This window comes from Trichoderma aggressivum (assembly GCF_033847375.1).
Source record: "Trichoderma aggressivum f. europaeum strain CBS 100526 chromosome Unknown scaffold_065, whole genome shotgun sequence".
NCBI lineage: Eukaryota > Fungi > Ascomycota > Sordariomycetes > Hypocreales > Hypocreaceae > Trichoderma > Trichoderma aggressivum.
In genome coordinates, this window is record NW_026946431.1 from 1 (window position 1) to 135758 (window position 135758).

Below are 135758 nucleotides of genomic sequence, written 5' to 3' on the forward strand. Positions count from 1 at the left end.
CCAAATACTAATTTTTTAGTAACTAATACTAAAAATACTAAATACTAATACTAATACTAAATTAGTAACTAAATACTAAATACTAATTTACAACCCTGGGTATAAAGCACCATTCGATGGGGAAGAAGAGAGCTAAACAAAGAGGCGACGACGGGTCCGCAGAAGCGAAAGAGAGAAGAAAAAAAACCGAAAAAGCACCAATTTTCATGACCCCGTGCGTGGAAAGAAATTTCATTCCCTTGCACGCCGGTGACGAGTTTCCTCTTTGAAATACTAGCAGAAATCCAGTTCATTTAAACTATGGGTTCATACTAGGTAACAAAAGAGGGAGAAGAAAGCCAAAGGGCAGTCCTCGAGGCCCACTCGAAGAACAACCGCTCCTTTTCCAGCCTTCGTGTCTATACAAGTACAGTATGGGCATACGAGTACATTGCTCGGCTCGGCTGGCCATGACGTCTACCCAACGGATCCTGATCTTCAGCTTCCCGCCCGGAGATGGCCATGTTGGGTGCAAGAAGCACTGCAATAACCAGGCTTCGTACTCGTGTCGGAATCGTAGTACCAGAACAAGTACTAGGCCTAGCAGCCAGGCACATGCAAGGTAAGTGAAGTGAGAGCCATCGCATCACATCACTCAGCCATCATCGGCGACGACCAATTGCGGCCCCAACAGCCCGTCTCGCATATCACACTTGATACGGCTGCAGTATCGGCGGGGAGGGGGACACGAAGAAAAGGGAGAAGAAATCAAAGAGGGCAAAAGGTCGGCAACGGAGAGCGCCAAAGTAGCGCATCATCAGCAGTTAGCACCGTCACTTTTCTGCACGTTACAAGTAGAAGCATGTACTGCTGCGTACATTTGCAGAAGAGGCATTTTCCCTTCCGGCATCCGAGCTGTACGAGCACAATCACTTGCTACTACCAACCTAGGGAGAGCCACCAGTGCAGTGCAGACGGCTGTCCATGTAAAACGCAGGGTCATGCTGCAAGAACCAGGAAAAGGCAGGACGACCGATGTCTACGGGACACAAAGGACTAATATCCGTCAAATCTGTCAGCTGCAGAGGAAAACTCGGGGGGTTTCAAGGTTCAAGTAAGCAGACGGATAATGCAGGTAAGTGGTGACACAAAACCACCGGCAAGGCTCCAGAGCACCGGGGGGGGGGAACGCAACAAACCCGTCGTGCTGTACGCCTCGTTACTTTCCAATACAGTCCCAATCCCAATCTCGTCAGGATCAATGTGCTCCGTCACAGCAGCCAGAGAACAAAAGTTACTAGGGTCTGTCTACTCCGTAATACTGCGCCCCGTACGAGTTATGCCCGGCATTCAGCTCACTTACTCGTACGTCAAGTACATGTACAGCAGGTAGCACGCAAAAAACTCGGCACCCTCGGGCTTTGGTCCGAACAATATGGAACAGCAATCCTTCAGGCAAGGCAACCTCAAATCTCTCACCACGACGGCCCGGCATACCACCTCACAAGCAAACCCCCACCTGCGACGGAAAACAAAGAGGCAGAAAGAATGAAGAGAGACGCAAGAGGAGAAGAAGAAAAACCCTTGCCTGGCCCGCTAATGGATGCAGCCCAGGGATGCCTGCAGAGCGCCAAATGGCACAATTACCGGCACGAAGAAAAAAAAGTCCAGACCAGACAATCCGTCTCGCCTGAGGAACCGCATAATCAAAGAGGAGGAGCAAGTAAAAGAAAAGGAAAGAAAATTCTCCTGCGCACTAGGTACCTTGCCACATAGCTTTACCGCCCAAGCCGCCCACCAAAAAAACCCACCAAGAAAGAGAGAGAGAAAAAGAAGAAGAGAGGCTGGCTAGCTCATTCTCCATGGCACTCGGCGAAACGGGCCCGCGGGGCAACAGAGAAGTTAGGTAGGCTTGTTAAGCTGGGAGTACGAGTACATGCGGACCGCAGTTTTAACAACTCGGCTGGTCTCCGTATTGCAGGTCAGTTAGCGTAGTTGTGCTCTTGTTGGTCCGCTTGTCTTTTTCTTTCCCACTAAAAAGCATCAATTCTACGAGTGCGAAGAGCAGCCCCATTCTACTAGCAGCAATGTCAATCCCCCAAGCAAGCAGCCACAGATTACGTATGAGAAGGGGGTTGAGGGGGGCACTTTTCTCAAGCACAGCCAAAGCTTCAGCTGCTCTGTGACTCAATCTCGCCCCAGTGGAATATACGATATGCCCAAAAACAAACAAGAAGAAAAAAGGGGAGCCGAATACCCACGATCCCATCCGCTGAAGCCGCAACGAAGTACTCCGTGCTCCCAACGTGGAACATGTCTCTGGGTTGTCCCCAACGGTTTCGTCCACCCGCCTCTGCATTACAGCATCTACCTGTTCCTGTAAATTCAAGCTTGGAGGGGCACAGGTGGTAAAAATCAAAGAGCCAGAGATAAGTTAAGTACCCGGGTACCAAGACCTTTCGAGCTCGTAAAATGTACCGCATATCTCCCTGTAAGCACCTACAAGCATCATCAGCAGTAGAAGACACAGGTACGTACTGTACTGCACTGCACTGTATCACCTTCAAAAAAGCTCTCCCACATCGAAAACGCACGGATCAAAACCACCCGCACTAAAAATAAGGGACAAGAAAAAAGCAAAAAGTGGGAAAACCCGCAGCGAGAAAGAGAACAAAAAAAAAAAGAGGCCAAAATAAAATTTAAAAAAAAGGGAGGGGGTGTGCAAACTGCCGAACCCGGATGAAAGGGGAGGGTAGGAGATGGGGCGTGGTTATACCAAAAGGGGGCAACGGGCAGCAGCAGCAAAAAAAAAATCGTGTGGGGTGGGGGAGGAAAGAGAAAGAAAGAGTAATGGGAGAGGGGAGAGGAGGGGGCCCACGCTCTTGGAGTTCAAGGGGAAGGAGAAAAAAAACAAAAAAAAAGCAAAGGAGAAAAATGGAAATTTTTGGCCAGTCAGCAGGCGCCCCTACAACCTTCCAGAATGCACAGGACTCCACCCTGGATTACCCCACCGACACATGTTTGACAGGGGTCTGTGAGGTTTAGCTTCGCTTGCTGATGCTCGTTGTTTTTCTATTTTTTTGTTTTCTCGTTGCTTTTTGCTGGCTTTTTTCTTATTTTGACCTTGCTGTGCTTCCCGGATCATATTTATAGAATCTCTCGGGTACATTATATCCACGCGGAGCAGAAACAGGAGAGTTATGAGTACATACCAGTACACGTCGGCTGCTCAGAACCATCCGGTTGCTCCTTGATAGTGGGGCTGAGCATTGTCTCAGAGGTACCTGCCGTAGTACGGGTACATGCTCGCAACAGTGCCTGCCGCTAGTAGCGCTACACCAACACAGGTACCTACGGGGCCAATGCTAGTACCTCGGCGGGCTTGGTCACTTACCACATGTCCCAAGTGATGAGTCTTTTCAACATGTTATACGTCACTCGCTTGTCTTCTTCTCTGGTATTAATCTTCCATAGCATTTGTTTGGCGTGAGCCACCCGAGAGCACTAACTTTGTGTGTTCTATGTACATGCGCTATCCTCAATATCCCATACCCAATCCTTGTCCTGGGGTATTTTTTCGCTGATCCCAAAATATCGCCGTCCAAGCTCGTCCAGAGCTAGGCGAACAAAAGCACCAAACTCCATATCAGAAGCCTCTGAAAACCCTCGTGGCACCCAATGCTCGCCCATGTAAAACAATACAAGTCATTATCTTTTTCTTCAAATCCGTCAAGTATCCGTGATGCATCATAATGTCGTATCCTTCTCCGGAAATTAATTATCGTCTTCGTCTTCCTCCTCCTCTTCTTCTTCTTCTTCATCCTCCTCATTATCAGACTTTGGAGGCTCCCAAGTCTCCTCCAGTTTCAGGCCCTTGCCAGTAGGCTCTCGAGGTCGGACCGAGGATCCAAGGAGAGACGATACAGTAGACCGGTAGTTGTTCAGATGTGGGTCCTCTTCATATTTACCGGGAGTATCGTAAAGCCCCATGCCAATAAGGATTTCTCCCTCCTCTTCTGGTTCGTCCAGCACTTGGATGGCTGCTTCAGGAACAGCCGTTTGTAGTGGCTGGGTGGGAATGTAGGAGGAAGGAGTAGGTGGAGAAGTCTCGATGTATCCCAGGCTGTATGCATCAACAGCACTGTTCAATGTCGACATTGCAAATCGATCATCGTTCATGTTGGGATAGCATGCCGCCAACTGCCACTCATCGACTGGCTGAGTGGTCATGGTCTCGGCACCCATATAAGTGGGTGACGGCGGAGAGAAAGTTGGTGATGGTGAAGTGTTGTTTGAGTAAGAGACCATTGGCGGAGATGGCTGAGATGTTGAATGGTAGTTTGTGTACTGGGCATGTTGCATGGTCGAAGGTAGCCAGTCAAAAGAGGGAGTCTGTAGGTATTCATCTTGGGGTGATTGCATATTCATCGATGGATGCCAGCTGACAGGCCGTCGTTGGCTCCCCGGTAGAACTGGTTGAGATAGCTGAGATCCTGAGAGGTAGTCTAGGACTTGTTGCTGCCTTCTCGCCGTCTGAGAAGTCTGAGAGTCGTTTACAATTGTGCGTCTCCTTGACTTTGCAGCGGACGATCGAGGGCTGTTGTTGGCGCTGGAAGGCTTGACGACTCGCATGGCCATACCCGCATGTTGTGTAGTCGGGCCTCGAGATGGTTTGATATAAAGGTTCTCGCAGTATCTATTCCAGCGAGTTGATAGGGAGGCTTGAGAAGCCATCGGCTCCCCAAAGTATGACTGCATCGTCTTGATAACGGATTGGATATGTTGGACGTGGACGGATAGTAAGTGCTGGTGATATAAATGTCCAGGGCCGTTGTGTTTGCTCGCGGGAGTATGATGGCGTTGAGTTTATTTGTATTGCAGAGATGTTGTTGGGTGAGAAATGTTGATGAGCATCAAAGTGAGAGGAAGGATAGCCGAGTATGATATAGGTGAACACCACGGTCCGGGGGAGAACGAAAACGAAACTATTAATACAAACTCGAAATGCTAACAGTTAATAAGAATGGGACGGTTCCCAAGGGGGGTGTACAAGTATCGTTCGAGGGATCAGAGTGGCATTAACGACAGGCCCAAGTAGGGATGGTTCAAAGGGTAAATCACGACCAGGGAATAAGTGCATGGGCTTGGTACGCAGTCGTACTACGACTAGTAGTAGTCCGAACCAGATCCAACCGACCATGGATCTGGAAGTGGGCCAACGAGACAACGGTACAGAGCGCCTAGTGTAATTAGTGTGGCACTCCTCCGGCCGTAGCAGTAGGCGACGTTTCTTTTTTGGTATGACGACGGCACAGGCAAACGGGCGGGTTGCATGGAGATTGAGCCAAGGCGTGCTAGCCAGTGCACAGGGAGTAGGTATCCAGATCCAGGATTGTCTTTCCCTTAGTACATGCATACTGGGACATGCACAGGCCCTTGACACCATCCAAGACATGGCCGGTCGGGGTTGGAACACAGACTGCGAGCCGACATACTTGTACATGCCTTCTCCGTTCCTTGGCCGGTACGTCATACGGGGCGAGGCAAGGGGTGGTGCAAGGATGTCTCATCGGACGGACCAGAGCTCCAGCCGGGAGAGTAGAACGAGAAGGAAACGAAGAAAAAAAATTGGGAATGGGGCGCACATTAGCCATGGATAGTCATCGCTCTGGAGCGGCGGCCGTGCCGGAGACAATAGTGCGAGCCCTCAGAAGGAGAAAGATGGAGCATTGCGTTTGCGTGTCTGTGAGAATCTGGCCTCTGACAAGCGTGACTGTACCAAGGTACTGGGATGCATGTACCTTGCGGATACTTGGGTGAAGCCATCCCAACTCCCACGCTTGCTTGCGAGCGACGCATAGAGTCCCCACCAAACTCAGGATACCTTCGGGTCTCTTGCGGCGGTACTCGGTGCTCGCATACCGGTAAGCCATCTTGGTCGAGGGATGGCTGCCCTGGCGAGATTGGAGGCTCCAAAAGTTCATGTCACCGTGCCGCATACCAAGATTTGCATGGTTAGGCGTGACTTCGGACTATTCAGAGATGCGAAAATACCTTTGAATGCGGGTAGCAAACATGTTCGAGTAATGGGACTCTGGGCCCTTGTACGAACAAGTCGCCGGCCCAAGGCAGCGATACTCCCGGCGCACTGTAAACGACTTGTGGCATCGTGAGTGGACACAGGCCAAAGCAGAAGCACTACAGGTTTTGATTCTGATAGTACGGAGCAGTAGTAGCGGGTTCTGCGTGTACGAGATACATGTATACATGTATGGGGGTTCTCGTCCAAGTTTTGTACATGGCGCCCAGCAGGGAACACAAACAGCCGGCAAGATCCTAAGCAGGGCTGACATATGATATTACCAACTAGGTAGCACGAGGACTTGGTTAGCAGGGCGCCAACAAGAACAGACCTGAAGCAGGGATGCTTCCGACGCTTGGGTCGAAACAACAACCACTTGGGCTCCGTGCTCGCACCGCCGTGCTGGATGCCAGGGCAAGCCGCAGGCTCACGAGGAGAGCGCCAGTGCTAAATCCCTGCAGCCCCACGCTGAAGCATAAAGGTTGCAGACAAGAAGTGGTAGAGAAGAAAGAGGTAGCCCCCCCGCAGGGCCATCTTTCGGTCGCTTCATGGAAGGGATGGCGAAGGATTTGATTCCCACCCAAGGGGGTCCAGGTAGTGGCATCCTGTCAGCTTAGCCAACCAGCATCGGCCATAGGGAGACCGGAGTGTCCGTGGTAGCTTTGCTGGAGCAAAAGATGAGAGCCGGCAGGGCGTGCAGAAGAAAGCGGCACGCCTCATCCCCAGCTCACGGGCCCTTTCGCAAAGCCGTCCCTTGGCCTTGGAATGCTCCTCTAGCCCCACTAGCGACGTGGCGTGGTGTTCCAAAATAGTGTGGTGAGTCTTGCAGAGAGGCTGTCCACAAATCTCACCCACACGGACGGAGTCGAAGATGCACATCAACGGTCCAGACAGAGTGATTGACATCCCCACATTGCCGGAACCCTTACTTGGGCTGATGCGGACACCCCCAGGCGGCGGTTCGTTTTGCGCCAGAGTCTGGGAATGGAGCACGGCCGAGAGACTGCGTGGCGTTAGTCTATCCAGAGACACGAACGAGCGGGTTGCAAAGAGGAGACAGATCTCATCGCTAGTTCATCGGTCGTTAACGACTGGCCAGCATTTGTGCCGACCTCATCATATTAGCGGTCCCTTCCGTCCAGCCGCTTACCACCGTGCTCCATATCTGCCATAAATGTAAGACAAGTGAATGACGCCAGCCCACCAGCTGTTGTGCTAGCTGTGTGGCTTGCACAGCAAGCGGATGCCCATTGGGTCTCATGGGCCTCGTTGTCGTTGTCGTGCCTGGAGCTGCCACAGTGCTGTAATTTTGCCGATGGCCATGTTGGAGCCAATGCCGATTTGCGATGCAGATGCTGCTGCTGCTGCTGCTGCTGCTGAGCGCCTACTGTACTCATACATGCTGTAGCTTCGCGCTTGCACATGCACATGCACTCGTCTGGTGTCTGAGGGAGACAGTCGCTGCTCTTCTTTGCAATTCTTCGTAAGGAAATACCGTACTTGTACTGTAATGGCGGTAATACGAAGACGCCAGGGAGATGGGCAAAGTCCCACGTCGCGCATCAAAGGGGCAGCAAAGATGCATTTCATCGTCTCGTGCTCCGCAATCAAACCGTACAGGCAAGACACCCGACAGCGCCTCCCTCACTCTCACCCTCACCCTCACCCTCACCCTCACACTCTCAGAGGGCGGCAACAATGCGGAAAGAGCAAGGCGGCATGGAGCCCCGCTAATTCGCGTTCGCGTATCAAACGGCAGCCGTCCGAGTACATGTACTTGGGCAAAATCTCGGGATGGAGGGCTCACACAGGTCAATCCATGTCCACTATTCGTACCGCAACATGTACAGTACGGTAGGTAAGCTGCGGCTGCGTGGAGTTGCAATTTAGCAGCAGAGTGCAGCACCAAATCGCCACCGGCCCTGCCAACCTGTGCAAGCAGGTACGGAATAGGACACCTCGGAAGGCACATGTACGTTCACCCTGACCCAGTTTTGGTACCGCAACACTTGTAGCGACGGGGAGCTCCGCACTGACACTGTGCAGTACAGTACAGGTACTAAGGTATACATGTAGGTTGTCGCCTAGTAAGAGGTACCTCCTTAGTAGGCCCCTTGATGCGTGCAAGGCAACATGGAAGTCATGGTAGGACAATTGACAATGATGACTGCCAACTTCAAGCAACTACCAAGTATCTGATACTACTAACATTCAAAAGTTCAAAGATTACGATACCTGTACTACCTTGCACGATATTACCCAGTCTCGACTTCGTACATGCTGTTATTCCTACCATCGTGGCCCCGACCGACGCTGTACCGCAAACAGTCACAGGGTGCTGCAAGTAGGGGAACATGAAAGGTACGAGTAATGGCACAGCACTGATTGAGGCCCGCCCTGTTGCTCAGCCCGACAAGGAAAAGAGTGTCATCAAGGCCAAGGTCAGGATTTTGGCGGAATTAGCCCCATGGCCCGAAAAGAAACCAGACTTGTCATCCGCGCATCCAGGCCAGGTACTACACAGTATTCGTACATGTTGGCCCGGTGCGCCAGGGAAGCTACCTTGGTACAGGTAGGCTCTATTATACCGTCGTACAATTGATGCTTCAAGAGGAATCTGATGCAGGCGAGAGCGGCCCAATATACGAGTATAGTAGTACTTCGAGGCCCCCTCAATGGCAATGGTGGAGAGTGAGCGGCGGACTGCTGATGCTTCATCAGGCGAGCGATTATGCCAGCGCTACTAGTACCAGAACAACTTAGAGCAGCGTGAGGCTTTGCCGAGAGACGAAGCGCCCCTGCCGGAGTCACCTGAAGACGGTTCAAATCCAAAAGGCCAAAGACCCGACACTCCGCCTACCGGTCTGGGCTATACTCGTACCCATGCTGCGACTGCGGAGTATTGCGAGTATACAGTCGTGCCGCATACTACGTGGCACTGTGGTGCGCCTCCAAGTGTTGCCTTATCCAGGACCATTTGGTGCCTTTCCTGTCGCGGGTTGGCATCGAAACGGATCAATTGGTTGGGCTCGTTTCTCTTGCCAATTTCGGCAGTCTCCAGAGCATCAGGACATTGATTATGCTGCTATCGTACCTACTTGTACATGTAATTGTGTGCAACAGCTTGGCCGATCGACATGCCAGCACTGCCAGTAGGAGGTATTGCCTACTATAGGTATTGCCTCGTACAGCATCTGGACCTAAGACATCAATTCATGTCGACCAACACTACAAAGACGGATCGAGGTCAGCGGGCAAGCATTGCACACCAGCACTCATACTAGGGGGCGTCCATGTAATACCTTTGTAAAACATGCAGTTCACACATCCCAACAAGACGAGAGCAAGGAGCACCGGAGATGTCCTGCTTCCCCCCGATGCTACAATGGTACCTCCCCAGGCACTGATTTTCAGCCGCTATACTCGTATCAACCTGATGCTTTAGCACCTAGCAAAGGGCGCTTTTTAAAATGCACTGTGCGCGAGTTTGCTAGAGATGGGGACCTTTCGTAGTACGTATGAGGAGAGAAAACCTGTGCTAAGCCCGCCAGCTGAATACCTCAACTGTGAAATGCCGGACCACAATTCCAGCCCAGCAGTACTCGTACTAGCTAGCAATCTTAGCATATACGTAGGCCGCTTTGCACAAGCCCACGGATACCATAAAGTATCAAGTGCAGCTATCTCTGCAAGCAGAGCGCTGGTGAAACTCGGTTGGGCCAAGTCAACCAAGTACGGAGCCTAGGCGGTGAAAGCATGCAAAATGACAGCTGGGTTGAGCCACAAGACGCCTGTAAGCAGTTTGGTATATACACGATGCCTCAGCTTTCTTAACCACGGGTACCCGTCCAGAGAGACTCGTCCAACATTATCGCCGCTCAGCCTTCACAGCTCGCCCACCCCAATCATTGGATACCACCTGGTCGCCGCCGGTGCCTCTTTGCGCCCCTTTGTGCCACTGCCACGCTACCGGACAGGAACTAGCACCGCTGGCTTCCAGGCTGGAAAACAAAACAGCACCAGACATCAGCATTTGCTCCACAGCGCTGGCTGTCCAGGTTCAGTAGCGTGTTGGCGGCTTTCACACTGACTGGACGCTTTCTAGAGCGCCATCCAATGCTTGTCGCTTTGGACCGCCTGCATGGCTGACTGCGGTCGGCTCGCACCTGTGCCAGCCTGTACGGAGTACTGTGGTTGTACCCGTGCTAGCAGTGCTACTGTACCTACACTTTCGCTCGTCTGCCCCATGCAATCCTTCTCCGTTGCGCCACCATCAGCTCCAGGGCCAGCGAGAGCCTTGATTAATCTCAACCGGTTGCTTGTTCAAGACCGACCAACCAACATGTGACGCCTTGCAGGTCCTGGTCAGAGCCCGGGTCCTATTAGAACCAAGAGCACAAGCAAGCCCCGTCCTGCACAGCAGCCAAGTCCGGAAGCCCCCCCCAGCACAGGTCATGTCGAGGCCCCTGGCGCATCTGCTTGTGCTAGACTTGGCTTTCTGACCATTGATCATATCCTGAAATGGGACCATGGCTGATGGAGACGGCTGCCCTTCGACAGGACAGCCTACGGAGATGGGCCTGGAGCAAATACAGGGGGTGGTAAGGGGAGGCACAGCACTCCGTCCTCGTACCGACGTGAGTGCTACTAAACTACCTACTTGGTGCTACCTGTACTAATGGCCACGCGAAAAGCTGCCGCTGGCATGGATGGTTCAGGTTGCTGGATTACTGGGGAGAATTCCGGTCGTTTGCATTTAGCATCGGTCGACTTTGTCTGCGACGCACGTCTTGAGTCATATTTGTTCTGGCGCTCGACGAGACACCCAGCGGTTTCATGCCAAAAGAGCTAGAGGGACAGCCGATCACAGGCCAGCCTATTTCCACCTTTCTCGCCTTTCGTTTCTCGCTTTCCGGCGTCTGCTATACTACTACTATTACGAGCATTTACTTGCAGCACCTAGTAACCATCGTACAAACCTGTGGGATGTACGAGTAGCTGAACGCAGCTTCGCGAGGCAGTCGCCCATCTTCTGCCCCAGTTCCCGAGGCGGACGACGCCCGTCATGTGATCGCTTGACGCCCTGGCAGGGAGCTTAGATTTGCTGCTCCGTATCTGCTCAGGTCAGGGCAATCCTCCTTCGTCAATCTTCGGGGACCCGGCTGCACTGGCCAGGATAATGGCGCCAAGGGCAAGGACGGAGCACTACAGCACTACCAGCATTGAGGCCCTCCATACCTTGAAGGCTTGAACCGAACCCCCCGCCGCGATTGTCCCACTCAAGCCTCCGGTGACTTGCAAATGCTCGGACGGCTCTTGATCCACTGGCGCCGTGACCTGGCGGGCCGTGTCCTTGTCGCACTTGTGGGGTTGCAGCGAATGGCGACGGCGCCAGAGAATGAGCCCCCTTTTTTCGCTGCTCCCTCGACAATACGATGATCGGCGTCACTCGCCCACTTTGGCCAGGTCCAGACTGAGCCTCCCGGCAAATGCGTTGGTCGCCGCATAACCTTTCAGCCGTCATCGGTGGCGCACCAGGCCAGAGAGGCTTCCTGTTTGATTGTTTGTCTCGGCACACGAATGCGCTCTGGTACGGGTTTCCTCCCTCGCCATTGGTACGGAGTACTTCAGACATGCCTGAACGCCGCACGCCCTTTTGAGCAAGCTTCGCCGGCCGTGGTGATCATGACCCTGGGACCAATGCTGGCCCCTCGGCTACCAGTGCCTCAATAACCTAGCACTGCTAGCAAGTTGCTTGGCATGGCTTTTAACTCTTGCTGCAGGCCTCTTCCACACGTTACAGCCCAATGCGGGCGTCAATGTCCCACGCAGCCATGTTTCAACCAGGACAACTTTATTGCTCAAAGTTCCACATCCTTGCCTACCCTAGTTGGACTATCCGAACCAAGACAGACCTGTCTGACAACGAGCACTTGGACGTTAATTCTCCCCAAACGACGCAGTTGTCGCCCAACCCAACCCCCGGCAGCCGACGCTACATGTACCACTACCGCCACCAGAAGTGGTCAGGACGGAGCTGAGTTGCAAAAGCCCAGGGCATCATTCGGTGTTCCACGCGGCGCAATTTGGCTAACACGATGCGAAGTGATGGATATCATACCAGCAACTTACTGCCTCGTGAGATATCGATTGCGGATGGCTTCTCATACTGCCCGTACGCCATCCACTAGTTATGTATAGGCTATCGCCGAGAACTTTATCCACCACCACAAAAATCTCACCTGCACTGGCAGCGCACGACATTCGTCTTTTACGGCAGATTGCTGTTTTTTCACATGGTTGCACGCGTTGGCACGACCAATGTGACGACTGCAGTGGCGCATATCACTCTGCAGACGGACCCAAAGTTCCGCGTCCCCCCCCTTTTGCTGGCATATTGCATCTCTGGCTTTCGCCATGCAACCAAATTCACCGACTCCGGCCAAGGTGACGCCTCATTACTACCCTACAGCCTCCACAGACTGGACTACTACTAATAGCGTTTCTCCTGCACGTGAGCTGAGAGAATAATTCGGCAGAATGAAAGAGGAGCGGTAGAGCCATGTGAAGGGGTGCGACGAAATGCGAGGGTAGGGCTACTTGATGACCCGACCATTCACGCCCGGTAGCCTGCTGATAGTAAGGCTGGATCCGTACAAGCAATTCGTGCTTGGCTCTCAGATACATGTCCACGGAGAAACACGCCGCGAAATTTACGACCGCCCCAGGGTCATTACTCAAAGTAGTGTCTGGTCTTGTACTGTTGGCGTTGGCAGCTTTCCACATACTCGTACATGGCTACCATGACGCGGCAAGCGGTTGGTTCATAGCAACCAAAGGCAAGACGCCACCTACTTTTGTCTGTGTCAATATGTGGGAGGTATTACAAGTAGGGGCTTGTCGAGCCGAGTCTGTCGCAGGCGGCTGGCCCCCCACACCAACAGCAACGCCTTACCAAAACCAATACCGCAGGGCCAGCACAGGACTTGGCTCGTGTTAGGTATGAAGAGATGCTGGAGACCAAAGCCTGCTGGCAAATCCATACAACCTACCAGCAGGCCAAGGCGTCTAACCTGGGGACGCCGACTAGTGGTCCATTGCTCAACTGCCCCCGTCGTCCTTTGAGGTACTCGTACGAAGTATGTACTAGACTGCCTACCCATACGGCACTACAGTATGTCCATCTAGCCTGTGCATGTGCACTTTGGCCTGTCTTACTCGTACTTCGTACAGGCATACAACCTGGATCCTGGCACCCTGGCCAAAAATTCCCAACGCCACACGGTTGTCATGGTGCTGTTCTACCTACTGTACTTCGTACCATACTATGGAGTACAGTAGCTCCGACTGAAAAGTCGGGGATGAATTAGTGGAGTTGCATGTTGAGCCTCGTTCGACACCTAATGTTCCGGACTTGAGGGCCGCGAATTTTATCATGGCGTAGGCTGTCGCATATGATAGAGTGCCCGCTATCTATTGGCCCCAACGTGGAAACAAGTCAATGGGCCAATGGAACGTCAGGTGCTGATCCTGCCATTTAGAGTGGCATTTGACATTAGGCCCATTACACGCATATTACGCCCCGAGGCAACCCCTATGCTTTCCCATTTGACGGAGCGCGTAATATCACAAGGAATGCTGGGAATAAGGTGAACAGGGCCCTGGGAGAAATTCACTGGCAATCTGTATCATCCTTTGTCGGTTTCGACGAACGGGCACATTGATAATTCACCTAGTGGCCAGCAGCTTACCAAGGAGGAGCAACAGCAGTCCTTTGATTATTTGGTACCAGCATGGAGCGCTAGGAAACATCAGATTGGATCCGTCCACTGGCATTTGTTGTAGTACGAGTACAAGCAGGCCTCGACGGAGCCTCTGTGTCACTCAGCTACCGCCTTGGCGCCGGATGCCTTCCGACATCCCACCTTCCCTCGGCGTCGAACGGCTTGCGGCGATCGACCTCTCTAAGATGCATGATACTATTACATTTTATTGCATCACTTGACTCTGGAATTCGGATTTTCGTTTTTAAGCCCCCCCCCCCCTGATGATGGACCTGTGCAAGGGGAACAGCAGAGCGTCAGCATGCTCTTGGTGCTTCCTTTGTAGCTGTGTTTTTGCTGACATGTTGTTGTTGGCCATTTCCCCATCTTGGGCACAGGCTCTCTTCAGGGCCAGGTCCAACAGGAAGAAAAGGAGGGGAGGAAAAGTTAGGCGTCGAATCAAGCCAGCAACCAGTATTTGCTACAGGTATCATTTCTCTGCATCGAGGCTCCATCAACGGCAGCGGCGGCGAATCTGCTATCGTACGAGGACTCCCTGCCAGCTGCATTACAGTACGAGTACAAGTTGCTTGGTTGGAATGTTGGATCAAGATTCGGCCGCAGCCTAGCAATTAAACAAGAGGCGCCCCCATCATTGAATTCTAAAACGACGCCCCCCTCAGCCAAGTATTCGCCACCCTCCCGACCTGGCCTTTGATCCTGATTTGTTCGTTTCACTTGACGCCCGCAATAGGCTACAGATCACTGCAGCTCCCTCCTTGGGACATGGCGGCGATAGCAGCCTGCGCGGCAGCCCGTATACAACTTTGCCGTGTGTATGGAGTAGGCAGCGCAGAAACGGCCGAAACAGCGCGTTTTGACGTGGGTAGATGTTGGGCTTTTGCTGGTCCTTTGATCCTTCACCCATTCGCTAGGCATTAACAGGGAATGATCTGGCTTTGGTTCATTTTAGCCTTGGCTGAACGTCCCTTTCCCCAACGGGTGTGCCTTTAACACTTGAGCTACGGGCTGGTGTTCCCGATATAGCTTCCCGATCCTTTGTGTCTCATCCACCACCCTTTTCATATCTCCCCTCCAACAGGTGTACGGAGTACTCGTACAGTCACGACATTTACCTTAAGCGCCAGCCTGGTGACAGACATTTTCAGTAATTTCATCAGCTAAAGCTTCCCAGCCGGGTTGACCTTTTGACCCCTTTCGCGGACCTAAGAGTCGGAAATCCTTGGCTTACGAGCACCACCAACTCGCGCGATAATAGCTACCCGTACTCGTACTCTATATTGGGAGTCCGGAACGGCAGCTCGTGTAAGGAGCACTGATATTGCAAGTGGTGGCATCATGATTCCTCTTTTTATCAGTCCCGTCTGAATTCGAGGGCAACAGGACCGCCCGCCCGCGTCCATTGTACATACAAGTGCGAGTATGCACGTCGAGCACTGGCCATTGACGGTAACCGTCTTTTCTGTTCTCTCTCTCTCTCTCTCTCTCTCTTTTCCCTCAAGACGCACGGCGGTGGAGAGGAGGGGAAGGGGACGAAAATCACCCTTAGGTTGGTGACCAGCCGCTTGTTTGCGTATGCAACCTGGTATGATATGCACGGACTAGCGATTTAAGAGATGGGGGTTTACTTGCCTTGCCTCACAGGCGATTTGCAAGCTGCTCGACGCCAGTCTCCACCGAGGCCAGAGAGTCGAGACACAGCAGCCATGATCGTCTGCCCACAATTAATCACCGGCCCTTTCTAGGACCCCTCGCTGTCACTGTCGCCTTTGCCCTTTTTTTGCGTCCTCTTTTGCTGGGCGTCGGATATTGCATTGAGATGCTGCAAAGCCTCACGGGCCAATGGCGTATCATACATGGTCTTTTCCCTCAGTTGACTCCGTTTTCACTCTCCACCTGACGGGCTCATCCTCTGCTCTTACACACCAAACGGTTTCACCGCTCCTTACCCCCTTCCTTGGAGCATCAAAACAGACAACCCTCCGGCCTTGAGAGGATTGCTAGAACAGCACACGGGCTTGCTGGTTGTCTGACAGGCCACCATGTCGATTGTTGCCAAGTACGGCGTGCTCTGTGTGCTCACACAAGTACAACTTTTTGTTGGTGATATTGCACGAGTACCTACTCGTACAGACTTGCCCGTGCGAGTACATACTCGTAATCCTTGTGCGTTGCGCGTTAAATATCACCTAGTCCTGAACTGGGTGCAGTAGCCAAACTCCCCTCTCTCTCGTCTTTGTTTTCGCCTCCGCCCACCCAGGAAAGACTGCTAGCATTGGCGCGAACGCTACTTGTACCTCAGGGCCGCGCATTTCTAGGTACAGAACATCTTTGGCCGCTTCCCTGGCCTGGTCAGTCAACAGGCGGCTCCGACCCGCATGCTGGTTTGTTTTCATCACGGTGCGAGGGCTGAGCCGAATGCTGAATTGAACGAAGCGATCAGGACGCATTGCCTACTAGCCAGTCGTGGACATGTGCGCCGAGCCCCTGAAACCCTTCCCTTTGGACCTTTGTCGTGGCCAGGTGCACGGCGAATCTCAGCCCGTGGCTTACATCCCAGCTTCTGTCGCGACAGACCAGGCTGTAGAGCATTCCCGCGACGAAGCTGTCACCCGCTCCCACCGAGCTAATGGCAAGGACGTGTCAGCTGCTGCAGTGCCTCGAAAGCTCCGTGCTACGAGCACTCGCAAAAAACTAGTCCAAGGCTTGAGGGTGCGATGCCGTCGAGCCAAATGGGGAGGGCGGCATGGGGCACCCGAACAAAGAGAGACCTCGCGCTGGGGTAACCTACTCAACGACCGAAATGGACTTGTCACGGCTTTCGACGGGACAGTGGACGATCTGCTCAGGCGACTGGCACATGGCGGCTCCCTCCGCACCCCAAGTGCATACGAGTAGAGCAAGGGACCTACTGCTGCTATATGAGTTGACCATGTCCGAATCAGCGGCAAAACAACATTAGGCAAAATAGATTCGCAGCAGGGCGTTTGGAAGAAGGGCACGCTTACGCTTCCCGTCGTCGTTGCTCGTCCACGAGACACGATTCGGCAGACCCATGACCGCAGCTCTATGCACATTAATCTCTCAGCCTTTTGCATGCCTTTTCTGGCTTTGTCCGCTTTATTCTTTTCATCATTTTCTTCCTCTTCCTCCTCCTCTTCTTCTTCCTAGCCTTTGGCGGTTGGGCTTGCGACCCCCCCCTCGCATACGAAGTTGGTTGGGGCTGCCGAAGCCACTTGTTCCGCTTCCATCCCATGGCGCAATGTTACGTACCTCTGCCCAGGATCTGGAATAGAAGACCACGTTGGCCTCGGCTGCGAGTTCTCGAAGCCCGTCTCTGCCCGGCTTCTCGACTTCGACGCTGATTTGTGCGTTTGGCAGCTTATCACGCAGCCTGCGGACGCACTCTAACGTAGTATTGGGTATGCGGCCCTGAGCTAGAATTGTCAGACAAGGATTGTTGAAAAGGGTGTCGAAGGATCAGATGCTGTGGCGTGCCTCGCTCGACACGGCCATTCGCGGGCGCAGCTTTCACAAGGCAGCAGGGAGTGTGTTGTGGTTTTTCGCCTTTGAGCTGGACTGGGACTCACTTCAAAGTGCCACCAGGTCTCATCGCTAGGATTGAATCTCCGCACAACGGCCTCGAACTCGTCAACTGTCATTTCTGGTAGGTCATTGTAGTTTATGATGGTACGGCTTCCCGTCTGCTTGCTACGAAAGATGTAACTGCTGGCTGCTTGGGTGTGCGTCTCTCGGTAAAGGCAGTGCCGGAAGCCCACGGGCGACGACTCACCAAAGGACTCCTTGATATGCTGCGTAGCGAGCGATGATTTGCTCGGAAGTGGTGACACCAAGTACATGCGAAGGGCATCTTGCGGCCCGACAAGCTGCTGGAGCACCTCGAGCGAGTTGGGGCAATTGCCTCCTCGCCGGATTTCAAGGCTCGAGGCTCGTTGCTTTGCGTCTTCTTGTGGATAATGGGGCACGCTGTTTTGGTGAGTGTTAGAATGTGATGGTATATGCTCATGCTGTAGATGAGGGCAGTTTTCGTGACTTGCCTTAGAATGGTGTCCAAGTAACAGGCTCCGACCAGGATGAGGTGCTTCATTGCGGTGGGCTGTGATTTCTTACTACCTGTGACCGTATATGAACGGCCTTGATGGATATATGGCTATTGACCGATGCTCAATTGGCGTATGTGATGTTTTGGGTTTTTGAGATCGTGGGAGAGTTTGGATGCGGTTGAGGCTCCCCGCCCGACCCCACTTGTTCTGTTCTATCAGCGAGTTGATAACCATTTCTCGTGCGTGTAAGTTGACTTTGACTAGGTATCACTTAGTATTCAGCCTTTTTATCTGCGCAGGAGAGTTGAACTATAAAGTGTGCATGGTCCCGATAGCTGCATCGGATATACTGCCATGTACTCTGGGATTACAGCTTGTGATGACATTCATAGGTACCTAGGTACTAAGGTATCTACATGGGTACTCGAGAGTGCGCCACTCCCACCTACCCTGGAGACTGCTTGAATGAGTGCACATTCATGGATTGGCTGTGGGTTATGATATAAAAGCTACCTATTTCAACCTTGTCAATCTCAATGCAACCGAGATCTTGGGAGGGAAGGTCTGGTCTCTGATATAGGAACGTAAATCGGACGATACTCGCGATGAAGACTCGGGTTTAGCTGACACTACTACTAATCACTTTCGGCACTTCAAGTTTTGACGTCATCTGGATTAGATCACCAACTCTGCGTCTGAGGTAGGTACTTGATGCTCTAGATACCTAGGACGTTGGGTAATTGATATTCAACAGAGAGTAAACCTCTCATCACATGATTGTGCTACTTATTGAGATGAACAGCAGCAGTTGCACCCACATCGTGAAGCCATTCTCATGAGAAGGATCACCAAACCAAGGCCGAGCTTGACGGGAACTCTATTCCCCACCATCTCGATTTAGCACCAGGCCATGTGGCAATGCGTGAAAGCATGCTTTGCTCCCGTCGATCGTCCGAGATGGTTCAGCTTAATTCTGACAAATTCAAACCCTCGATTGCCATCCATTCCATTCAATTGGCAGACGATACACAGCTCCAACCACCACTGCTATCTACATCCAAGGTACATCTACATCTACTCCGACGCAGTGCAGGTTGGGCCGAGATCCAGCAGCTCTTTTGTACTGTAACACGGCGCCTGATGCACATGGGCCGCGGCACGACCCCGCGATAACCCACTCAGCTATTACATCATGGGCTGGGACTGCGAGGACGACAAGCAAGACGGGCAAGACGGGCGACCGAAGCCGCAAAGGCACATTACGTTTGAAGAGGGGAGTCTTAATGGGAGTGACGAGGACGATGGAGCTGTCGAGGTCAGTTGTGTTTTCGTTTCTTTCTCTAGCCAAACGATGATTGCTATTCTGCGTAAGCAAGCCCGTGTGCTGATGACGATCAGGTCACCTTTGATTCGGGAAGTCCATACAGGAGGAAGAGCTCACTTGTCACGTCCGAGGCTCCTGTCCCTCAGACAAAGCGCATCCCGCCGGGCCGACGTGCTGAATGCGTTGTCCATCAGTTGATCGAGGACCAGCGGCGGTCCAGAGGGAGCTCGGCTGCGAGCTCACCCAGCCGCAACCTCCACCATGCGCATCCGATATACACGAGCCACCACGATGGAGCGGAGGACATTAGCGGCGAGAAGAGGATGGACAAAGTCGTTGATCGGAAGAGCCCCGCCCCCGAGCAGAAACCCCGGCAGAAATCCCGAGTGGTCGTGGACACGGATTGCTTCGAGGACGATGACGATGCTGGCCTTGGGCAGGTTGACCAGAAGGTCTGGACCAAGGAGATGACCAAGACCGATTCCGAGACGGATCTCACTCAGCAGCAAGACGAAAACCTCCATAGCCGCATGTTGACCAAGAAGCAGCTGAGCGACATGGCGTGGGGTGTTCGCGAGCTGAGCAGACGGCTGAGCAGCATGCGCATCCGCTTCCGGGTCAAGTGCATCTTTCTCCTGACAAAGATCCACGACTCGGACTTGATCATCAACACGAGAGCTCTGGCGCAGTGGCTGCTCAGCAAGGAGAGAGACGTCAAGTATGTCGTGTACGTGGAGAAGATTCTCAAGACTAATAAGAAGTTTGATGTGGGCAAGTTGGTCGATGACTTGGCCCACGACTATGCTAAAGAGGGCGGCGTGGACGAGGACACCGCCCGAGACGATATCCAGAAACGTCTGAGGTACTGGGACGAAGGCATGTGCAGGACACGGCCTCACCAGTTTGACTTTGTCATCACTCTCGGGGGCGACGGCACGGTTCTGTACGCGAGCTGGCTCTTCCAAAGGATCGTGCCGCCCGTGTTGAGCTTTGCGCTGGGGAGCCTGGGGTTCCTGACCAAGTTTGACTTTGAAGACTTCAAGCCAATCCTCAACTCGGCGTTTTCAAAGGGCGTGACGGTGAGCTTGAGGCTTCGCTTTGAGTGCACCGTCATGAGGAGCGTGAAGAGGAAGACGCCCGACTCGGAGTCTGAGGAGGACGGCAACGAGTTGCATCATAAGCGGGATCTGGTGGAGGAGCTGATTGGAGAGGAGAATGAAGATGAGCGGACTCATCGGCCGGAGGGGACATTTGAGATTCTGAATGAACTCGTGGTTGATCGAGGACCAAACCCAAGTAAGTAGTTCTTGTCTGCCAACCGCCGCAGAGAGACATTTCTAACCACACAATCCCCCCCTTTTTTTTTGTAGCAATGTCATATACGGAAATTTTTGGAGATGACGAGCACTTTACTTCGGTGCTCGCGGATGGCATTTGTGTGTCTACACCAACTGGCTCGACGGCTTATAATCTCGCTGCCGGCGGCTCCTTGTGTCACCCTGAAAATCCCGTCATGCTTGTTACATCCATCTGCGCCCACACGCTGTCATTCCGGCCCATCATCCTGCCCGACACCATCGTTTTGAGAGTCGGCGTCCCCTACAACGCCAGGACGGCCTCGTGGGCCAGCTTTGACGGGCGAGAGCGCGTGGAGCTGGGCCCGGGAGACTACGTGACTGTCAGCGCGAGCAGATACCCGTTTGCGTCGGTCCAGACAGAAGGACGCAGGAGCGAGGATTGGATCAACAGCATCAGTGGGAAGCTGGGATGGAACACGAGACAGAAGCAGAAGGGATTCAAGGAGTGGGACGCCTGAGGCGAGAAAACTTGCACGGGGGTGTATTGGTGTTTTTTTGACTATAGAGGTCAAGGGTCTGACGGAGTTTAACCAAGTTTAACAATGTTGGGGATTTATTATGTACCTAGGCAAACATACGAAATTAAAAATTAAAAATGAAAAAGCAATATACGAAGCAACAAGACGGTATAAGCACTTGATGCAAGTCTGAGATGAAGCCTCGTTGCAATAAGACCGACCCCACCCCCACAATGGCTGTCTAAAATCTTGCGACCCCACGCTAATAAAGAACGGGCTCCTTGTCCAAGGCTCAGCAAAGCTCGGAAGGAGATTACTCTGTCAACATCTCACTTCCATTGGGTGTGTGTGTCACTTGCTGTGTTTTCTTCTTCCTTCAGCACGAGGAATTGACTCTGCCATTGAAATTACAAGCATCAACATCAACAACACCGACATCTTCAAAACTTCCATTGACTACTCTACCCAGAAATCCTACTTGTATCTTCGACAAACGACACAACCAACCAAAGAAAACAACAAAACAAACAAACACCCCAAAAATGGCCGTCCAATCCTCCCTCCCGCCCGACCTCTTCGACCAAACCACAATCATCTCCCTCCTCTCCACCCTCGCCATCGTCTTCGTCGCCTACTCCGTCTCCCACATCGCCCTCCCCCGCGCCTCCACCACCGGCACCGTCCGCTTCCTCTTCATCTGGCACCTCGCCGACGCGCTCTGCCACTTCATCCTCGAGGGCAGCTTCCTCTACCACTGCTTCTTCTCGTACCTCCCCGCGACCGAGCTGGGCGACAAGCTGGCCGACCTGGTGCCCACGCCGTACAACTTCCTGGGCTACGAGAACGAGCGCGTCTACGGGCCGCAGAGTGGCGGGGATAATCCCTTTGCGCAGCTGTGGATGGTGTATGCGAGGGCGGATAAGAGATGGGCGGGAGCCGACTTGGTGCGTTTCTTCTTCTTGAACGAGTTTCTTCGCTGTTGTGGACTGTTGTTCTTGGCTAACCGTGGGGGTTGGAATCGTTCTACAGGGCGTGATTAGTCTTGAGCTTTTGACCGTCTTCTTTGATGGCCCCCTGGCTGTGTACATCTGCTATCTGCTTGCCAAGAAGAACCCCAAGGCCAGCATCTGGATGATTGTCTTGGCGACTTGCGAGCTCTACGGAGGTGTGTAAATATGGGATAGTACGAACAAATTGCAAAGGCGCGGCGGCTAATGGATGTACCAGGTTTCATGACTTTCTGCCCTGAGTGGCTCACCGGCAACATCAACCTCGACGGCAGCAACTTCATGTACTTGTGGGTGTACTTGGTCTTCTTCAACATGCTGTGGGTCTTTATCCCGCTGTTTGCGGTTGTGTATTCGATTCGTGACATTTCCAATGCTTTTGCTGTTCGACGGGCGGCGACGCAGACTAGGAAGAAGCTCTGAGCGACGGTATGTTTCTGAGATGTTGAGGATCAGTATCTAAATGGGAGAGCGCTGTACCTTCTCCAGCGTGTTGGAATACTGCAAAATTGGATCTGGCATGATGCAAGTAGCATGAATTTAACAAAAGTAGCAGAGAAAATGATACAATCACAAGCAGTCACGATGAATCAGCAAAGGAAAGGCAGAATAGGCCGAATAAGGTTGTATTATTGAGTTCTCATAGGGGGTATCGACTATTTGTCTCTCAAGACGGGGTAAAGCAAAAGTGTTGTCGTCATCGTTCCCTCTCACTCAGTCCATCTAGATGGCCTCCTTGTGGGCCTCGCCCTTGGCGTCATGCTTGGACTCGTCAACCTTGTCACCGAGAGCATCCTTGGCAGCGGAAGCACTGTAGAGCACACATTGTTAGCTGTTGTTCCGTTGATTGAGGCAGAGAAGAGAGAGAGAATCTTACCGAGTGCCAACGGGGGCGTTGCTGTCCTTGGCGACCTGCTTGTTGGTCTCCTTGGAGGCACCAGAGGTGGCCTGCTGGACCTTCTCACCGACGTAGTTGGCGCCCTGCTTGATGGAATCCATTGTGATTGGTTGGTGGTTGTTGGTTGTTGTTTGAGTGTGAAGATTTAAAGTTGAGATGAAGATCTGAGATTGTTTTGCGAGATTGTGATGAAGAAGAGAAGTTTGGGAGATGAAGGGGGGATGGATCAAGTTTATATAGACCGATGATGGAGGGGAGGGAAGCGGCATCCCACAACCTTGATTACCTCCTAGAAGAGCTTAAGCCATGGCATTTTCCTTCTCCATCATGTGAAGCAGGAACATGGCGTCATCGAAACAACATCATTCACCGGCCGAAGCTTGTGAATGTACAGGCAGGCAGGATGCAAGTGTAAGAATAGGCGGGGAGGTACAAGTCACGGTGCTGCATTCAAGCTTCGATTGACATCAGACCTTGGTGATTTCTTGCCTACGATGCACGTACCCTTTACGCAATGAATCGTTAAGCGCAGATACCCGCTTTGAAACACCCAATTGTTCCGGCCTTGTACGCAACTTTGGCTGGAGACAAAAGGCAGCTGCACGGGAGGAGTAAAGCATGCTCGAGTGGATGACATCATGGCCGTGAGCTCGCAACGTCACTGCATACTACAGGATGACAGAATGTAAGTTGGAAAGTGGATTGGCTGCGCACGGCCACTTGTGAGAGATGCCGCCGACAACGACCGGTTCCGTGTCAATCGATCGGCCGTTCGCAAGCTTATTCTGCCCACGGCTCTTGCGAGTGCCAAAGTGGCATTCTGGCCCAAATGTGGCTGGTAAACCGCCTTTGTCTCTACCTATGATTTGGCGCGGTGTCGGTGGCGACGCCACGTGTGGCGGCTAGGCTACGGGCCCGTCTTGGTGTGGGGCCGCCCCGAGTGAATGACGCATCCATGGCATAATGGGCTGCGATGAGCTTCCCTTTTGCAAGATGCAGCGTCTGCCGTGCTGCAGGCATCGACCTGCTGATGCGGGCATCGAGATCTCCACGGACCCAAGCCGGACGCTTTCCTCCGCCTCTTGGCAAGAACACGGCTATCGACTGCAATCTGGGAAGCTTATTCTGCCTTGCTGCCAATGTGGGTTATGAACGGTAACACGAAACATGCTGCGATGCCTTAGTTGCATTACCTACGATGGGATATTGGCGTTTGCACGTGCTTCAAGGCGTGACTGACAAGTTGCCAACCTTGGTTCATCGCCGGATGGGGCTTACCGAATCATGACGCTATGGAGCTTGTCCTAAAGGCAACCATGTGCGTTGTAGGTGTGCAGTGTTGGGCACTTTTGACAAAAAGAACAAGTGTCTACTCTACTTTGCTTTCTAGGTGTCGACTGTTGCCTGCGTTTAGACCCTGTATTTTCCCTCTACCCATGAGAAATCAATAAACGATTCCCTTGATGCTGCCTCTATGCTTGACGTCCCATCCGTCAGCTTGACGTGGAGAATGTGGGAAAGCCTCGCGTCTTGCGGGGGTGCAAAGGACACACGCATGCATGCCTGCGGACGTGACCAAACACGTGTTGCGCCGTCGCTGGCGCATTGAGGCATGTAGGTGTAGCTTTTGGCGTTTGAGCAAGATGGCAGAATTTGGCTGACTTGCTGACTTGTTGCCTCAGAAAGGGGACAGTTTCATCACAGATTCATCGTCACGGCAAACTTGCCCACGACAAAACACGTCTTCCGGCTAGGCCTACCACGCGGATCAAATATTGTATACCCTGCGAGGCGGCTTGGCTGAGAAGGTTCTTGACATGGTTTGGGAGAAGGATGAAGAGCCGTTGACAGCTTGGTCCGCCGAACCAACAGACAAGACGCCATTGCTTCTTTACGGGGTTATTCCTTTGTCCGAGATGGCTACCTGTTGAGAGAGCTAAGCTCTAGGGACTCATCACAAACATCAACTCTTGAAACAACCGTGTGGTTGTCCTAGGGCACCGTCGCACCCAGGGTTCGTGAGCAGAGATGTACTCTTGCTATGAGCAGCATCATGTGAGAAGCCTCAGAGGGGGATTCGATCGGGTTATCTGGGATCAAGCACTGTGAAATCGATATTGGAGACAGGGCCGCCGTTGGCTCTGAAGCCCGGCTTGCACATACAGAGGGAGCTTCTCCAGATGATGTTTTAGTCCGTCAACTCATCAGTGCTTATCGCATCAGCATGGCCACCGAGATCCACTCGAGCTCGCACCCCGGATGACATGCCGCGCTGTCTCTTCGAAACAGCCACGAGCCAGGCTGCTCTCCTCCGCACGACAAGTCATATTTCACACACGCGTGTTGCAGTGACACTGATAACCGAAGATTGCTTCGTACTCGTACATACAAGACGTGATGATGCCTCTGCAAATGGGACCCGCAGACCAGATTCGCACCAGGGGTTCTCCGCGGATAGCCTAAGCCTGGTCCGGGTATAGCGCCTCTTTACCTATTACCGCATCTGTCTGTAGATGCATTGGTACTACGCTTCAACTCTTACCTCTAGCAAGGCTCCTGAGTTTCGAAACTCGAATCTGTTGCAAGTCTGCTTCAAACCCCGCCGCCACCGCCCTGGTGAGATTCGGGCAGCCTGTTGCCGGGACTTGGGCGAAATGAACCATCATCGCCATCATCACCATCACACGGCTAATGTGATCATGGCCGTTGAAGAAAACCCACGCACAGCCCCGGTGGGAGATGCTGGACGGCTTTGATGCAGCTGTTCTCTACCCCAGCCGTTCCCCTTGGATTGTTCGACTTGTAGTAACCAAAGGACGCAATAAAAACTCATCATTGAATGGACAGGCACCAGCAATTGATGAATTCTCTACGTCTCATCGTTCTCGTAGCCTAAACAGGCCCCCCCTCTCACTTCTATTCTTAGTCTTCTTCATGTATAGGAAGAGGAAGAGGGAACCCAGTGAATGAATCAAGACATTGGCCATCTCTACAGTTAGCTTCATCGTCACTAACCCCTGGCCAAGACGACGGTGTCTACCCTAACCGTTGGTACCGATTGAAACACAAACCCATGTCCTGCTAGAGATGGAGCTTGGAATCCTCTCCAGCGTTCTCTGCCCGGATCTCCATGTCCCGGAGTGCCCTGTCGACGCTTGCGTTTCCTGCCCCACGCTATCCAGCCTTCTTCTCCCCGTTCGTCTCGTCTGTTTCTCGTGTATCCCTTTGCCTTCTCTACTCGCTCTGGAAGCAGTATTTGGTATTGGTCTGGAGTAAACAGTGTTTCTCCCCATTGCCTTCTTTTCCTTTCCCTTTGTCTTCTTTTGACTTTGTTACATTTCTGTTCGTAGTCGTCTGGACGACTGACACGGCTGCTGTTTTGCATTCGGTTCACTTGGATAGTTAGGCTTTTGCAGGCATGCTCCGGTTATTGCCCTAAGCTTCTCAAACTTTTTGCTTCTCTCATTCGTTTCTTTGCTTCCGCAGGACGAGAGCAATTTTCACTTTCACTTTCGCTTCTATTTCCTCTATTTTCTCCTCTTCTCCTTACGACTGCTCATCTCCTGCTGTACGACGACTTATACGCAACACGGCGACTGCATATACTTGCGTGATATTCAAGGCGCCAATGGCCATCTGAGGCGTGGCTCGTCGAGGCTTCGACGCCGGCGCCAGATTGGCGAAAGCTTTCGTCACGAAAGAGCAAATAAATGGGAAGCCATAAAGCAATCAAGTCAAAATGGACGACTGGAATATGCTATCGGAGCAACAAGGGGGGATGGTTTGGGCCAGGCAGATAGACAACGATGTGGGTGGATTTCAGTTCATGGACAATTCAACGTCCTCAATCATCAACAACCTCAAGTTCGCCGTTGCCAAGCAGGTCCGATCCATGATTATTATTCTTGCTGGGTTTAATATTGCCATGGCGGTGGTTCTGGCATTCGTCATTTTTCGGAATTGCTACAAGGGAGCGAAGAGGAGCGATCCAGCTTTTGGATTCCGGTATTTTCCCCCCTTCAACTCTCGTGGGTTTACGCAGCAGGTGGCTAACCCTGACTTAGTTCGTCCGTCTTCAAATTTATAGAAACATCAGAAATATTCCCCTTCGTCTTATCTATCGGCATATCAATACAGGGTATTGTATATGTGGTTAGCCAGACCAAGGGGCTGGAGGGGCTCCTGATCCTCGGATGCACGTCAATATCTCAGGCCATGTTGCCGGGTAAGTTTCCATCGCTATTATACCCTTTAGAGCTGCTACTGATCATTGGTAGCCTTATTTACTGTCCCGTATATACAGCTCATCTTTGGTTTGGAAACAGCCGTGCAAGCACTGAGGCGGCGACCATTTGAACGGCGATCCAGATGGGTCATTGTTGCCTGTCTCGTCGTTGTCATCATTGGTGCCGTGGCGATGTACGTGGTAACGCGTTTTATCAGGCCGCCAGACTTGTGCTATGCTTCTCTTTTCTGGTTTGTCCAGACTTGGAGGCTTGAGTCGTTCGTCCTGTTGACGGCAATCTCTTGCATCCTCATAATCGGGGCCATAATCATATTTGTTCGGCTACATCGAGACCCATCAGTCGGCATTATCGAAAGGACGGCCGCCTCCAGAATGGTTTACTACATGATTCTGGGTGCTGTAATAAACGTATGTTGTCTCAGAATCCCCTTACTTTCCTATCACAAGCAGCTAACAAAGAAATAACCCAGGGCTTAATGGCTCCCTTCTTCTTTAGCATCTCCTCTCAAAACCCACTCGCACTGACACAAATACAACTGAACCTAAACATGGTGGCTTCCGTGGCAAGTAACGTATCGGGAATCACATTTGGCGTCCTCTATCTCTTCCTCCGCTCTCGAAAGATGCAGAAGATTGGCCCGCTGGGGCATCTTGAACTCGGCGGCCCACGAAAAGAAAAATCCGTCGAATCATGGCCCGGGACAGATATTTTCAATACGCAGATCGAGCAGCCGGTATCACCGGCGAGGATATTTGAGTCTCGCGCAAGTACAAGAATGTCAGAGGCTATTGGAGAGACTGTGGGAAACACAAACAGAAAGGGTCACAGCCTTGAGGCGATCCAAACAACATCTCCGTTCAATAGAGCCGCTGCTGACGGCTCCGAGCTGATGAATGGGGCTCCGTCGCCAGTTGTGACTCGGGCTCGGAAAGACTCGTACAGTTTGTTTCCAAGTCAACGAGAAGTGGTTGAAGCGAGACCCAAAGGCAGCAGCGGCATTCTTCTCCCTTCCACGACTTATTCACCAACGAGAGGCAACGAGAATACAACACTCGACAACGGGATATTCATAGATTTGCTGCCGCCACCTTCGATCCGCATTTCGGGCGCTCCTAGACACAACCGAGACTCTTCGCTGGTGTCTTCCGCCACAGTCCAGATTGGTCTGAGAGTTTCCAACCTCAGCGATGTGACGCGTTTGGAAGCTCCATTCTACTTCTCCCCTGAGCGGCCTTTTTCACCTTCTCGTCCCGATTCCTCGTTAGCTGCCAGGCCCTCATATATACCCACTTCTCGTGACATTGGCGTAGCTGTCAGTGATGACTACAGGAATTCGACTCGCTCGCCTATTGGGACAACCGCTGAGATGGAGCAGAGTGAAAAGCCCATCACTCTCAGTCCTACAGTATACAGCCCAAACAATGCTCTATCTCCACGTGCAAAGGCAAGGCGCAGGAGCATCGATTCCATTTCTTCGACGATAGGTGCTTCCAACGCCGATGCTAGCTACTCTGTTGGAACAACGGAATGGATTTAGGTGACTGCTATTTTTTAAATCAACTGCCTTGGTTCTGACATTGCGGTTCTTGGGGGTTGACCCCTGAGTTTCCGGCTATGGCTGTAGCGACTTAGACAGGACGCAATTCGCGAAGAAACCATGTGCGCTGAAGTCCTTGATGCCCTCTAGGGGAACTCCTTTCTTCTCTTCCTTTTCTACTTTTTAGTCCTTCTGTGAGGGACACTTCTTGGCTGTTTGGGGGGGAATGTGATGGAATGCAAGCGGGCGATGTTTTTTTTTTATTTCCTTGTCTATCCCCCCCACCTCCCTTTTCTCTTTTCTCTTCTTCTTCTTCTTCTTCTTCTTCTTCTCTTCTTCTCCTTCTTTTCCTTACTCACGTAGGGAAAACTCTTTTTTTTCAGGTTCAAGGTGAAGGCGGCTTTATGGTAGATACTGCTGGAGCAGTCGGGTAAATGAGAATTGCAATGTATGGATAGGCTATGTATGAGAACATGATAGAAGACGTCAAAATTAGACACTACGAGACATGTTTTTGGACAGCCACTTTTGCTCGTATGAAATTACGGGTTTGAGCAAAGGTAACCATGAGGAATCAATTGCTGACATTACTACCATGATTTTGAACATGCGCTTATATGTCTCGTCTAATTTGTCTTCGTCTTCGTCTTCTTCTTCTCTTCCCACTTTTCCCATCCCGCCTGACACATGTCTTCTTCCACCACCAAATCGCGTATCCTCAGCAGCCTCGCAGGCGGCAATTCAATGCCCCAAGCCAGCCATCCCGTCCTCCTAAGAATCTCCGTCGCCACAAACCAAACCAGCGCAAAGATGAGTCCTGCAGCCGCACCCGCAGCCACCTGTGTCGTTGTATGGTAATTCAAGTAGATCCTGCTCCACGCCGTTGCCGCCGCCACGAGCGCTCCAGCAAGACTAACAGCCAGCCTCTCGACCAAAGTCCAGGGGCGGCCGCCGTCGAATATCGTGGCCCTCGCCGATGATGATGATGATGATGATGACGGCTTTCCCTGCGCGAGCGGCTTATGTCGCACCAGGAGGAACAGGGCGAGAGAGAGGCTCCAGAAAGCAACGAATTGGGCGTGCGAGCTGGGCATGCCGTAGCCCTTGCCGTGGATGCGGCGCGGGCGTTCCTCCTTGATGACGCGCTTGAGGATGAAGTTGAGGGCCTCGCAGGCGAGTTGGCCGGCAAAGGCTAGACAGATTTCGGCTTCGCGGGTGGAAAATATGAGGGTGGCGTAGACGACGCAGAGGGCCTGGGGGAGGAGGGCGAGGTAGGCGCATACGAGGGAGAGGTAGTCGTCCGGGTCCTGAGGGAGAGGAAGACGATTGGTTAACTTGGTCTATTGGGCTGAGGAGAATAGGATGACCGATTGGGGACTTACATAGTAGACATGCGTGACGGACAAAGAGGCAAGTGTGGAAGTATAATCTTCACTCATGTTTGCGGGTGGTGAGTGCATGATACTACCTCGATGCAAGTGGAAAGACAAGGAGGGAAAAAAAGAAGAAGATGAGAGAAGAGAATCAGGATTCAGGCTGGGACTGCCGGTTTCAACGACATTCCCATCATGTACCGTGCAAAGAGCAAATCGCCCCCAAGTCAGAAAAGCGACGGAAAGCAGCGAAGAAAGAAGGGAAGAAAAGAAGAAAAGAAAGGGAAAAAAGTGATGATGCAAGGACACATCCAGATGCAGATTGCATGTGACGGCATTTCGGGGCTGAAACCAAGGAGAGAAACCGTGGCAAGCGTGGCTTGATTCTGGCCAACAGGTGTGGCGCAGCTCTTGAGAGCCCGGAGGCGAAAATTGCATGGACCTACGGACGGAAAATTAGCAGAATTAGGTAGCCACGGCCCGCGACGCACAGGATTAACAGCAGCAACAGCTCTAGTACCTCTAGAGCAGAAGAATAGCGGCAGGTTCCTTCTAAGCGTTTCTATTCCACTGCAAAAGCACAGATTCCAACACTCGGTGATGACTCAACGGCGGCAAACCGAGATGGACCTGTAGCCATATCTCTTCCTTTTATTTATTTATTTGTTTATATTGTGTTTTGTCTTCTTTTTTTGGATACATTCTTCTTCTTCTCTCTGTCGGCCTGCTTGTCTTGTTCTCTCTGGGCCAGAGCCATAGTGTGCGTTAGTATGGCGAGCGCCCTTGATATGATTGGATTAAGAATTATCGCCGATCAAGTCTCAAGTCTCTCTTTGCTCACGCTTTGCCACAGGTTCCTTGAACTTTTGAACTGCACTGCTGCAACTCACGAGGCTCGATAATCGCCGTCTTCTCTCTGTTGCCAGCGGACATGCTTCAGCCGTGCAGCCGACATGGATCATTCAGCAGCCGATGACGATGATGCCCGCGCCACCGAGCTGGAGACCCTCGAGGCCATCTATCCCGAGCTTCGCCGTCCAGATGGCGATGGCGCTGGATTCGTTTTTGAGCTGGAGCTGCCCGTGGAACCGGCTGCCCCCGTCACCGTGACCTTTCCGGCCGCTGCTGCGCCTGACCAGGCTCTCAACGGCTCGGCGTCTGATGCACCGGCGTTGGTGGACTCTCTGCAGGTCTCTCATCTACCTCCTCTGACGATGCACATCACGCTTCCGGATGGCTATCCCGCACAATGTGCTCCCCTGGTCAAGATCTCAACCACTCCGCAATGGCTCTCGGCTGAGATGCTTGCACGTCTTGCGGGAGAAGCCTCTCAACTGTGGGAAGAAACGGGACGGGACCTGGTGGCCTACACCTATATCGACCACATACAGCGGGCTGCTGACGATGTGTTTGGGGCCATTACTTCTGAAGGAACTCTCCAGGTCGATCCGGAGCATAAACTCGCCGTGCTGGACTACGATATCAAAGCCAAAAAGGCCGCCTTTGACAAGGAGACGTTCAACTGTGGCATTTGCTTGGGTATGTATAAACTTGCAGCCGATATATCAACTCATGGTCTCATACTAATCCACCATGATGCTCCCGTAGATCCCAAGAAAGGATCAAAGTGTCACAAGATGCTTGACTGCACTCACATTTTCTGCTTGCAGTGTCTCCAGGATTTCTACAATGATGCCATCAAAGAAGGCAACTTGTCGACTGTTCGCTGTCTGGCCCCCAACTGTGCTAAAGAGCGTTCTGCTGCCGCAAAGGGGGAAGGAGAAAAGAGACGCAAGCCCAAGACTTTCATCAGCCCCAGCGAGTTGCTGCAGATTGGCCTCTCTGAAGAAATGGTGAAACGCTATGTCGACCTCAAGTATAAGACGGAACTTGAATCTGACAAAAACACAATCTACTGCCCTCGACAGTGGTGCAACGGAGCCGCGCGCTCCAAAAAGCACAAGAAGCCTGAAGGTCTCGACTTTGGCGAAACTTCAGACGCCGAGTCTGATCCGGACGAGAAGAGTGAAGCCAACGGAAAGAGCAAGAAAGCAGACAAGTTCAATCGCGGTGACCTCTTGTCCGTCTGTGAGGATTGCGGATTTGCCTTTTGCAGTAGATGTTATCAGTCATGGCATGGAGAATTCTTCCAATGCGCCCCCAGACGCAAAGATGGCGAGCTTACCGAGGACGACAAGGCTTCTCTCGAGTATCTCAAACTGCATACAAGTCCCTGCCCAACTTGCAACGCCCCAGCACAAAAGACTCACGGCTGTAACCATATGATTTGCTCGCGATGCGACACACACTTCTGCTACCTTTGCTCCTGTTGGCTGGATCCAGCAAATCCATATCGGCACTACAACCAACAGGAAAATGGCAAGGTGACATCATGCTATATGCGCTTGTGGGAGCTGGAAGGTGGAGACGGCGATGATGTTGGTATAGGATTCGGTGGTGGACGCGATGCTGCGGTAAACAATGGTGCGAACGAAGTCGTGCGGGAAGACGAAGAGGCTCTGAACGAGATTTTCTTGGAGATTGAAGAGGTGGATGACGAGGTCGAGGGCCGTGTGGATGCCAATGCGAATGCGAATGCCAACGCGCCGGCGCAGCTTGATGAGAACGGCCAGAGAGTTGCCGTAGCTCGTGAGGCTCCCCTTGTTCTACGACTCATGGACAATCCAGTCAACAACGGCAACAATAATAACAACAACAACAACAACAACAACAATCAGGGGCGTGGCGGGCATCGAGGTGCGGACAACCAGCCCGCCAGAGCCCGCGCCGGAGGAGCAGGAAGAGGACGTGCTGCGGCTCATGGTCCGAATCATCGCGGAGGCCAAGCTGCCAACAATGCTAGAGGTCATCCTGTCAACCGTGCGAGGGGCGCTAGGGGCGATGCCCGTCGAGGTCATGACGGCGGGCGTGGAGGAGCGCGCGGCAGAGCCGGAGCCGCTGGAGGTGCTGGTCGAGGAGGTGCTGCGCGGGCAGAAGCGAGGCAGAACCCGGACCCGAATGGCAATCATCATCAGAATCAGGACGGGTTGGACGCCAACCAGGAGGCGTGGGTTAGACACTTTGTCCAGATGGCGCTCCTCGATGCGGAAGATGAGATTGAGGATGGCGATTCAGACGAAGATGACGAGAACTGGCGTTTTCGGTGACACTCGAGGTAGAAAAATTGCTTCGAAAAGCTTACGGATCGGCATCATATCATTCGAGACCAAGAATCTTGCAATGACTACTCTTCATACACCTGATGTGTCGCTTCGATGTTTCAACGTGTTACTATCTTTACTTTTCTTCTTCTTTACTTTTTCTCTCCTTGTACGCAACAATTCAGCCAGCACGGGGATGTGGAAAGCAACACCCCTTCGGCCCATTACACGCGGTCCTGTTCGTTTTGGGGCATATCGAGACGACGGACAATTTGGCAGAGGGATGCAACGGAGCATTTGGTTGTTTAGCGATGGAAAATCTACGCGTTTACGAAATTACGGCTGTGTCAGTTAATAGTTGAATAGAACGTTACATAGATCGATCTGGTCGTGTTTGTCCGTGTTCCGGCGTCATAAAACAAAACGGCCAGGCTAGTGCCGCCAAGCGAGGCCGAGGAAATGCCATTGCTCTTCATTTCACGACAAGCAGAAAAAGACTGTCTCGGCGTTTCTGTCCCCATTTCAACAGAGAAAAAAACGGCCAGAGGAAAAAGGCCCGCGCCAAAGACGCAGATGCCACTACCGGGCCCGAGCGCTTGATGGTAGCAGTGCTAATATCGCCTTGACGAGCTTTGCTGATCCCCGCCCATCGTATCGAAAAGAGAAGGTTGATGATCATGTCATTCGGCACTCAAGCCGCGATGCTAGCTGGGAAAGCGTTGTCTCGGCCGTAGAGACAGCTTGTACTTGTACTACCACTCCCTCCGTGGGCATTGGAGCGTGCGTGCCTCGTATGCTATGGGGAAGTGGTAAGACAAAAAGGGAGAGAGTTGATACTGCCGCATTGGGCCATCGGCCATGGCGGAGAATCCCTTTCGGGCCGTCCGCCTCACCTGGCCACTCAAGGCTCTTGTTCATCACCATCTCCTCACAAGACATTACCAAAGCGTCGTTGTCTCCGAGACCACGCGGCGGACGGAGCAACAATGTGCAGATTTTTCGCGGGGCCAGGGGGAGAAACGCACGCATTGGCCAGTCAACACGGAGGGAAAACGGGTTAAAAAAAAAAAAAAAGAGGGAAAAAGAAAGCAAAGTGAGACACCCCTAACCAAAGAGGTGCGGAAACTCGACGCCGGCTTTGCATCCTCCTCGGCCACCACCGAATTCATAAGCACTTGGCCGGCTTACAAAACGGTGCTCTGTATGATGGAGTCGTGCATGTACAAGTAGGTATATCAAGTAGTAGTATATGCGGCATCCAAAACGGGCGAAACACGCGAGGACAGAGGTCTCTGCTGCTCCTGGTACCTTGAGTGGTATGTAGCATTGGTGGACACAGGGTGTGAGCCGTTGAAGATAGAGGAGCAAGGCAATATAAAGCAAACGCTTCGTAGCACGTTGCAAGATTCATTAAGCATAAAGCGCCGACAGGTTGCAAGTGCCGTGATCCGCGAGCCAGCCCTTCTCCTTCTCGAAACAAACACTCGGTGATGAACAACGGACAGCTTCACCCCGAAAGAAGATGGCGATTTTGTTTTACCACTGCATTTGGATAAGAGCAAACGTGTCCTCTGCGAAGCGTGTTTCCCTTGACGCCATGCGGAGAATTGCAGTCTTGAGCAAAAGGTCATTGAAGTTTGTCGTCCGAGCTTCTCAGCCGACCAGATCATCCTCGTGAGGTCCTCCACTCGCACAATCATGGGCCCACAGAGTTGCAGCGCTACGGCTAGTGCCTAGACTAACATAGTATCGACGTCGTATTCTTCGTAGCAGTGCCGGTGCTACCTCATGCGGAGTAGTATGTAGCCGCAGGCTATGTCGCACCGCTGCTGTAGGATGGTTTTGACGCCGCCCGATCGGCTGCGTCGCCTGTAGAGCCAGCAGGGAATGTTTGCGTTAGATCGCCTTCTGACGGGACGGCGCCGGACTACACTTCCACTGACAGCGCTTGGTACGAGCGACCCCTTCCGTCGCCTTCAAGAATGAGCCGGAACAGACAGTCTCCTGATGATATAGGTACCATGTCGTAATGAGTCGTCGAGATTTGTGTATCGTGTACCACAGCCATGTGCAGAAACCGTCTTGATATACCATAGCCTGGCGGTGCCAAGCCAACGCTTGATGAGGTCTTGATATCTTGGCGAGGGAGTGTGCATGTACCCTGACCGCGCGTATGTACCATATTCCATTGGGAATAGATGGGGTTTGATAGGGCCTCTTTCATACGAATAACGAAGCGTATGCAAGAGAGATGTGACGACAAAATGCCACTAACATCTCAGATCAGCTTGTTGAGCTTCCAACACTTGATATCCGAGCATCCTCTTTCCATGGGCAAGCCTCCCTCATCGATCGACTCAGAAAGGCTGTTGGGTCATCCTACGTGGTAAGAGTGCCGCTCGTCGACGTTGTTCCGTAGTATGTAGTACTTCATATGTACTTGGTAAGCACTCGAGATCGGCACGAGTGGCCGTGAGGTAAGAAGCTATTGCCCTTTGGGAGTAGAATACGGTAATAGGTTCATCCCAGGTTTCGGGAGAGCCGTCGGGTCTCATGGATCCTGGTCACGCACTATGCCACCGCATAGAGGAATTTCCTTGAACAGGCCCTGTTGTGGCAGATTGTCTTGGTCAGTTGCGGTGATGCCACTTGGACGCAAAAAGATGTGAAGGGTGACACTCTGTAGTACAAGTAGATCCGGTTCATGGCGCGGGGTGAGCCTCCGCCGGCTGGTTTTAGCTCCGTTTCTACCGCATCAAGATGGGGTTGATGATCTGCTCCGTAATGCTACTACGAGTACTAGTAGTACAATAAGGCGATTGAGGTATTAATTCAACCGTGGGTGACATCCCGCTAGCCGCATCTCTTGTCGCCTATCCAGGAGAGCAGTACTCGTACAAGTATGTCTTGTATTGACATACCATATACGCACATTCGGCTGATGTGAGTGCCGCAGTGCCGCCCATGTTGAAACCGCATTCCAGCCGTTACTTTTACGGCCGTGGCTGAAGCTGAACAGACCCCTGCGCCTATTTGAGAATGGTGATGTACTCGTATATCGGCCATTCGTGCTGTCCAGCGTTGTGTTTGATGCTTTTGCCGTCAGGCGGATCAAGATGTTTGTACATGTTTCGTCAAGTGCTCGTCAACCAAGGGTTTATTGGTGAACAAGCAAAGCCAGTCGAGTTATTCGCGCAGAACCACGCGCCGTATCGTGTGAAGCGTCTCCATTCGGTCTGGGAGTCAAGGCCGAATCATCCGCATCCCGGATTTTAGGTACATGATACCACACGGGCACCTCGTCTATCGGCCGCCGACTTAATAACGCCGCTCCCAATATCATTTGTTTTTCTTCTTGTTTTCTTCTTGTTTTCATTCTTCTTCTTTCCCATTCTCTTTCCATCATTCTCTTCCCTACCTTTTGTTTTTCTTTGCCCTGTTCAGCTGCTCCCGTATTATAGCTAACCCTTCTGTTGCTATGTATATGGACTCTGATACTCGCAGGAATGGCTGGCAAGGCTTTCCTTTGCTGGGCATGAGTCGAGTGTTGAGATGGCCCAGCTGCTTCATGACAAGCCTAATACGGCCGCGGCACAGATGCCCTGTATCCGCGCCCACACCATTGTGCCTGTAGTAGATGCTCCACACGAACTAGCCGTACGAGTAGTCCCTTTTGCGAGGGTATGGACTTGTCATGCAACAACTTCCATCGCGGGGTTTCTGCGGGTCGAAGCCCAACGGCGCCTGTTCCTTACGGGGTAAGGTCTTAGCAGGGGGCCATCTCGGCGGCCGGACATCGAGCTTAGGCGCGTACTGACCAACGGCTGTAAGGACCTCGGCCGCCGGTTCGCTGGCTCACAGACGCCTCTTCACAAGCGAGGCATACATGCTGAGAATCCGCCTTCACGGACTGGCCGCGGCATCATGATCGACACACGGTAGCTATTCCAGCGGAAAGCCCGTTATTTCAACTGCAGCCGGGAAGTGCTTCTCTCCACCCACTGCATCGACACCATGACGAGGGCCGTGTGAGCGCGAATGACGATGCTCTCCCAATGTGTTGAATAGATGCCTCACATTTGTATAATTTGCAAAGTCGTCGCCACCTTCAAGGGCCATTTCTTTGGAACACCCCTAGGGAGCCCCATTCTCCAAGGATCGTATTAGTAGTATATGCTTTGCAGACCGGGGATCTGCATCTTGCCAAAGCGTCGTAGATCATCAAGCCATGGGGGATGGTACCCTGTAGGTTGTTGCTACCGAATGCGACATGATAAGACGGCCAGAGACCTTTTCCTTCCGAGGATCCTTTGATTCTGATCGCAGGCAATTTCTGCTAAAGCCGGCGCAATAGTTGATGCCGATTGGAGAAGGGTGGAAGCAGAATCAACACCGAGCTTGACGCCCCGATCTCCAAATCGCAGCTTTGCAGACATTGTATGCACATGGACGCGCTAAGCTCATCAAAGTGGCCCCGAGATGCCGACGGAGCTTGCACGTGTTTGTATAGAACACGGAGCACAAACCCATGCGTACAATACAGTATTACGGATTGCGGGTAATAGTAGTAGATCCGATACCGATACAAGGTCGATAGAGTGTAATAATAAGCATGCGTGGCAAGCTGGTTGACTGGGGACTCTGAGTGCGTGCAATCAATACCTGCGTATTGAATGCCCCCAAGGACTTGTTTGCTGCTTGTAACCGAGAAAAGACGGGTATGGCCAATCTTGACAAAACAGGATGCCGCGAATGACTTGACACTGGATGTGTGATGTTGTCCCTTGTCGTCAAAACTGGCAATGCCCACGAAGCTCTGTGACGTCGCTAAAAACAACCTCGGCCAAAAGCCGAAGGGGGTTTGTGCGTATGAGTATGCATAATGTAGCACTATGGATAATGTCTCTGGGGTTATCATGATTGTGCCTGTTCTTCATCAATCGGCTGTCTTCTTAGGCTCTTTGACAGCTCGAGCCGTATGCCCTTGACGCGATGCAAGACAATGTCGTAGTGAGGCGCGCCAGACAGATGCAGGTAAGCGGCGAGGGCATTAATCTTGAAGGCGGATAAAGGAATCCATGTCACGAACAGAGAGAAAGAGATGAAGCTCTGCCCAGATCGGCTTGGTGCTTGTATGTACATAGGTACTCGTATAGCCGACATACCTATCATACAGGTAGGTATGGCAGCTCCGGCCCCTCTGTCCAGGCCTTGCGCCATGTCGTGTCTTTCGCACTCGTGGTGTGGGCCGCTGATGACGGGACCACAGCAAGTGGCAGGCCTTCGCGTGGGACGCCAGGCCAGGGATGCCTGGTGATGGCAAAGGAGCATGGGGGTGGGGAGACGGGAAGTAACCCATCAGCCATCTGGCGCTGCTCGTCAACCATCACGATGAGGGCAGATGAGTGCCCTGGCCGGTGAGATCTCAAAAGCGGCCCCCAAACGAGCCCCTGATGGTTACATCGCCAGCGATAAAAGGCCCGGTGCAGAGCGATGAAACTCGAGATGAGGGCAAGGCCGCCTCGGTGGCTATTCCAGGTATTGCAGGCGTGGGCGCAGTGAGCACTTATTATCAAAGGCTCTCTCTCTCGAGGCAGAGTCGATATCGGTACGAGCTCGTAGACGGCTTGGAGGCACAGATTGGCTGCGTCAAAGTGCTCGGGGAGGCCCTTCTGCTGCTGTCACATGCACGGCCTGAGTGATTTGAGGCCTGTCAATGTCCGAAACAGTCGCACAGAGCAGGGTTTGGTGTGGCGCGCATGAAGGAGAGCCGGAAATACTACCTAGAACAGGTAATCAATTGCACTGGTCAAGACATGGAGCTGATGAACAAAGCAAAAACGTGTCCTGAATGGAGGAGGCCTCAGCCGACTGACGCAGAAGGCATGTCTAAGGTACCTAATCTAACGAATGCAGTGTGGCAGGTGCCTGCTGGGTAAGTACGGAGTACATGGTTCCTACCTAGGTAGTATAGTAGTTCCTGCCACTTACTGCCTTGGGCCGGTCCTGCATTCTTCAACGCTTCTCGCTTAGTGTAGGCACATTGGCCTGTACCCGTACCTCTGTATGCGGGCTGCCAGGTACCTTGGCCGCACGTACCCGTACAGGTAGCACCACAGGTAGGAGGTACCTAATTTTAGAGCCAAGGTCGGTAAATCCCAGCATACAAGAACTCGCAAGTCGATGTTTGAAGCGTCCAAAGTAAGGTCCAGTACTATAATGATCAAGAGAAGTACCGTGCTCATTAATAAACACTACGAGCATTCTAGGTACCTTAGTACCTACATTGGTCGTATTAGATGACACCTTAGCACTGCTGCTAAAGCACTTGGCGTATCTGAGCCTGTCCAGGCGCAAAAGGTACCTGCAGATCTGGACGCAACGTTGGCAGAAAATTTCCTTGCATAGAGGTAGGTAGGGCGAAATAGGTCCCTGCATGGCGCATTTTAGGAGGCTGTTTAACGAATGTACTTGCGTGCAAGTATCAATGTTTTCAATGTTCCTTCAATGCGTTCAAGGCATCGCATCATTCGGCATCACTAAGGGAGACGGCCCTGGAGGGCCGGAATGTTCAAGAAGGGAAATTGGTGCCTCGGGCAATACAGCTTGGCTCCTGCGAGGGCATGTGTTTGGACAGAGCCGAGGATAGGGTAGCAGGTATGGAGTACTGTATCTATAAAACAATCTTACCCTGCAGAGAGTATCTTTAAGGTAGGTCAGAATACATGTAATGCAGCGTGCGGACCACTTACAGAGGATGCGATACGGCCCTTGGAGGTCTTCCGGAATAGAGGGGGGACTGTAAGCTGATAAGGAGCGTGAAGACAAACCTGAGAATGACGTGCTTGACTGCAAGAATGGAGGAAGAATGAACCTCGAGCAAACACCGCCATGAGTCGCCGATACAAGATAAGCTGACCCAAAAGGAGAGCCCCCCCTAAATGTTAACCCCGATAATGTTCATGCTCTGTTAATGATTGAAATTCCACGGCAGTACACGATGCCGTGAGAAAAGCGGCATGGTATGGAGTAGGAGTAGCAGAACAGGTAGTACCAGGTAGCCGAATCAAGTAGCAGCACAATTGTCATCGGGCGCCGCGGACGAGTACGACCTTATTTCCGTAGCACAACTCTGCACGCATGCATTTCCCAAGGTACCATGCATACGATTCTTCTCGGCAGTTGGCCAGGCACGGCTCTGTATCTACCCTGCTAGGAATGGCGCGTCCGCTGTGGATCTGAGCGGCGAGCCTGCCGGATGCTACTGTAGAGTGTGATACTAATCGATAAAGTTTTCGCTGGTGTCTGCAAGGAGGGCTAGCAAGCTCGCAGACAATCCGGGCTTTCATTTGGCCGTGGTTGCTACAAGCAAGTAGAATCCGTGCCGTGGAACATGTCCAATCAAAGACTCTCGTAGCCTTGCCATACCTGGCCATGCCATGCCATGCCATGCCATGCCATGCCTTGACGGGTCAACCGCGTCTCCGCAAACTCCGCGCGGTATGTACGTACCTTGTCCCTTGTAGTCTCCATTTATACCACGGCTGATTTGCACACGATGCCAGAAAGGACAACCGTGACCGGGCATTATACCCATGCCCTGGACTGTCCGAAAGGTTGAAGCCTAGAGAAGGCGCCGATATATACTCCGTACGAGTACATGTATTGCGGGTGTCGTTGCTTTGTAATTGATTGTTGAAAAGACAAAAAAGAGAAGGAAAAGAAAAGCTTGGACACCGAAGAATGCCTTAGTACCTTACCTGACGCTCGCCCATGGTGTGTACGCGTAGGTATTTCTTGTACCAGTACTCCGTAACCGTACCAGTACTCGCATGTCCTTTGCCCGGAATTGATATTAACAAGCCTCCGGTCAATAAGCGATGTTAACCAACATACTCGTAATGTCAGAAGGCGTACATGACCTGATTTGCAAATACACGAGGCGGCTTTCGGGGTTCATTGTGGGACTCGCTTGAGTCTAATTAGCCCTCGGACTACCTCGACGAGTACTCCGTTCTTGCAGCATTATAGGACAGGGCAGGACTGGACGGTTTGATTCAGAAATCGCACGCAAGTGGAGTTGACAGCCGCGCCTTGTCTCTCAAAGCAATTCAGGTGATGGATGTGCTGAGTGGAGCTGTCCATGCTGATGCGGGACTCGACTCGAGCATGAGCATCTCGGTGGGGGCCAAACTAGCCTAGAGCATTGCTGTCAAAAAGCACTCGAAATATAACCGCAGACACTCCGTGGCCGTGCATATGCAGGCGTCAAAATCAAGGCCCCAAGTGGCTTGGTCGGGGTACCTGCCTTACGGGGCGCCGCGGGACGAGTGATTGCAGGGGCGCGAGAGGCGCAGGGGCACCGAAAGAGAAGACGGGGTGGGCCTGGAAACCTTGAGGATCCTCCGGATGGCCTGCGCCGTACACCATCAGGTTTCAAATCACCGGCCTCAGAGAAGCAAGCCGCAGCCACAGGCGGCGCAGGAGATTCCTGTACATGCGCGACCCCCATGGAGAGCTGCCGTCTTATTGCTTCTAGGCGGAGTGTCGACTCGATGCAGCGGGCGAACGGAGAATTAGATTTTCGATAAGCGTTCTGGTGCAGCTGAGAGGCTCTAGTAAGACGAGTAAGCTTTGGTTCTCGGTATAATTTCAGGGCCCATTACCTGTAGCCTGTAGCCTGTAGCCTGTAGCCTGTAGGTCAGCAACGGAAGCTTCAACGGCAAGGTTGTCGGACTTAACATGTTCAGATATCGTAGACGCGAGTGAGCACATCCGTTCATACAGCCCTGGAGATGAACAAGGTAAAGTTCAAGGTTCTGTGACTGGAGACAGGCGGGAAGCCGCGATGCCCGAGGCAAGTGCACATGGCATCCAATGCCTGTTAGGTACCTGGTACTAGGCTGATCGCTGAAGCGGTGCAAGGAGGCACCTTGGCAGCAGCCCTTGACGAGTACTGAGTACAGGCAGGTGCCTGACTTCCCTTGCCTTGGCATCGCTGGCAGGCACGAGTTCCTCGACGACCAGCATCTATCTCACTTGTTGCTCCGTACATACTGTAGATGCGGTAATTCAAAGTCCATCGCCTATCCGTCAAGCATCTCCTACCAAGACTCAACCTATCAAATCTCTTGCATTATTCTCTTGCATCTCCCCCCTTTCCGCCTCTCGTCCTGTCGTCATTGGTCACACGGCTTTATCACGGGGACTCGGGTTGTTGTTGTTGTTGTTGTTGATGCTGTTGACATGGGGTCCAACTCATTCATCCCCTCACGGCTAAAGTTGATCAGTGTCTAGATCGTGCGCTACCCCGGTCGATGGCAGACGAACCAGAGGACGGGGAAACGAGTTGTGAAGAAGAAAGAGGAGCCGCGGAAGGGCGAAGAAAGAAGAGAGAACCAAAGTCGCACGGGGGTGGCTCGTACAACCTGAGAACTGCAGCATCTCGACCTGTACAATGTGTTTCGTCTTGCCCATGTGCCTTGTCACCACCCGGCCACGGTGGGTCTATAGCCGAATGATCACTGATTGATGACCCAAGGCCAGATCGACAGCTAGAGAGAGCCCACCGAGCCCACTCTTGATTCTTCTTCATCTTCGCCTCTGGATGGCCAGTCAGGAAACAACCGGTCAGCGCGAGCTTCCACATTGGGCCAGGGTGGACTATCCTCCGCATTGTCTCGAGGCCTTCTCCTGCACCCTTACGCATCGTTACGCCACCCTTCAGGTAATGCAGATACGCAATACGGTGGTTGCGATAGGCACATCACGAGCAAGGATGGTCTGAATAGTACCAGGACGGGCACGGCATTGGGAGACGCGCCAGACTGAGGCCAGACTGCGGCATTCCTGTCCTCGGCTTGCCCCCGTCCGAAGCCGCTCTTCTGAGCAAATCCTCGGAGATGGTGGCAACATTGGCAACGAATGTGCTTTTCATAGGTATTTGGCTCTTTGCGACGAGAGCCTTGCCGCCTCGCTTGCTCGCTTTCATGTCTTTGTTTGTGACGAATTCCCCTTTGTTGCGCCATCATGCACACAGGCACGCACACACTTACACACACACATACTCACGCGCCCACTCTCTCCCATCATCACTCTATCTCTCTTCCCACCTCCCGCGTTTACGAGTACGACAGAGTCCCGCCCTCTGTATCATATCTTACTCGCACGCTTCTGGCTGCATGTACGGAGCATGTATTTCGCACGAAACATACACATACCTACTCGTATGTGAATGCCCTTGAACATGGTTCTTGGGGCTCCGTCTCTGCCTGAACAATGCCTACCTGCTAGTCTTCCCTGCTCTTCTCAATATGTTCTAGTACAAGTACGACTATGCACATGGTGTAGTGCTCCAGACTGGATGTACAAAGCACGGAGGATTACCTCGTATGCTTGTCCCCAGAGGCCGATTATTGATACTCGTGGGCCACGATTTCCCGCAGATACCATGAGTCAATCAAACTCCAGCCCATCATCGATGCAAACAGGTTATACAAGTACCTGGAGACAAGGCAGGCCTTGGTCCCATGCCCATGCTCCACCGTCAACCCGTTTCAAACCCACCCATCCCATTCATCTTCTCTCCAATAATGGCTAGCAGTGGCATTTGTTACTTGTACTACTTCTCAGGCAATGTTTCTTCCGACAATGTTTCGGCACGCCCCTCGCTCCCCCCTTCGTCCATACTAAGGCGTGGATGAATGGGGGGCCATCGGTGATAGTAGCATTGAGTTAGGCGGCAGTCTTGTTCGCGCCGCCACCACGAGATCATCTCATAATCTACCTGATTAGCCGCTCGACACACTTTGATCGGACGAACACACACGCCAAGGTGATTGGCCCTCTGGAGCAAGCTGGTCTCTACACCCTTACTGTACATACGATACTTCGTGGGAGTACCTATCTTTATCCCCCCTGTTGCTCCCCCTCGTCGTCGCCTCCTATCTTGACGGGGAGATTCGGCGGACGTGGAGCAAATTCCTCGAATAGCAGCGGGAGCTCTCTCTGCTTTGGTCCCTTGTTCAAATTTGGGCTTCCCGTGTAAAGCACCAATACCTGCGAGAGACAAAAGATGCAGTGATCCATCACGGATAATACGCGGGGAGGGCCAGCCGCTCATGTCCACCGCATACGGGTGTCAATCGGCCGCTTTCGAGTCCGTCCCAGCCTTCAAGGTTCAGCAAGATTGGTGCCAACAGTTTACCCTCTCGGTACAAGCGTACAAACGAGCACAACATCGAGCATGTGCGAGGGACTCGCACACACGCATCCTTGGCTTATTTGCAGGTCCAGCTCCCTGCACAGCTTATTGCTACCGCACCGCACCGCACCGCACCACTACCTGGACACCTTCTCCCTCTGGTCAGGGATCCTCCTCCAGCCGTCGAGGTGCGCCTCCACCTTGATCCCTGCAAGTGGCTCTCGAGACCGGCGTCTTGTCTTGTCTTGTCTTGACTTGCCTTGTCTTGACTTCTGGCGCGGCTGCCCTACCTGGTCGCAGTTTAATACTTACGGAGCAGTACGGAGCACTCTACTGTCTTGTCTCTGCACGGCCCTACACGGCTTCTTGGCTCAGAACGTCCACGGAGTACTTTTACAAAGCACGGACAAAAGCCGCGAGCAGGCCGGTTTAGAGACAATTCCAGTCTCTGCCCTTGGACCTTGGTGCCGTGTTCCTTTCACTGCCGGTTTCTAGAAACGAACTGTCTTTGGCAACAGCACAACTAGCCCGGTTTAATCTTGGCCTCGGAGCATTCTGCCTCTGACTGCACGAGCACCACCTTTGCTTCGCTAGGTTCCGGAATGCATCCTTCAGTGGCTTGTGAGAATCTCGTCTTGAGATGAGCAAGGCGCTCCACCGCACCCTGGCTCCTTGACCTAACCTTTCCACCATGCCGAGCCGGGTAACAACCATGTTTCTTTTCCATCACCTAGCCTCGAGGCGCTGCGCCAGTCATCAGCCCCCCCCTGGTGTACTAGTACGTCTCGGCAGAACCGTCCCCACGCCCACTCGGTACATGTAGAGGCTAGTGGGCGGGCCCTTTTCGACATGGACAAGAGAGCGCTCGTAACAGGGAAATCTCGTACGCTCTGAAAGCGTACTGGTGAGATTGATGTGCGCCCACGTTTACTCCGTCCATGCAATACCACACGTTACAATAACATACGAATTACTACATACCACTTGTACCTGTACTAGCAGGGTTAGCATGGGCCATCAGCAAAAAGCCCCCGAATGTGCCTCTGTCTTCTTGCACGCAAAACAGACAAGAAATCGGACGTCGCTCTCAAAGGGGGGGGGGGGGGGGGAGGGGTGTACAAGCACCAGCGAGCACTATGGAGAAGAGGTTCTCATTTCGAATCATGGAAAACCGCCCTGACCTTTGAATAATTGGTAGAATAAATGTTCAAGGCGTTGCTCATGTCTCGCGTCGGACGGAGTTGCGGCCCACCGCTGACTAGAAGGAAAAAGGATTAGAAGAGGTGACTCATATTCTGTCCATATTTTGGGTCTCACTTCTGTGGTAGAGATAAACGGAAGAGAAAGGAAGAAAGCAAGAGAGAGAGGGAAATCGCAAGTCTGCATGAAAAAGCAATTTGAGATGTCGCCTCGAACCAAAAAGGAAAAAATAATGACCAGAGAGAGAAAGAGATCGCGGGCACGCCCCCCCTTGGATATGATGAATGACATGGGCGAACAAGGCCGGCGATACATACTCTCCTGCACGATTGCTCGACCGGATGTCAAAGTCCAAAAGCTTGCAGGGAATCCCTGGGATCCCCCCTCAAGCGTCTGATGAACGAGATCCGAGTTTGGCCCCCTTCCACTGCCGCCGCATACCCCCGTTCTCCTTCCAAGACGGGCTGCATGCACGGTAAGTTACTGGGTTATTTTCTTCACAAGTCCACTGCGTCTGACCGGCGCTTGTGTCAAAGAGTCCGAATCGATTTCACTTAGCCTTACTAGAGTCCTTTTGCTCGTGAAGAGAGCATGGATCTTGGGGCCGGGGTGGACCAGCGTCCCTGGGCCTTCTCCGTAGACAGAAGGCCATTCTTGTATTAGGTCCCGTCCCTGGGGTGCAAGGACCGATGGCCCTCACCGGGTGTATCTGCCCGCAAGCCCGTCATGGCCATCTTTATAGACACACACATATGCGCACACACACATACAGGCACGCACTTGTGGGTAATAATAGGATCGATATCCTCCCGCTTCAGTGCCGGGCCTTTTCAATCTGCCAACCACTACTGTATCTACCAACCGCTCCCCTCCACCATCTGCCGTCCTGAAGCTCCATTTAATATCTGTGGGCATGCCTCTTGTTTATCATCTTTCACATTCCATCCTGTCTGCAACTTCTTGATTCGAACACATCGGTTCTTCTACTTATACGTCCTCCTTCCCTCGAGGAACGCTGTGAGCCAGCCTACTACCAGGTGGCAAAGTAAACAACACAAACTTCACTACCCATCTCTTCATCTATTGCGACATCACCCCCTGAATCCAATCATCTACTCCAAACAAGATCTCGTCGCGGCATCCTCAACAAACGTAAAGACACGGAGGGACATGCGCCCATAATGACAGCAACAGCATACCCAGTAACCATGTCAGACCTCAGAGGAGAGCCTGCCCATTCTAGTTTCTGGTCCACCTACAACGGATCTGCTCATCTTGCCAACAGACTCGGCACGACAACTATGGACTCTGGCTTTCATAGTTCGGCGTCGGCATCCCCTCTTCCAGGCCGTCCTCGCAGTGGCCATGATCAGTCCTACTCCTATGGGCGGTATTCGCAGGATGAATCTGTTGCGTATGATCGCCACTCGCAACAGAGCCTGCCCGCTCAGCACGGCTACTCCAGTCTCAAGAGGCCCTTCTCGCAAACTGAACCGGCCGCATACCAAGAAATCGTCCAGGACTTGCGAGATGATGGCTCTCGTTTGACGGTAAACCAGGATCACAAACTGCTGGCTTTTAGGCGGACACAAGATAAACATACCATCGTGGATCAACAAGGCCGGATGCAGCAACTGGAGCTATCGGCTCAGCTCCACGGCATGTTTTTCCTTTCCGAGATGCCATCGACCGCCAGCGATGGAACATCTCTACAGCCCGAATTAACCTGCTATCGACGAAACCTGTTTCAAATTAGCGGCTCTCTCATCACTCCAAGAGGACAGCTCTCTGTGGTAAACGAGAGTAATGAGACTCTTCCAGTGTCCAACATGGAGGTCGCCATATCTGCTATTGAATCTGTCGATGGCAACCCCGTTCGCCTCATTGTCATTCCATGGAAGACTCCTCCACCCAATGCCCCCGAAATCAACCAGACCCCGGATCAAGAGCCTGCCGCTCTTCCCTTGATTCCTTTCCAGGATGATGGTTCTGAGCCTGAAGGCGACTACGCAGTCTATCCCATCGGCTGGCGTCGACTGCAGTTCAGAATGTATGTTGAGCGCCCCTTACTCTCCTTCTAACTACTCTCTCCTTTTGAATGTAGGCCTAATGCTGGAACAGTGCTACTGCAAACAACGGTCGACGGAAGGAGCTTCAACAGCACTTTGTGCTTCACCTTAAAGTGTTTGGAACCTTGTCTGATAACACCAAGGTCGTCTTGACGGAATCTACGACGGCTCCCATTGTAGTGAGAGGCCGTAGCCCACGGAACTTCCAGGCTCGTAAAGAGATTCCCCTGCTTGGGTCGAGCGCCGGCTCAAGGGGCCAGGCTCTGGTGGAGACGGGCTTGGGCGTTGTCGCTGGCGCATTAAGCGTGAAGCCTCAAGAGCTCAAGAGAAGCGTGGACATCCAAGTGCCGCGCTCGAGTTTTACCTTTAGCTCTCCCAAGGTCCCAGGAAGTGGACAACTGAGTTCAATGAGATCAAAGTGAGTCGACTCAAGGCGTACCTGTAGCACATGTTTCTAACAAGGATGACTCTGCAGCCAATACTCGACATGGAGTGCCAGCAGCAGCAACACCTCCATCTCCCAAGTTGCTTCATCCGGCCCAGGGAGCTACTCCACAGCAGCGATGGGTGCTGACACGTATTCCAAAGTGTCCAACTATACTTCGGACCCTCAGGAATTACCACTTCAGTCGTCGATACCGCCTTTGCCACTTTCGATTGGGGCAAATGAGCAACAGTCGTCGGCCCGTGGGCAGTACACCTACGTACAGCAGCCAACTTCAGGGTCTCAGTTGCCGGCCAGCACGGCCACGCCAGCAGTGAGCGGCCATGCGGATAGCGCTCTGAGCATTCCTAGATATGTCGACAACGGACGCCCAAACAAGAGCCCCCGACAGAGCGGACAGCAATCCGTCCACGCCACCAATTCTATACACAGCAGCGAATCGCCTGAGTACCGATACGGATCATCTACACACGGTTCAGCCTCTTCGAGGGAATATTATCCGCCGTCACAGGCATGGTCTACTACGGCTGCGGGGGAAAACAGTTCGAGCACAGCTTATGCCAGCGCTGACGCAAGGCCGTACTCTTTCCCTCACGAGCCTTACAAGGCGGGGACAGCAGCTGCATCATCGGTCAAGGCTGAATCTCGTGGCTCCTTTGAACCCATGCACAACTACTCATGGAACGCAAACTAAGGTTTTCAACATCCTTGACGGCATTTGGAGGGCAATGCTCCTAACTGGTTATACCAACCATGCCGCTGCCTCTCTTTTTGGCAAGCTCTTTCACACAGAGTATATCATTTCTACTTGACCCCTTTTTTCGAATTTGGTGTAAATTACGGCGGATATTCTTTTCAGGATGGATTGGGTACGTGTACAACGGCGTTTGATTCTGCGGCGTAATAGGCGAGTCTCGGGGAGGGATTTTATGTCTTGGGAGGATTCGTTTCTACGGAGTATATGCATGCATATATATACGCATACGTATACGCACATGTGTACGACTGTATATTTTCGTGTGTGTGTATGTATATATTAGGATAGCACATGGACTTTGGATATGCAGGTCATGGGAATGGTGGCGAAAATGATTCATCTGGTATGGCGTCAAGGTAGTCGGAGCCACGGGCATGGAAGTTACCTATGGCTTTAGGTACTGGGCGACGCTGAGATACCACAATACAAACAAAGTTCTGATGGGCCGATTGAATCCTGCTAGCGAGATGAGTGCTTATGTTGAAGAGATTTGTTGGACGCCGTGATTGGGTGACAACCAGGCTGAACATGGAGGATGGCACTTTTGTCAGAACGCTCTGTAGACTATTGTCATCCCCCCTTTGGACTGCCTAGGATGAATCGGGGAAAAGAAAAAGAAACCATGGCGAGAGATCCAAAAAACACAAAAACAAAAAAAAAACAAAAAAAAGCCGCTATGTATCGAATTGCGGTGGTTAATTTGCGTGAAATGGCCTTGGCTCGCATGGGCACGCCCACATGAGATGTGACCCAACGGTACAACCTGTAGGTTTGTGTTACACGGCAGGACAAGTTCCGTTTTTTCTTTCTCTTTCTTCCCTTTGTCTTTTTGAGCATGGCGGCGTGGTATTGGAGAGGGTAAATTCAGAATAGATTAAGCATTTATAATCTCTCCATGCATATTTTTTTTTTCTCTTTCTGCTTAAATTGCTTCCTCGTGCATTTTGCCCGAGTTGGGTTTTCGGAGCGTGGGGGCCGAGATGCGGACCGAAAGGTTCCTGGCCTGCAGCTTTTTTATTTTTATTTTTATTTCTTCTTTTGTTCTAAGAAGAGGAGTTGCGGAATCTTGATGAGGATCCGAAAAGGCAGAGAGGATGTGAAGGGGTTGGATATAGGGGGTGGAATGGTGTGTGTGTGTGTGTGCGTGCGCGTGTGTGTGTTGGAGATGTTTCTTGGAGGTTTGAGGTAGCGACAAGTATCAGGTACTTTGCTAAAACACACAAGCTTGCATCGTTTAAAAGTATTGATTACTTGTTGCAGCCAATCTCGTGCTGACTGCAGCCATGTACTTTGTACTCTCGATAAGATAAGCCGCGTCTAAGAAACTGCCGGGGGATTTTCTCTTCACAGCCTCGTTTTATGTTGGTTTGGATTTGATTGAGACATGCTTCGTTGAGGCGCATTTCAACTGCATATACCCATTTGTTCTTCATCTTATCTCGAAGTTGGAATTTTGCAACGCCGATTGACTGCATCTAAATATAGCCTCTGCTTAGCCGTTGGGGGCGGAGAAAAACCGACATCTCGTCTTTTCCCAGCCTGGAGAGCCACCATGTTCGAGCTACCCGATGCAAAGAGGTATGAGCTGCCGTGTCTCTCTTGGCTCCAGTGATCTATGTTTTAAACATGTGAGAGCTAATTCTGGGATTAGAGTCCGCCGGGAGGATCTACATGCATCGGATGAGCCTTCGTGGAGCGAGAGTGAAGGAGACGCAGAGCTGGAGGCACGGCTCAATGCACAGATCGCAAAATCTCTTGGACTAGACGAAAGTGCATTTCGTGCGCCGAAACCACAGGACACCTTGCCTGTACCCAACAGGCCTCAGGCTCATGGTAGAAGAGAAGACGACGGGCTCAGCTCTGATTCGGAGAGTGAACCAAGCACTCCCGCAGATGAGCCTGCGTCCAACCACGGTGCCGAAGCTGAGGATGAAGCCTATGCCTTTCGGCTCTTCAGCACGGCTGGTCCGGCCCCAAAAATTGTTCTTGAAAACCACGACAGGATTGTAGAAGGCAAACTTCTCAGAGGTAGGCCGCTATCATACTACTTGGTAACGGACCTGTCACCAGAGAGGAGACACCAGTATGAGATGGCAGCAGTGAGCGGAGAAGACGTCCTCGCGCGATCTAAAATAAGGGAATGGGGTCTTGAGCTCCCCTGGCGAGTCACAAACATCAAAGCCACGAGAAAAGCCCGGCCCGGGGAAGGGGCGAATCTCACACGCGTCGACGATGAACAGCGAGCGAAGAGGAAACGGCTGGGGAAGAAGAGCAGAATAGCAATGAGGAAGAAGGCGAGGGCGAAGGAGCAGGCCGAGGCAGCAGCGAAACAGAAGATGGCCGACAAGGAGGAGCAGGTGAAGGAGAAGAAGAAGAGGTTGAACCGGCTGAAGAAGGCGAGAAGAAAGGCAAAAAGAAAGGCTGACAAGGGCGATGAGTCGGGGGACGGCTCTTCTGACGAAGAATAAAACTACCTAAGCATCATGGTAGGGAATTTGTACAGTATATACAACGCTTGTGTAAATAATCGGGCTGTAGTCCAAAGGCCTTTGAGCGACTCGGAATATCTTTCATGGAATATCAGATACAAGGCTGGCCATGTTCGAACCTAAATTTCGTTTCCGTGGCAAATGTGATGGGGTTAGAGGTTAGCACCTTGGTGGTAGTGCATTGTTGGAGGTACCTGCCCAGCATTCGAACGCCGCGCCAGTACCTCAGGGGTGGTTCAGCCAATTGGAGCTCAACCAAAGACCCCTCCAGTTAACTTGGTACAGAGTTCAACCACCACCTTGATCAAGCTCCAAAGTTGGGAGCTGCAGCATTGTATCACCAGCACATGACCAGCATCAGCACGCGACAAAACCTGTCCATCGAGCATCTTTCTTATTCCTCGTTCAAGCAGCTGTATCACACAGCCTCCATGGATTAACCAACGCCCCTGAAGACGAATCTCTGGCGGGACCCCGCAATGTACCACAAGTAACGAGAAACCGCCACGTCCCGTCGTCCATGATGAATAGTTTGTGGTCCTCAGCGAAATCGGCTCAGGCCTCGTCCAACGAGGCCTCTACAGAGGCAGTGGAGGAGGCCGTCGACTTCTCCGCAGACGAATCCGCGATTGACGACTCCCCAGCCCCATCCCCAGCCCCATTGCTGCCGCCACTCTCGTCGTCCAGAGGCCCCCTTCAGCAGTCCCAACAACAATCGCCACGGCAGGGCGGCAGCTCCAACATGCTTCCTCCCGCAGCCTCGGGCGGTAATAATATTGCAAATAATGCGAATCGGGCGCAAATCCCACAGCATGCCCCCACCGACTCCCTGTCGCTGATGCAGCTGCGGCGCATCGTGGCCACGGTCAATGCAGCTGAGCCCGCGGCATATGACTTTGTCTACTCGGATATGGCCCCCCACGCCGAGGAGATAGACGAGTGGTTCGTGTATCAATTCTGGCAGTGGGTGCGCCTTAACGCGGCGCAAAAGGCCTTTGAGTGGCATTGGAAGCACGAGGCGGGCGGCAAGCATGGCTGGGACGATGCGGACCACGACACGAGGGCGAGATTTATACAGGGCGCCATTGCGGGCGTGCAGTCTAATGACGCGGCTCTCAAGGCGAATTCGATTGGAAAGATTATGTATCTGGTGTTGGGGAGATGGGGTGACACCGCAATGCCTCACGCGACGGATGAAGCGAGCCGGTCGATTGCGAGCATCCCTCAGTTACAGGCAATAAAGGCTGGCGTGACGTGTTTGACGTCGCTGGGGGGTATATCGGTCGTTTGGGAAGCGCTGAGGAATGTCTTTGAGATCCATTGGTATGGTGCAATTGCTTAATGTGTTGGCAAGAGTCTAACGTTGATAGGACTGGCGAGATCCAACAAGCCAGTGCTCAGGATGCGCAAGACGAACTCATGAATCTCCTGACGATTATGTATATTGTTGTTCAGGAGACGTTGAACGACCCTGAAGATATGGCGTCGACAGAAGCAAAATTGCGTATGTACCATGGTTGTCGCGGCCGTGCTTTGTCCGTGGCGCTCGGAAGACATGCACGATGCTAACCCGGGATATATAGTTGAGTTGAACCCCTCGCTGGTTGATTTCATGATGCTGGCGACTTCCAAGTTGAGGTGGGATGAACAGAGCACCATGCCTCATACTCAAGTAAGTAACACACTGCGATCTTTTTCTGATACTTTCGGTGTTTTTTTCTTGTTTTTTTTTTTGTCGAGATGATCACTGACAAATCATGGCTAGATTTTCCTATTGTTCTGGAAATCGATTCTTCTTGTTTTCGGCGGAATCAAAGACCTTGAGCGGGTCAAGGAAGCGACCGGCGAGCTGACAACTGGAGACAAGACCAAAGACACCATCACGGCAAATCCTTTAGACTATCATGTTTTCCGCCAGGAAATAACGTCTAAATACCCGGCTTACGTCCCTCCGCAGCCCCTGATCCCCCTAGAGGCTGACAACCCATCCCTTCTTCCACCTCTGCCTAATATTGCGAGCCGAAATGGTGCCAACGGCATTATCCCACAGCCGCCAAATGTACAAATGGGAGGAGCGTCTATCCTCAACCAGCCAGTACACATTGCCACCCCAGCACCGTCACCACCGCCGTCTCCGGGAGTCGGTGGTAAGGGCGGTAAGAAGCAAAACTACCAGACTAACCAAAACTTTCCCTTTATGTATCCTCCTCTTGATGCCACCAGTAACAGCGCTGGCGGGAAGGGTGAAGCGGGGTATGGCAATCCTCTGGTTTCTAGAAAATGGGAGGGCAGCGATATTCCCGCCTCAATCCTCGAAGCGGGACAACTCTTCTCTTCGCGTGTCAGGATGACCCGAGCAACTCGTCAGCTCTGGGAAGAGCGGGAGCGATTCCTCAAGTTTGAGCGCGGCTGGGAGACTGATGACGATGCTGACGAAAGCGACAATGATGATATTGAGGAACTTGATCTTAATGAGCTCACGTTGGAGGAGAGAGAGGTGTTGCGCGAACTACGAGTGGAGGATAATAAAGAGAAGAAGAAGAAAGATCGATCATTCCCAGGCCCCGAGCTTGACCTTGGCCCCCAACCGGATAGACTGAGCGAACGAGACAAGCAACGGCTCATGGCGGTGGAGCGTTTCTACGTAAGTGCATTCTGCTCCCAACTCTTTCGTTTGCTCCCCATCGAAGCACGGCTAACGCGAACAAACCTATCCTCTGTAGAGCGATGCCTTGCCTCACCTTCAGTCCATAGTGATTGTTTTACTTCGCCCCATCCTTGTTAATGTCACGGCCATAGTGACCCAGCAGCAGAACCAGATGGCAGGGGTGGCCAGTAGAGCTAACAATCCCGGCGTTAATGGTGGCCATGGGTCGCAGAGGGGTATGGATATGGGTGGACAAGGGCAGGCAGAGCACGATGGGGAACCGACTCCCGAAGAGATCGACGCCACTCGAACAAGGGAGATTACTTCGAAGGCTATGACGGCGATTCTCTTACTCTTGCTGAAGTGGCTCAGGCTCTCGCGTGGGTATTATCCAAGAAGAATTGCGTCGAATACGGTTCAGCTAACAGGTTTGGGTCTCAGATGTTCTCAAGTTTGAATACTTGACTCAGCTTCTGCTGGATTCTAATTACCTGCCCTTGGTCCTCAAACTCTTTGCGCACCAAGACATTCAACAAGTGGTCGACAGCAAGATGGATCATGTTGAAAATAGGTAAGGAGGAACAACCCACCCGCCCCCTGAATATGACAAACTTTGCATACTCATGATTGCCTGCAGCTTCTTCCAATTTTGCAACATTCGGTCAAAATTTAAGGATAAGACCGAGAGCGATGCCGACAACGAGGAAGAAGACGTGGACGAAGAAGACGTTCATGGTGAAGACGAAGGCAACGGGCGATTAGCAGGAGAAGATAGCGGAGACGACGCGGCGCCACCGCCGATTAAGAGGCAGCGAGAGCTAGAGGAACCGGTCGTGGACCAGATGGAAGATGTGGCTGTCGACAGCGAAGAACATGTCCCGATGAGACCAGAGGTTGACGAAATGGGGCTGCCCCTGGGCACTCTCCCAATGGAGCCCATTACCGACTTCTCGAGAAGAAACTTCTTCTCCCTGATCAACTACCTCAGGGTGATGCAGAAGATCTGCAAGAACAAGGCGCACCGCAACTTGCTGCTGGTGCAGTATAAGTCATCCACCATCCTCAAGAAGTCTCTGAGGGTGCCCCAGCCCGAGCTTCGGCTGTACACGCTCAAGCTCTTCAAGGGCCAAGTGCCGTACTGTGGCCGCAAGTGGAGGCAGTCCAACATGCGCGTCATCACCGCCGTCTACCTCCACTGCCGGCCCGAGCTGCGCGACGAGTGGCTCGCGGGCAGCGACATTGACGCCGAGGTGGACTCGGCGCTGCCGCTGGAGCAGGCGTTGCGGAGCTTGACGCACTGGCTCAACGTGCGGAGGTACCCGGAGAAGATTGCGGCCGACATTCGCATCGCCATGAGGGAGGAGCAGGACTTCTTCTCGCGGGAGCTGGAGAAGGTGGACCTGAACTGGACGGACTTGATGCTCAATGGGGATGATACCATGAGTGAGATGGACCATGGAGAGTCGACTTGGGGGTAAATGACGGCGTTGTTGATCGTGAAGGGGGTGGAATAGATTCACATCAACTCTGTGGAGCGAGAGCGTCAAGAATTTTTTTTTTTTCACTGAAGCGACTCATGGTTGAGAGAATCGTTATAAACACAAGCACTGACTACCATCATAGGTAGGTATGCACTTATCACAGCGAAGAGCCGGCGTACGGAGTGTATGCAGATAGATAGTAGATATACATCTGTGATTCATTACTTATTAATTTTTGAGCTGACAAGTCAAAACTCTGGAGGTGATTAGCCCCCCTTTGTGTCTACGTGACAATTGATATCCGTTATGTTTGCAGATACCCTCCCCAGCCCATATATTCTCGTTTAGCAAAAGAAGGCTATCGTTGTGCCTTTCCTTGTTGCTCGTTCATAGTACATTGATACAAGTTGTACAAGTTGTGTTTTTTTGAAGGTTTTCTTTTTTTTTTCTTGCTTTGCTGCTTAGCAACTTGCTCCAGACCTCTCTGGTATTACCGAGGCGGAGACGTCAATCTCATAATGGACTTAATGCTGAGCAGAGTCGTAGATGCCATCCTCGTAGCGGTAGTTGACCGGCTGTCCATACCCAGCGGTAGTATGAGGAGCCGTATATCCACCGGCACCCGTGTAAGCGGTGTTGCTGTTGCTGTTGCCGTTGCCGTTGCCGGTGACGCCGGTGTACCCGTAACCAGTCTCGTACTTTGAGTTGTAGTCGGTGTGGTTGTACGGGTTGGAGATGTCGTTGTTGTCGGTGTTGAGCTGGTCGGGCTGCGTGTGCTGGGGCAGCATGTTGCCCTCCTCGCTGCCGTCGACAACCTGGCGGGAGCCAAAGATGCGGCCGAAGAAGCCGCCCTTTCGCTTGCCGAAGCCGGAGGTGTAGTTGTTCTGGGGGCTGGGGCCGAAGCGCTTTTCCTTTTGGTGATGGCGTGTGAGGGCAAATTCCATGAGGATGGAGAGGGCAAAGAAGATGCTGGTTGGACGAGTTAGTTTGTTTCGAGTCTACATAAAGAGGGTGATTCAAGCTTGCTTACATTGCAATGATGGACACGGCGAGACAGGCTGTCTGTAGCCTGCAGGCCGTGTGAAAGCTCGGTAGCGTGGTGAAGCCCTTGTCGGCCTGGACGGTGCTATCCGACTGACCCTTGCCAAAGGGCGTATCGAGCACGCCGTTGCACGAGCCGGCGCCGTTCTTGTTGGCAATGGCGACGTAGATGAAGGCTCCGATGAAGCAGACGTCAAGCACGACGGCCAAGAAAGCCGTCAGCGTGTGGCCGGCGAGGCAGCAGAGCATCAACAGGGCCAGCAGCGTGTACAGCGTGCCGGCGCCGGAGATGCCCTCGACGGCGCGGAGGCTGGTGGCGATGGGCAGCTTGTGGTTGTGCAGCGTTGCGAGGAAGTACGAGTAGATGGCGAGGACGATGGCGCAGCAGCAGAACTGGATGCCGCGGATGAACCACTGCACGAATTTGAGGCCGAAGCCTAGTCCTGCGCCCATGATGGATGTTTTGTTGTTGTTGAAGATGTGAAGAAGAAGAATCACAAAGGGTCGATTTTGATTGGTGGTGTGAGGGTGAAGTTGAGGTGGTGTGTGATATGCAGGAGGATGAGAGAAGGTTAGATGGATATGAAGGTGGAAAACACCGGCAGGAAGAAGAAGGGGGAAGAGCGGTAAGAAAACAGCCGGAATTAATGAAAACCCGTTACGATCGATGGTGCGTAAAATACCACAACAAGGAAGAAAGAGAGTTGAGAACGAGAGGAAAAGGAAACCGAAGAGCCGATTGTTCAAGTGATGCTCCATCCAAGTGTGGCTACCAGAGGGGCACATGCTTGTGGCGGGAAGGAATCGTCACTGGATGACGTACCGGAGGGTCCTCAGTGGTCCTGGTTGCGTACGAGTACAAGAGTACGTACCGGGGCGCTGTGGCTGAGACGGGGCCCATGTGGGGTGTGATTTTTGGGGCTGGGGCTGGGGCTGGGGCTGGGGCTGGTGCAGCTGAACTTAGTTGCTTACTAAGGTACTAAAAGACGGCGAACTGCTGGGGAGGATCTTTTTTCTTCTTCCTTGTTGCCTTGCGTCAGTGGTGGAAAGGCTATTTGGGTAGCTGGAGGCAGCCAATGAAATTGAATTGTGAGGGAGGAATTCGACCGAGATTCCTGAGCAGATGCAACTAACTGAGATGAAATGCTGCTAATATGTAAGGGTGTGCATCAAGTCTGTCTACCTAGATAATAGTAGTAGGTACCTAGGATGCTTGGTATTCGAGTACCTGAAAGCAAGTATAAGTGCATCGCAGCATGGTTACCTTGGGTGGTTAGCGACAGTGAAGAAAGGCTTCTGTCGGTTGAGCCTGAATGTGGCTGTGCAGTCGAGATACCTACTGCCGGCATCGCCATCCCCAGCGTAGTGTGGCAAAGGACCGAATGAATTTTCCCCAACTGCAGCACCGTGGTTTTGCAATGCAATTCAATCCATTAAATGGCAACTTGGCTCATTATTCGAAAGAACACACAAATGGCAATTGTCTCACTAAATAGATGCAAGGCTCATCGGATGAGGACTGAAGAAGAAAAGAAGGAAAAACGGAAAAAAGTCTAAAAAAAGATGGAGACGGATGGAACCCAAACACAGGGTCCCTGATGAGTCCGAGACACGCAGCTTGTTCACCACGTTGTTGCTTAAAGATCTCACCTGCAAGGGCAAATCATACTCCACGATGCTCATTTGTCCGCAACCGGAAAAAAAAAAGAGCAGCGTCGATCAGAGACATGCAGATTCAGGCACTAACTAGCCAGAAGAAGAAAAACACAATGAAGATGAAGACGCCACGCCACGTCCTCAACAGGCGTCGTCAACACAGTCAGAAATGGCCCATTCTCGTAATCCTTCTTGTCGTCGTCGCTGTAAAACGACATTTTTGACACAAAGGGCGCATGTAAGTCAAAGGGCTCGCCCCGGCTCATAAATCGCGTGCATGAATCACGGAGCCAACAAGCCCTGTAAGACAAGACAGTTGAAACAGAACGTTCTAAACGCTTCTTTTGTGGTGACCCCTCATTCTGGCTAGGTACCCGTTAGTAGTCGGTTCCTTAGTTCGAGATGGAAATCTCTTGTCAACTTTTTATATATCAACGAGATAGTATTGAGCACATCGTATCGCTTCAGCGCTCACTCACTTGTCCATTCCAATCCTTGTTTACGTCTTTTTTCCTGCCATAGAGCGTGACCAATCAAAGATTTAGCCACACGTATTTTGGGCATCAATATCACTTACCGAGAAAGCATCGGATCCCATTCATCTCCCCTTACTATCCCCATTAACAACCATGGGGTCAGAAATCCACACAAAGATCCCCTACATCGAAACCCCACTCATAAAATCACATACTCTTTCAGAAGTAGCTGGCTGGTAAGGACAGAAACGCTTACACCGAGTTCCCTTTTCTTGTAATTCGCCCCGGAAGAAAGACGTTGACATGACTTTAGCAATGTCTTCCTCAAGCTGGAGAATCTGCAACCCTCGGGGTCCTTCAAGTCTCGCGGCATAGGCAACTACATGATGGCCAAACTCGCCGCTCAAGGAGCAGACACCAGCAAGGTCCATTTCTACTGCTCGTCCGGAGGCAACGCCGGGCTGGCCTGTGTCCATGCCGCCATCACCCTCGGGTGCCGGGCCACCATTGTCGTCCCGCTTTCGACTTCAGTCTTCATGATTGACAAGCTGCGACAGGCCGGTGCCACTGATGTTGTCCAAAAGGGGGCCTCGTGGCAAGAGGCAGACGACTACTTGACGGGAACTCTCATGGAGGAAGCTCGTACCAAGGGAGACGTTGCCATCTATGTGCCCCCGTTCAACGCTCAGGAGATTTGGGACGGTGCCGCGGGCATCACGCACGAAATCGCAAGACAGATTCCCACCATGACCAATCATTATCCAGTGTCCATCGAGGGCGTGTCAGATGACGACGTTACGGCACGCACAGGCAACGTCGATGCCGTTATCTGCAGTGTTGGTGGAGGTGGCCTCTTGTCCGGTGTCGTGCAGGGCCTCGACGACCTCTCCATGCAGCATACTCGAGTCATTGCCGTTGAGACTCTCGGAGCAGACTCCCTCCATCAGGCAGTCCAAAAGGGCGAGCTGATTACCCTGCCAGCCATCACTAGTCTTGCCACCACCCTGGGCGCGAGAAGGGTCTGCCAAAGGGCCTTTGAGTACGGACTCCGCGAGCAGGTCTCAACAGTGGTGCTCTCCGACGCCGAGGCCATTGCCGCCTGCAAGCGGTTCGCTAGCGAGGAGCGCTTCCTGGTCGAGTTGTCGTGTGGAGTCGTTCCCGCGGTGGTGTACAGCGGGAGACTGAAGGAGTTGATTCCCGGGCTCAACAAGAATAGTGTGGTTGTGCTTGTGATATGTGGAGGGTGCAATATTTCCTACGAAATACTCGAGCACTATGTCACAAGCCAAGCAGCGGCACACGCAAGCTGAACTGATTAGCCCACCGGAAACGACAAGGAGTTGGAATTGGAAGATGAATCTAGACTACAGGCCGTGCAAGGGACGGACCGTAGCATTTCTCCGTGAGACGTGAAAAAGGTGGCAGACCGGTCAAGAGAAGTGTAAATTTAGACATGATTGAAAGGCTCCCAACCCCCGTTCCTGGTAGCATTCATCAATGTTACCGTGGCGTACGGAATCTTCCGCTGGGTGTCTTTTGTTGCCCGGTTAGGCCAGGACGACGCTCTTGGCGTGTCACTATCGGGTAAAACCAAAGGACAAAAAGGGACTCGACGATTGCTTAGTGGTCATATTTCATTTAATTTGCCGCGTGCGCTGTATTAATATTGATCCGTTCGGGAAATAATATGCTTAGCGAAGTCATCTATTTGGCGACCCTCCGGACAGTGAGGCTGATCGAGATGTACTGGTATTAGTTGCATTGCGGAGGAAGGGACCGGCATCTCGGCAAGCTTCTTGGCCGAAAGAAGAGCCACTGCAGCCTGATAATGGACAACTCGGGGTGTAGAATGAATAATGGTGCGGGGGGGATTGATGGTTCTCGGCCTTTGTCTGTGCTGCTGAGGACGTTCAGCCTGCAAGGTCTCCAGCAGACTCATCACACATGTTGCATCGTGAACCGAGTGAACTGAACTGAATCGAGCTGCATGGTGGTAGCGAGGCCGCGGAAGCCAGAAACCATGGCCTACATCTGTGGCGAGGACCCGTGAACGGCCGGGATCTGGTCAAGCGATTGCCCACGAGCAGCGGAGAAGGTGTGGCCGGATTGCGGCTCACCAGCAGCCCCTCGATGCAGGCAAACGGGGCCGTGAAGGAAATTGTGGTGTTGTTCAAAGGTCCAGCCGCTCCGCCCACTTACATGGTGGCGCTATTATCTACCACTCGTACGTCGTTAGTGCCTCCGAACACGCACAAGTTCCCAAAAGAAGAAGACGAGGCAGGAAGAGAAGTCTGGTCAAGAGAAGCCTATGCCGTGTAACCCATTGTATTGCTGGTTGCAAAGACGGTCTGGAGTGGGATTCGGGGTTACCTGGGGATGGTGGAGAAGGACGGGCGTTGGGGGCGACAAAATAGTCGAGACAGCCAGCCGCAGAGGCCATTGCCAGCATCTGCATCTGTACGAGTGTTCGCAACTGACCGGTGGATGATTTGAAAAGCAAGCTGCTTATTGGCTGGCTGCCGGATGTGGATTGCGAGTAAACGTGTAAAGAGAGGCACCATTTTCTCAATCTGCATTGCGAAGCTGCATCAACAATCTGCTCTCCGAGGCAGCCACCCGCGGATACGCTATTGCTGACGACCCATTGCATATGCATTGGCTGGGCTGGGCATTGTTGATTGCAAAAGGCCATGATGCGAGACATGACTGTAGTTGTTCTTGTGCATCTCTTTGGTTCCATTCAATAACAACATAGCCAAGCTAACGTCGTGCCGAAGCCCATGCGGCTAGTGTGAGTATTCTCAGGCTGTCAGATAATAGAGGAGCCTAGAATTTCTTGGGTGTGATTCTGGGTCCATGGGCCGGTGATTTGTTGTTTGTGTTACCCAATCAACAAGGTTGGCATTTGTACTGCAAAGAGCAGTGCTGTACTCGTAGCACAGCAACTTGAGCACAATGCGTACACTAGGTTCTCGTACGCGTAGCCAGCATTCATTTCATTCATTTCCCCTTGGTGGCCTGCGGCACGACCCCATGAGAAATCACTTGCTTGCTCTTGGGTCTCTGAGTTTGCGCTACGGCTGGCTTCCGAGTGTACTCCCATCATGGTGCCCCTGGTGAGCACTGGCCTACTGCCGATCCGGTTAAAGCTGGCGCGATATCCGATCCTCTTGACCCTCCATCACTGGGGCCTAGGAGCTTTTGATAACGCCAGTGGTTTTTAGCCGCCCGTCCGATGTCCATGTTGATGTTGATGTCGATGGATACGGATTTCGACAAGGCCGGCAGGGCGGATCAGGCGGGATGGCGATGGGGAGAATTCAATAAAATGGTGTGGTCTGGTGGCTGTTTCTGTTTCTGTACAGCAACGTGGTCAGTCAGTCAGTCAGTCTGTGTGCGTGCGTGCGAGTGGGCTCTTTTTCTGCTCGTTCACCTCGTCTACGCTGCCAAGACAGACGCCCCCTGGTCAATAGAAGAGCAATACTAGCAAGCATCAGCGCCGTCTTTTCAGCTGCCAACCCGCCGTCCGTGCCGTCCGTAAAAAGCATGTCGGTGACCATCGCCTCTGCCCAGAAAGCAATATTGCGACCTGTGCCTGTACGAGAGGCTGCAGATGCCACATGCCGCCGGACAAGGGCCAAAGTACGAGTCCAAGCACAAGCAGCGCAACGGAGGCGTGGAGGCGTGGAGTGAGCACGGGCTCTTGATCCGGCTCTTCAGCCCGCAGCGACTGTTGCTAGGCAATGTTAGTTTCGGCTTTGAGTTTTGACGTGGCCTTGGTGAGATCGAGAGTAGGAGTGAGAGAGTGTGCTCGTTGGTGTACGTACTTGTAAGAAGATCAACAGACCACCTACCTACCCTGAGCAATACGATGGACGGCAGAAAAAGCTGGGTCACCACAGACGGCGCCTGCGGGGCGTGGAACATCTCTTGTTCCCTCCCTTCTAGGCCATGTGCTTGGCGCAATGCCACCAAAAAGCCCTTTGGCTTGGGGCCTGAGAGCGCCTGAAGTACCTGAACGGTGGGCTAATGCAGGTCGGCTGCCAAAAATACGAGAACGACCTGAACAACTCAACCCTTGCAGCTCAGCATCTCTCCAATCGACGGCCTCAATCCCGCCACTCCGGGCTGAAGACAAGGGTGCAGGGCCTGCAGAGCCTGCGGCCTTCGAAGCCATTGATGGACGTGGACGACGAACCAGTGCCAGAGCTGCAGCCCTCCATCGCACGACTCTGGCCCGATACGATAAGGCTGCGGCTCTCACACCCTCCAGCGAAGACTCTCCTCCCTTTTTTTTCTTTCTCCCGCTCCTTTACTCATTCATCCTCATCGTCGTCGTCTCCTCTCCCTCTCTCTCTCTTAATTGCTTTCCTTAAAAGGCGATGAGTCTGCCCGCTCGTTTTCTTGGGATTTGAGGCCATCCACGCTCGCTCGCTTGTGCGTGTGTGTCGAGATAGAGACAAGTACACAGAAGCTCTACCGCAGTACCAATTGAGCTGTTCCCATTTCGACTTATCTCTTTGTCAAACACAGTCTCTCTCTATTCTATTGCTATTGAGCATCGCGTCTTTCGCAATCCCACCATGAAGTCGGCAGCTGCCTTGGTGGGCCTCCTCGGCCTGGCTGGCTCAGCCCTGGCTGATCCCACATGGCCCAACGCAGTCGACGAGATTGAGGAGATCATGACCCAGCTTCAGTCGTTCCGCGCCCGTAAATTCGCCGACACCGTGGACCCATGCTCCAACGAAGCCTCGGGGCCCGGCCGGCAGAACGCCGCCGAGTGGCTCCGAGTCGGCTTCCACGACATGTCCACTGCCAACATCAACTTCGGCATTGGTGGCCTGGACGGCTCGCTCCAGTACGAGCTGGACAATGGCGAAAACACCGGCCCCGGCCACAAGACGACGCTCGAGTTCATGGCTCCCTATGTCTCTCCCCGGTCCAGCTTGGCTGACCTCATCGCCCTGGGCGTCTACACATCTGTCCGCTCTTGCGGCGGCCCTGCTGTGCCGATCCGCGTCGGCCGTATCGATGCCACCGGCAAGGGACCTACGGGCGTTCCCCAGCCTCAAAACTCTGTCTTTACCTTTCAGCAGCAGTTTCAGCGCCTGGGCTTCAGCACTGCGGAAATGATCCAAGTCACCGCCTGTGGTCACACTCTTGGTGGCGTCCACAATACTGAGTTCCCCGATATCGTTCCCACTGGAACTGGGCTCAGCGGTGAGGCGGGTCTCGACAGCTCTGACGCCGTCTTTGATAACATGGTCGTGACCGAGTACCTCTCCGGAGAGACCGGGAATCCTCTTGTTGTCGGCCCATCCGTCAGGATTGGCAAAAACTCCGACTTCAAGGTTTTCAATTCCGATAACAACCAGACCATGGAGGCCTTGGCCGATGCCGATACCTTTACCTCTGTCTGCAAGACTGTCCTGCAAAAGATGATTGAGGTTGTCCCTCCGGGCGTTACCTTCTCCGACCCGATTGTGCCTTACAACGTCAAGCCGGTCAACTTGCAGTTGACTCTTGCCAACGGCGGCACCACTCTCCAGTTTACGGGCTTCATCCGTGTCAAGACCACCGGCCTTGCCAAGGGGAGCATATCCAGCGTAACCATCACTTACAAGAACCGCAAGGGCACCACCGACTGCGGCCTCAGCTCTTGTATCATCACCGCAACTCCTCAGGGCACCAGCCAAGGCTTTGATGATACCTTTGACTTCTTCCCCTTTACGGCCAACATCCTTGCTTCTTCGGGCATCTCGTCCTTCACCGTCACTGTCAACAACGCCGACGGTACCAAGGACATCCACGACAACAACGGAAATGAGTACCCCGTCCAGGATGCCGTCCTATTCCAGGCTCCCCAGAGCTGTGTGCTAGGCTCCTCGGGTGCTCTGACTGCTGTCGCTGCCGTCCGCAACGATCGCCTCAGCCAGGGTGCGCAAGCTAAAATCTGGTTCAAGACTCCCCAGACCACCAGCCCCGTTCCTCTCTTGCAGAGCACCACCGTCGACCTCCAAAAGGGCCAGTGTGTTGGATCCTACACTTTGTTCAACATCGACACCACCATCCAGGGTGGTCTGGCCTACCAGGGATATGTCGATGTCATCAACGGCGACCAGTCTGACAGCTTCAAGTCTCTGGCCAACATTGGCGGTACTTGCCGTGCCTTTGCCAGCCCGGCTGCCTGCAACGGAGGAGATGAGGGATCCGGTGGCACAACGGGCCTCCCAACCGTCCCGGCCACTACTACGGATGCCGTGCCTACTACTTCTGAGCCTGCTACCAGCGAGCCTGCTACCAGTGAGCCCGCCACCAGTGAACCTGCCACCAGTGAACCTGCCACCAGCGACCCCGTCACCAGCGACCCCGTCACCACTGCGCCTCCGACGACAACAGCGCCTGAGACAACTACTGCAGTTCCCACTCCTACCCACAAGCCTTCTGTCGATGGTTACGTCCTTGTTTCTTGCTGGACCGAAGGCGATGGCGTTCGTGCGCTCGCTGGCAGCGCCTACGCCAATGACTCGATGACTCTGGAAACCTGCAGAGACTTTTGCAGCAGCTATGTCTACTGGGGTACCGAATATGGCCGCGAATGTGAGTATTTCATTCCTACACGTTGTTTGAATCTCGTTTGTGCTAACCAATGCGTGACTCAGGTTATTGCGGCAACACGCTTGCCAAGAGCAGTGAGGCGGCCCCCATTGACCAGTGCAACATGGCCTGCGGTGGTGATGGTAGTGAATTCTGTGGTGCTGGCAACCGTCTTGAGCTGTACTCAACCACCGTCACCCAGCCTCCCACTCCCACCGGAACCCTTGCTCACGAGCCCACCGTCGGTGCCTACACGTTGGTGGGCTGCTGGACAGAAGGTCAAGGCGACCGCGCTCTGGGCCAGGCAGCTACCCTGGCGGCCGACATGACCAACGAGGCTTGTGCCGAGTTCTGTTCCGACTACAGATACTTTGGTACTGAGTATGGTGAGGAGTGCTACTGTGGTAGCTTCCTTTCCACTTCGAGCTCAACTGCTCCCCTTGCCGACTGCAACATGCCCTGCGGCGGTAACCAGTTTGAGTACTGCGGAGCCAGCAACCGTCTTGAGCTTTACATCAACGCCAATGTCACTGGCGGAGAGCCTGAACAACCTGCTGCTGCTGGCGACTTTGTGTTTATCGGTTGTCAGACAGAGGGCAACGGCACCCGTGCCTTGACGGGCGCCGCCACCGCAACGGGTACCATGTCAGATGAGGCCTGTGCCGATTTTTGTGCCGACTTTACGTATTTTGGCACCGAATACGGCAGTGAATGCTACTGCGGCAATACCCTGGATCCCACATCTCTGGAGGCTCCGGCGTCTGACTGCAACATGCTTTGCAGCGGCAACGAGCTCGAGTACTGCGGTGCGGGCAACCGCCTGTCGCTGTACACCAAGAAGCCTGTTGAGCTTACCACATAGGTGTGTGTGAGTGAGATGCGGCTGTCAAGGGAAGAGCCTTTTTCCGTTCTCATCGTAGATAGAACTAGTTGGCGGGTAAAAGGCGTCGGGATTTGTTATATGTTGGCAGCTACTAGGTATATTACCACGGCGTGAAGGGATATATATATATGTCTTTGGGACTAATTGGATTCAATGGCGGACATGTAGGGTTAGGGAATCGATGTAGGCATTGAATGAAATGCTTGCACGAGGATATGAATGAAACGAATATCAGTATCTAAGCATGACTTAAGAATCGTATCTTGTGATGTGTGTTATATTGTCCAGCTCATGTAAATGCCCTTTAGAAGCAGATGTCGTACTGTAGCCAGTACAAGTAGCTTTACTGCCCAATCAGTACTAGTGCAGCCACCCCGCGACGCGCTCAGTGTATTCTCAGCCACTCCCAGGCAATTAATTCAACTCTCACTCTCATTTTCACCTTTATTCTCACCTTCACTCACGCCTTTTCAAGTTCAACGCTGAGGAGTTTCTCCAAAGATCAGAATCAACATGGCCGACACAACTCGCCAACAGGACCGTGAAGTATGATCTATTCATAAGCTTCTCTTTATCAGATAATCAGACGAACTCACTGTAAAGCATTAGCGCCTCAAATCCGCCCTCTGGTACGCCGTCGGGCAAATCGTCGACGAAGAATGTCTAAAGCGCAACCGCAATGCGACGCCCCAGTTCATCGGAGCTCTGACCGAAATGGTCTTGTTACAAATAGGTGAGTTGCAGAACAGCTTCGTTGAGGAAGAAGTAAAAGGATTAAACAGGGGGGAGACGAACGTACACTGTGTATAAATTCACGTGTATACATTCCTGTTGATGCGGTGAAAAGGGGGGCTTACGCTCGTCGAAATACAGAAAACGTGGCCGTTGATCTCGAAACCTTTTGCAATCACGCTGGCAGGTCGACTGTTACGACGGATGACGTGCTCTTGCTGGCGAGGAGAAATCCCGATTTGCATCAGATTATGAAGACTTATGTGGATGAGATCAAGGCGGACAAGGAGGCTGCGGCGGGGAGCGGTCGGAGTGGTGCTGCGAAGAAGAATAAGGCGAAGAAGTAGAAGGGGGGCGTCTCGACTTCTCAGTGAAGAAAATTGAAGAGAAGAAGATGGAAGTGGCTGATGAAATGGAGGAGAGGCTGTCGTTGGGAGAGGAACGTGAACAGTTCAGCTCATGATTCAGCTCCTAACTCATCAACTATTATCGCCATGGGAAGCATCGTGCGGACCCGGGACTCGCGTTTAACATCGGGCGGCTACGGGATCTGACGTGCACACGCCCCCTGCCTTCTGATGTTGTTCAAGGAACGTCAGATGAGATGCGAACAAGTTGACCATGGAAGATGCCGATAGCGCTCTCTATCGATGTTTTTTTCTTTGGGCTCTCTTATCCCGATTATCTTGTCGGAAGAATGCATCCGAAGCTGGAAACCCACGGGGACAGGAGGAAACGGCAGTCGTGATGCTGCGAGGTTCGACAGACGTCCCTTTTCTTTGGCGGGAGTCGATGAAGATGCGTCTCATGACGGAGTTGGGATTGAATCGGAGTCGCTGGGTTATCCACGAAGGATTTGGCTGCTGTCAAAGACACATTATTGTCAAAGGGACCAGGGATCGGCATTGCTCGGGATATGTCAAGATCCAAATTCAAAGGCAACACGATTTGGCCGTTGACAATCAGAGATCCTGCATTTATATCAAAGAAGAAGATGACAAAACCCAATCAATAAATTCATCTCATAACGCTGCAAAAACTGTCGAGGATACCATACAAACGCCCCTCAAGATGTTTATTCGCTCAAAGTCCAACAGTTTTGGAATCCAATCTTTGGAGGAAGATATAAAGAAACGCCTCATCCCAAAATCGAATGCTTCCCACATCGACATCATAGATGGAATCTATAGTCCAGCTTCCGTGCAAACGCTCTCATCCTTCGTCAAACATTATTAGAGATTGCATCTTTCGCTATTACACCTTGATAGTCGCAAGTGGACCATATTCTTCTCGGTAATGGTCAAGAGTCCTGAGCGAGACGCCAGAACCTCCACACACAATCATGACAACGTTCTTCTCAGCCCATTGAGCATCCGTCAAGCCCTGGCCGAGCCGCTCTCTCAAGTCGCCGCGGTATACCGTAGCCAGCGCGGCGCCGCACGAGATCTCGACGACCAGGCGGGCATCGTCGGCGAACCGGACGCAGCTGGCCGCGGCATCGGCATCTGAGACGACCACGTTTTGGGTGTTTGGCACCTGAGACCACTTCCACGTCTCTTCGGAGACGCGGGAAACGCCCAGCGAAGTGACGATGGATGTGATTTCCGGCAGTGTGACGTGGGCGTTGGCCAGGATGCTGGCATTGAGGCTATCAGCGCCTGCGGTTTCGACGGTGAGGACGTGAGGCTTCCGGCCAGACCAGCGGAAGCTTTCAATGCCCTGCATCAAGCCGTTGAACAGGCCGCCGCCGCCCACGCTGCAGACGATGCCGTCAATGGGAACGTCAAGCTGGTCGCGTAGTTCGCCAACAATGGTAGCCGCGCCATCCCAAATGTGCGGGTGGTCAAACGGCGGGACGTAGAAGCCGCGAGGGTCCTTGGCGAGGAGGTTCTCGCGGAGGAAGAGATCGGCGACGGCGAGGCCCCTGCCGACCTGGAAGACGCGGGCGCCGAGATCGAGGAGCTTGTTCTTGAAGATGTCGGAGGCGGTCTCAGGGATGACGATGGTGGCGGGCTTGCAGAGGGCGGCGGCAGAGCTGGCGCAGGCGAGGCCCGCGTTGCCGCCGGAGAGGCAGTAGAAGTGGACGTCGGGGTTGGTTGCGACGGCGTGGATCATGAGGTTGCCGATGCCGCGGGACTTGAAGGAGCCGCTGGGCTGGAGGTTGTCGAGTTTGAGATGGATGTTGCTGGGGATGATTGGTAAGTTGAAGGGAAGCACACATGCGCATTAGATTGCGAGCTGACGGATGAAAGACTTACCAGCCGGCTATACGGCTCAATGGACGACTGAGGATGCATGGCGTCTTGATCCAGGGCAGCTTTGCGTCTGGAGAGATGGATCCCATTGTGAGATGATGTGTTGATATGACTGGCAAGAATTATGTGAAGGAAAAAACAAACAAGGGGCTCAATTATACGGCAAGGCAGATGAGAAGCACGCAATGACGATGGAGAGCAGAGATTGAACGGAAATCTGGGGAGCCAAAAGCTCTTGATAAGAGCTCAGCTTGAGGCTCTCTCCTCTTTGATAGAGGAACACCACGAGTTCACGGGCCCGCCGCAAGCCGAACGGATTGATAATGTTTACTCTCTGTATCTTTCGTGTTCTTTTTCTTCGTCTTCGTGCCGTTTACAAGACACACTCCCCCCTCCCCTTTTTAGATGACCCAACGCCGTTGTTTTGTTCGGAGGCCATGCGTGATCATGTGGTGGAGGGGGAGTGTTGGAGACGAGATTGGAGTAACACGGTGAATGACAGACATGTTCTGTTTAGTGGTTCGAAACCGTATTTATCCGTGCCTTAGTATTCCATTGGCAGAATTAGAGAAACGGTTTCTAGAAGCTTGAGCGGAGGTGATGACCCACGGACGTGTGGAGAGGGGGATTGCATCCAAGGGGAATGAATGCCTGTCACTTTTGGATGAAAGCAAATCAAGGCCGTTCCAACGAGAGACTTGGGTAGATGCACGTCTTGACGGGTGATGGATGTGCCGACGGAGGAATCTCTGCAACTCTTGGCTGGGATCAATGCCACCGCCTGAGCTCTGCATGTACGAGCTGTGCTAATGAGATGAAGCTTATAAGTGAGCACATGTACCTGGTGAGCGTCAACATTGACCGCCATGCCGGATCGTCCCCAATACGACGGTTGTTTGGCAGGGACGCATCGTATCAGGGGTAAAAGTATGTGTCCAACTGACGGGGGCATTTGCGTGGTCACATCACAGCAAGCTGCAAGACAAGTTGACCCTGTACGATCTTATAGAGAGGGGGAGAACTGCTATAGGTTGGGATATCTCACCACCACCACCTAATACCTGGCACATGTACATGAATAACGCCCTCTAATGCTAATTACATGTCGATTCTTATAGACAAACAAAGAAATTCAAAATCAACCATCCGGAACAGACGGATTCCTCCAGTTCTCTCTGCCCTTCCCCAAACGCCCCCTCTCAAAGGTACCTCAAAGGTACGAGTACAGCCCCAACAACCCCCCTTGGCAGGCTACTAATTTCCCCTTCCGGCAGCTTCTAGGCCTGGACCCCCGTATTACGTTGTTATAGGGTAAGCACTGCAAAACTATAGGGTAAAAAGTGTCGATTTATAGGGTAACGAAATTAGAAAAATAAAAACCTAGGGAAGCACCTTTGTTTTGTCTTTTTAAAGCAAGGGGGTCCTTTTTGGGGTTGAGACGAATCAGACACGCCCGCATTGGGGGTGTGAGACTCGTTGAAGCAATTTGGTTTGCTTTGATTTGAGTTTATTGGGGTTCTTTTTGTTGTCTGAAGCCAAAAATAGACTCCCTGATAGAAGCTGTTGGGTAATAAGCTTTTGGTGTGAGGGGAATCCTGGTGGCAATGCAAAGAAACTTACATCTATAGCAATCGCAACAGAAAGTCATCTAATTACAAAAACTACTAGGTACAATCGAGAAGAGCCGCGACAAGAGACTGACACCGCCTTTCGCTTCTCTCACCGGTACCGCCGTTTTTATCTACGGGCATCACCAAGTGGTCCGCTGGCCCAAAGAGACGAGAGGCAAAAACAAGGGAAGAAGAGGGAAAAAAGAAACTTTGCAGCTGACTCTGTTCTCGTGACTCGAGTTGATTCAGGGACTAAGGTTAGTAGGTAGCTACATGTAGGTATTCAGCGTGCATCGAGGTTGAGCACCGAATCCGGAGGTGAAAGACGCATTTCCTTGAGTAATAAAAACCCGGTTCGACAAGTATCTGCTACTACCTATATCTCTCTAGCATCTGCTACTATAGCTATATCTCTTCGTGTTTGCTACTGGGTAGTATACGAGTAGCCATACACTACTCTGGAGCGAAGCAAGTCCCGTATCTCGGCCGTATCCAATCCATCCGTAGCCATTTCGAGAGCTGCGAGGATTCTTCGTACATCACTCTCTACAGATTCAAGTCAGTCCTTGATTATTTCTGACCAGTTCTACATGGAAGAATACTTGCCATCGATATGATCAATATCGCCAATAGTCGCAGGAAACCCTTCAATATCCAGCCCGGTGCTAAGATCAACGAACGGAACTAGTTCTGTATCTATCCCTCGACGACGGTCGGAAAGCCAGGTAACAGTATTCTGATACCAGTAGCCTTGATTTAGCATCCTATATGAACAAAGAGAAAAAAAAAAAGATTAGCATATAACAAAAAAATGATGAAAGAGGGTGGACAAACACAGCTCTCGTGCGCTGTTGCCGGGCCTGTTCCGGATTCATTTGTTGCAGAGGCAGATCCCTTCGTTGCCTCAACATCCGCAATTGTTCCTCTGCTCGTACCTCAGCAGCGGCCATTCGATTCGCAATTTGCGTCAATTGATCCCTAATGTCGACGAGTGCCTTGAGTATTGCTTCGTCCACCTCTTGGGCGTTCCGTGGGCCGCCCGGCTGTCGAGTCATCTTGATTCTGGAATGGAGAGTCGCAAAGTATCGATGGTTTCTGATGAAGAAAAAAAAGAAAAGGAAAATCAAGAAAAGAGAAGAAAAATCAAGAAAGAGGAGAGTGAAGAAGAGAAAAAGATAGGAATAGATAGAGTTTGGGAAAGGTGGCGTCGCCAACCAGATCGCCACTGAGTTTATATTTTCTCGTCAAAGTTTCTCTGTACTGTACATTACGGAAACCGAGGGCCAAAGTGTACGCCCGTCACAATTGTATGAGTTTACATCTCCAGTCTAGCAATCTCTCCAACGTAATCTTCCTCTTTCAATGGCGGGGGGTATTCTGCATCTTCCATGCCATGCACAATCCGTTCACTCCTCCCACGTATAGGTAGCCAACCCATTCTCACCCATCACCTCGAAGCAATCTTAATCTTTGTCACTTCCAGAGTCTCTGTATCCACCAGCACAAATTCCTTGGTCTTCGAAAACGATGGCACGGCGATGAGCCGAACGCTTTGGCCATCCGGGCCGTGAATGACCTTGGTCGCAAACTCGGGCTGACAGCCGACGAAATACACGTGTGGGCACGATTTGAGGACAAACGGATCGTCTTCTTGGAATGGATAGCTCCCTATTCGCAATTCTCGTCAGTAGCTGTGATGAACAATAGCACGGAGGCAAACAAGGGAGGGAAACGTACATAGTGTATCGGGTGCGGTGGGGGCGCAGCATCTCCACCTGCACATGGCTTCCATCATGCCTAGCCGGTCATCGCTCTCGACATACTTGAACACGTCGTCCACGTTCTGGCCTCCCGTGCCCAATATCCTCCATCCTTCTATTTCCGCCTCCCAGGGGTTCGTCACAGCGTCGAACCAGCCAGGCTGGGGTGTTGATGCCGCGCCCGGGTCTGACGCGTAGGCTCTTGAAAGGGGAAACATGGCCGTGTGGATCGGCTGCTGAGGATAGCTTGCATTGGCGGGATCCCGAGCACCGGGGAGAAGGGTGACGGGAATGGAAGGCAAGAGCTCGGCAACAAACTCGTCAAACAGCTGGGATGGTAAGGGGTTGTATGCGCTGGCGTCGTAGCCGTACTTCTTCTGTGCCCTCTTCTTGGTCTCGTCGTCTTCATCGTCGTTTTCCTTGCTGGCTGTTGTTGAGATGGAGTCGCCGGCGATGATGAGCCTGCTGATTTGCGAAATGCTAGTCTGTTCATCTGGGCCGAGGGCTTCTCCCAGCAGGTATTCCAGCAGGAGATTTAGCTCGAGGTCGTACGAGGCGTCGGTACCGGAAAAGGACAGCCCAGACACTATGGCAACCTTCTTGCCGCCGTTTGGTGAGGGGCTGTCGGTCATGTCTGTGTCCTCGCTCTTTGATTTGCCGCTTGCCGAGGGCGCTTTGGAGAGGGCCCAGCGCTCCGGCTGCGGAGCCAGATCGGGCACCTTGAGATCGACCACCTCGAATTCGCCGTTTGTGTTCTCGGTGCCCATGACGGCAATGATGCACCCGGTGACGAGGGGGATGGAATTGAGCAGCTCTCCCACCAAGCGAACGCGGCCCGAGTCGTCTTCGAGCATGATCTGGTCGGACCCGTCGTCCGAGTAGTACTTTTGCGAGGCGAGGGGAGCGGACAGCCAACGCTACCAGCGGGGGAATCATTGGTAGTCAGCATTACTATATCAAAGTGCAGTTAAAGCAGTTGCAGGTGGGCTCACATCTTTGGACACGTCCTCGAGGATGTTGGGCTTCAACCGCATGTCCATGTAGACGGTGCCCGCAACCCAACACAGCTCGCCCTGCCGCACATCAAGCACTCGATCAACCCTCTTGGCCGGCTCCCCCCCAATCTCGGTGCCCTCCCACGCCTTGGAAGCCACCTCTTCTACCGCGGGCTTGATCTTGGCCAGCCGCAAAAAGTACATGTCGCCATACTGTTGCTTGTACGACCGCTGTTTGTCTAGGGCGAAGGAGTGAAGCGGCGTGTAGGTCGAGTCGGTTCGGATGGGCACTTTCTGCGAGGGCCTTTTCCAGTGTCAGTGTTAGAATTGCAACTAGCAGGAGGTCTTGAGCTTGAGAAGGGAGGAGAGGCCATACGCAGGCGCCTGGAGGAGGCCGGAGACGTCCTCGAGCTTGACCATGCCGGCGGCTGTCTGCAGTGCTGGGGTCGAGTGCAGCAGCTTCAATGGCGATGCTCTCGATGGACGATGCCGAACTGCGCCTTGTTGCCGTGCCTGACGGCAGAAGAAATCATGAAGCAAGCTGATTGATGACTATGTTGGATTCACGGTTATCAAGGTAGCTCCGTTAGCGGTGCAAGCTTGACGCGCTCTTGGTTCTTAGACAAGATGGATTTCTTTTTCTTGTGCCCCGCGTTCGACACGCGCAGCGGCAGTTAAAGTGCCCCAAGTACCTGTGTGGTATCATCCCCGCTCATTTGTCTCAGAATCGCAGCCAAGTTGGGTTAAGCAGTACACGCATGTACTTCCGCTGGCTTTGGCCGTTAAAGTGCCTAGGCCCATTATACTCCGAGATTTGGGCCCCGAGACCCCTACCGTACATAACTGTAACTGTAACTGTAGGTAAATTTTTATTTCCACCACAACTCCTCCAGCGGCGTGCTCCGGACTCCGGGCCCTGCAACCTCGAATTCCCCTCCTCTTGCAGTAAACCCGCAAACCCCCCACAACGGGCCACAAGGTCAAAACGACACAAGTCACCCAATGATGGCAAGCCGGCCAAGAAAACAACGGGCGATTTGCTGGCGCTAGAAAAACCTCGCCGGCGGGGCCAAAGGCGCTGCAAAGCCCTAGAACCCCGGAGTCTCGCCGCCTCTCGGTGTCTCAGGCAACCGAGTATATGAAGTGGCATGCGCACTCGTTTCGTTGATGTCACCACTCTCCATCTCCATCTGCCTATTACAACACCTTTCTCTTCTCATTCACTTCACTCTCCCAAATCCGCCAGCATGACGTCCCAGCAGCCTCCCCGGATCCTGGTCAACAACCTCTCCTACACGTTCCCGGACTTCTCAACCGGCGTACGCAACATCACCCTCGATCTGCCTCCGCGTTCACGCACGCTCCTGATTGGTGCCAACGGTGCCGGCAAGACAACTCTTCTCCGGCTGCTGGCTGGAAAGCGTCTGGCTCCCGGAGATGCCATCTCCATCTGCGGCGTCGACCCCTTCAAGGAGGGTCTCGAGGGCGTCACCTACCTTGGCCTCGAGTGGGTGCTCAACCCCATCGTGCGCAACGACATTGGCGTCATGGAGTTGCTCCGGTCTGTCGGTGGCGATGCTTACCCTGAGCGTCGTGACGAGCTGGTTGAGATGCTTGACATCGACATCAACTGGCGTATGCATGCAGTGTCCGATGGTGAACGCCGCAGAGTCCAGCTGGCCATGGGTCTCCTGCGTCCCTGGACGGTTCTCTTCCTTGATGAGATCACCGTTGACCTTGACGTCTTGAGCCGCTATTCGTTCCTTTCCTGGCTGAAGCGCGAGACGGAAACCCGCGAGTGCACCATTGTCTATGCTACCCACATCCTGGACAACTTGGCCGGTTGGCCCACCCATCTCGTCCACATGCACGTCGGTACCGTTAAGGAGTGGGACACCGCCGACAATATGCTGCAGTCTCTCGACTCGACCGTTGGTCCTACAGGCAACAGTCGCCTCGGAGAGTTGGTCATGGGTTGGCTGAGGGATGATCTTAAGCAGAGAGGCCCAAGAAGCCAGGCAAACATTGGCCCCGAAGGCAAGACGTATGGCTTTGGCGGCATCAAGATTGGCGGATATGGTGATGAGTCGAAGCAAAGAGAAAACTAAAAAAGTAATTCTCTACCCCTTTTTGGGCCAAGGCGGAGGCCATTGGAGAGATTTCTTCGGTAATAATGCCTTCAACGGCTTATTGGCCGACGTACAAGGCGAGCTTTCTTTCTGCATTATGAACGGTCGGTAAGCACAGTATTCAACGGTGCATGGCGTTGGTTTTTCGGTGGAGGAGCAGGTCTCAACTCTGCCTTCACAGACGGATTTCGGTTTTATTCCGTTTTCAACACTCCTGGATGGTATACCTGATGGAAACGTGGCACATGTCTTTTCTTTCTACTTCTCTTTCTTTTCATGATACCCTGAATTTCAACCGATGGGATATAGGCAGCTGGTCCGCTTCAACTGGACTCGGTAGAGTCGCCATAAGAAGTTGCAATACAATTTTTTTTTTTCGCCGTCGCCCTTGTAGCTTAGCTGAAATCTTGGCTCAACATCTTGGCTCGTGCTCGCGGTGTTGCATCCATTGACTTCTTCAAGACTGTCATTGTGTTCTTTAGGAGCTCGGCAATGCCTCCAAGGTTCTTTTCGGCAAGTGATCTTAGAACTTCAATGCGGTATTCTTGCCATGAAAGCTGTATGCCTCCCGACGTAGCTAGCTTCGAAAGGCTAGCCTGCGTTACAGGTCCAGCATGTCTTGTGCGAATGGTGCTATCGTTTGCAATGGCTGCATCCTCCAGGTCCCGCACTGAGCGAATACTCTGAAGGCAGAGCATCGGCGAGTACGACAAGGAAAACAATGAAGGGAGGGTGAAGGTCTTGTCCACCGAGGATACGTATGACGTGAGCTTGGAAACGGCCGGCCGCGGAACCATACAGCCGTGGGAATTGGTATCCGCATCGCTAAAGGCTCGACTTCGCCAGAAACAGTTACAAATGTCCATGAGATAGCCGTTGTACAGATTGACATAGGCTCGGTCGTATGAGAGAGCATCGATCCGGTTGGAGCCGTCGTTTCTTGCTTTGGTTGACATGGCCATTTCAAACCCCTTCTTGTAGCACGCCAAGATGTCGCATAAGCGGGATATCGTCGTCACAGAACCACTGAACAAGAAGATGTAGATGAGCTCAGAGGGTGGCAGTTCAATCCGTATATAGTACTTCAGCCTATCATCATTGACTAGGTGAATTGCTTGTTCGTAAAATTCGACAATGGCGGCATTCACCGACTCTGAAGGTGATGTTTGTAGAAGAGTAAGGCTGAGCTGGCCAGTGTGGCGAATCAATGCCGTTAGACTTGTATTGGCATGGGCCGGAATTGGGTCGTTTGATTGCAACACAGCAATCCAATGGCGAAGAATGTCAGTATACAAAGTCAGTATTTCGACCTGTGAATTAGGGGCATTGTCCAAGATGGCCGATTCTAATGGCTGTAGGATGTGCCCATAGAATTCTAAACGCCGCCGTTAGTGTAATGCCCAGAAGCCTTTGTGCCAATAGGAGACCAAATGCATACCTTGAAACTCCAATAGAGGAGCATACGCGAGTATCTGCAAAATATAGCCACGCTGGCCGGACCCATTCCACTGTTGAAAGAAACGGGCGAAAAAATTCAGGAGAACGGGGGGTACAGACTGCATCATGAATCCGTGTTAGATCCCAGGGCATACATCAAAGTTAATACAGAATTTTGACTCACTTTACTCTGCACAACAAACTCCTTTACGACGTCCAAAACTTCCCACAGCGTGGCTTCATCGGCATCACCGTCAATGACGTTTTGCAAAACTGAGCTTAGCCAGTTGGCTACCCGCTGATAAGCTACGGCATTCGGACGTAAGAGCAATAACTTTTGCAGCAAAGGATCAGCAAGAACAGCTACAAGCTGATTTGGCAGCTCTATTCTGTCCATATTTTGGACAAATCCAGCGACATTCTCAATTTCTTCTAGCGTAACTGCGTTCTGATACAACGTTAGCGTGCGAATAGGCTTCTGAAGACGGAACAAATCACCTCGTTTACGTGAGACGTGTGCACAGCTGGCACAGCTCTTCTTCCTTGGGCACGGCCCGTAGCGCGATTGACCTGGAAACCATCAAGAGCTCCACGTGAAATCTTCTCCGCCTGTAGGGCGTAGGCATCTTGTATTTCTTGAAGCCTTTCTTTCCATGATATATCTGGGTGCTGGTGTCCCGTCAGTCTCTATTGCCTTGTGGCCATGTTAATGCGATTTTTCTCACTTTAAAAGCCGAAGCCTTGCCACGGACCAACTCCCCCAAGATGATCTCGGGATAGTAATCTTTAAAGACTCTCAGTAGACCTATCAAATAGGGATCGTTGGCTGTCTGCCGTGACAAATTTAAGCTGCAGAATTCGGTCAGCTATTGTTATTGGCTGTGAGAAGAAGTCCGCTCATATGCAGATGGTGTGCTCACAGAGCTTGAATCCTAAACGGTTTGACATGTTTTCTTCGCGTGATAAGTGCCAGTAGATGACAAACATTTGGTCTAATCGCCGCCGTGTCAAGCAAATTGAAGAGTACGCCATAAGCCTGGGCAAGCACAGCCGGGGTTTCTAATACGTGGTGGATCATGATGAGCCATTTCAGAAGAGCTACTTGGACATTGAGCGAGGGCTTAAGATTTCCATGTCCGAGGGCACCAATGACGCGAATTGTAACCTGACGGGATACTCTGGCGACAGGATATAGATTCCTGGCCATAGCAGCTAAACTCGCCTGATCGAGATGACTGGGCGTAACCAGCAAGCCAACAAGCTCTTCAAGTGCGTTTGGCAGTAGGCCGTTCTCATACGCCAGAGAGGTTAGGCTTGCCACTGTGGGCTTGATGTTTGCGCCCCTTGATTTGGTTGGTATCTTGGAGGCTACCAAACGGCGAGTAAGTCGGCGTCACATTAAAGGGCGGGGGGATTTGACCACTCACCTGCAGCCACATCTTGGATGAGTGCGTCAATCTCCTCGGCTGCAGAGGACGACATATCGCCGGCATTCAATGCTACCAAGAGCTATGGTAGGTCGACACGAGCAGCCGATCAGGCTCAAGACACGGTATGGCGCGTCGGTGGTCGAAAACAAATCAGAGAGAGCCGCGGTGCAGCTGCCAGCTTTTCATCCTGCGGTTGCTATGCTCGGTGGAGAGGATTTCGTGACAAGGGGATCAAACAGGCTGCCACGTTGAAGCTGATCCGCAATGGAGCGTCGCGCTTGTTTGTGGCCAGTGAGGATGACGATGGCGTACTGTAGCTTGGATGATTTTCTTGTTGGGCTCGATATGGTTGGTTTGTGGGGGTAGCAAATCGTAGCGTGCACAATGCGACGCCAGCTGCTGTAGGTGTTATTGGACGGAGTTTGTGGTCCAGGTATAGTTCGGTTGAGGAGCAATGGAGGCGCTTTGCACGGACGAGATGCCGCGGGTGTAAAGGGTTTCATTCATTCAGTTGATTGGGAAACGTCTAAAGTACGGAGCGGTGAAATGTGTAGAGCATGGAGCAGCGAGTTTGTCGAAGACGTGGAGGAGTTACTGTGTTTGTAGCACTGTAAGTTACCTCTGTGTCGCTAGTTCATGGGGGAATTTTGAGAGCGTACAGGTTCACCGTGTGCACGTTACATCTTCGCACATGCAGCAATGCTGTACCTCCATTTCCAGACAGCCTCTGTCCCGGCAATACTTCCGGAGAGCCACATGCAAGACACGAGAATTGGGCAACATTGCATAATGCATCCTCGGTCCTAAGATCTGTAGGTAATCTTGTCTTGTCCTGTAATAGAGGCCCGCGTAACATCCTTGATGGTCCCGGCGTGGCGGTGTTGGCACTGTCTTATTGGGCTACTGCAGGTACTTTACAAGCTTGTGTTGTCCACGCAGGTATCCCATCCCGGTACCAACAGCTGAATCAATAAAGAAGGGCCGTTTCAACCTCTACCTATAGTACCTTAGCAAATAGGTAGGTAGTCCAAGTTACTATAACATGCCCACCTATTTATGCTTACTGTAGTGCTTTTTGCGGGTTAGGAAGGATGCAGTAGTTTCAATATAAAGGGACGGATTGCTATAATTAGGTACCTACTCTAGTTTGCATTTTGCCCTGCACGCATGTTTTCGCGTCTTGGAGAGTAGGTACCTAACATGAGATGGATTAGCCGCCTGTAAGAAGCATACCTAGAGGAGCAATCACTATAATGACAGCACCTGAGCTCTGTTCTTCTACTCGCATGTAGAGGTGGTACTTATCACCTTAGAAAAGTACTGCCTTCAGGTACATGGAGTGCATTTTGCCAAAAACGCTGGTTGGGGTGCGCTTGCCTCACTTCTGTACCGATGTTATCAAGGTATGCCGCAGTTCCCCAAACGAATGCACCTTCCCCTGTGCCAGAGCACTTACTCAGCACCATACACGTGTATGAGTACCTAACGCAATCTCCAAACCACCAAGCGAAATCTCACAGCCCAATCTTGACGCTGTAACCCCCCGCCGCTGACTCGAGCCGCGATGCCTGCACAGTACTCGTACACAAGCGCGCTACAACTTGGACTGTTGGCTCGCGTCGATCCTTGAATCTCCCGCCTTCCCGCTGCCGGACCCATCATTCCGGCATATTGGGCCAGCGCTAGGCCCGATATGAACTCACGGCTTTTCTCCCAACTTGCTTGGCCTCGAACGAGCAAAAGCACATGCAAGTAGTTGAGCTGCATCACATGTTGACGCTGTCATAGAGTTGACCATGAAGCTTATCAGAAGTCATTTGATCGCCCCGTACCTGCTCTAGCACTCAAATCTCGTCCGACTCGACTGGTGGAGCGGACATCGCCATCCTAAGAGCCATTACCCAACCGGGGCTGTCTGTCACTGCATCCGAACGAAGCAACTCGAGAAAAGAATACGCCTTAATCTCGACTCGCTGTTGGGTGTTCAAGATCTGCCCCAAATGGAAAAGCATGACCGTTCGGCGGCTGTGGGTAGTTCTTATCCCAAGAAATTTCCATTCGAGCGGACAGGACACAGAGCACGGTAGCAAAAAAATCAGCCATACCCAGGAGTTACTTCCTCTATATGCTTCTATTCGAATAAGACATGGAGATTACCGTTACTGCTTTCTTGTACTACCTGGCTCTCAATTGCATCCTTGCTTCCCCGGGTTGGTCACACACTGGGCAGCCCTCTTACGCCTTGCGCACTGTCTGGTGTACAGACAGTTCTAGTGGCCCTTTCAACACGCATACGCTCTGTGGATTTATGCGTCAAACAACTTCCCAGTCCCCTGCTTTTAGACCACTTTTGCCCTAATACCTTCTCGGTTTGCCGTACATACTTATGCATCTACTCATTGGCCGTACGGGTGGATCATCTCGTACCTTCACCACTATCCAGCCCGTGTGTTATTTTTTCTTTTTCGATATCCTCATCGTCCTCTTGCCCCAGTGCCAGCGAAGCAAAGAATTACTCAGGCTGAGGGATTTCATACTTTGAGAGTAATCCCCAAGCCGGCCCCCATCTTTCTCTAAGCCCAAGTGGTCAGACATCCAGTCAAAGGTGGACCGGAAGGCTGCCTTCTTGCCACGTCTTAGGCGTATTGGGATGCTTAACCATGACCACGGCAAGCTTTAAGAGACCCCCCACATGGAAATTACCCCTACATTATCTCACCCTGGTCACAAGAAGCTTTTTGCAGCCCATTGAATCATCCCCTGCCCCTTGCCCAGTCCAATCGTTGTGCCCATGGCAAGATTAGGGCTACCATATGCAGCGTACTGTACGGAGTATTTGGCCCTCTGCAAACATGGAGCTTGCCGGTGTGGGTTCTTTTTTTTCAGCTGATACCATATGAGAAGCCTTGGCGATGGAATATGAGTCGCTGTCCTAGCCTTCTTTCAGGATACTACGCTGTCCGGCAAGATTGCCCTGACAAATGTCCGTGGATCACATTTATTTCTCTCTTAGATCCAGATTGTTGTTCGTTACACAAACTGGAACATCAAATCAAGTCTTTCAAGTATTGGTCACGTCGCGAGAGCAGCGGAAAGACTCCCTATTTCTTGATTCACACCCTAGTTTGCGCGTTCACTGCGCTCGGCACAGCTTAAGCCGAATATTCTACATATTCGCATCGTGGGCACTCGAGAGTTATTCTTGAAAATTGTAGGATACGAAGGGCACTATTCTATTCTTGCTGCTTGCCACGACCAACATGCTATAGGAAACAACATGTCTACCGGAACATACTGGCCTGTGGAAAATGCATCCGGCCTTTACCCCTCAGGAAGTTCAGAGAGGCCAATCGGTACAGTCTTGTGGGATTACCAGAACTGTATCCCCCTCACACAGATTCCTACCGGAGACAAGCCTGTTCTTCTCTTGACCCCTGTCGTGGTGCCCCCGGTGGGAAGCAATCCAGCAGATGATAGAGATCCCTTTGAGATTCTCGGACAAACGATTTCCGGCCGAAATATCTCGATACGCCATGTTCCATATACTAAAGCCAAAGGCATTACCGGCGTTCATGTGGCCTTTGTTAAAAGAGCAAGGGCTGTGGTCTTTGTAATCACGCATTTGGACGGCACCGACAACCTGCTTCAGTTGGAATTTGCCGAGCTCGTTACACGGATATGTGAATCACGGCCATTCATACTTCTTGTCTGCTGCAATCTAGCAGGACGAAACATTTCCAACACTCACTTCCGGACTTTGGTGCACATTGCTGGATACACCAATGCCGACTTGCTAGTTGCAGCCACATTGTTACTCGACAGTGATCCAGGGCTACCGATGCCCGCGGATACCCAAGGTAGATTAGATGCCGAGCCTGCATGGCTAGTACAGCCCTGGGCTGCCGAGCGAGATTTGACGGAAACATGCGCCCTTTGGCATGCATGCCTCCCGTACCAATTCCATCTCAACCCGTCTACTCTCGGATCCCTCTTGAAGAGAGACGGATATGCGCTGCACTATGTCGTGCGAGAACCGACGCGAGGGGCGTTGATCGGCTTTTGCGCAGCTTACGCAACCTTTGCAGACAGTTCTGATGTTGCTCTAATAGGCTCCATTGCCGCTGTCCTTGTCCATCCTGAATACAGAAGGCAGGGAGTTGGTTCTTCGCTCTACGATGCGGTAATGAGTAAGTTTGGCAGAGTCAGAGGCGTGCAGAAACTACACCTAGGGTCGACGTTTCCTCGACTGCTCTGTGGCTTTACCGCTGAGATGGCCGATGCGAGCCAGTGGTTTGCAAGAAAAGGTTGGCCTGTCAACATGCAAGGGCCCGCGGGCCAGGGTGGCCTTGTCACAGACTGGATTCTTCATTTCACAGATTTGACAGGCGTTATGATTCCTTATTCTAGCTTAGGATACAGGCAGTGCTACGAATCAGATGCGCAACAGGTGCTAGATATTGAACATCGGCCACCTGCAACAACTAGTCACGGCTTTGGTTGGTATGATCAGTACGCGCGGACAATACAGAGCGAACATATAGGCGATATTGTCGTCGGTTTTGACAATGATACAATAGTAGCTACGGCCATCACTTACATCCCTGGCCAACAAAGTCCGGCGGCAACTGATATCCCATGGCCGGGCGCATTGAATGACAGTGTTGGAGGAGTTACGTGCATTTGTATCAGAGGTAAGTTCACTCGCTCTGCGTTTTCTCTTTCATTGTAATGGATACAACGGCAATTCTTTATTCAGTCGATACTTTTTAACGAATTTTACTAATGATCGGTCCAGAAGGAGCAGACGTTGGCATTTCCCGAGACGCAACCATCGCCAACTTATTGTATGCATGTTACCGGGCGTTGAGCGGGAAAGGCATGACCAGCATGTTCCTGGACGGAGTTTCTTTCGGAGATCAAGTGCTTGTGTCGCTAGGTAAGCTCTGAATTATAAGAAGCTATCATCTCGAGGCTTTTCAGTTCAGTACTGACTTGGTTTACGCAACGACAGGTTTCCGGAGGTGGGCGGAATATGGACCAGTGTGGCGCGAGATATGATGCGATGGCTCGATAGCACATGGTAAAGACTGTTTATTTGTACCATCATGATATTCTTACGTGTAGCTATGAGGTTTCGGAGCGCCGATGGACGGAGTATCGTATATGGAAGCCTTTTGTTCCATGCCATCCGGAGAGATAACACAGGAATAGGGGTAAATGGGCCCATTGGCCCACATCTCGAATGCCTGCCCAGGACAAGGTATACTACTACTAGCATTGCAATAAAATCCTTCTTTGAAGTTAAAAGTTGTCGATGTACTCTGCAGGTGTTGCACAAGTTAAAAAGAATGAACTAGGAGGTGATCAAAAGTAGGGATATACATATAGTAGGTATGTATATATATATATAGGTAGTATATATGGGAAGAAAGAGTATCAGAGAGAGAAATTGACACCATAGTAAAAAGAGACGGTAAAGCCAACTAGTAAAAGGCCAGAAATGAAAAAGAAGAAGAAAAGAGAAACAAAAACTTTTTTTGGACCCAGATATGATTTCCCCCCTCCTAACAATGTTGACGCCCTCCGCTGCCCAAAACCCCGAAAGTTTTCCCTGATATCAAAAGTTCGCTACCATGAAGTGAGAAGAAAAGAAAAGACAAAAAAGACAAAAAAGACGTATACGAGTACATGGTGGCTCGCGCCTTTTTTTTGCAAAACACACAGTGTAGCCCAGCCAAGTTCCCTCTCTCATCTTCATTTTTTGGATCTCTTTTTTTTTCTATACTTGTCTTTTCCACCTTGGTGAAAGACCAAAAGAAAAAAAAAAAGGAAGGGAAAATGTAACAAAAATGAAATGGAGGTATAAAAAAAAACAGTTGTACTCTTCTTTCATCCCCATTTCGAAAAATCCACTGATTCGACGAGAGAGTCTAGCCCGTTCACGGTGCCAACCTCGGTATCGTTTGTCGCAGTTGTAGACAGTATTGATGATCGATGAGACGTCTGCTCGCTGGTGTTGGTGAAAAAAGTAGCTACGCTCGTCCTGCGCAAGCTGTTGAAACTGTCCCTTACGCTGCTGCCGCCTTGTTGGCCCGAGTCTTGATATGGCTGCAGTGGCGCTGGCTGGATTGGCATGGAGCCGGGGAGAAGCGTTGGCGGCGAAGCCGATGATACAGAGCCCGACTTCGGCCCGTGTCTCTCTCGCAACCTCTTAATTTCCCGAAGGCGACCGCTCCACGCACTGATGTGCTCGCCGCCCTCGCGGTTATGCCAGACGTGAGCAAACACAGATGCATTGAGGGCAAGGAGCCGGATGAAGGCAGGCAGAGCTTTTAACGAGACCATCTTGGTGTCGGACGCAGGTGAGATGGCAGGGAATCCCGGTTTGCTCATCACTTGCACCGTGTAAAACTTCATCTTGTGGGCCTGCTCTGAATCCGTCTCCCTGGTGGCCAGAAACGAGGCAGGAGATGCTGGTGTGATTACTATATTAACACAGTTAAACTGACTCGGGAAAGTATCAAACTTGAACGGAAGACCGGAGTCGTTGAAGATGATGTTGACAAAGTCATTGCCAATGTGCCGTTTCTTCGCCACGCAGTGCGGATCTCGTTCGAGATCTGTCGGCATTTGTGTTGTGACGTGAAAGACAATCTCCGTCACCCTGTCCCTCCAGCAAAACGTATACTGTCCGTCGGTGTCGTGTTCCCGATCCAAGCCCTGCGTATTGAAGTTTGCGCCCTTGAGCTTGGTCAAGGTTCCGAGGTTGTTCAGAAATTGAATGTAATCGCCGCTCCCCGATACGTTTGCCAATATTTCTGCCTCTTCAGTTTGGCCTTCGCCAATATAAATGACACCGACCTTGTGCCCATCGAGACTGGAAAGGCGATCAAAGACTCTGATGGTTCGGCCAGTTACCTCATCGTCTGGCAAGGGAATGGGCCGTGCAGAGTCATGCGTCTGCGGAATTGGGGACATGAGCTGCACCAGTAAATGACTGGGCAAGATCAAGTTGGACGTGGGCTGGCCCTCTCTGGTGATGTCGACGTGATTCTCTATCTGGTGAGGAGGAGGAGGCCTATAAGATTCGCGAACCGTGTATGCCGAGGTGCCAGATGGCTGTCTTTTGATTATCTGAGCCCACCCGGACACCGTGGCTTGCTTGACAGTGACGATACTGTTCCCAACCAACCATCGCTTTATTGCAATGTCACCAAAACGCTCTTCGGTAAAGTAAGGATCTTCAGCTGATTCATCGACATCGGCATAAGTGACCCTCTGCATAAAGTCAATGGATGTAATGGCATGTTCATCTGTGCCGTGCACGGGTCCGTCAGTATCGGCAAACAGCTTCTTGACGATCCAGCCGACATGATTCGCACGATCGGGCAACTTGAGCGCCAAAAACCAAAACAGGATAACATGGTAGGCCAGGGCATGAACGTATTGCGGAAGATCGTCCGACGGAGCGGGCTGCGAAACCTCCGATACCGTGATGGATGCTGGTGATGATAGCTCACTTATATGGGTATTTCGTTGGACCTGCCTCTTGTCTTTGGCGTATTCCAAGTATCGGAAGCAGATTGCGAAGACAATCCTGAACTCATCTTCCCGGAAGTTGATGTAAACATTATGCAATCGACTAAGGCAGGCAAGAAATTCCAGAATATGAACAGAAACAAACGGCTGTGTGATGATGGCGGCCATCTGGTTAAGCATCTGAATCAGCGATCTGCTTGTTGATAGAGGTAGCTCATGGCAACATATCGACAAGGCGTGGATGCAACATTTGGCGCTTCTTTCCCAAGTGGATATCCCGTGGACAAACATTTTTACGATTTCATCCTCGTCGGGCTTTGTAAAGTGCTCGTGGTAGCTCAAGATCATAGTTAGGCTGTGGTAAAGACAGATCGCTATGTCGGCTCGGCGAAGGCCCAGGGCGTTGGGAGGCTCTTGAAAACTGTTCAACCGAATCTGTTCACAGATCATCTTACGTAGTGCCTTGATTTGGTCTATCGCATCCCTAAAGATTGCATGGTTGCTCAGTTGCGATGGTAGATGCACCAAGACAAAGCTGTATATCTCCCAATCGCATCCCTGGAGCATATGCACTACCGTGTCTAACCAAGTAGATAGTTGGAGAGCGCAAGGCTGATACTCTGGTCTCTCAGCTGCAGGCTCTTCGCTTTCCACTGCAGCCTCAGCCTGAACGTGAGATCGGAGAACAGGACTAATCATGGAAGGTACAGCCTCCGGCAGTGCGTTTGTGTCAGGATATTTCCACAAAGCGCATTGTCGTTGCCCGGTTCGGCCTTGGCCAATAGATGTCCCGCGTGTTGTTGAGCGAGACTGCATCCCGAAGTCAATTCTTGAGAGACGAGCCGTATTTGCTGCTTCGTCGGCTTGCTTTTTCGCCAGCGAGCTTTCAGTGCGGTAAAGGGTCGTGGCGGTAGACATGGCTTCCAGGTTGTTGGTAATGAAGATTCGATCCGCCCAGTCCGCACGCAGTCTGAAGAGCAATTTCATGGCAGTCAGCCGAGCATCTACCTCGCAATGCTCTAGGCCTGCGATGCTGACGAGCACATTGAAGAGCTTCACGCTTTTGTCGTTGTGGAAATTCATAAGCCGTATAAACATTCTGACGTATCCCCGTGTGACAACGTTTGAAGGAGACTGTTCTACTGGTGATTCTGTGTGCTCAACATTGGCCTGTGAGGTTGGCAGCACTATGGGAGATGTAAGCGATGCAATGGGCGATTTCAGTCGGTCGCTGATGACGATTACACGCAACGCGTTGATAATAAAGTCAAAGAGGTCTATATCACACGAAATGACCACCGAGGTCATTAACGAGATGATGGCATCCAAGACTACGACGTCCACTTCCTCGATCACATCCTGGAGGATGGCCTTGGCAAGGCGAGGAATGAAGTCTTGCTCGTCTCCATCGCCCACCAAGTCAACGATCTCATAAGCATCCATCATGGTCTGAAGAGCACGTAGCCGAGTCTCCGAGGAGCGGCTTCGGTCATTGAAAAATCCTTCGAGCACGAGTTTCAAATTTTCTTCCCACCGAAGGTCTGAAGGGGAGCAACACCGAAACTCTTGGAAGTAGTCGAGCACGGTACGAGCAGTGTTATCGGGAAGAAGCCGATGCACATCGGTGAAGAACTTAATGACTGTTTGTCTAGGGACAAAATCACCCGACTTTTGTGTTACCACTAGGTCTAGCCGAGCAATAAGCAGCAGGAGCTCTTGGGTGATGGCATCATCCATAGACGTATCCCTGACCCGGCCATCAACCGCCATATCAGGAATTCCCTGGATCTTGCGATAGCACTCTGCTGCCGTCTCTAATGGAACCGTCCAATCCTCTTCAATGACCAAACGGTGTAACTGCCCGAGTCCATCGTCGAATAGAGAGTTGATGAGTTGAAGAATGGCGTAATTTGTTCTTGATGAGGAAGAAATCTTGAGGATATTAGACAAGCCGTCCACTAACAGAGCATAAGGAACAGTTGGATAGCCCTTTTCAGCCGTCTTGGAGAGTAGCTTCCGTAATACAGCAAGAGCGCCCCTAATATCGCGACCCATATCCTTGCTGCTGACCTCATCCAGCGATGGATTTCGAAGAATATCGAGCAGGATACGAACTGACGCCTGGCCATTGTGTGATTTGCAAAGGTTTGCCAGTGTGTGCCAAGACTCTTTGTTGAGGTTTGGGACGAGACAGAAGATGGAGCTGAGAACCTGTATCGTGTTCTTCAGTCTGCTGACGGGGACGGAGCCAAAGGTAACAATGGCATCAACAGCGGATATGCAAGAACGCAGGTCTTCTTCAACACTCGTACTCATGCAAATGTCGAGTAAACGGTCGATTAGACCTGTTATCGAATTTTGATCGGCGGTATTGAAGTTGAACTTGATGACGTCCATGATGAATGCAAAGAGCTGCGTAAAGTTTTGGTCTTCTCCAGACGCCGCCGCCTTATTTTTGGAGCTTCTCTGCCCGCGAGATGCCTGGGAGGCCTTGCGAGCTGCACGGGCGGCATTATATGCTTCTCGAAGCCACTTTGTGAGTAGAGGAAGCAGCTCATAATCAAACCCGGCCAGTATGCGGCCACGATTGGTGAGGTCCACCAGCGCGGCAAGCTGTAAATGAAAGTCGTCGGGGCTGGCCGGAGCAATGATTGTCTGAAAATACTCCTTTCGCTCCAAATCCGTCGAAGATGAATGCTTGACACATTCCGTCAACAGCTCCCAGCCGGCCTGTCGCATTGCGCTCGGCTTGCCTGCGTCGATAAGGTCCTTGGCAGCGTACCATATTTCAAGAACGGGGTTAAGAGGATATTCTGTAATGGCGAATTTGAGGGTGTTGGCAGCTGATATACGTTCGGCTTGGCTGCCATTCTTCAAGAGCTCAAAAGCATCCATATGGTTCGCAGACAGGCCGCGAGAGCTCATTGGCGTGGCATTACTGAAGTCGGTTCTTGGAAGCGCCGCCACAGACGAAGCAAGCGGCGGCGGGGATTTTGTCGACTTTGAACCGGTCAGGCCACGGAAGACGCTGGCGATACCGCTGGGGCGTACGGAATCTGGCGAAGAAACATCATCTCCAGGCTGTGGGGACATGTGCTCGTCTTGGAAGGTCTGGGCTTTGGTTGCGAAGAGAGACTATGGTAGCCTGTGAGCACAAGAAGACGAGCTGACGATGGCATAAAACTCTCAAAAAAAACCACGGGCGAAAGCAGAAGAGGAAAAAAAAAAAAAACACTGCGCAAGATACCCTGTCGCCTTCCGAGCACTTGCTGGGGCTCGTCGCTATGAAACGCTCCAGTGTCACGCAACCAAAGCAGGATATGATGGGGCGTGCCGCACTTGGCAACAGACAAAGAGCGACTCACTCCTCAAGGACCATGTATCCCAGACTGGACATCAAGGTTCCTGCAGACGTCTGACGATGAGCCCTGGAAAACAGCGACGGCGCGTGTGCGGAAAAGACCAGATATGGTAGTCGAGAGGTTGGTGGGACAGCGCAGAAATTTGAACAGGCAACAGGTCTCGCAGGCGATGCAGGGAGAAGGTTGGAAAGGCACACCAAGAGGAGCCGCTATCAGCTGTGGTCAAGGACGCCCGGATCGGTCATCGGCTGGAGAGTCGGAGTCGGAGTCGGAGCGGTCGAGCAGCAGCGCATCTGTAGAGGGCCGTGATATGGCGAGGAACAAGGGACTTGAGCTTGAGGGTTCAAGTTTTTTCTCGAGGTGCAGGCCGGCAAAGGTTATTGGAGTAGAACAGGTTGTGCAGGATGCAGGATGACGGAGAGCGAAGCACGCCTCTCATTTGCTCAGGAGGGCCTGTACATGTACATGTAAGGGATTGGATTGATTTTTTCCCATGTGCATGTGCCCTCAGCTTTGTCGCGGCGCACGGGCCTCGGCCAGTAGCTGTACTCGTACTAAGCCGTGGCTGGCTGTAGCTGTTCATAGCTGTGCCGTGGCGGTAGCGGTAGCGCATGGAGCTGCACTGCACTGCACATCATCTGCTGGCTCTGCCCTGTACTTGTAGGCCCTTGATACGGCCACTACAGTAGGCGGCGGGCGGAACCGCTGCGCCAGGACGCGGCAGCCAACTGATTGCAGCCTGGGCTAGGTAGCTCGCATTGATCCATTGTAATCCAATTTCAATTGATGGTGTCCTCTGCTTTAGTATGGATTCATTGTTGATTGCCTCATCAATCAAAGCCTCGAGATGCGTCAGGCAGCGAGAGATTATGATGCGCTGATGCCCCCCGTTGCGGTCAAGTACTTCTGTAAAACTGTAGGCAGTGTACCGTTACCTGATGCGGGTGTGATTCGATTTGGCGGCAGCCATCCGCAATGTCGATACTCGTCTGTTCACCCATCCTTCAAGGTGGTGTGTCTCTCTCTACCTCCAAAGCATCATAGTGATACTCATCTATTATTACTGTAGTACCACCTAATCTACAGGTAGAGGTTGTAGACCCATGATATACCTGCTTCAATCAATCTCATCCACCGGGCCAGCCGCCGACGGCTGATGACAGCTGTCAATCCCGATCACCGCCGAGGCTTCAGTTGTCCCCTCCAGCCGGCCCACTTGCACCCCGCCGTCTGCAAAAGCACAGCACCGAAGCAAACGGCCCTGGAAAAGCTCTCCCCCCACTAGAGCCTCGCAAGGTCGTAGTCACAGCAGAGGCGCTACCAGCTACAGTACGAGGCAACCACCAAAAAAAGTCGTCCATCTACAACAAACATACCGCCCAATCCCAACACCATCCAACTTCCCTCCTCTCCCACCCTCTCCCCCTTTCTCCCTACATATCGTCCCCCAACCTTGCCTCATATCCAACGCGAAAGGACTCACCATGGCGGCTGACGTGGGCCACATTGCTCAGCTGCTCCAGGCAACGCTCGATCCTGCCCAGCACCGTGAAGGTATGTTATGCTTCTCGCCAGTGCCCCGCCTCGTCTGCAGAGACACGGAGAGCATAAAACGCGTCTGAAGAGCCCACCGCGTGCTGACCAGCGTCCGACAAATCCAGCCGAAGCTGCCCTCAAGCAGGAGGCGGCCAAGCCTCAGTACTCTCTGACTCTGCTCACCATCGTCAGCTCCGATTCACTCCCCGTCAACACTCGGCTAAGCGCTGCCCTGGCTTTCAAGAACTTCATCCGACTCAACTATGTGGTAAGTCTTGATGCAATGTGGTGCGATGCGATGCGATGCAATGCAATGCCGCGCCGCCGATGCCATCCACGCCGACACGCCTCCGAACGCAGTCTCCGAGATACTAAAGCCGGCATTCTTAGGACGCGAATGGAAACTACAAGATCCCGCAAGACGAGGTCCAGACGATCAAAGAGCGCCTCATCGGGCTGATGATTGCATCTCCCGCCAATATTCAGAGCCAGCTGGGTGAAGCTGTCAGCATCATTGCCGATTCAGACTTCTGGGAGCGATGGGATACTCTAACTCAGGTAGCCAGCTATCCACCTATTCGTGGTTGCGAGAGCTCGATCCAGCCCATGCTGACGGTACAATTCGCAGGATCTCGTCAGCCGATTCTCTGCCACTGACCACAAGGTGAACATCGGCGTGCTGGAGGTTGCCCATTCCATCTTTGTTCGGTGGAGGCCACTTATGGGAACGTCTGGCTTGTACACAGAAATCAACCATGTCATCAACACATTTGGTTCTCCGTTCTTCCAGCTGCTGGCGGTAAGAACGGCCCTGCTTGACAAGTCTTGTCGGTTCCAAATCCGTGGTTTGAGGATTCAGTGCTGACCCTAGCGCGCGCGCATGATGCAGACCACCGATAGCAAAATCACCGAGCTTAGCCAAGATAAAGCGGCTCTCCGAGGCTGGTTCGAGACACTTAGCTTACAGTTGAAGATCATGTTCGACATGTCTTGCCACGATCTGCCTCCCATTTTCGAAGACAACCTCTCCAGCATCTCCGAACTACTCCACAAGTATCTAAACTACTCCAACTCCATCTTGGATACCGACGATGATGACGAAGTCAGCGTGGTCGACACCGTCAAGGCCGACATTTGCGACTTTCTCGAACTCTATACCTTCAAGTATGATGCCGACTTTTCTCAGTACTGCAAGCCGTTCATCACAAGCACTTGGAGTCTGGTTTCGTCCATTGGCTCCCAGACAAAATATGACACTCTTGTCAGCAAGTCGTTGCACTTCTTGGCGGCAGTCGCGGCAACGCGGGAACACTCTGAGCTATTCAACAGTGAGGAGGTTCTCACCGAGATCGTTGAAAAAGTCATACTGCCCAATGTTGCCCTGCGGGAGTCTGATATTGAAATGTTTGAGGATGAGCCAATCGAGTATATTCGCCGAGACCTGGAGGGATCTGATTCTGGCTCTCGACGGAGATCGGCCACCGACTTCCTCCGCAGTCTGCAGGAAAAATTCGAGAGCCTTGTCACCGCTTCTGTTTCTCGATACATCACGCACTATCTCGATCAGGGGAAAACAGACTGGAAGTCCAAGGATACTGCCGTCTATCTATTCCTCTCGATTGCCGCCAAGGGCGCCGTCACACAGGCACAGGGTGTCAAGACCGTCAATCCACTCGTCAATGTGGTAGATTTCTTTGAACGGCATATTGCTTCTGATCTGGTCAACGGGGATGGAATTGAGCCCATTGCCAAAGTGGACGCCATCAAGTTCCTCTACACATTCCGCAGCCAGTTGTCCAAGGATCAGTGGAAGGTGGCCATTGGACCATTGATCCAGAACCTAAACTCAACCAATTACGTTGTTTACACGTACGCAGCCATTGCTGTGGAGCGTGTATTGTATCTGACGGATGATGCGGGCAACGCCATGTTCCCTCGTGCAGACATAGAACCATTTGCAAAGGATCTGCTCACTCATCTCTTCAAACTAATTGAAAGAGAGACCAGCGCACCCAAATTACAGGAGAACGAGTTCTTGATGCGATGCGTGATGAGAATTCTCATCGTCATCAAGGATGGAGCGGGCCCTTGGCTCGATACCATTTTGACACATCTCATCCTCATCACCAACGTTATGAAGTCTAACCCTAGCAACCCTCGCTTTTACTATTACCATTTCGAGGCTCTGGGCGCCTTGGTGCGATACTGCGCCGCGACACATGCAGCCGCAATTAACCAGAAGCTGTGGGACCCCGCACATCAGATATTGGTTGAAGATGTTACTGGTAAGCTACTCTTTATGCTATTATTATTTGTCCGCCCACTCTTTATTCTAACCGCAACACCGTATCGACAGAGTTTATCCCATACATCTTCCAAATCCTGGCACAGCTTCTAGAGTCTAGCCCCGCCGATTCGGTCTCTGACAACTACCGGGAGCTCCTTGGCCCCCTGCTGCAGCCCACTCTGTGGGAAACCAGAGGCAACATTCCTGCTTGCACACGACTATTATCTGCTCTCATCCCCAGGGTGGCCAAGACTGTTGTTGCAGAGAATCATCTTGAGGCTGTGCTTGGAATTTTCCAGAGACTGCTGAATGGAAAGAAATCAGAGCTGCATGCATTCGATGTTCTCGAGTCGGTCATCAACTCATTCGAGCCGTAAGTCAATTTCGAGCAACATTGTAGCCGTTAAAGATGCTAATGTTCTTGTGTCACCAGATCCGCTCTCGATCCGTACTTCGACACCATTCTTACGCTCATTTTCACAAAGCTGCAAGGATCTCCCGCCGATTCTTTCAAACTCCGCTTTGTTCGCTTCTTCCACCTCGTTGGAGGAAGACTAGAAGCCGGCTACGGGACGGATTACTTTGTCAAGCATTCTGACAAGGTAGACGAGAAGGTCTTTGCTCAAGTCTATCCTCCATTCATTCTTCAGGAGACGGACAAGTTGGCAAGGCCTGTTGACCGCAAGGCCGCTGTGGTGTCTCTTACCAAGACACTGTGTGATTCTCAAGTGTTCGCCCAGAAGTTTGCCAAGGGCTGGGGCAATACTTGCAGAATTCTCCTCACTCTGTTGGCAAATCCTCCGAGCGCTGCTGCCGGAGTCGGTGATGAGATTATCACGGAAAACTCCCCTGATGATATCGGGTTTGGCTTGACGTTTACGGCTCTCAACACATGCAAGCCTGCTGCACGGGATGATTTCCCCGAGGTGCAAAACGTGACTACCTGGGTCAAGGAGTACATCGTCGGAGCCAACCAGAGGCACGGTGGTGCCGTTGAGAGTTTCATCTCTCAGCGTCTGACACCTGAGCTTCAAGAGGCTATTGCCCAGTACATCCGATGAGTTCAGTCAATCTGGAAGGCAGATATACCAAGAAAAGAGTGGTGTTAGTGTCACAAGAGGGGAATATGATGACATTTATCAAGCAGCAAAAAGAGAGAAAAGAGCGTAATTGGACTTGGGATTGGGGCTGGAGTGGTAGGCTGAGACAAGGATAGTGATTAGTGACATAAAAACAAACAAGCAGGCCAAGGAATGGGAGGCAGATATCAAGTGAAATAGATAGGTCCGTAGGTAAAAACTAGTAGGTAATACTCTACTTGCGCATGAAAAAATAAATAAAACAATATGCGAAAGTAACCAAGCATGAACACGATTGAGTAAATGTGGAACATATGACTGTTAACAAGATTGATCAAGTATCCTTATGTCTCGTAATAACCTCTTTAAGGTATTCAAAGCCAATAACACATGAAGGTGGCCCAAACAGCCACCAGCCCGTCTCTTTCCATCCATCCAATCCGTGAAAAAAAGAATCCGTGTACTTAAAAAAAACTATATGCTCGCTTCATAGTCACTTTAAATCGTTTCTCCTCCAGCGCCAGACGGCGAATCCCAAAAGAAGAAAGAAGAAGAGGAAGAAGAAGAAAAAAGAAGAATAGAATATCTAAAAGATTCAACAAACCCCCACGAAAAGAAAGTCGTTTTTTCCCCGCAACTCCTATTCGAAAAGGAGTAAAAAAAATATCGCCAAGAAAGGGGAGAGAAAGAGAGAGAAAGAAGGAGGGAAATGGTGAAAACTCCTGAGATGATAAAAGAACCAACGCCGGAGTCATGCTAAGGCTAAAATGTGGACCTCGTCATAAATGCGTCGTAGCGATGCTAAATAAAAAGTGATATATGTATAAAGTCGTTCGTTATATGTATGCGTGACATTAGTGGTGGAGGAGGGATTCTCGCTCAAGCACGTGGTCCGGCCTGCTCGTATCGAAAATCACATCCGCGGCTGCTTGGAATGTGTTGGGAGGGGAAAAGAGGCCAATTGCTGCATTAATAAAGAAAAGATGGCAGTTTGGGGGTGAAAGGCATCCCACGGCATGTTGGATGGTTAAAAGCATGGAAAGTCTCCACGGGCTTGGCTCAGAGAAATCCGCCTTCGGGACCAACAACACCAACGCTGTTGCGCCAGGGGCAGCGTCGATCTTGCTTCTGCCATTCTCGACTCCTGGGTGGAGGAACGGTATCGCGGTGGCTCACGTCGGCCCGTCGCGCGCTGAGGGGCTGCTGGGAATCCATCTCAGCGACGCTTGCTCGGCGGCTGTCTCCGCTGGTGTTGGTCTGGACTACCAGTAAGCTGCTGGTGCTCGAGAGCCTTCTGGTGAATTCAGAGAAACTCAACCTTTTGGAACTAGAGCCGGAACGGCGGTTGTCTGGGTCGGCGTTTCGCGAAACACCATCTTCGGCGCCCCTGTCGGCAGAGACTGGGTTCAAGTGAGGCGTGCTCTGGGTCCTCTGCGATGCGTTGAGGCGGCTCTTGGCGTGGGCCGTGTGTGGTCGTGAAGGGGGGGATTGAGAAGTCGGCGGTGCCGCCATCGCCGTGCCGGCATGGTAGCTCAAATGAGCCCTAGAGATGGTGGGACGCCGCGATCCAGGTTCCCTGGGTGAATCCCCATGTCGGTCTGCAATGAAAGCTAATGCTCTTTGAGCCGAGGGGGAAATGATTGGGCTTCTGTCATAGCCAAGGTCTTGCTCATCTGCAGAATGTGCGTTGTCGTCTGAATCGAAATCCTCGTCCAAGTCAAGAGGCGCAACCTCGGGATTATACGTATTGCGCACAGCCGCCCGCTCCGCCCGCTGTTTCGCTTCTCTCTGCTTACGCTTGCCCTCTACTTCGTGCATGAGAGCATCGAAGCGAGCGATGGAACTGAACGTCTCCTGGCCTGGGACGTTGGATCCGGCCCATGGAATATGGCCCAGCTGGAATGCCCTATCGAGGATCGTCTCTCCAGGGGCAGGTGGCGCGTGGACGTCGAAGCCCAGGGGCGCCTCCATTGGCGATCCCAATGCCTCGCTACCACGCGTAGGCGAGCTGAGTGTAGAGGAACGCCCCTGAGCCGCCGTCCAACCCTCAATCAGCTCTCCCTGGTAAACCGAGTCTCTGATAGCAGGCAACCCTGCGTCGCCATGCATCGGCCCGGTATAGATTTGGCCAGGAACTCCAAATGCCTTCTGGATAGGGTGCTGGCTGATGCTAGATGGCGAGGAGATGTCGCTACGCTTGGACCGCAGGCTCGGTGAATCGGAGCTGAAGGTGGCGGGCCGTTCGCGAGTCCCCGTTGAATGCGTAGCGCCGGAGCTCTTGTGCTGTAGAGGCCGCACATCTGGACGACTGCCGCTCGCTTGGTTCTGATTTCCGCTGCCTGGTCTGGTAAAGTACTCTGGAGCCTCGCGGCTTCGCGGGCTGAAAGGGCTCGAAAATACCGGCGTAGTGTTTCCATCTTGCGCCATGGGGTTCTTCTTGGCCAAGATAAACTGAGCCCAGTCATGAAGGCTGGTGTTGTGATCGTCTGGCAGCGTTCGAAACCACAGAGTACTGGTGCCGGCCTCTTTGCTCGCCATCAAACCCACAGATCGACTGGAGCGGCGCTTTCGCTCCTTGTCGGTTATGGTGACAACAAGTGTAGGCAGGATAGGCCCTTGCTTGCGGTAGGAAAGCATTTGGACTTGACAATCGAGGACGCAGCTCGCGGGCCACTGATAGGCGGGTTCCACATCGTCCTATAGAGAGACATGCGCCCGTTAGAAATCGCATATATACGGCGAGCGACAGGAACAAGTGTATCAGCGCTTACTTTGGACTTGAAGAGGGAGATGCAGTATTCGTCGGTATACACCTTGGTGAGAGGTTTTGGATCAGACGCATTTGTCCCGGTACCGTTACCAAATCGTCGGTCTTTCTGCTTGTTGGTTGCAGTCCGTCTGCCAACGAGGATATATCGGGTCTGTGGAGGAAGTAAATGAGATGGTTGTCCCGGAGAAGAGAAGAAGGGAGTTGCAAAGCATACCTTCCATTGCGCCTTGGAGAGAATGTGGTTTCGGTCCGGAGGAACAAGGAGAAGGCCGTCGAGAAGTTCCATGGCGAGCGGCTGCGAGGCTGCGAGGCTGCTCCTGAAAGACAACAGGAAGACACAGAAGGGGAAGGACGGTGGATGTTAGTCGTCCGTTCTAAATGCACATGCTGAGGAGGAAAACGAGCAAAGACGAAATCGCCTCTCTCTCGACCGAGTACATGTGCGTATGAGTACGAGGATGATGAGGTCAGGCAGCCGAGAAGTTGGACAATGGGGATTGTCTCCTATCTTGTCGTCTCCTCTTTTTTTTTTTTTACCTCGTCTGGTCGTCCGTGGGAAGGAAAAGTGTACAAGGCAAGGCTCAGCAAAGCGAAAAGGAAAACAACGAGGCCCCAGTGGGTCGAGAGATGGATATTTCTGGTATTAACGGAACGGAATGGATATCAACAAGGTGAAGAAAGAAGAAGAAACGGCGAAATGAGGGATTCGCCGGAACGGAGCCATGCCATGGGGAAGAGGAAGCAAAAGCTGCAGCTGAAATACCACCGCTAGGCCCAGCACTTAAATGAAGGGCCCGGGCTGGCTTTGTCCGGAGATGGTGGAGACGAAGCTTTAGCTGCCAAACCCGAGTTTCCAGACGACGATCCGGTCTTCAGGCGGGCGGAACAGACGCTGCGCTGCCATGCGAGGCGCACAGGGCCCTGGAACGGCCGCGCTGGAAACTCGCTGAGGCGCTGTAAATGACGGAGGGCCGCCACCGGCGCAGCGCTGAGAGGCGCAACCGAAGCCCACAGCGAAGGAACCAGGCGCGATCCATGTACCTGGCTGGAGGTTCGCGATGCAGGATACTTCCAGAATGAGTGGGCCACGGCGGAAGTCAGCGCCAGATGGGGACGCAGGGCATGTCTCGTCGTAACTGGCACAGGCGCCAAAGTACATGCAGCCCGCCGGCACTAGAAGCGCACGCCTAAGCCCCTGCTGTCCCCTAAAGGACTCCATAACGAAGCCTAACGAACAGCCGGTGGGCCACGCCGTGGACGCGACATTCCAAGGGTTCCTGATAAATTGCATCCCCACCAATTCATTGATACCGCGCATGTGTATGTACGAGTATGTACGAGTGCTGCAATCTGCTAGGCCTAGTGCCTACATGAGACCGTGGGGTGCCTAATAAGGAGGCTCTTTTTCATTGCCAATCTGCACGGGGAGGGGCATGATATCTATCCATACTTTGGTACGAGTACTACCTAGGTACCTACTAAGTAGTATCACCGTAGGTGCTATACCAAGGTATGAACCAGTGCCATCAATCTGATTCAATTACCGAGAGTGCAGTACCTGAGCCAGTGCTGTATGATACCGGCCGGCAATTGATCCATCCACCTCAATATTAAGTTACCACCGCTTCTCGCGCTGGAATGGGCGGGATGGAGCATGGAAGTTTTTCAATTGCACTAACCAACCAGTGCCTCGGAAGAGGTCGAATTCCAATTGGAGATGTTCTTTCGCCACCCATCTAATACCTGTACAAGTATTAGTACCTTGTAGCACCGTACCCGTAAACCTGGTAAGGTAGGTCCCTCCAAGTCCCTCTCACAGATACTACGGGCGACAGGTACTCCACGATACTTTGGATACTAAGTACAGGTAACAACGCCTAATGGAGTACGGATGCGCCTTCATTTTCAAAAGGTTCCGTTTGTCCTTCTGGGAAAGAGCTGTGGTCTTAGACAGGTACCTAGAGTACTCGCACATACAGTTTTTTTTTTGGCAAGTTGCGTCAGAGTAGCGGAGCGTCCTGTGCTCCCTTTCCCCACCAAAAAGTCTCCAGCGGTAATCACATGTACTCCATAATCCATCAGCTTCGAAAAAGTTTCTCCGTACCATCGACGCCTAGACTCCCGCAAACGGACTTGAGCATTTTGCTCCGAGAGTCAGACATGCTGCGAGGCTTGACAAATGCACTGCCTGGGACTGCGTGAGATGGGCATCCATTGCCATATCCACTTTGGTCATTAGCGGTAAGTTGCCCTCGGACGGTGCTGCAGCTGCGCAGGTCGATGGAAGAAATAGGAGCAGGCGGCCATGTTCCTCGAGTCTACCACCTACTACGAGTATACTAGCACTGACTGTACCGTCCGATGCAGGGCTGCATGCGCGCGTACGAGTACCTACTGTACGAGTAGTAGTCATACAAGTACGCTTATTAGCTGCCTCGACATCCGGGAACAAAGTACCTACGAGTATGCGATGCGCTGCAGTCGATTCTGCTGCCAAGGACCGGGGCTGCCAACAAGTGCCAGGCCCATGAGCACGCACCTGTATCATGTCGGGGTGGCGACGGGAGCGCGGAGTGGCTCCTTAATTCTCTTCTAGCGAAAGTCTATGGAATAGCGCCTCGACGCTTGGCCGTCAAAACGGGCCAGCCTCGACCAGGGGAGGCCCAGGAACAGAACAGCACAACCTCGCTGAAAAGCCACGGCTTACTTGTGTGGTATCATCACGGCAACACAACACACCAAAACGAGCCACACCATCGCAGACCTCTCCCTCGAATTCGCCTGGCGCCCAAGGGAAAGCTACTCGTCATGTGCAGCTGGCTGCGAGTGCTTGGATACCCGAGTACTACTACTCGTACAGTCGTCTGAGCCCTGATCGCCGTGACTATGGCTGCGTCCGTCATTAGCCGTCTTGACCATCACATTTACTAGTGGTTCGGGTACACCCAGAATGGAGTAGGCCGTCGCCGCCGTCTGTTAGTTTACCCAGTCCAGATTGCAATAATCAGCTCTCTGCCAGTGTTGTCATATTGCCCTGCCCTGTACCAAGTACGAGGAAGAAGAAAATTATACATGATATCATATTGGCATGCTCGCACAGCCACGATGTGGCCCGTCGCATATTGATGCACTCATGGAGCATGATCGTACTACGAGTGCTCAGTGGTACAGGACACTATTCTATCATGCACGAATACTTCTTCAACCAGGCCCTCCACCAGTACGTACAGTATAAGAAGAAATCATCGAGGCTAACCTGATGCATGCAGGAGCGGCTATTGTGAGATGGCGATTATGGATCCCGTCTCTCCACTGCCTCTCCGTGCTGGCACTGCATGTATTGTATGTGGTTTGGGATACTGACCGAACGAGTACCTGCTTGCACACGCACGCACACTCGCATACAGATTGATGCTACTATGGGCATTGCACTACGCCATGAAAAGAGGCATCTATGCCGCATACCAAGCAAGGCAGAAGTGGCACACTACTTTGAGGAACAGAGGCAGAGCCAAAGTACCCCGGCTAGTCATCCGCCGAAAAGGTTCAGTCGCAGGAAACATGGGAAAACTTGTGATACAGGGAACAATCCCGGTACAGCCTCTCCAGCACCAAGGAATTTCATGTTATTCTTCTTGTCCCCCCTCTCCTCTCCCGAAAAAAACCCCCCCAGTCACATGAGGAATATGTGCCACAATTACCGATGTTTCGGATCCCCCCTAAGGCAAGGGAACACAGACGACAGAAAGAAGAAAAGAAGAAGAAGAGAAAAAGGAAAAAACTCGGGGAAGCCGGGGTGTTGGTGCTACACTCCTGGTGCGAGTCCCGTACCGTACCTGCATGTCAGGCACAGATCTGCTCATTGGCCAAAATCGACCGTTCAACTAATGCACGACTGCATCTCTCAACGGTGGCGACTCATGGCATCCTGTTTCTCCTTTTCCGGGTGCAGCTTCTTGGACGGAATACTACGTAGTCGGCGGCAAGCATCAGACGATATGACGGTCAAGGCGTGTGCCCCCCCATCCCAATACGGAGCCGTGCCACTTACAAACACCGTCCGTCTGGATGGAGCATTCGGGGCGCCGGCGGTAAACACTCGCAGTCAGAGAGCTCGATGCGCCCGCCTCTTAGCCGCTTGCCCCGAGTTCCTCCTGTCGTCGAAGCTAAGTCTCGGTGGAATGCCCAAGGTGACATCGGTATCGAATTCATCTGCTCGGTGCAGCCAATGAAGCTTCATCGTTGGAGAGGACTGTGATCGCTAGCCTCCATCTTGATCTACGATCAGTTTGAAACTCTAGCTTATTGGCCGGGTGCAGATACATAGATGGCCAGTGCTCTTGGAATCCTCGGGCCAACGTCCAACTTTGGGCGACGTCTGATGTTACCCTACCTTGTGTACCGCCACCGTCTTGTTAGTATTACTGGGGTGCCCCAGAGCTGCGCAATAGGTTGTATCTTAGACGACGAACGGGCACCGATGTACACCCCATCCAACGTTGAATGCGAAACCCGTCAGCACCGGTCGTCTTTTCATCGGTCCCGTAACGAGATGAAGAACTGTGCCTCCTTGCATACATCACAGCTTCCCTTTTGCTGGTATGCGATAGAGCAGCCTTGGAAACACTTATCCAGAGGTCTATGTTGTGCCTTTTTATGTGCGGAATTACGATATCGCCGAGGCAGCCCCCTTTATCCCGACCTGCAGAGAGGAGAGAAACATGATACGAGTACAATTGATTACTGCTCTCATCACCAAATACGCTACTGGTGCAACAAGATCCGCAATTGCACATTTGCTGTCCTAGAGGACTGTGAGACGGTTAAAAGAGCCTCAGCAGTAATGCAGAGCACCCGTAATTACTACGTCTACGGAGTAGTATACTACTTGATTGGCGTCTTTGGACTCCGCCTCTTGAACTCTGCATCTCCTTGGCCGGCAAAGCCCTGTTTACACGATACTACTAATTCTCTAGAAAGAAAGGCCCTTGGTATATGGTGCCATCTTGCGTTACTTTGACTTACAAAGGCATATCCATTGTGTAACCCATCGTCGGGTTTCCAATGCCAAATAGGTTCATGAAATAATGTGACAGGTAGGACAGCCTGACATCGGCTGGGAATGGAGTTGCTTGTGAAATCCCCCCCTTCGTTTCCTGGTTGTATTGTACCGCCAAAGCGGACCAGAGACAGCCTCACCAAGCATATCTGTGCTTGTGTTGCTGCTTGCTCCCGGGTTCGCCGAGCCGGTCTGTGTCTATCTCCGAGAAGAAACGCCCAAGGAGAGGATCTGCGCTGCAGTAGATCCAGCACAATTCTGCTGCCATGTGAATCAACTCGGTGGATGACTGCTCCTCCTGAGTGCAGTGTGTAAGACAGCATGGAAGACATGTATGTCAGCAATACGGACGTTTCCATACAGTCAAGGCGTTGCATCCGCCCCCGGCATATCAGGAAGAAGATGCAGCAGTGTACCCTGAAAACGATGCTCTGGATAAGCGGGAAAATCTTCCGGGTGCTGATTCAAGGATGAAGTGGCCTGACTGCTTTCAATTGCCCTATTGTCGATTCTTATAACTTGCGCAGGCGATCATGACACATGCTACGTGCAAGTCCGAGTGCAAGTATAAGCCGGGCCGGAGAGGAGACAATGGGTCCAAATGCATACAGGTACATACTCATACCTTAGTACTTGCACTGCTACAGGACTGGCTGTTCATTTCGTCTTCAGGGACAAAGGGGGATGTACACACCGATAGATCGGCCTAGTCGGATGTTACTTGGCCCATTCGTGTAAGCATCTACTCTGTACGGACGAGTTGTAATAGCCGGGCCAGATACCGGTGCTTCTCTACTCTGCTTATTGCGCAGCTAACTTGCTGCTCTAGTCCTTCTTAGCCATATTGGGCATCCAAGATGCTCGGCACTCGCATGGCCACGTACTCTCGTACGGCCTCACGGCCCACCGCTAAGCTCTTTTATGTTGAATGTACGAGTAATTATCTCGTTACGATTATTTGGGACAGACGATGCAGAGCTGCCAGTGCTAGTGGTATAATCAACAAACTCACTCCTGTGCCCCTCGCGAATGCCCCAGATTGTGTGGGGATATTCTGCGATTCCGTTGCATTATAGGATCCTTGTCCAATTTCGTTAAGTCGGCTAGGTCCTGACGAAAGCCGCCAAAAGCAAAGCGAAAAAGGCGCAGCTAACAGAGCATCGGCAAGCCTTGACGCTTTCCGCGTCCCGATATCAAAGCTCTGTACTTGGCCGTCGCTCTGCAAATCACATCCTAGGTCTCAGGAATCAGCGGCCAACACATGCCTGGGCTTGTTGGAGAAGAAAGGGGGTAAGATGCCGGGAAGGCTGCGAGAGCCCAGGCACCTCGTTCCCTGCGGCTTCTTACGCGGCAACACGCCAGGGCAGGGTAAACAAAAAAAAAAAAAAAGAACCTCCTCAAAAAGAATTTGGCAAGAGCATGGACTTTTTGCCCTGGATATTGCAGTTGCTGGTGCTTTTAATAGTACCACCTTACCTCTTGCTGCTGTCAGTACCACCATCCAACGGGTCTGTGGAAACGAAGACCCCGAGAGGTACCGAATGTTGGTTATCGGCAGTCTATCGACGACAGGGTATTGGCGTCAAATCAAGAACAGTCATGGACCCTGGATTGGTGCACTCCAAGAGCCAGAGATCAAGGACGAAATCATCACGGGCACATACTGTACACGATGCGGGTACGTTGCAGCATCCTCATCTTACCAATCGAAATCTCAGTCTACCAATTATAGCAGCCCATGGCGTATTGCTGCTAGCACTCTGTAAGTGCTTCCTTCAATCATCTGCCTCATTCTCATGCGGAGCACGAGCACGGAGGATTCCTGTCACCTACCAGCCTCATCCCAGCAGACTGCATTAGTCCTCAATCTATCTGCTACACCCCCAGATCTGAAGCTAAAAGATGAACGTCTGCTAAACACTAGCACGAGAAAGAAAAAGAAAAGAAAAAAAGCAATACCAACTGAGTCGGCGAGAAATGACTAACCTGCATCATACTGTACATGCGGGCATGCATGGCAAACCGTCCAGGGCATCATCCCCCCGTCTGATGCTAATCCCAACTGAATACCGAACATGTCACGACTCTGCCCGGCTGGCGATTGCTGCTCACGCGACACCGCGCCATTTCGTGCTTGTGCCCTTTCCTTTTTTTCTTAACCCTCTCGTGTCTCTGCTAGCACCTGTAGTTGCATGTGTTTTGATTATATTTCATCCCGCGAAGGGGGACGCCAACCTGTTTCCTTTGAGATACTACTCGTACTTGTTTTGCCTTTGCGCCTAGAGGCCGCATACGAGGAATTCGGTTTTGCCCCCTTTGTTATTTATCCGGAAACAACGGGAAGGAAAAAGGCGGCTTGATGACAAGACACTACATTTGAGCCATGACACGCATCATGTCATGACCGACATCCAAAGAAACAACGCTCCGCTGATTTCAGGCCCCATGCAAACCTACCTTACCGTACACTAAACTCGGAGTAGCTGGCCACCTGTAACATGCACGAGCAAATAGAGTGATGACAATGTGAAACACGGTATGAATGAACCCTGCTGCCGTTGGATCAATATACAGCAGACATAATGGCTGTGCTCTCTCTTTCTCTCTCTCTCTCTCTCTCTCTCTCTCTCTCTCTCTCTCTCTCTCTCTCTCTCTCTCTCTCCACAGAATACTTTGTCACTATCGTATATGCCACCCATCAAACACGAAGCGCTGTCACTTATGATAATGGCAGCACGTGGCGCCAACCAAAGTTGTAGAAGTTGTTTATTGAACGATGCCCATGTAAACAAAACACACTTCTACACACAGTTGTAAACCGCCCACGGCATCAAAAGAAAGAAACCCTTATAACATCGACCGCTACCTCTTTGAACGCCTCCCATTAGACAGTTCACAAGGTTAATAGGAGAAAGGGGAGAGGGAAAAACTGAAAAAAAAAAAAGTAAAAAAAAGTACACATAAAAGAACAACAGCAAAGAGCCCGAAAGCGACGCTCGAAGGCTAAACCATGATCCCACTTGATGCTGAAGCGTAACACTTTCGCGGTAGCAATGCACTCCTCTCCGTTTTCTTCCACAACTCATTTTGATTCGGCACAAGTCTCACCCAGAGCCTGCCATGCTTCGCTCTGGACGTCATATCAAGGTTTGAGAGGCGCCATCCGGTCCCGGGCCAGTTGGATCTGAGACTAAGACTGCAGATGGTCGTTGCTGCTCAGCTTCTCGGCACGGGAGGATACAGCAGTGGCAAAGGCCGCCCATTCATCATCAACGCCATAAACTCCAGAGACCCAGGCGGCGGGAGAGGTCCGGACCGACACTTGAGCACCGGGGTCGGTATCCCGGCCTACGACTCGTCACCCATGCTCCTCCATCCGTTAGATCCTCGATGGTGCTTTGCTCGAAGCTCGACACTTCGTGCCTTGTTGGTCCAGCTACAACTCCGCCGTTAGCAACACCGCAACTCTTAAGCGTGGGCGACTGGTGCTTACATTTTGATGCGGCCATCATCTCCACACGACGCCAGCATGCATGGATCCGCAGGGTTCCAGACTACTGCGTTGCATCGCGGTTGATGGCCGGGCAACCGTTCAACGGCGGCTCCTATGTTCTTGTGCCAGATGAGGATGTTGCCATCTTCGCTCCCACTCATGACGAAGCTCTCATTGGCACCGCCGAACGCACTGCGGATCAAGAATTCACCACCCGTGTGACCGAGAAACTTGTGGATCGAATTCCTCGAGGCAAGGTCAATCAGCTGAGCCTCGCCGTCCTGCTTGTTTACCAGCAGGTGCTTCGAATCTTGGCTGATACTGACCGAGGTTGGCCTCGCTTTTAGCTCCAAGTCGTATTCAAGTTCTCTCGTGGTGGCGTCGTAGACGTGAATGTTTTGTAAATCATCCACCGCCACCAGCAGACGCTCATCGGGGGAACCGCAGAGGTCCTGCACCCGATGCTTTTTGTTCCATTCAATAATCTCGTCGTCATACACGTTAAAGGTGCACAGGCCATGAGCCTTATCTAGGCTTCCCAAAACAAACGATCTACTGTTCGACGCCCATACACAGCCGCTCACCGGCTCGGCAAATTTTCTAAGTGTCTTGATCAAGGTTCCAGTCTAGAGATATCAGATGTCAGTAACTTTCAATTGATGTGAATTCCAACATGGGCTCGCAGTTGGGTTGTTGGGTGGTTTCTTACAGATGTATCCCACAGACGAGCGTACTTATCAAAAGAGCAAGTTATAATCATAGAGTCGTCGGGACTCCAGGCAATGTCTCCAACACCTTCGTTCCCGTGATTTGGGAGAACATGAGTTACGGCGAAGGTTTGCGTATCCCATATTTTGACATGTTCTCGACTCCCACAGGCCGCCAGGCGCGTACCGTCATGGGAAAATCGGACAGACCAGACCTCTCCCCCAAGATCGCCTAGCTCCAGGGCAAATTCAGAGGGAAAATTTCGTCGGTCACAAAGGTGATCCGAATACAGGGAAGGCGACGATGCCGCCGTGTGGTAGAGACACGTGTTAATCTGGCTCTGCTTGACATGATCAAGGAGTACTGCTAGACGGTTCTCCGGCAGCATTACGGATGGTGAAATGCGTTCTATAAGTAAACGGGTTAGCAAAACGAGTCGATATTGCTAGCAGCGAGCGTTTGGGGATGGCTTAACTGGATAATTCAGACAGCAGCTTTCTACGAGATTGTCCACGTGCCCCATCCCAGTTGGCCTTTTGCATTAAATCTTCCGTGGACTGGCACATGAGCAAGCTTGATAGGAAATGAAGTTTGTTCGTATCGTGATAGAGGGGCGTCAACTCTCCCCGCAGCGTCGTCAAAGCTCGAGTGGTGTCCTTTTGTTCCAGTAGCTCTAGAAACTTTTGCTGCCTAAGCCAGAATCGCATGACGTCCTTGTCAGAGCCAGAAGTGAGAACGAGACCGTTGCCACCTTGGCTTGCCTCATCTGCCACTGTTGCGCCCCTCAGTAGCTCCTCGGCCTCTGCCCACGAACCGGCAAGCACAGCCGATCGGAATGCTGCTACCGTGGGGCTCTCCAAGCTGTAGCCGCTCTGCTGGCTAATGTTATCAGCTGCCGCCTGATAGCCCATATCCGTCAAAGCCTGGATCAATATTCGCGTGACTTCCTCTCGGTTATGGCCGAAATATGTCGTAGGTTGTGATGATGAGCGCCTCTCCCCATTTGACGATCCGTTGGTCACGACACCTGACTTGCGGCTGCCGTTGGTTGCCATGGAAGACGCCGCATCCCGCTGCGATGTGGGTGTAGTAAAGGAGCCGTTTGACTGAGCGATGCCGGACCCATTCGGTGATCCGGCCACATCCCCGTCGGACAGCATGTTTGTGCCTGCGCCGCCGCGCCGCCTTCGCTTCAGCGGCCTCCCAGCAGTTGCGTCCGCAGCGGCAGACCTAGCGTCTGCAGCAGGAAGGGTATTATGAGGCTCGTCCTCTGGCTGGTGGTCTGAGGACAGTCGTCTTCGTCGGCCTAGAACCTGAGAGGGAGACTGGAGCAAAGTCGAGGGAGCTCGGCCTGGCGTTGAAGACGCTATATTCGTAGCAGTGGCCGGTGCTCTGGCAGGGCTGTCGATGGGGCCGGGGGCAGAGAGAGTGCTGATATTGAGTGCCGAGGACGACGTATCAGAGGAGCTCCGAGAGGCTTGCGGAGAGCTTGGGCCGTCGGAGACGTCAACCGAGAGGGCACGAGGGTTCAAGAGTTGGTCCACGTCGACCTCTGGGCGGCAGACGGCCGCGGAACGTCGGGGAGGAGCTTGGTGGCAGGCGGGCTGGGGGCCAGAGGGCGAAGGCAAGCTTCAATCCTGAAGCGAAGCAAATCGGGATCTGGGCTTGGAAGCTTCGGGGTGTGAGAGACTGGCTGGCAAGTGACGGGATTCGGGCGGGACTCGCACATACATACAGCGTGGGCTCGCCGAGATGAAGACGATGCAAGCAGATGCAAGGCGGAGATGCTCATGTGAATGCGAGGCGGCAGCTGGAGCGCCGAGCAGACGGAACGAGTCGTCGTGGGAGCGTGCGGGATGAGGAAAATGTCGTCAGAGGGGTTGACGTCCAGATGGGCAGTTGTTGCATGGAGGATTAAGGTTCCAATCCGATGAGGATGGCGCCTGTCCACTGCTGTTATGGGATTGATTGATCCGGCTCAGTGGGCAAGTGACGCCTTTTAGTGGCTGAAGCGGGCGGCTGCCGGGAACGCCGTATGGATTTCAATCAGATTTCAGCGGTAGCTACAGCGAGCTACAGCGCGTTGCTGCTGCTGTAGGTACATATGGTAATGCACGCAATCTTTTGGATTACATGCCCAGTATTGGATGTTAATCCACATTTTGATGGAAGATTTGATGCTACTTGCGTGCGAGGTGGCAGCCGGAGGCGTAATGCGGTATCTCCCTATTAGCGGCCCGTGGCGACAAGCTACAGCGCGCTACCAAAGCGTCTGGTCTTTACGGGGTTGACGGCAAAACTCTCTCTCTCTCTCTCTCTGACAGCTCCAGTGTTTGCCTGTGCTCGGTGGCGGTGTCATCAACCTCATTAAGAGCATCATGGATATTGCATAGTTGCGTTGGATGTGCCGAATCGATTCTACATTGAGGCGTTGATTGATGAAAGCCGCTGTCACGGGCAACATCAAAGCGTACATGCACTGTGCTGTAAACTTGTAGCATCACACAGCGGCTAGCCTTGGTAGTGTGAAGCAGGGAGGGAGTGGAGAGATTGGATTCCATATGATACAAGCAGACGCCGGCTGCAACTGCAAATGCCCGTGTTACTGAGTGGATGCTTTCAGAAACGCCGGTATGTACATGTACTTTATTGAGCTTCAATAACAGTGCCGTCTACTACACACCTGACTTCCAATTACTACTATATACCTGTAAATGCCTGCACTCTCGAGTGGGAGAGCTCTCAAGTGTGTACTCTATGCAGCAGCATATCAAATATCTACTCCATATTGAAGGCAGTGCTGCTCGTACTACATGTATGGCACCAGGAGGCCCACGCTTGCATGTGCTTCAGGTGGCCATTGGCTCCTCTTCAGGGTCCTGTTAGGCGCCGGCATCTCCCACCAAGTTGCCGCCGGCGTGCTTCATGGCTACCGCTGGTTGGGCTGCAAGCATCCAAGCTGCATATTCGGTGCTTGTTGAGTGGCTCCAGATCCAGTTTCCCCTGCTTGAGACCCCGATGCATGTGCCATGCACACGAAACGATGCCGGCTGCAAGGGAGGGCTGATGAAGAGCATGGAAGTGTATGGCGTGTATACACAAGTACAACTTCGTCTCATGGCAGCTTTCTTTCCAACTTGATCCTGCGTACTGCAACTATCAAACTAAAGCGTCAAGCAAAGACTTGAGCAACAAGACATCACCTCGGCATGGCATATCTACCTACCTACTACCTAATACCTTGATAGGTAGCGTACAGTCTAGGACTGACAGCAACTATTCACACTAATTCAGGAAATCGTAAACAACCCCACACAAGACACCCAAGTGCTCATTAGGTACCAACGCATGATTCAGTCCTTCAACGGAAACGAAGTGTGCCCATCACTTGATATCAGGTATCTACTCACATGTTAGGTTAGTACCTAGTATTGATACCACTTGGTGCCTGCTAAGTAGCCCAGAGATGTCTACTATACTAGCTGGAGGTAGTATTCATACGATCATTCCCAGCCCTTTGACATGGAATACCTTAGGTATAGAGTAGCTATGGACTGCCAAGGCTGCTGCTCAACGTGATGAGTCGAAACGACGTAATCGCCCACCTCGATTTAATATATCCTAAGCCAGATACAGAGCCGTTCATGTTGTCAGCCAGCCTTGTGGGTATTCGGGCGCGGTGAAATGGTACCTGACCATGTGTCGTGCAAATGAAGCCACTTACATCGATTGGCTGGTGCTGGCTGGTGCCCAAACGGGCTGTGAGTGACATGTGAGTGTGAGTGTGACTGGGAGTGAGAGTTGCAACAGCCCTCTTTTCCGTCATCTTCCTTTCTTTTCTCTTCTTTTTCTGGCTACACGCTCGCACACTCCGTACTGTGATTTAGTTTTGACTTGCATAGGTTGGTTGTTCTGCTGCTAGACCCAGGATATCATGGCGTCAATCACAGATTTCAATGTGGCGCCTCGCTGTTTGTCCACATCATCGAGTGACGTTAGCCCCTGCTAGGCTGCTAGCTTTTTCATCTTACAGCGCGTGTATGTTCCCTCCATGTGCTACATGCCGCTCCCAACACCACCAATCAGCCTCACGCTACTGCAAGTACCGGTGCAGTGCTCGCTATCAGCTGCTGCATCGCCACATGTGGCTGGAGCCAGCAGCCAGGCCAGGCCAGGCCAGGGCACCGCACCCGAACCCGAACCCGCCTAAGCCTTTCCCTTGTCGGGCTCTGCATCTTGCGAGTCCCTCCTAATCCATCCAAACCCATAAACTCGCATCTTGTCCAACCCTCTGCCTGGTAGCGGCTCTCCGCCCTTTTTCTGCGATTTCAGGATAGCTGCAAGCGCCTTTTGGGAGAGCCAAGTCCTGTGCAAGCCAAGTCGAGCGCCAGATTCCGCATTCTCTGCTCTTCACCGTCTCGCCTCTCGCCCCGGCTTATCCAACAAAGACACCCCGCCACTTCGTTCGCGATAGCCTCCCCCCTTACGCCTTACACCTTACACCTCACACCTCGCAACCACGCCCGACGTCTCGACGATCAACGCATAACAAGACCAAGACACACGCTCGACCATGAGCACACCCAACTCTTCGCTTGCCCAGCCGGGCGGCATCACCGATCCCGCCCTGATCCAGTGAGCCTCTTCTGCTGCTGCTTCTGCCCCTGCGTTGCTGGTGCTCGTGCTCCCGCCTTCTGCTGGCCTCGCGCGCCCCTCTCGCCCATGTCCGTCCATGTTGCTGACTCCCTCTTCTCGCTTCTAGGCTCGTCAACAAGCTTCAGGATGTCTTCGCAACTGTCGGAGTCAACAACCCCATTGATCTTCCTCAGATCGCCGTCGTCGGCAGTCAGTCTAGCGGCAAGAGTTCGGTGCTAGAGAACATTGTCGGCCGTGATTTGTGAGTCCTGCCACCTGGAAACCCCCTATCTTGACCCTCTCCCAACAAACAACGGCGCCATGCTAATCCTTTGTCGGTAGCCTGCCCCGAGGTAATGGCATCGTCACGCGCCGTCCCCTCGTCCTCCAGCTCATCAACCGCCCCGCCCAGTCCAACGGCGTCAGCCACGAGGACCTCGAAGCCGGCGCCGACAAGGCCGCCAACCCGGACGAATGGGGCGAGTTCCTCCACTTGCCCGGCCAAAAGTTCTACGACTTTGGAAAGATCAGGGATGAAATCTCTAGAGAAACCGAAGCCAAGGTTGGACGAAATGCCGGCATCTCCCCAGCTCCCATCAACTTGCGCATTTACTCGCCAAATGTCCTCACCCTGACGCTGGTTGACTTGCCCGGCCTGACCAAGGTCCCCGTTGGCGATCAGCCCCGCGATATTGAGCGCCAGATTCGAGACATGGTTCTCAAATACATCTCCAAGTCAAACGCCATTGTCCTGGCCGTCACGGCTGCCAACATTGATTTGGCAAACTCGGATGGTCTGAAGCTGGCGCGAGAAGTCGACCCCGAGGGCCAGCGCACCATTGGTGTTCTCACCAAGGTCGACTTGATGGAAGAGGGAACCGACGTCATCGACATTCTTTCCAACCGCATCATCCCGCTGCGCTTGGGCTACGTCCCTGTTGTCAACCGAGGACAGCGAGACATTGATAACAAAAAGGCCATTGGCGCCGCTTTGGAGGCGGAAAAGAACTATTTCGAGAACCACATGGCGTACCGCAACAAGAGCTCTTACTGCGGTACCCCCTACCTTGCCCGCAAGCTGAATCTCATCCTCATGATGCACATCAAGCAGACGCTGCCCGACATCAAGGCGCGCATCTCGAGCTCTCTGCAAAAATACAGCTCCGAGCTGGAGAGCCTTGGCCCATCTATGCTCGGCAACAGCTCCAACATTGTCCTCAACGTCATCACCGAGTTTACCAACGAATGGCGTACCGTTCTGGACGGTAACAACACTGAGCTCTCCAGCACCGAGCTGTCTGGTGGTGCCCGTATCAGCTTCGTTTTCCACGAGCTGTATTCCAACGGAGTCAAGTCGCTCGATCCCTTTGACGTCGTCAAGGACCTTGACATCCGAACCTACCTGTACAACTCGTCGGGTCCCTCTCCCGCCCTGTTTGTTGGCACCACCGCTTTCGAGCTGATCGTCAAGCAGCAGATCAAGCGAATGGAGGACCCAAGTCTGAAGTGTGTGTCTTTGGTGTACGATGAGCTGGTGCGAATCCTCTCGCAGCTGCTCTCCAAGCAGTTGTACCGCCGATATCCCGCCCTCAAGGAGAAGATGCACAGCACCGTTGTTTCCTTCTTCAAGAAGGCCATGGAACCAACCAACAAGCTCGTCCGAGACCTCGTTAGCATGGAGGCGTGCTACATCAACACCGCTCACCCTGACTTCCTCAACGGACACCGCGTATGTACACCAGGGTTTTCCCTGTCCCCCCTTGCCTTTTCCCCTTTTGCATCTCCCGTGCTAACATGGCGTGCGCGCATCTAGGCAATGGCCATTGTCAACGAGCGTCATAACCCCTCAAAGCCTGTGCAGGTCGATCCCAAGACTGGCAAGGCACTGCCAGCTTCCACACCCGCCCGAGCCGGCAGCCCGACCGTCCCAGAGGCCGATGGAAGCTCAAATGGTGGATTCTTTGGAAGCTTCTTCGCGGCGAAGAACAAGAAGAAGGCCGCCGCCATGGAGCCTCCGCCACCCAGCCTCAAGGCTTCCGGCACATTGTCAGAACGTGAAGTCATCGAGGTCGAAGTCATCAGTAAGTTGGGCCCATGCAAAGCCAAGGAATTGCCAACACTAACTTGTACATAGAATTGCTCATCTCGTCTTACTACAACATCGTGAAGCGAACCATGACCGACATGGTCCCCAAGGCCATCATGTTCAACCTTGTTCAGTATGTGACCCCTACTACGGAGATATGAAACCAAAGAAGAGAGATTAACCGGTTTTTTCTAGGCTCACAAAGGATGGCATGCAGCGTGAACTGCTGGAGAACATGTACAAGACCGATAGCATTGACGACTTGCTGAGAGAAAGCGACTTCACCATCCGCAGGCGGAAGGAGTGTCAGCAGATGGTCGAGTCTCTCGGCAAGGCCAGCGAGATTGTCAGCCAAGTGCAGTAGACGAAAGAGGCCAGACACGCATTTCTAGATTGACATGTTAGAACGATTGGGCGACTTATGGCTTATGAGATGCATGACGCACGATGAACTCACTCCCCCTTTTCCCCAAAATCCCTTTATATTTTCTTCTTTTTCGATACCATCGGCTGTTCCGGAGGCTAGAGTAAATGAGTAATGAGTCCGCCCAGAAGAGAACGAGAGCTGGGGTGTCGGCAACGTTGGAGGGGGGGGGAATATCAGGGTTTTCAAACTCGTCGGATAGCGGAGTATTTTTTTATGGAAGAGGCAGGGCTGCTCTTTTTTTTAGGGAGTCTAGGTTTTGGACTCTTTGGGGGGCGAAGGGAGGCCCTGCTTCTGCTAGGTATGTTGGGGGGAAGGATTCTCTTTTTTTAGGCTTATAGCATGACAAATTAGAATAACCATTTTTTTCTTTTTTTTTCTCATTTTGATGTGAAAAATCATAAAGTCCAATTTATATTCAGTTGGTTCGCAAACTCCTCCGCTTTGTGCTGCTTTGATGATGACTATAAGAAGGAAAGAAAGAGAAAGGAAAAAAAAAGAAACATTACTCCTACGCTGTTATGTTGCGTGTACGTGGTATCAAAGTCCTGTTGTCACAGTTTGGAATCGCCTCCTCTTTCTTTCAAGACCATTGCCCCATTCTCCAGCTCGTACTGGCCTCCATTCTCCCACCCAACCCACACCTTTAACATGCTCTCCCCTCCATGGCCGGCGACCAAAGGCTCTCCCTCGTAGCCTCCTCCTTCTCTGTCAGCGGGCGAATAGCATGGCGTGTCCCGCAGCGTCACCGCCGGCCGCTGATCGCCTTCCCTGCCAGGCTGCGACTCCAGCTCTTTATAGTGCATCACGGGGACGCAGCACGCATCCGTTCCATCGAAAACGGCTTCCCACTCGGTGCGAGTCTTGCTCTTAAACGTCTCGGCGAAGAGCGCGCGTAGACGAGGCCAGGAGGAAGAATCGTGACGCCTGGATTCCCAGCCCTGGCCGTGCAAGCCGAGACCCTTGAGAAGGGCTTGAAAGAATTGAGGCTCGAGAGCGCCGACGGACATGTATTCGCCGTCGGAGGTCTCGTATGTGTCGTACCAGGGACAGCCTCCGTCGAGAATGTTGTTGCCTCGCGGGTTGTTGCCCAAGGGCGTTTTGAGGGACATGCGGGGGAACGACGCGAGATAGGAGCTGCCATCTACCATGTTTGCTTCGACGACCTGGCCCTTTCCGGACGAGTGCCGTGATATGATGGCAAGGAGCACGCCCTGAGCGAGCATGGCGCCTCCGCCTGCAAAGTCGGCCAGGATGTTCCAGGGGGGGAACGGCTTCTCGCCCTGCCTCCCGAGAAGGGCGAGGACCCCAGATGCGGCCAGATAGTTGATGTCGTGGCCAGCCATGTCGGCGTACCTGCCGTCGCGGCGGAACCCCGTCATGCGGCCGTAAATGAGACGCGGGTTGATGGCGAGCAGCTCATCCGGGCCGAGGCCAAGCTTCTCCAACACGCCGGGCCGGAACGGGTCAATGAGAACGTCAATGTGCTTTGCGAGGCGCTTGATGAGGCCCACGCCGCGAGAGTTCTTCAAGTCGACGATGATGGATGATTTATGGCGGGCAAGCATATCGGGGGTTGGCACAGCGCCTTCGGAGTTGGATGGAGGCCTGTCGACGCGGAGAACTGAAGCTCCGGCATCGGCAAGCATGAGGCCTGCAAAGGGGCCTGGTGAAGGTTATTAAGATGATTATGAAGTTCAAGATGGTGCACGGAAAGCAGGCAATTATCAAGATGAGAGCGCGATGAGCGAGGCTCTTGTAACTGACGAATTGTGTGACGAAGCAAAACGGTGGTGACAAGATGAAAAGGCGTGCTTACCAGGAGCAAGACCGGCAAACTCCAAGACTTTGGTTCCTTTCAAAGGCGGGGCTGAAGCCGCTGCCGCCATGATTGCAGTATCGATGGCAGCGCCTCTGTGAATATGGGAGATTGGTGTTGGGTCTGGTATCCTTGTGAATCTTGTCAGAAATTAATTAGGTGGGTGAGATGAGCTGAAACCAATGCGGCGGGCCGAGGTTTAGTGTGTGGGGTAATAGCCGATTGGCCGTGGCCGTGATGTTCCGTATAAAGTAGGCGACAATGTTGTTATATAGTTGTATTAGAAGGGTTTGTGATATTATTCATAGTTATTTCAAAGAATGAGGTGAGAAAGAAGGGAAATTGGATCGTTGTAACATCTTCATAAATGCGTCGAATAGAAAGGGTTAGGGTGGCGGCTTTGCAACAACGACAACAAGTCGTCGCGAGTCGGCGGGCGTTATCCTGTCAACCAGAGAGTTGGTAGCCTCTCGCCTGGGAACTGTTCCATCTCGCCCTCAGCGCTTGAATTTCTTCATCCAGTTTGATCCCCGTGGTGGATGATATCTGGCGGAAGCATGATATGAGCGACTCTTGCTGCGATGGATGCGTCATGTCTCTCGCAATCCACAGAAGCCCTGCGATGAGAATAGGATCCCACTGCTCCGCAAAATCATTGCGCGTTGCGGTCCCGGCGATTTGTTGAGCATGCCAGCTCAGCGAAGACAGATGACGCTGGCGGCTAGATAGTCGCAGAAGCCGGGGTTTGCGTAGGAGAAGAAGGCGTGATGATATGTGATAGACAATATTACACTGGAGCGCGATTGAGCTAGTGTAGACGGGTATCGGGAATGAGGAATCGTTGTCGGCGTCAATTTGGCCAGCTTCGACGCTGCGTATTTCCAGGATGGGCTGCATTTCGACCGGGCGGCTGTGGTACCACTGCTGGCAATTTGACCATAAAGAGGACCATTTCGATGAGAAGTAAGAGCCTGCAGTGGGGGGCATGGGTTCTTGAGTTGCCGACATGTAGAAAGGCGGCGAGGTAGAGGCAATATTGCTACTGTTGTTGCCATTGAGTAGTTGGAGACAGCTGGCGAGTTGAATCAGACAGGCATTGTAGATGGACTTTGTCGATAATGCAAGAGTACGGTCCGCTGGATCGTGATTCATGGCGAATCCCAAAGACGTCAGCGGTGGTTGATCTGTCAACAATGATGCTGCGAGGTCTTTTGAACAAGGGTGAATTAGTCAGATATTCAATCTGGAATGCTTCATACAATGTCGAATCATGGATCAAGAGGAAAAACTAACCAATCCTAGAGTGAAATCGCAACACGGTTTCGAGCGGCTCTCCAAACCCTGAAAAGCTGTTGGTATTCCTCGTGGACTCATCCGATTGGAAAAAGGAGAGCCTTCTCCATTGAGAAGGGTTCAGAGTGAAAACTTCTCCCAGGGCCAGTAGGGCCAGTCCAATCCGCCTGACCCTTGGCTCTTCAAGGGCAAGAGACGGGTCGGTATCTCGCTGGAGCACTGTAGACCCTCCATAAGCCGAGTTGGACCTAGCCAGCTGGTTAGAAGCAGCCGACGAGATTGCAGACAAGATTGATCGCCGTTTCTGTGCAAGTAGCATGATTTCAGTCCCAAAGGAAGATCCTACGTCGCCTGCTTCTATCCACGGGGCGAGGTTATACTGAAAGTGAAGCAAGGTGGCAGTTTCATTTTTAACAGAAGCTGCGTGAGTAGTCGTGAAATAATCTTTCCATTCAGACTGCGGTAGATGGATGGCCGCGAATGGAGAGGCCGTTTTTGACTGAGAGCTCGAGCTGCCGATGAAGCTTTCCAAAATATTTTCGTCCCCAGGTCCAAGGAGAGGCCGCGGCTCTTCAACATGTAATGACAGCCCCTCATCTTGAGCAGATACCTGGACCTCAGTCGACTGTATCGGAGCCTTTGATGAAGAATTGTTGTTCACAAACTTGCGGTGCCTCTTGTAAGTAGCCTTTCAACATGTTTGGTGATGAGTAGCGCCGGTTGACTCACCCTCACATTGGAGTAAGATGACGCAGGTTGCTCCGATGAAGTACCGCCTGTTTCTTGGGCACCAAGCTTGGGGCCTATAACAAAGGTAAGATCCGGGTATTTACACACGACGTTTCTCTCCTGGCAGCTCCCACACTGAGGCTTGCCTTCGTCACCTGAAACCAGTCAGCAGCTGCTCGGATTCCAGATTCACGATTGATCATTTATTGCAGAATAATAAGACGAGAATATAATGAGACACGTAGCAAAGATTTAAGAGAGAGAAAACATACATTTTCGTCTTCGCTTCCGGCATGAGAGACAGCCTGTCCGGACTCTCCTTTTGGCGTCTGGGATATTGCGAATGACAGGCATTGCATCGTTTCCGAATATCCAGCAGCGCTACGTCACGACGCACGGCATTGCAGCTCCGCTCGCTCCTGGAGCAGCAACCAATAGCGGATTGGACTCGGCAAGAACGACGTCCACGAGATGTACAGCAGCTGATGGGATTTAGAACTGGAATCACGTCGAGTTTGACTCGCTGACTGTTGTTTCCTACTTTGAATACAGAAATCGTTAAAAGCCGATATTCTAGCGCCCCGCTACTAGGGTACCTGTCGTGTGGGGCAGCCCCGTTAATGTGCATGGCTTTATTACCGTCTGGGGTTAGATGGATGTACAGGCGGTTGACATTGGGGCGAGAAAGGCGACGGCTTTATTTGGTATTTGAATTTATTGTCTTGCTAGCAAAGCAAGGAGGTCGTAAGCAGTGGCAAGCAAAGGGAGGACAGAAAAAGCGAGACCTAAGTTTATAGGTATATTTAGCAATATAAGTACTTAATCAGCTTATTAAGTGGTGCTTTTATCAGGGAATGCCTATTCAGTCAGTACCCGAATCTTATTACACAACTGTAGTAGCAGATACTACAAACGGATAAGTATAGTACTATATCCTAGAGAAATATAGATATAGTAGTAAATACCAGAGAAATATAGATATAGTAGTAAATACTAAAGAAAATATAGCTATAGTAGTACTCCGTATACATCTAAAGAACAAGCGTATAATTTGATCCGTGGGTGTATTAAATCTTCTCCGCCCCAGTCTTTCTGTCCTCTGCTTGGATAGTAAGTGGTGGCTTATATATCATATTCCATTACACCAAGGCACAGATCGTAAAGTTCTCAGAGGGAAAAAAAAAAGTAAGCATTAATTAAGATGGGGTGTTGGCCAAATTCATATCGTGACTAATAGTACTCCGTTTCATTCATTACAAGTGGTGGCACATCTTCTCATGCCAGCAGCCGTTGCCCCTTTTCACAGCTTCTCAATCTGCGACTCGTGGATATCTCTCTTCTCGTACTGAGCCGCCGAGCGAGCCTCGACGAGAGCAACCAGGCCAACCTCCTCCTGCACCTCTCTCATCAGCCGGGCGTCAATCTCGCCAGTGCGGCTCTTGAACACTCGGTCCATGTCCTCGAGCGTGGCGTTCTTGGTCTCGGGGAGGAAGAACCAGACGGCAAAGATGCCCACGACGAGGAAACCGGCGAAGAAGATGTAGGTTCCCCAGGCCCAAGCGTCAAGCATGGGGGGGACGAAGAAGGCAATGGCGAAGTTGTTGAGCCAGTTGCTCATGGCACCGATGGAGGCGCCCTTGGCTCGGATGGAGAGGGGGAAGATTTCAGAGACGAGAGTCCAAGAGACGGGGCCCCAGGTCGCTCCGAAACCAGCAATGTAGACCCAGATAAGAGCTAGAAGAGTGCTAGTTAGCTAAATGTCCCCCCTTTTCCCATCTTCGGTGCTTGCTAAGGATAATCAACTTACCAACTGCTACCCAACCAGCAGCGGCGTGGTGAGGCCAGTCGTGGCGGAACTTGGCAACAATGATGCCAACAATGACCATGCTGACGGCCATGACAATGGAGCCGACAAGCAGCATGGGCTTTCGTCCGACCTTGTCAATGATCAACTGCAGATGTCGAGTCAGTTGGCTATTCAGATAATGCAGGTATGCTATGAAGACTTACCATGGCGGGCACAGTGCTGACGATGAAGACGACTCCGGTCACACCGGTTGCCAAGAGAGCAGTGGTGCCTCCAGTCAAACCCAGAGTGATGAAGATGTTGGTTGCATAGTAAATGATGGCGTCGATTCCACTGCACCAAAGTTAGCATGTTGAAAAGCAGACCATACAATGTATGGGATTATTCTCTCACCTCCACTGCTGGAAGAACATGATGAAGAAACCAGTCAAGACTCGCTTGATGTTGTCCTTGGAGTTGAGGCACATGGCGTATTGCGCAAACTGCTCGACAAAGGCATTGCTCTTCTTGCTCGCGAGCTTGGGCAGGTCGCGCTCAAAGACTCGCTTCTCGAAGACGCTCTCGGCCTTGATCTCAAGGTACTCGATTTGGACAAGTTCGTCGTCGACGGGCAGCTTTCGCATCCAGGCCATGGTCTTCTTGGCCTCCTCGTCGCGGCCAACCTTGACAAGCCATCTGGGCGAGAAGGGCATGAACCAGATGCCAATGGCGAGGGCAACGGCAGGGATTCCCTGGATGATGGAAGGCAGTCTCCAAGCGAGGTCCGTCTGGCCCTCGCCGGTTCCGCCAATGAAGTTGCTGCAGTATCCGACCCAGAAAGAAAGCATGATGCCGAGGATCGTGGCGAACTGGTAAAAGGACACCAACAGGCCTCGCATCTCGGGTGCAGACAGCTCAGCGTTGTAAAGAGGGCCGACACCGCTGAAGAGGCCGACACCGAGACCGGTGAAGAATCTGCCGGCGTACAGGAGCGAAGAGGCGCCCTCGTGGGCACCGACGTAGAGGTAGCTACCCAGGATGACCCAGATACAGGCGATGAACATGGTGTACTTGCGGGAGATGATCTCGCCCAGGACACCGGCCGACAGGGAACCGACGATGCCTCCCAGCTGGAGGACTGATGTCAGCCAGCCGGTGGCCGAAGACGAGTCGACAACGGCAGGGAAGTTTTCTTTGAAACGGGTCATGACCAGTGACTGGCCGAGGACACCCTGCTGGTAACCATATTCGAAACCACCCAATCTGCCCAAATCACAGCCAGTCAGTATATGCTTATGTTTGTGCGTGTATGCATATGTATATGCATATGGCAACAGCCACAGCCAGCCAGAAAGATGATTGATCAAAACTCACGATGCAAAAAAGGCAATGAAGAGGACCTTGGGGTTGTTCCGCAGAGACTGCCACATCGTCTTCTGGGCCTCATGCACGCGTCGTGCCGGCTCCACGGCAGCACCGCCGTTGGGAGCAATCTCAATATCCGTGGAGTCGAGGGACATTGCGAAGGTCTTGAGTCTTGCCGGGTGTATAAGCTTGAAGAAAGCTGGTTGAGTCGAGTTCCAAGAGGCCGCGGCAAAAGAAACGGGTGGGAGAAGCCCCGGATTTAAATGCAGCCCTCCCATACTCCGGATTTTCACCCTGTTTACCCCATGTTTCCCATATTTTAACTGCCACCTCGTGGTTGCGAAAATCCGGAGCCCCCCCATACGAATCATGGCCCGGCTTCGGTGGGGAAAGGCGAGCGAACCCGCGTGTTCTCGAGGATGATCTGGGAGAGTCGCGGGGGGTCGTAGCCTCGCACCCCTGAGTTGGGAATAGCCTCGCCCGCGCTGCGAGTGCCGAGCGGCATCCCGATTGGCTGCGCAGCGCTTCGGCTGTTGCCCGTGGCCTTGCATGTGGCGATGGCTTCACTAGAGCGGCTAAAGAGAGCCATGTCGGCCGCCAGTCCCGTTGCGGCAGCGTAGCCTACGAAATACGCGCTCTTCGAGGCTTCTCGCCATCCCGCTTTATGCTGACAAGGGGGGAAGGGAGCCCTTGACTGACTCGATGCGACGCTCATGTCATGTGCCCGGCGCCGAGAAAATCGAATCGAACCTCAAACCCACGAGAAAACGGCTGTTTTGTTCCGCAAAAACGGGCAATTCGTGCCGTTAGTTTTGCTGCTCGCCCCGCGCCGCTGGAGGTTGCGGTTTTGAATTGCGGAGAAGAGGCGAAGCTCTCCAAGCATCTGGATTTGATCGATCCCCCTTGCCAAAGGTTCCACTCGAGGCTGGTTCCCCAAACTTCCACGTGGAGAGCCGAAATTTTCTTTTTTCTTATTCTATCCTTGTTTTTTTTTTCTTGTTTTTTTTCCAAATTAAAGTAATACGAATCGTTAGTGGCTCGATTCTATTACTTCATCCATTTGTCTAGTTGGTGGATCTTGCCTCTCTTTCTCGGCCCTCCCAAACCCGCAGCTGACCGAATTCACTTACTTACTCTAGCACAATTCCAAAAAGTCACGCCAGGAATCCTTGATATCAGACCAGGCGGGCAGGGAGGTGGACTCTGGGCAAAGCAAGCAGACAAAGCAGGGAAGAAGAAACGAAAAAGAAAAGAAGAAGAGTTCAAAGCAAATAATGGCCACTGGCAATGGACGATCCAACGACTAACCAGGTTGACGGGGACGCCTTCATGTCCCCGACCTCGCTCTCCCCCTTTGACGATTACGCCGCCAACCCAAGGTATATCGAGCTTCAGGAAGAGCTGCGAGGCCTGCTCTTTGCCGGAGTCTCGAGTCTCGACCCGAGCAAGAGCGCAACGCCTGAAGAACCGGCCGCCGACGATGACCAGGCAGCATCGGTGCCGTCCTCAAAGAGCCTCGACTTCTCGCGGGTGTCGATCCCCAAGATGAGGCTCGTCAAGTATCTCAAGAACTGGGTCATCGAGTGCTCGCCGTACCTCGACAAGTTCGACGAGGCCCGCCACTTTGGCATCCAGGTGCCCCTGCTGGCCCAGAGCTCGCCCGGCCTGTTCTACGCCGTGCTCGCCTTCTCGGCGCGGCAGATGGAGAGAAAGGCCTGCCTGGAGAAGAGCTACGACAGCCTCGAGCTGTACCAGGAGAGCATCCGGCTGCTGGCGCCCGGATTGCAGGCCAAGGACCCCAACATGCTCGTCACGGCGTGCATCCTGGCCGTGCTGGAGCTCATGTCCGGCAGCCCTCGCAACTGGCGGCGGCACATTGAGGGCTGCGCCTCGCTCTTCGCCTTCTACGAAGTCACCGGCTTCTCGGGCGGTCTCCTGCAGGCCGTCTTCTGGTGCTACGCCCGCATGGAGCTGTGCGGCGCCATCATCTCGGGCGGCGCCGAGAGCACCGTCCTCGGCCTGGACAAATGGGTCCCCCCCGTGCCCGAGGGCCTGGGCACGTCCAAGTCGCAGGCCGAGGACTTTGTCAAGAGCATCTTCTACCAAAAGGGCCGCGAGACGCCCGACATGCACGCCAACTGGGCCGTCTACCTCTGCGCAAAGGCCTGCGACCTCATGTACCGCCAGGTCAGGCTCGTCGAGCTGGGCGAGCGCGACGAGACCGACGACCGGCCCTTTGTCGACCGGTGGCGCCGCCTCTGGTCCGAGCTGCAGTTCTGGCGCGACACGCGGCCAAAGTGCCTGCTGCCCATCATGACCACCGAGGCCAGCGAGAGCCAAATCTTCCCCATCATCCTCTTTGCCCACTGGGCCGCCATCTCCAGCAACCAGCTCTACCACGCGGCGTGCATCGTCATGCTGGAGATGAGGCCGCCCGGCGAGCCGCTGCCCAACACACTCGAGTACTCGGCCGTCTGGCATGCCCAGCGGGTGTGCGGCATATCGTGGACGAACCCCCACCGCGGCAACCTGATCAACGCGATCCAGCCTCTCTACATTGCAGGCAGGCTGCTGACGCATCCGAGAGAGCACCTCGAGGTGGCTCGGCTGTTCAAGATTATCGACAGAACGACGGGGTGGGGTGCCATATGGCGGTTGAAAGACTTGGAAGCGGAATGGGGGTACGAGTCGGGAGAGATTCTAAGCATGATTTGATACCCCGGACACTTTTCATGCACAGCATGGATGATGATGAAGCATACGAAACGGCATGAGACCGTATATGAGGCAACCTATTAATGTATATAAAGAAACGCCATATATGACACCGAACCTTGACCATTTACATAACCCGTATATGTACATAATAATTGATTCCATCACCTCATTCTTGACAAGTCCCTCCCCTTGATTTAGTCCTCGGGCGCCCTCGCACAACCGGGAACGAACCAGTAATTCCCGCTGTACACTGAGGTTGCCAGCAAGAAGGATATGAGGCCATAGATGCCCACGTTCTCAAAGCTCTCGAGGCCTCCTCTTGCCGACACCATGGTCCTTGCGGCATGGGCATGGGTAAACGAGACGTCGGTGTGACCCTCAAAGTACTGCGGCATGATTTAGCAGTTAGTCTGCATGACACAAGATGACAACTTACCGCTTCTGAACACAACTGCATAGCCAGCGTAATGGTCTGATAGGTCGGCCGCTCTTCACCCTCGATTGCCTTCTTCATCATCTCAATGCAGGCAAGACGATACCTCTCAACTTTCAGGTTGCATTTGGCTACCTCTTCCGGGTCTTTCGAGTTGAGGGCGCGCCTGTGATAGGCGATATAGAAAATACACGCGAGGAGGCTAGGATACTTGATGGCAAAGGGAACAAAGGATGATTTCATGCGCTTCATGACGGGAGCGACCTGGTCGCGGGGGAAGCAGATTTCATAGCCATACTTGAGAACCCAATCCAAGTCTTGATGATTGTAGACGACAAGATCAGCGCATGTGTGTACCCGATTAAGCACATAGTGTATGAAGTAAAGCAAAGACAGGAGTAGTCCACAATATCGGGGCGCCGTGACATGTATGCACCCATCGTGTAAGGAGTACATACATAGTAGTGCAGTAGGTACTACTAAGGTAGCAATACATAGGAAACACTCCACAGGCAGATCGGCGTCGGGAGCGATAGGGCACGGTACATGTACATGAAGAAGGGGGGGGATGAGATGGTGTTGGTGATTGGTGTTTTACACTCACAGAAATTAAACGTTGCGTATTCGTCATCCGTCAATTCCCAGGCAAAGGCCCCGTTCCACCCATCCCTCCTCGCATCGCCAATCAGCTTCCTAGGGCAAGGCACCTCCGCATTCCGATCCAGGGCTCCCGTCTTTGGTGCAATTCTCCGAAACCCCCGGGAGGACACCAGCATCCCCTCCTTTCCGCCAACATCCAGCCGTGCTCGAACCGGCAGTGCAACCGCGTTTGTCGAGGTGGAGTCGGAGCCCGGGCTCTCGGTCCGGGCGGGCGAATCCGCAGCCACGGCTGAAGCTGCAGTTGCAGTTGCAGTTGCAGTTGCAGATGCAGACGCAGATGATGAACAGCAGGCCTTGCCCGCCTTGCGCTGGCGGCGCCGGGCGTGGGAGTCTTTGGCTACGTGAGACCGGATCTGGCTGATGCGTTTGGCCGAGGTAGATTCACTGGGGTGAGCTGTGTTGATGAACTGAAGCTTGATTACGGATGAGCTGGCGGTTGTGGCGGGGGAGGTGTGAACGGTCGAGCCGCCGGAAGAGGACCGTGCTGGCCGAGGAACAGGCGGCCTGGGGATGATAGGCGGTTGATGCAGCATGTCGTCGTTGTCTTCGTCCACTCTCTGAAGAGTATTATGTATCATGTCCGCAGTCTTTCGTCACGAAGCTGGCAGAGACACTCGGCTTCTGGAGGAGGACCAAGTGGGAAGGTGTAGACGGTAGATATGTCTGACTGTGCTCGCCAGGGGCTTGCCCGCAGCCATTAATTCACTCGTACTGCAAGACAAGCGTCAGAAGCCACTGGAAATAGCGTATGAATAAGCTTAAAGGAGCGTCACCTGTGATGTTTCGCCAGAGTTGAGGTTGACCGGGATGGCGATGTGTGGAAATCACAAGTACCGAGTTAACCGGGGCTGCGGTCCGGGGGGGGTTTGACCAATGCCAATCGCGGGGGCTCAACTAAGAGCTGCAAATTCCTAAACGAGACAGGGGCCTCCGCTAATAAGGCCACTAACCTGGGGCTGACAAGTACATATTCGTCGTGGTATTGGTTACTTTAGATCCAACACCGCCTTGGCTGGAGATTGCGGTACCTGTACCTAATCTTCGGGATGCTTGCCAAGGCGTTGTGCAGCAGAGAGGCAGCAGGGCTATCCAATGGGATGGAAGCCTGCCAGATAGGTATCTACGTCGGCCCTCTGTTTCAGTGTTTTTCAGTCCATAAGATTAAAAAGCCACCCGTCAAGATGACATCGACCGAACCCAAGGTCACAGAATGGACTAATATAGAAAGGATATAACAATTTCGCTGTTGCCCATATACGAGCGCTCTTCCACTCGGGAGACTGAAAGTCTTTCTGCAACGTAATAACCAGAACCACTAAGAGTGACAGATATAATCCTGCAGCAGCAAATTCGAAACATGATTTAAGCTCGTGGTGGTCAACGCTGAATTGTATGAGGAAAATTGTAACAGGCGCATTAATAAAAAATTTATTCGGCAATGGAAGCTTGAAAGCCGCTGAGCATTCCGTGATTGATTTGAGAGACTTGAAGCTGAATCGTGGGGATACACCATGTTGTGGCGAATCAAACGTGCCTGGATGTAGATAAAAAGCTAGAGGAACTCTTCGACAGCCTTCCTGAGAGATGTGTCGTTTTGCTGCAAGATGTAGATGCAGCCGAGACAGATCGCTCGAAAAATCCAGACGCTTCGGAGAAAAAGATCCATGGGTTTACAATCTTTATTTCTTATGCCGCGTCTTAATACAGAAGCTCCTGATCGTCCACTCATTTAGCTTAATATATGGATCTACAATCTACTGGAACGGAGCAGCTTCCAACTTGGCCAACATCTTCCGTGGCTTTAGCGGCATTGGTGACAAGCCTCACCCACGCGAGGTGTTGGCTGACACGCCAGCAAAAATATCATGTTTGCACTCAACTTTCACACCTCAAGCGTCTTCCCGTTATACCTTGACCATTATTTTTCTGCAGGTCAAATAGTGGGAAACCTCCCGGTCAGTCCCAACACTCGTCCAAGGCACATTTACCCGTCATTTGCAAGACCCTGGCCCTCTGGGATGCCAAATTGGATCCAACACACCGGTTCTAGCCCTGCTCTCTCTCCCCAACCCAAGGCCGGTGTCCTCTAGCCTTGTCCAAGGTCAATATGATCGATCCTGAAGACAGGTTCTTCGCCACCAGTGGTGCCATCTATCCTGGAGGCCCAAGCACCTGGCATATCATCGACTGGGACCAACGGCGGCTCGTCTCGGTCACCATGGACGAGGAGCTTGAGTCAGAGGATCCTGCGTTCAAGCAACTCATCAAGCACATTGACGGCCTCGCACCCAACGTCTATGCAATTCACGTCTCTTCCAACGGTGACTTGATATCAACCTCCACTGATCCAAAGGATGACGAGACACGCTGTGTTTACCATCCACCGCTCGATAAGATTCAACGACCAGAACAAGTTAAAGTTGTCTCGCGGGGAAAACTCGAGGAACTCGATAGACTGAGTCCAAATGTTGACCTCGTTTTATGTCCACAGTCCTCCGAGCCTACTAAGAAGGTAAGTTAATCCGAACTGTTCTTTCTCCAAGGTCTAACTTGAGTCTAGCTTGTCTTCAAATACTACTTTCTCTTTCAACACTTGTCCTTTGCGTGGCATGAGATGAATCTATGGATACGTCTCCCCAAGCACCCAAATATCGTCCCATTTGACAGCATAGTCGTGGATGAACTCGAAGGGCGATTCGTTGGCTTTACAACCGTATACATTCCAGGGGGCACCTGGGAAGAGAACAGAACTCGTCCATTCAAGCTGAAATGGCTTCACCAGCTTATCGCCGTCGTTGACGAGTTGAATCTAAATCTCGGGGTTGCTCATCAGGATATCGCGCCCCGAAACCTACTTATACATGAGGGGACGGACTCCTTGATGCTTTTCGACTTCAATTTCTCAGCGCGTATTGGAAGGCCGGGATACTCAGAGGCTCGGAATGATATCAAGGGAACTTTATTCACAATGTACGAGATAATCACTCGCAATGATGATCTGCGTGCTATCAGACATGAGGATCAAGACGTCTCGGTCATTGAACACGAGGACTGGGTGAAGCATCCAGATGTTCTGCTGGACCACCCAACCTCGGAATTTCGCCACGTACTCAAGGAATGGTGTGAGAAGCGGCGAGCCGGGAAACAAATTACTGCGTACACAGACGCCGCCAATTTCCTGGACTGGCCGCCGGTTCCCGACCCACCACTTTCCGAAGTCGAAACACACTACGCAAGTAAGACCGTGAAAGAGCTCAAAAAGTTGTATGATTGGAAAAGAAATGAATTGCAGGAACAAGGCAAGGCCATCCTGAACTGGCAGCGCCCTCCTCAAAGGCCTAAGCAAGGTGAGCCGACTGGGATCGAGGGCAGCGGCTCTATTCAGCAACTAGGCTAGCCGTACCGCTCATTATGAATCTCTGTCGCGTATTGCGTGCTCACTGTGAGTTTCAGGGGAAGTTTTGAGAAGAAAGAAAAACGGCAAGTAAGATAACCTTGCTAAAAAGCTGGCTCCAAAAGTTGTACAGGTCATTTGCTGGGTTCAATTCTATAGTATCATGAGCCGTTCTTTGCAAAGGTCTACAAGAGGAGTTTGCCGCATACATACATGTAAATTACACTCGATCACTTGGGCATACCGACAAACCCAATTACGCATACAGAACCGTCCAGATTCAGCGTCCGCATTCAATTGGATGGAGAAGATAGTTCGCGAGCTGCATGGAACTGTACGTCTGCTGAGGAGACTTGAACTATGCGAAGTGACCGACTGTGTCGGTGAGAAAAGCTACATGTAGTAAAGTCCTACCGGCAAACCTGGCAGGCGCTCGGTCTTTGTAGAAGGCTTCATGTTCCCCAGTCGAAAGTGACGCGACTCACTAATCTTAGCATGACTGTTTTTGACCTCGGCTTACTGTCGTGATGCTTGTCAAAGCCCCTAGTTTATGCATCTCAGGCATATACTCGTAAGTACAAGGCATTAACACCACCTCATCTCGCCAGACACTTGTTGAGCTTCTCGCTTTTGCCTCCCGCAACCACAATGAATGCAACACAAGACAAGGCCGACCTCAGCTCGGTTGCCGCTAGAAACAAATGATTGAATGACTCGAGACGCAAAGCCGCTCGCCTCGTCGTCAGCACTGCGAAACGAAAGCGAAGCCACACCTCCAGCCGCTACCCGAAACCAGAATAGCCACACTGCTACTCCCGTCTAAAACTCTCAGGATCCCCATTCCTTCGCTCAGGAGTCCCAATGCAAGGGGCCCCAAAGGCGGTCGGCAAAGCCGATGTTTGTCCGCGAGGCATCCGTGGCGCAGCGGCAGAAGCTTCGCAAGCCATTGAGGCGGCTTGCAGGAATGCGGTTGGCCAAAAGACACCGCCGAAAGGGCTGCTGTTGATGTTGATGTTGTATCGTCAAAGCCTCCAAGCAACTGAGTGACGTAACCGGCATAGCCACTAAACACCTACATCTACACCTACACATACGAGTACACACTCACACCGGCAAAACAACAAATAAATCAAAGGTTTCGCCTCGCTAATTCCAGTCAAGAAAGCCACTGACTCGCCGCTGCTTCGTACTCAATTATCCAGCAGGTGTACAATCTCAATTCATCCTCTACCACTCCGTACTAGTCATGGGGAAAAGAAGCGGAAGTGGAAGCGGCCCCAAGCCGGAGCCGGAAGAATCTCACGGCGCACCGGCCGACCTTCCGCAAGAGCTGATCCCCTTCGACCCGGCGCCGCCGACATATGAAGAATCACGGTCAGGGCCGTCGGATTCGGCCTCCCTTTCCGTCTCCCATTCGCATTCGCTCTCTGCCTCTGCCTCTGCCTCAGCCTCGGCCTCGGCATCAACACCGCAGCCGCCGGCTGGAACCTCGGCCCTGGCCCCAACCGTTACATCACCGTTTAATTTCCCTACCGATGGCAAGGGCAAAGACAAGGGCAAAGACGGCTTCGTGACTGCTCCTCCGCCCGTCTACAAGGTCGGGTCATCCAGTAGCAGTTCCACAGCCGCCCGAACCATTGCCTTTCCTCAGATCAAACCCGATCCAGACTCGCCTTTCCTGGTGGCATATGCGCCTGTTCTTCTTGGCTATGGAATTACCGAGGAGACATGGCGGTCTTTTATGACTACCATCTCAGCCTTCCTGACGGCCACCATATCAGATCGCGCCCTGTCCCATGCCACCGATGTAGCCGCTCACATTGGCCAGAACCCCAAAAACTTGGGCAGAAACGTTGCTGCCCACGCCAAGTCCATCGGCAGGAACGTGTCGGACAATGCCAAACGGGGCAACATCATAGGCGCTGCCATGGGCCTCATCGGCGGCACCATTTCCCTGCCAATATCAACCGCCCTCGGCGTCGTGGGCACCACTCTTTCGCTCCCTGGCCAGGCCATTGGTGCCGTGACCAAGAGGCCGAGAACCCCTCATGAGAGAGCCGCAACGTATGCGGCCGTGGCAAATCAGGAGTGGTTGCACATGCGCGGCTTGCACGCACATCTGTTTGATTCCGCTGGACTGGCTCACCATTTGGGAATGCCGCTGGATACTTTGTTAAGCTTAGCCTGGGAGACCAAGGAGAGCGACGCCGGCAGACAGATGAGGGCACTGGAGCCGCATATCGCCGGGCTCGATGTGGACGAGGGGGCGAGTTTGCAGCTCAAGACTCAGACGTTGTGGTTGGTGCTAATGCCTGGAAAGGAATCCTCTTCAAGTTGAGTGTCAATTGTCGAGGCAGATGGCCGAGCTTGGAGTAATGGTTTTCTTATTAGTAGGGCAAGGGATACAGGTATATGTAGCTGTCCGAAACCTTGATTATAGAAGCACAAGCAATGAACAATGCAATTTGGAATCGTGTTGAAAACAGATGTAAAAACGACATTGCAGCCATCTCGGTGACGTGGTGTGATATTGCTCGCAGCCTTCGTATTGTGTGAGCAGTTCCCCTTGTACAGTCTTCAGCCACATATATGTAGCCTGGAGCTACCTGAATATACTCAGCAAGCCATCTAGCGGAGGATTATCAATTATTTTCTGCATATATTTGCAACATTGTTGCTTCTCATTCCTCGGCTTATTCCAACCAAGTTGATTCGGAGATGTAACCCCAGCAATTGCGTGATAAAAAAAAAAACCAGAATTAGAGCTGCTCCCGGACCGCCGACCGCGCTACACAAAGTCAAATCATTTGTTGGGATGTGTATCATGAGAATAAAGAATCTTCCAATCCGACATTGAAAATAATAAATAATAAATAACCAGAGAAAAAGAAAGAGATATCAAATCCCCTGACAATTCTACCACTTCACAACGAGAAGACTTGCCACTCCGAAGCTAGTGGAGTCGGTGATGCGACAGTCAACATTGAACCCGGGCGTTGGATCGAATTCCCGGCGGCCATCATACGAGCAATATACGGCGGGAAGCGCTGTTGGACCGCTCCACGTGGGACGGGCTCCAGTGAGAACTCTAAGCTTGTGCTGCTACTGTATCTACTAATCTACCATATCTCGGCTCAACTATGACGAGCTATTTTTTTTTTTTAATCCTTTCAAGGCTGGGGATCTCTAGCGGGAAGCAGCAATTCTCACTCACGACAATTACTTTCCCTCGTTATTCTCATGAATTCTGATCATTATTATTTTTTATAAAGAATAAAGAAGGAAAAGCAAGAAAAATCAGTTCAGTTCATAAAGAATATGATTGAAGAAGCGCCCCCCGCCGTCGTCGACGATGCACCAACAGACTCAAAGACCCACGATGTCGAAGGCGTCGTCGAAGAAACCGCAGATACCCGCGTTTTGGTGAGACATTCATTGAGCAAGCCTTTTTGCGACGGCGTCAAAACTTGTGCTGACGCTCCAATGATAGACGAAGCTCGGATACAAGCCCGTATGTTCGCAAAAACCGTCCTTCATTTTGCCTTTCAAGTGTAGCTGGGGAAAAACTCACACGAGGCTGTTTTTTGCAGGTGCTTCACAGAACCTTCAATTTATTTCACAATTTTTCAACCACCTTTGGTACGCATCTCACCCAATTCCAACAAGACCAAACGGAAATCATCAAACATATCAATAGCTCACACGCATAAACAGCCGCCTTGTACTTCATCGGCGGCGTCCGCGTCACCTTTTCAACCGGCATCGCTGCCGGCGGCAATCTCGCCTATTGGTGAGGCTCATCCCCCTCCCCCGCGATGCCAGCCTTGTTCTTGTTGCTCACGGCGATTTCTCTCTCCCCCCCTCAACAGGACAAGCTTCATCGTGACGTGCGTCTTCAGCTTCATCAGCGCCGCCGTCATTGCCGAAATCTGCTCGTCGCTGCCGCTTGCTGGGTCCATCTACCTCTGGGCGGCCGAGGCTGGCGGTCCTCGTTATGGCCGCCTGTTTGGATTCATAGTGGCCTGGTGGAGCACCACCGCCTGGACGACGTTTTGCGCGAGTATGTTTCTTTTGAAATGTCTCTTGCTGAGAATGAGATGAAGACTCGGGCGGGCTGACGAGAATTACTCGCAGGCAACACGCAGGGAGCTGTGAATTATATGCTGTCGGTATGTCTTGCAACTATCTATACTTCCCGGTGGCGATGTATGACTGATTCCAACTGCGTGTAATAGGAAATTGTTGTCTTCAACCTTGATTTCCCTTCAGATCCCTCAGATGTCAAGTTCCGTGCCGTCCAGTGGATTTGCACCGAAGTCCTCCTCGCTCTCGCAGCCATCTGGAATCTTCTTCCCCGTGAGTATATATATATATATATATATATATATCTACCTACATATCTATATGCTCCTCTCATCCCCAGTTCCTTCAAGCCATAAAGTCACATAGATCAAGAACTCACACGTCCCAAACAGCTAAATACTTCAAATGGATCTTCTACCTCTCCACCAGTTTCGTCATCCTTGACTTCATCCTCAACATGATCTGGCTGCCCATCGGCACCGCCCGCACGATTGGCTTCCGCTCTGCTCATGATGCCTTCATGACAACCTATAACGGCACCGGAGCCTCCCCCGGCTGGAACTGGTGCCTCTCGTATCTCGCCACCGCCGGCATCCTCATCGGCTATGACGCCTCTGGCCACGTCGCCGAGGAGACGCGCAACGCCAGCGTGACTGCGGCCAGGGGCATCTTCTGGAGTACCGTCGTCAGCGGGCTAGGCGGCTTCGTCGTTGTTATCCTCTTCCTCTTCTGCACCGTAAGTTCTATACCAGGTCCCATTGAAATATGTGGAAAATCATGAGCTGGGTTTGTTAGCATCTGACACGTAATCTCTTCAAAGCCCGACCCTGACACGTTATTTTCCTACGGCAGCCCCCAGCCGTTCGTTCCCCTATACGCCGTGATCCTCGGGCAAGGCGGCCACATCTTCATGAACGTAGTCTGCATTGTGGCCCTGTGGTTTGTATGTCTACCCTCCCACTCCTCATTGCCTCTCCGCTCTCTCATGTCTGATGCTCATCCTTGTCACGATAGAACACCGCCATCGCCATCCTCGCTGCTTCACGCCTCGTCTTCGCCGTTGCCCGAGATGGTGTCCTGCCCTGGTCGTCCTGGGTCTCCAAGGTCGTCGACGGCCAGCCGCGCAACGCCGTCATCGTCGTCTGGGTCGTCGCCTCCATCATCACTTGCACCATCCTGCCCTCCCCCGTGGCCTTTACCTCTCTCGTTTCGGCAGCGGGTGTGCCCTCCGCCGCGGCGTACGGGCTCATCTGCCTTGGCCGGCTCTTCCTCACGCCAAAGACGTTCCCCAAGCCGGCGTGGAGCCTCGGTCGCTGGAGCAAGCCCTTCCAGGCGATTTCCGTCCTGTGGAACGGCTGGGTCGTCGCCGTGCTTTACTCGCCGTACGTGTTCCCTGTCACGGGCGATACCTTGAACTATGCGCCCGTCATCATGGGCGCCGTGACCATCTTTGCCATTGTGTCGTGGTGGATCATTCCGGAAGATAGGTGGCTGCCCAGCCAGCGCATAAAGGAGCAGCTGCTGGCAGGAGAGTCGGCTGATGAAGAATGATTTGAAAATCCTGAGAGGACGTTGAGTGCGATTGAGATGGGTTGGGCGTAGTAAGTGTGCATCTAATATAGATACCCAGTAGATAGATAATGGACCTGATTGAAATGGCAGACTGTTGAGTTGCAATTACATGGACCCTGCCCATTGTGAAGAGTGCCTAAGAATATGACCAGCCCGGCCATGGTGGATGTCGTCCATACACGCGTTGTCACCGTTGTAGAATATTGGTCATTGGTTATAACGGATATCTTTTAAACTATCACTAACATCTTCGCTATGATGGATATCTCAACTACTGCTTGATATCAACAATGCCGTGCAATCCATCCCAGACATTTATAAAAAAAACACCCAATAGTAACCATCAGTCCCAAACTCCAAAACGGCACTTTTTCTAAACCCGTTCTTTGAATCAAAAAGAGAAATCATGAAAAAAACAAGAAAAGAAAAGAAAAGAAAAGATCGTGGAAACCCGCTCAAGCCCACCAGTCACCCTGGTCGTGCATTGCCTCAGCGACCTTGATGAAGCCAGCAATGTTGCTGCCGGCAACCAAGCTGGGCAGCTCGCCCTCCTTGGCAGGGACGTACTTCTGGGCCGTCTCGAGGCCGGCTTGGAAGGCGTTCTTCATAATGTCCTTGAGCTTGTCGTCCACCTCCTTCTCGGTCCAGGTCAGGCGCTGGCTGTTCTGCGCCATCTCCAAACCAGACACGGCGACACCGCCGCAATTCGCAGCTTTTCCAGGTGCGTACCAGACCTGACCCTTTTCCTTCCTCTGGGCCTCGAACAGGTCGATGGCCTCCTGGGTGCAGCCCATGTTGGATCCTTCTGCGACGACAAGGACTCCGCCGGCAATGAGGGCTTCGGCCTCGGCCTTGTTGATCTCGTTCTGCGTCGCCGAGGGCAGCGCAATGTCCACCTTGCCGACGTGGATCCAAGGCCTGGCGCCGTGGTAGTACTTGAACTTGTCGCCGTACTGGAAGTCGGTCAGGGGCCGGCGCTCGGCCTTAAGTCCCGCGATGTCATTGATGTGCTCCGGCTGGAAGGATTCGCCATCAGGGGCGATGAGCGCGCCGTTGGAGTCGGACAGCGAGACGACGGTGGCGCCCAGCTCAATGGCCTTGAGGGCAGCATACTGAGCAACATTTCCCGATCCCGAGATGGCGACACGCTTGCCGGCGAGAGAGCCCTTGCCAGCGTACTGAAGCATCGACTCCGTATAATAAATTAACCCGTACCCAGTGGCCTCTTTAGAATTTAAAATCTCGTCAGCAACTCTCTCTCTCTCTCTCCCGCCGTATTGGAAGTAAAAGGGGATACTCACCAGGTCGAATCAAACTGCCAGCCCAGCTCAGCCCCTTTCCGGTCAGGACACCCTCAAACTTGTTCCTCGCCTGGCGGTAGGCTCCAAACAGATATCCAATCTCGCGGCCAGAGACGCCAATGTCGCCGGCGGGAACGTCGGTGTCGGCGCCAATGTGTCGAGACAGCTCGCGCATAAAGGCCTGGCAGAAACGGCGGATCTCGTTGTCAGACTTGCCCTTGGGATTGAAGTCGGCGCCTCCTTTTCCACCGCCCATGCTCACTAGAAAGATTCATGATTAGCTTCAATGTTCCTTTCCCCCCTTCCATCTGCTGCTGGTTGTTGTCCAGGAGAGGCGGTTCTGCTTACGGCCAGTCAGAGCATTCTTGAAGATTTGCTCAAATCCGAGAAACTTGAGACTATACCACCCCCTTTTGTCAGCTCACATTGTCTCGTCTACACGGAAGGCAAAAACGTACATGGACAAGTTGACGGTAGGGTGGAATCGAAGACCGCCCTTGTACGGGCCGAGAGCAGAGTTGAACTGCACGCGGTATCCCCGGTTGACGCGGAGCTGGCCCTTGTCGTCCTCCCAAGTGACGCGGAACTGGATCACTCGCTCGGGAATGGCGGCGACCTGCAGAGCGGTGCGGTATTCGGGGTGTTCCTTGAAGAGGCTGCTGTCCTCGAGGGTGCTGGCCAGCTCTGGAAGTGGCGGGAATGCGTTAGTCTCGTAGTTGTTTTCGTCGAGTTTTGCCATTGATATAGAGGGGAAACTCACCCTTGTAGGCCTGCTCGAATTCGGGCTCGGAAGGGAGGTTAGACATCTTGAGTGTGCGTGTATATCGGGCGTCGATTGTTGGTGAAGAGTTGATGTGGGCGAGTCTACTATAAGGTAGTATGTATATATGTATCTTGTGTCGCGTGATTCAAGGCCACTCAAACAACAATATCTATATGGCAAGAGCTGCAAGACCCAGTAATCAAGAAATAAGAAAAGAAAGAAGGAAGGGGAAAAAGCCAAACATTTCTACCACGGGAATCAAGCTGCTCTTATATAGATTACCTACTAAGATAGTACTCC

The 135758-nt window shown here is 52.3% G+C and overlaps 37 protein-coding genes across 37 annotated transcripts; 19 read left to right on the plus strand and 18 right to left on the minus strand.

The window, feature by feature from the left end:
• Positions 1–3753: 3753 nt before the first annotated feature.
• Positions 3754–4737, minus strand: Triagg1_10080 (uncharacterized protein; the record flags this gene model as incomplete). Its single annotated transcript, XM_062894112.1, has 1 exon — positions 3754–4737. One exon carries the CDS (start codon positions 4735–4737, stop codon positions 3754–3756), a length of 984 nt encoding a protein of 327 aa, XP_062750919.1.
• An 11580-nt stretch (positions 4738–16317) lies between these two features.
• Positions 16318–16743, plus strand: Triagg1_10081 (uncharacterized protein; the record flags this gene model as incomplete). The annotated part of the gene is made up of 1 exon (XM_062894113.1): positions 16318–16743. One exon carries the CDS (start codon positions 16318–16320, stop codon positions 16741–16743), a length of 426 nt encoding a protein of 141 aa, XP_062750920.1.
• A 106-nt stretch (positions 16744–16849) lies between these two features.
• Positions 16850–18143, minus strand: Triagg1_10082 (uncharacterized protein; the record flags this gene model as incomplete). Its single annotated transcript, XM_062894114.1, has 4 exons — positions 16850–16912; positions 17119–17277; positions 17436–17832; positions 18025–18143. 4 exons carry the CDS (start codon positions 18141–18143, stop codon positions 16850–16852), a joined length of 738 nt encoding a protein of 245 aa, XP_062750921.1.
• Positions 18144–19101: 958 nt separating this feature from the next.
• Triagg1_10083 (uncharacterized protein) lies at positions 19102–21049 on the plus strand (the record flags this gene model as incomplete). Its single annotated transcript, XM_062894115.1, has 3 exons — positions 19102–19224; positions 19308–20529; positions 20604–21049. 3 exons carry the CDS (start codon positions 19102–19104, stop codon positions 21047–21049), a joined length of 1791 nt encoding a protein of 596 aa, XP_062750922.1.
• A 542-nt stretch (positions 21050–21591) lies between these two features.
• Triagg1_10084 (uncharacterized protein) lies at positions 21592–22479 on the plus strand (the record flags this gene model as incomplete). The annotated part of the gene is made up of 3 exons (XM_062894116.1): positions 21592–21993; positions 22079–22214; positions 22277–22479. 3 exons carry the CDS (start codon positions 21592–21594, stop codon positions 22477–22479), a joined length of 741 nt encoding a protein of 246 aa, XP_062750923.1.
• A 300-nt stretch (positions 22480–22779) lies between these two features.
• On the minus strand, positions 22780–23055 carry Triagg1_10085 (uncharacterized protein; the record flags this gene model as incomplete). Its single annotated transcript, XM_062894117.1, has 2 exons — positions 22780–22867; positions 22934–23055. 2 exons carry the CDS (start codon positions 23053–23055, stop codon positions 22780–22782), a joined length of 210 nt encoding a protein of 69 aa, XP_062750924.1.
• A 3638-nt stretch (positions 23056–26693) lies between these two features.
• Positions 26694–28738, plus strand: Triagg1_10086 (uncharacterized protein; the record flags this gene model as incomplete). Its single annotated transcript, XM_062894118.1, has 4 exons — positions 26694–26959; positions 27019–27179; positions 27232–27373; positions 27697–28738. The coding sequence occupies 4 exons, from the start codon at positions 26694–26696 to the stop codon at positions 28736–28738; spliced, it is 1611 nt and encodes a 536-aa protein (XP_062750925.1).
• Positions 28739–29364: 626 nt separating this feature from the next.
• Triagg1_10087 (uncharacterized protein) lies at positions 29365–30177 on the minus strand (the record flags this gene model as incomplete). Its single annotated transcript, XM_062894120.1, has 2 exons — positions 29365–30045; positions 30121–30177. The coding sequence occupies 2 exons, from the start codon at positions 30175–30177 to the stop codon at positions 29365–29367; spliced, it is 738 nt and encodes a 245-aa protein (XP_062750926.1).
• An 887-nt stretch (positions 30178–31064) lies between these two features.
• Positions 31065–33278, plus strand: Triagg1_10088 (uncharacterized protein; the record flags this gene model as incomplete). Its single annotated transcript, XM_062894121.1, has 1 exon — positions 31065–33278. The coding sequence occupies one exon, from the start codon at positions 31065–31067 to the stop codon at positions 33276–33278; it is 2214 nt and encodes a 737-aa protein (XP_062750927.1).
• Positions 33279–46883: 13605 nt separating this feature from the next.
• Positions 46884–48883, plus strand: Triagg1_10089 (uncharacterized protein; the record flags this gene model as incomplete). The annotated part of the gene is made up of 3 exons (XM_062894122.1): positions 46884–47725; positions 47797–48162; positions 48220–48883. 3 exons carry the CDS (start codon positions 46884–46886, stop codon positions 48881–48883), a joined length of 1872 nt encoding a protein of 623 aa, XP_062750928.1.
• A 1615-nt stretch (positions 48884–50498) lies between these two features.
• Positions 50499–51414, plus strand: Triagg1_10090 (uncharacterized protein; the record flags this gene model as incomplete). The annotated part of the gene is made up of 2 exons (XM_062894123.1): positions 50499–50524; positions 50598–51414. 2 exons carry the CDS (start codon positions 50499–50501, stop codon positions 51412–51414), a joined length of 843 nt encoding a protein of 280 aa, XP_062750929.1.
• Positions 51415–51958: 544 nt separating this feature from the next.
• Triagg1_10091 (uncharacterized protein) lies at positions 51959–55560 on the plus strand (the record flags this gene model as incomplete). The annotated part of the gene is made up of 7 exons (XM_062894124.1): positions 51959–52758; positions 52806–52939; positions 53019–53107; positions 53201–54079; positions 54159–54462; positions 54524–54653; positions 54720–55560. 7 exons carry the CDS (start codon positions 51959–51961, stop codon positions 55558–55560), a joined length of 3177 nt encoding a protein of 1058 aa, XP_062750930.1.
• A 527-nt stretch (positions 55561–56087) lies between these two features.
• On the minus strand, positions 56088–57057 carry Triagg1_10092 (uncharacterized protein; the record flags this gene model as incomplete). The annotated part of the gene is made up of 2 exons (XM_062894125.1): positions 56088–56532; positions 56594–57057. The coding sequence occupies 2 exons, from the start codon at positions 57055–57057 to the stop codon at positions 56088–56090; spliced, it is 909 nt and encodes a 302-aa protein (XP_062750931.1).
• A 1832-nt stretch (positions 57058–58889) lies between these two features.
• Positions 58890–60046, plus strand: Triagg1_10093 (uncharacterized protein; the record flags this gene model as incomplete). Its single annotated transcript, XM_062894126.1, has 2 exons — positions 58890–58972; positions 59050–60046. 2 exons carry the CDS (start codon positions 58890–58892, stop codon positions 60044–60046), a joined length of 1080 nt encoding a protein of 359 aa, XP_062750932.1.
• Positions 60047–63319: 3273 nt separating this feature from the next.
• Positions 63320–66195, plus strand: Triagg1_10094 (CAZyme family AA2; the record flags this gene model as incomplete). Its single annotated transcript, XM_062894127.1, has 2 exons — positions 63320–65336; positions 65399–66195. 2 exons carry the CDS (start codon positions 63320–63322, stop codon positions 66193–66195), a joined length of 2814 nt encoding a protein of 937 aa, XP_062750933.1.
• Positions 66196–66729: 534 nt separating this feature from the next.
• On the plus strand, positions 66730–67295 carry Triagg1_10095 (uncharacterized protein; the record flags this gene model as incomplete). The annotated part of the gene is made up of 3 exons (XM_062894128.1): positions 66730–66762; positions 66826–66949; positions 67090–67295. 3 exons carry the CDS (start codon positions 66730–66732, stop codon positions 67293–67295), a joined length of 363 nt encoding a protein of 120 aa, XP_062750934.1.
• Positions 67296–68202: 907 nt separating this feature from the next.
• On the minus strand, positions 68203–69292 carry Triagg1_10096 (uncharacterized protein; the record flags this gene model as incomplete). Its single annotated transcript, XM_062894129.1, has 2 exons — positions 68203–69133; positions 69207–69292. 2 exons carry the CDS (start codon positions 69290–69292, stop codon positions 68203–68205), a joined length of 1017 nt encoding a protein of 338 aa, XP_062750935.1.
• A 2968-nt stretch (positions 69293–72260) lies between these two features.
• Triagg1_10097 (uncharacterized protein) lies at positions 72261–73988 on the minus strand (the record flags this gene model as incomplete). The annotated part of the gene is made up of 4 exons (XM_062894132.1): positions 72261–72481; positions 72551–73490; positions 73566–73872; positions 73945–73988. 4 exons carry the CDS (start codon positions 73986–73988, stop codon positions 72261–72263), a joined length of 1512 nt encoding a protein of 503 aa, XP_062750936.1.
• Positions 73989–74815: 827 nt separating this feature from the next.
• Positions 74816–75676, plus strand: Triagg1_10098 (uncharacterized protein; the record flags this gene model as incomplete). The annotated part of the gene is made up of 1 exon (XM_062894133.1): positions 74816–75676. The coding sequence occupies one exon, from the start codon at positions 74816–74818 to the stop codon at positions 75674–75676; it is 861 nt and encodes a 286-aa protein (XP_062750937.1).
• Positions 75677–76092: 416 nt separating this feature from the next.
• Triagg1_10099 (uncharacterized protein) lies at positions 76093–78616 on the minus strand (the record flags this gene model as incomplete). Its single annotated transcript, XM_062894134.1, has 7 exons — positions 76093–77072; positions 77136–77253; positions 77319–77582; positions 77633–77803; positions 77860–77983; positions 78055–78502; positions 78562–78616. The coding sequence occupies 7 exons, from the start codon at positions 78614–78616 to the stop codon at positions 76093–76095; spliced, it is 2160 nt and encodes a 719-aa protein (XP_062750938.1).
• A 3225-nt stretch (positions 78617–81841) lies between these two features.
• Triagg1_10100 (uncharacterized protein) lies at positions 81842–83293 on the plus strand (the record flags this gene model as incomplete). The annotated part of the gene is made up of 1 exon (XM_062894135.1): positions 81842–83293. One exon carries the CDS (start codon positions 81842–81844, stop codon positions 83291–83293), a length of 1452 nt encoding a protein of 483 aa, XP_062750939.1.
• Positions 83294–84453: 1160 nt separating this feature from the next.
• Triagg1_10101 (uncharacterized protein) lies at positions 84454–89196 on the minus strand (the record flags this gene model as incomplete). Its single annotated transcript, XM_062894136.1, has 1 exon — positions 84454–89196. One exon carries the CDS (start codon positions 89194–89196, stop codon positions 84454–84456), a length of 4743 nt encoding a protein of 1580 aa, XP_062750940.1.
• Positions 89197–90949: 1753 nt separating this feature from the next.
• Positions 90950–94349, plus strand: Triagg1_10102 (uncharacterized protein; the record flags this gene model as incomplete). Its single annotated transcript, XM_062894137.1, has 7 exons — positions 90950–91019; positions 91127–91269; positions 91392–91559; positions 91630–91800; positions 91873–93286; positions 93358–93661; positions 93722–94349. The coding sequence occupies 7 exons, from the start codon at positions 90950–90952 to the stop codon at positions 94347–94349; spliced, it is 2898 nt and encodes a 965-aa protein (XP_062750941.1).
• Positions 94350–95426: 1077 nt separating this feature from the next.
• Triagg1_10103 (uncharacterized protein) lies at positions 95427–97423 on the minus strand (the record flags this gene model as incomplete). Its single annotated transcript, XM_062894138.1, has 3 exons — positions 95427–97064; positions 97139–97288; positions 97352–97423. 3 exons carry the CDS (start codon positions 97421–97423, stop codon positions 95427–95429), a joined length of 1860 nt encoding a protein of 619 aa, XP_062750942.1.
• A 546-nt stretch (positions 97424–97969) lies between these two features.
• Triagg1_10104 (uncharacterized protein) lies at positions 97970–98455 on the minus strand (the record flags this gene model as incomplete). The annotated part of the gene is made up of 1 exon (XM_062894139.1): positions 97970–98455. One exon carries the CDS (start codon positions 98453–98455, stop codon positions 97970–97972), a length of 486 nt encoding a protein of 161 aa, XP_062750943.1.
• Positions 98456–105386: 6931 nt separating this feature from the next.
• On the minus strand, positions 105387–108189 carry Triagg1_10105 (uncharacterized protein; the record flags this gene model as incomplete). Its single annotated transcript, XM_062894140.1, has 6 exons — positions 105387–105544; positions 105613–105632; positions 105690–106315; positions 106399–106805; positions 106912–108001; positions 108133–108189. 6 exons carry the CDS (start codon positions 108187–108189, stop codon positions 105387–105389), a joined length of 2358 nt encoding a protein of 785 aa, XP_062750944.1.
• Positions 108190–110970: 2781 nt separating this feature from the next.
• Triagg1_10106 (uncharacterized protein) lies at positions 110971–113482 on the plus strand (the record flags this gene model as incomplete). Its single annotated transcript, XM_062894141.1, has 6 exons — positions 110971–111032; positions 111160–111294; positions 111375–112761; positions 112846–113113; positions 113167–113251; positions 113314–113482. 6 exons carry the CDS (start codon positions 110971–110973, stop codon positions 113480–113482), a joined length of 2106 nt encoding a protein of 701 aa, XP_062750945.1.
• Positions 113483–114096: 614 nt separating this feature from the next.
• Triagg1_10107 (uncharacterized protein) lies at positions 114097–115431 on the minus strand (the record flags this gene model as incomplete). Its single annotated transcript, XM_062894143.1, has 2 exons — positions 114097–115208; positions 115362–115431. The coding sequence occupies 2 exons, from the start codon at positions 115429–115431 to the stop codon at positions 114097–114099; spliced, it is 1182 nt and encodes a 393-aa protein (XP_062750946.1).
• Positions 115432–115808: 377 nt separating this feature from the next.
• On the minus strand, positions 115809–117586 carry Triagg1_10108 (uncharacterized protein; the record flags this gene model as incomplete). Its single annotated transcript, XM_062894144.1, has 4 exons — positions 115809–116569; positions 116655–117342; positions 117384–117457; positions 117520–117586. 4 exons carry the CDS (start codon positions 117584–117586, stop codon positions 115809–115811), a joined length of 1590 nt encoding a protein of 529 aa, XP_062750947.1.
• A 1097-nt stretch (positions 117587–118683) lies between these two features.
• Triagg1_10109 (uncharacterized protein) lies at positions 118684–120689 on the minus strand (the record flags this gene model as incomplete). The annotated part of the gene is made up of 5 exons (XM_062894145.1): positions 118684–119117; positions 119191–119335; positions 119394–119523; positions 119584–120432; positions 120544–120689. The coding sequence occupies 5 exons, from the start codon at positions 120687–120689 to the stop codon at positions 118684–118686; spliced, it is 1704 nt and encodes a 567-aa protein (XP_062750948.1).
• A 212-nt stretch (positions 120690–120901) lies between these two features.
• Triagg1_10110 (uncharacterized protein) lies at positions 120902–121249 on the minus strand (the record flags this gene model as incomplete). Its single annotated transcript, XM_062894146.1, has 1 exon — positions 120902–121249. One exon carries the CDS (start codon positions 121247–121249, stop codon positions 120902–120904), a length of 348 nt encoding a protein of 115 aa, XP_062750949.1.
• A 572-nt stretch (positions 121250–121821) lies between these two features.
• Triagg1_10111 (transcriptional regulator family: Fungal Specific TF) lies at positions 121822–123249 on the plus strand (the record flags this gene model as incomplete). The annotated part of the gene is made up of 1 exon (XM_062894147.1): positions 121822–123249. The coding sequence occupies one exon, from the start codon at positions 121822–121824 to the stop codon at positions 123247–123249; it is 1428 nt and encodes a 475-aa protein (XP_062750950.1).
• Positions 123250–123446: 197 nt separating this feature from the next.
• On the minus strand, positions 123447–124923 carry Triagg1_10112 (transcriptional regulator family: Fungal Specific TF; the record flags this gene model as incomplete). Its single annotated transcript, XM_062894148.1, has 3 exons — positions 123447–123638; positions 123689–124002; positions 124290–124923. The coding sequence occupies 3 exons, from the start codon at positions 124921–124923 to the stop codon at positions 123447–123449; spliced, it is 1140 nt and encodes a 379-aa protein (XP_062750951.1).
• A 1529-nt stretch (positions 124924–126452) lies between these two features.
• On the plus strand, positions 126453–127742 carry Triagg1_10113 (uncharacterized protein; the record flags this gene model as incomplete). The annotated part of the gene is made up of 2 exons (XM_062894149.1): positions 126453–126857; positions 126906–127742. The coding sequence occupies 2 exons, from the start codon at positions 126453–126455 to the stop codon at positions 127740–127742; spliced, it is 1242 nt and encodes a 413-aa protein (XP_062750952.1).
• A 1243-nt stretch (positions 127743–128985) lies between these two features.
• On the plus strand, positions 128986–130077 carry Triagg1_10114 (uncharacterized protein; the record flags this gene model as incomplete). Its single annotated transcript, XM_062894150.1, has 1 exon — positions 128986–130077. One exon carries the CDS (start codon positions 128986–128988, stop codon positions 130075–130077), a length of 1092 nt encoding a protein of 363 aa, XP_062750953.1.
• Positions 130078–131057: 980 nt separating this feature from the next.
• Positions 131058–133373, plus strand: Triagg1_10115 (uncharacterized protein; the record flags this gene model as incomplete). Its single annotated transcript, XM_062894151.1, has 10 exons — positions 131058–131162; positions 131230–131250; positions 131330–131378; positions 131454–131529; positions 131639–131799; positions 131874–131908; positions 131975–132095; positions 132215–132558; positions 132643–132765; positions 132837–133373. 10 exons carry the CDS (start codon positions 131058–131060, stop codon positions 133371–133373), a joined length of 1572 nt encoding a protein of 523 aa, XP_062750954.1.
• Positions 133374–133849: 476 nt separating this feature from the next.
• Triagg1_10116 (uncharacterized protein) lies at positions 133850–135501 on the minus strand (the record flags this gene model as incomplete). Its single annotated transcript, XM_062894152.1, has 5 exons — positions 133850–134619; positions 134696–134956; positions 135044–135093; positions 135154–135379; positions 135456–135501. 5 exons carry the CDS (start codon positions 135499–135501, stop codon positions 133850–133852), a joined length of 1353 nt encoding a protein of 450 aa, XP_062750955.1.
• Positions 135502–135758: the final 257 nt, after the last annotated feature.